Genomic DNA, 144,179 nt, shown 5'->3' with positions numbered 1-144,179 from the left:
CCAAAGCCAGCTTTTACTAGCACAGGGCCCAGAGCTGGGTCAGCAAATGTCCCAAGGCACCTGGGGATCCGCCTCTGCCTGCCTCTTCCTGCCTCTGCCTGCCTCTTCCTGCCTCTGCCTGCCTCCACCTGTCTCTGCTTGCTGGCAATCTGCCAGGCTTAGTCACTAAAAAGGCTTAGTCTCTGAAAGTGCCTCTGGCAGAATCAGGAGGATGGGGCCACGGGATCTCCTGTGAGGAGAAGGTGCTTTTTAGACTTCAGGGAAGATGGTGGATATTTTTCCCTGCTCCCGAGCCACACATCTGAGTCTGACCCGGATTCTCCCCTGATGTTGCCAGAGCTGAGACCCTACTAGTCAGGTGGGTAGAGTCTATTGAACCCAGAGGTTGTGTCTGCTGGAAGCGGGGGCAGGCGGGGGGGAGATGTAGTTTTTCTATTGGAAATCCTGTGAGGTTCCTTGGAAATTGGGGAGAATGACCCTGCCCCAGCCAGTCTCCAATAATCCTTGAGACTGCCCAGCCTTCTAAGCTCCAGTTTATGCCACTGACTACTCAGCAGGGTTTAAAATGCAGGGTGGGGCGAGTGGGATTCCAGAGGTGGGGTAATTGCTTTTCTGCAGGCTGATGCTTCTTGGAGGGGATTGTTTCTCCCAAGAAAAATGGCAGCTGCAGTAGCAGAGGATGACCCAGCCCTGGGATCCTAGCGGCTGCTCTCCCACATCTCTTCCCAAAGCCACCCACCCCAGACTCTCTTCAGGCAACTCCAGTCTGCACCACCCTTCCTCTGCAGGAGCCCTGGGTAAGTGGCTATGAAGAATTGTGCGTTGGCCCTTTAAAAGGGTGGCTTTGTCTCCAGCAGGCTCTGCCTCCCCTTGGTGGACATAACCCTGCTGCCTTTCACAGCTGAATGCTATGAGGGTGCCTGTTCTTGGCTCTTGTGTTCCGGGTTGGGGAGCCTGCTCTGGGGTTTAGACTTCACGCCCCTCAGAGGGAACCTCCCACAGCTGAGATATCCCTCCATAACCTTGGCCTGCCACCTGTAGGATCAGGGCCATCCCCTTTAGGGTCTCTGACTTTCCTACTAGTCTTGAGGTGGCTTCTTCTGCCAGTCCTTGGTTAAAAGTCTCCTCTTCAGATAGTTTATAGTTGGTAATTCAGGGTGATTTTTTCCATTTTAGTTGTAACTTCCAGTTTGGTTCTGTGAGGAGTTGCAAGCAAGATCCACCTACTCCACTGCCATCTCAAACTACCCCTGTTATTTCTTTTTATTGCCTGATTGCTCTGGCAAAACTTCCACGTTTACTATTCAACTTTTATGTTGAATAGAAGTGGGGAAAGCCAGAATCCTTGTTTTATTCCTGATCTTAGGGGACTAGCTTTCAATCTTTCTTCAATGATTATGATGTTAGCTATAGCTTTTCATATATTAAGGAACTTTTTTCTATTCCTAGTTTCTTGAGTATTGTTATCATGAAAGGGTGTTGAATGTTGTCAAGTGCTTTTACTGTATCAATTGAAACATGTGGTTTCCCCCCCCCCCCTTCATTCTGTTAATGTGGTGAGGTCCATTGATTTTCATGTGTTGAATCATCCTTGTATTCCAGGAATAAGTCCCACTTTGTCATGATGTGTAATTCTTTTAAAATGCTGCTGAATTTGGTTCACTAGCATTTTGTTCAGGATTTTTACATTGATATTCATAAGGATATTGGTCTGAATTTTCTTTTCTTGAAGTATCATTAGTTTTGGTATCAGGGTAATGCTGGCTTTCTAGAATGAGTTAGGAGGTACTCTTTCCCCTTCAAATTTTAGGATAAATTTGAGAAGGATTTGTGTTAATTCTTCTTTAAATGTTTGCAAATTAGCCAGTGAAGCCATCTGGTCCAATGCTTTTCTTTCTCAGAAGGTTTTGTTTTTTAAATATATATATTTTTTTTATTTCAGAGAGGAAGGGAGAGGGAGAGGGAGAGAGAAACATCAATGATGAGAGAGAATCATTGATTGGCTGCCTCCTTCACACCCCCTACTGGGGATCGAGCCCACAACCCGGGCATGTGCCCTTGACCGGAATCGAACCTGGGACCTTTCAGTCAAAAGGCCAATGCTCTATCCACTGAGCCAAACTGGCTAGGGTTCTCAGAAGGTTTTGATTTACTGATTCAATTTCCTTCTTAGTTAAGAACTATTTTGATTTTCTATTTCTTTAGGTTTCAGTCTTGCTAGGTGTTATTTTTTCCTAGAAATTTGTCGATGTCATCCAGTTATCCAATTTGTTGGTGTACAATTTTAATGGTGCTTTTAAATAATTCCTTTTTTTCCTTTAAAATAGATAGCAATGTCTCCACTTTCATTTCTGATTTCAGAAATTTGAGTCCTCTCTCTTTTTTCCATATTTAATCAAGATAAAGGTTTGTCAATTTTGTTCATCTTTTCAATGAACCAAATGTTGGTTTGTTGATTATTCTCTTCTCTATTTACTTATCTCCACACTAATCATTATTTTTTAATAAATCTTTATTGTTCAGATTATTACAGGTGTTCCTCTTTTTTTCCCCCATAGCTCCCCTCCACCTGATTCCCCACCCCACCCCATGCCCTTACCCCCCGCCACTGTCTTCATCCATAGGTGTAAGATTTTTGTCCAATCTCTTCCCGCACCCCTCACACCCCTTTCCACCTGAGAATTGTCAGTCCACTCCCTTTCTATGTCCCTGATTCTATTATATTCCCCAGTCCATTCTGTTCTTCATATTTTTTATTCACTTGATTTTTAGATTCACTTGTTGGTAGGTATGTAGTTGATGTCATTTTGTTGTTCATAATTTTTATCTTTACCTTTTTCTTCTTCTTCCTCTTCTTAAAAAATACCCTTCAACATTTCATGTAATCCTGGTTTGGTGGTGATGAACTCCTTTAGCTTTTTCTTGTCTGTGAAGCTCTTTATCTGACCTTCAACTCTGAATGATAGCTTTGCTGGGTAGAGTAATCTTGGTTGTAGGTTCTTGCTGTTCATCACTTTGAATATTTCTTGCCACTCCCTTCTGGCCTGCATAGTTTCTGCTGAGAAATCAGCTGACAGTTGTATGGGTGCTCCCTTGTAGGTAACTAACCGTTTTTCTCTTGCTGCTTTCAAGATTCTCTCTTTGTCTTTTGTCCTTGGCATTTTAATTATGATGTGTCTTGGTGTGGTCCTCTTTGGATTCCTCTTGTATGGGGTTCTGTGCGCTTCCTGAACTTGTAAGTCTATTCCTTTCACCAGGTAGGGAAAGTTTTCTATCATTATTTCTTCTAATAGGTTTTCAATATTTTGCTCTCTCTCTTCTTCTGGCACTCCAAAAATTCGGATGTTGGTACGCTTGAAGTTGTCCCAGAGGCTCCTTACACTATCTTCATATTTTTGGATTCTTCTTTCTTTTTGTTTTTTCTGGTTGGGTGTTTTTTGTTTCCTCATATTTCAGATCTTTGGTTTGATTCTTGGGGTACGTTGATCTACAGTTGAGTTTCTGTATATTCTTTATTTTAGACTGTGTATGCTTAATTTCTGACTGGTCCTTTTCCATTTTTTTGGCATTCTCATTAAGATCCTTAAAGGTCTCACTAAGTTCCTCAGAGGTTTTTAGAAGATTCTTGAGTAACCTTATAAATGTGGTTCTGAACTCTATGTCGTCCAGTAGTTTGCTTTCCTCCATTTCTTTCATTCGTGACATGTTTCTTTGTCTCCGCATTTTAGCTGCTTCCCTGTGTTGATGGAGTGGCTTTGTGTGGTAGGTGACCTATAGGGGCCAGTAGCTCAGCCTCCCCAATCACCTGAGGTAGATGCTCTTGGTATGCCCCTTTGTGGGCCGAGTGCAAAGTCTTGGTGTAGTTAAGCCTTGATTGCTATTGGTACACTGGGAGGAATTGACCTCCAGGCCAATTGGCTGTGAGGACCCACTGTGTCTATAATGGAAGAACTGCTGCCCTGGAGACACGCTTATGGTGCAGGACTTGTTTTAGTGGGGCTTTGGTGCTCACTGAGTCTGCCTCTGGAATGTGTCACTTATGGATGTGAGGAGTTGAAATCTGGTGTCTCACACTGACCACTAGGTACACTGGCTTCTGGATCTCCAATGGGGTACAGGTCAGCTACTGTCTGAGGCCACCCAGCAAGAGCTACAGCGAGAACTACAGTTTTCTCCTCTTTGCTTGGGGTTTGGACGTTTTGGAGCTGTCTGACCCGGGCTGCAAGTTTGCTAGGTTAAGCTGCAATAGGGCAGGCCATTCATATGCTAAAGCCGCTGCTTGGAGCTTGGGTGGGTTTGTAGATTGTGCGGGGCGGGGTCTCAGGACGTCACTAGGCTAGGGCGTGGCAAACAGCGATGGCTGCCAGTTAGCCGGCTCTGCGTCTCCAACCATCTCCCCGCTTCCCGCACCCCAGCACAGTAAACAATTATTCCTGCGCACAGCTCTGCAAGCAAGCCACCCTCACTTTCCAACCTGATGGCAGATGGTCCAGCTTCTCCCCGTAGGAGTTTGGGTCCCCCGCGTCTCCCCAGAAACTGGATTTCAGAGTAATCAGGGGCTTGTCTCCCTTCAGGTTGAAAAAAGCAATTCCTGCCGCCAGCCCGGATCGCGTGCCTCCGTACCTCAGCTTTTCAGCATTTGTGCACGTCTCAATGCTCTTTTCTCTTTCCTTCTAGTTGTAGAACTTCCACTCAGTCAGCTTTCCCATGGTTCTGGGTGATAGACGTTTTGTCTTTTAGTTGTAGTTTTGAAATTGTTGTGTGAGGCAGCAGTTTAGGTGTTTACCTACGTCGCCATCTTGGATCCTCCCCACACTAATCATTATTATTTCCTTCCTTTTCCTAACTTTTAGTTTAGTTTGCTCTTCTATTACTATGTCCTTAAGGTACAAAGTTAAGACACTGATTTGAAGTCTTTCTTGTTTTTAATGTAAGCATTTATAACTATAACTTTCCCTTTTAGCATGACTCTCACTATATTCCTTAAGTTTTGGCTTGCTATATTTTCAACTAGAGGCCCTGTGCACAAATTCATGCACCAGTGGGGTCCCTCGGCCTGGCCTGCGGGATCAGGCTGAAACCAGCTCACCGACATTACCCAAGGGGTCCAGGATTGCGAGAGGGCACAGGCCAGGCCGAGGGACCCCACTGGTGCATGATTGGGGCCAGGGAGGGATGCAGGAGGTTGGCCAGCCGGGGAGGGACTGTGGGAGAGCTCCAGGGCATGCCTGGCTCAGTACCGATTGGCCAGACCCCAGCAGAAGCTAACCTACCAGTCACCTGTCTGCCCCCCTGATGGTCAGTGCACATCATAGCAAGCAGTTGAGCGGCCTTAGCATATAATTAGCATATTACGCTTTGATTGGTTGAATGGACGACCAGACACTTAGCTTAATAGGCTTTTATTATATAGGATTTTATATGTCTCAAGGTATTTTCAAATTTACTTTGTGATTTCTTTTTTGACTCATGATTGTTGAAAAGTATATTTAATTTTTATATATTTGTAAATTTTCCAGTTTTCCTTTTCTTATTGATTTCTAGTTTTACTCCATTATGATTGGAATATATACTTTCTATGACTTCAATCTTTTAAAATCTACTGAGACTTATGTTATGGTCTAATATATGATCTATCTTGGAGATTGTTTCATATACACTTAAGAAAGAGGTCTATTCTTTTGTTGGGTGAAGTATTCTGTATGTATCTTTTAGAGTTAATTAGTCTATAGTGTTGTACAAGTCCTCTATTTCTTTATTGCTCTACTATCTGATTATGCCCATTATTTTAAGTGGGGCATTAAGTATCCAACTATTATTATAGAACTATTTCTCCTTTCAGTTCTGTCAATATTTGCTTCACATATTTTGATGCTCTTATATTTGGTAAATTTATGCTTATAATTGTTATATCTTTTTGGTCAATTGAAACTTTTTTCAATATACAATGTCTTTATTTTTCTTCTGTAACTATTTTTGTCTTAAAGTCTATATTATCTGATATTACTATAGCCACTCCAGCTCTTTTGGTTTCTATTTGCATAGTATATATTTTTCTATTCTTTCACTTTCAACACATTTCTTTTAGATCTAAAGTGAGTCTCTTGTAGACAGCACATTCGTCGATCATGATTTGTTTTCTTAATTTTTATTAATTTTTTTGGTAACATCAGTTAATAACATTATATAAATTTCAGATGTACAACTTTATACTTTAAAAAATCCATTCTGCCAATCTATGCCTTTTGATTTGGGAATCTAATTTACATACATTTAAAGTAATTACTGATAAGAAAAGAATTACTTTTGCCATTTTGTTCTTTGTTTTCTGTATATCTTATAACTTCTTGTCCTTCATTTCTTCCATTACGACCTTCTTTGCATTCAGTTAGTTTTGTAGAGCCAAGTTTTATACCATTCTCATTTTGTGTGTTTATATTCTATAGACTTTTTGTGGTTATCATGGTGATTATAATATATTACAACATCCTAAAGTTGTAATAATGTAATTTAAATTGGTACCAACTTAACTTATAACTTTATGCAAAAACTCTACTGTTTTACATACACATTTTATGTTGTTGATGTCACAAATTGCATCTTTATACAGTGTGTACTCACTACCATACATTTGTAACTTTTTAAATATATATATTTTATTGATTTTTTACAGAGAGGAAGGGAGAGGGAGAGAGAGTTAGAAACATTGATGAGAGAGAAACATCAATCAGCTGCCTCCTGTACACCCCCTACTGGGGATGTGCCTGCAACTAAGGTACATGCCCTTGACCGGAATCGAACCTGGGACCCTTGAGTCCGCAGGCCGACGCTCCATCCACTGAGCCAAACCGGTTAGGGCCATTCGTAACTTTTAATGTATTTGTATTTTAAATCTTGTAGAAAATAACAAGTGGAGTTACAAGCCAAAATTACAATAATATTAATTTTTATATTTGCCTAATACCAGTGATCTTCCTCTTCTCAATACCTATATACATGTGACATTAAGCTAACCATAAAAAATTCATGAATCCATTGCATCTCCTTAATAAGAGGGTAAAAATCATGTCTGATTCAGCTCCTAGCATAAAGCCTGACAAATAGTGTTCAGTATATAACTGATGAATACATGAATGAATGAATCCATGAATACATGAATTAATGAAGGAAAGTAATTTCAGGAGATGGTGTAAGACACCTAAGGCTCCTAATCCTGGGGCACAAGACACCTGTTAATTCTCTTCCTTATAACCTTTTCTTTACTCCCTCTCCTTCAGCAAGCGGACTGTGAGGTCCCAGATACCTTTGCTCAGCTCTGGCGTGCTGTCATACTAAGGTCTCTTGGAATGAAATTCACCCTCACTTCCTTCTAAAATGGGTCTACAAAGACTGAATGTGTCTTAGTCTTCTCAAACTACCATAACAAAATAGCATAGACTGGGTGACAATAAATAAAACAGAAATTTATTTTCTCACAGTTCTGGAGGCTGGAAGTTCAAGATCAGGGTGCCAGCATGGTCAAGTTATGGTGAGAGCTCTCTACCTGGCTTTCTCACTGTGTCCTCACATGGCATTTCCTCTTCACATGGGGAGAGTGAAAAATCTCCCTCTTTCCTTTTTCAGATAAGGCCACCAATCCTATCAGATTAGGACCCCAAACTTATGACCTCGTTTTACCTTAATTACCCCCTAAAAGCCCTATCTCCAAATACAGTCATATTAGGGATTAGGACTACAACATATTAACTTTGAGGGACACAATTCTGTCCATAGTTGGGGGCTTAAATAACAGAAACTTACAGTATTTTCTCACAGTTCTGGAGGGTATAAGTCAAATATCAGGGTGCCAAGAAGGTTGGGTTGTTCTCAGGCCTCTCTCCTCAGCCCCTTGCTGCCTCTTCACATGGTTGCCCTTCTGTGTATGTGCAGCCCTGGTGTGTCTTTGTGTGCCTAAATTACCTCTTTTTATAAGGACACCAGTAAAATTGAATTAGGACCAACACTAATGCCTTCATTTTAATTTAATCACCTCTTTAAAGGCCCTATCACCAAAATATATTCACATTCTAAGATATGGGAGATAGAGCTTCAACATGAATATCTAGGGGGTACACTCTCATAACAGGTTAATATCCAGAATATATAAAGATCTCCTATAATTCAACAACAACAACAGAAACAACACGATTAAAAAATGGATAAAGAAGATGAATAAACATTTTTCTAAAGAATGAAAATGGCCAACAATCACAGGAAAAAATGCACAACATCATAAGTAATTAGGGAAATGCAAATCAAAACTACAATGAGATACCACCTCACAGCCATTAGGATGACTACTGTTTCTTTTTTAAAGAAAAGGACATGTGTTGGTGAGGAAATGAAAAAATTGGAACACTGTACACCATGGTGAGAATGTAAAATGGTGCCACCTCTATGAAAAACAGTATGGCAGTTCCTAAAAAAAATTAAAAATACAATTACCATGTGATTCAGCAATTCCATTTCTGGGTATGTATCTAAAACAATTGAAATCAAGGTCTCAAGGAGATATTTTTGTATACCCATATTCATAGAGCATTTTTCACAATAGCCAAAATGTGGAAGCAACCCAGGTGTCCATCAATGGATGAATGAATAAACAAAATATGGTATATTCATACAATGGAATATTATTCAGCCATAAAAAGGAAATTCTGACATATGTTACACACTGAATGAACCTTGAGGATATTACGATAAATGAAATATGCCAGTCACAAAAAGACAAATACTTTTTGACTCCACTTATAAGAGGTCTCTAATAGTCAAATTCGTAGAGACAAACAATAGAGTGGTGGTTGCCAAGGCCTGGGGGAAGAGCAATGGGAGTTATTTAATGGGTATAGTCTCAGTTTTACAAAATGAAAAAAGTTCTTGAGATTGCTTGTACAACACTGTAAATGTACTTAACATTATGGAACTGTATACTTAAGATTGGTTAAGATAGTAAATTTTATGACATGTATATTTTAACCACAATTATAAACATTTAAAAAATAAGAGATACCAAAAATAAATTCATGTTCATTTAATTTGAAAACGGAGCAGAAATTGACCAATCCTCAAAAACCACAAACTACCAAAACACAGCCAAGAAGACATAGACCACACAAATACACATATAATCATTAAATTAAATAAATGTGTACTATTAAAATCTCCACCCACCCACCCCCCCCCCCCCCCGGCCAAAAAAAGAAAAACTCTAGTACCAGATTGTTTCGCTGGGTACTTTTACCAAACATTCAAAGAAAATAACATGGATGGAAGGAGTGGGAACACTTCCCAATTCATTTAATGAAGGCAGAATTATCCTTACACCAAACAATACAAAGACTGCATTTAAAAAAACTACAAACCAATATCGTTCCTGGATATAGATTCCAAGAATAACCCCCACAAACTTTAACAAATGAAATTCAGTCATGTATAAAAAGGATAATATACCACAACCAAGTAGGATTTACTACAGGTATGCAAGTCTGGTTCAATATTTTAAAATCAGTCAATGCAACCCAGCATATTAACAGGATAAAGAAAAGCATAATATTTATCATCATATAATATTTTTTTATCTTTTTGATATGTGGGATTAACACATCAATTTACACAGAAAAAAATATTCAACAAAATTCAACATCCATTCATGATTACAAGAAGAAAAAACTCTCACTACATAAGAAACAGAGAGGAACTTCCTCAACTTGAAAAGAGCATCTTTTATAGAAAAAAAAAACCTACAGGTAGTATCATACTTAATGGTGTTAGACTATTTTGGGCTGGTTTCAGCCTATCAGTACCTAATGTTGTGGCTGGACCAGCAATTGTGGTTCATATTATGATTGCAAGACACTCTTCAGCAATAACTATCAGGAAACTTTGACAAGATAAAGGTTTATTATTTAGAAGTTCTGGAAATTACATAGCATACGTAAGGTCACAAAGCAAGGTCATGAAATAGGGAGTGGAGAGAGAGAGAGAGAGAGAGAGAGAGAGAGAGAATACAGGCCTGGGGTGAGGTCCTGCTTTTATTGGGGTTGAGTTGAGGGTGAGGGCCTAAGGTTTCATGGACTCATTCTTTGTTGGTGAATTTAAAACTTAAGAGCTGCAATTTAAAGCATAGGAAGAGTATAAAAACATAGCCCAAATGGTCAGTTATTAAAAATCACCCAAGATCTTGAGAAAAAGGAAGATGGCAGCATAGGTAAATGCCCTCATTTGCTGCCTCCCACAACCACATCAAAATTACAACTAAAATACAGAACAACCATCATCCAGAAACACCAGAAAGCTGGCTAAATGAAAGCCCTACAACTAGAAAAGTAAGGAAGAAAACACACTGAGACTGGTAAGAGGTGCAGAGGCGCAGAACGGGATGGTCAGGCACCCACATGTGCTGCTTTTTTAATCTCTGCAGAGGCCACCCATGAGGAGCAAGGGGTCCCAGCCCCACACCAGCCTCCCAGCCCAGGGTCTCAGAGTTGGGGAAAGAAGTTGCTATGGGCAGTAAGAACTCCGGGCTGTAAAAACCAGTGCGGATTGGGGCTCAGTGACACAGAGGCTGCTGGAGACCCAGCTGTTCCTCTTAAAAGGCCAGCACATGAACTGAACTTACAAGGCCCCACTTCCTCTGAGCTCCAGCACCAGGGCAAGGCTCTGACAAACACAGACACTTACGAGGAAGAACTGGATTGTCTGGCATCAGGGCAGAAACTCAGGGGCGGCTTTCTCACAAATAGAGGTGCTTGCAGGGATCATTGTTCCTATGCTGGGACCTCCTTGTTGCAGGGCTGACTGGCAGCCATTTCTGTTTGCTCCACCCTGGTGATTCCCTAAGACCCCACCTCATCCAATTTGCAGCCCCACCCAAGCTATGTGCAGCGGCTTTTGCATATGAATGGCCTGGCCTCCTCAGGCTAAAATCTCTCAAACAAGCTGCAGCTGGGTCAGGGAGCCCCAAACCTATCAATAAAAGGCCCAACACCTGGCACCTGCACCAACCGGCCTTGCTTCAGAGATGGGCCTCATCTGGGTATTTCCAAACCCAATATAAAGAGGAAGAATCTGCAGATCTCTCTGTAGCTCCTGCCAGGTGGCCCCAGGCAATGGCTGACTTTGCATCTCCCTGGAGACCCAAGAGCCAGTGTGCCCAATGGTCAGTATCAGACCATACCAGATTACAACTCTACACATCCATAAGCAATACACTCAAGGGGCAGAGTCAGTGAGCACCAAAATCCCACTGAAGCAAGTCCTGTTTCATAGGGATGTCTCCTACACAGCAGCTCTCTCACTGTGGTCACAGCTGGTCCTCACGGCCAACTGGCCTGCAGGTCAATTCCTCCCAGTGACACCAACAGCAATCAAGGCTCAACTACAACAAGACTATGCACACAGCCCACAAAGGGGTGGCAAAGGCCTAGAGCGGGGTGGGAACCAGGTAGAGGGGGGCAATGGGGGGGGGGAAAGAGGGACATCTGCAATAATCTCAACAATAAAGATTTTTTTAAATGAAAAAAAATCAACCAAGATCTTTAAAACAAAAGATCCTGGGGGGGGTGGGGGGGAGAAAGTCTGGCTCTTTATTTAGAAGTGTGACTAGCAATTTGTTTATTGGAGATAATCGTCTTTGAAATGGATGCCTCTTGAAATGGACTATATCAGGTGCTTGCATTACAAAAAGAAGGGAAAAAACAAGTGTCAGGGATTACACTACAAAGGTTAAATGCTCTTCCTCTAAGATTTGAGGGCAAGGCAAGTATATCTACTCATCATAGTAATGAAGGATCTAGCCACAGCAATTTGGCAAGAAAAGGAAAGAAAAGTAATGCAAATCGGAAAGGAAGAAATAACTCTCTTCATTCAAAGATGACTAATTGTCTATGTAGAAAATGAAAGGAATCTACCAAATAACCCCTAGACTAGTGAGTTTAGCAAGGTCACACAATACAGGATCAGCATACAAAAGTCATTTGCATTTCTATACACTGACTATGAACAAATGGCAAACAAAATATAAAGCAATACATGTTATAAATGCTCCAAAAGAAATGAAATACTTATATCTAACAAAAAGTGTATCAGATCTATATGATGAGAATTATGCATTACTGATGAAAGAAATCAAAGAAGGCCTGAATGCCAAGAGCTGGGAGAAAAGGAGTCTAGGCCAAGCATCTGCCCAACATTCAACTAACAAGAAGGAGGAAGAGTAGAACCACGTGGCCCCTCCCTTACACATTCAAAGAGCTTACTATGTACTAGAGAATGTCGACCCAGAGAAGCCAATATTAAGATGCTCTAGCAAAATTACTGGACCTTTCTTTAAAGGAAAATATTTTGTGCATTTATGAATAAAAATCATTTGTGACTTACAAAGTTAAGAAATGTAGATCTTTTTGGAGAGCTTCCACGTTGGGGAACCAGAACACTTTCATGTGCCACCATGCCAAGGCTCCAAGCCTAAGAAAAAAGAAATTTAAATTATCATCAGATTTTTCAACACAAACATTTCATACCAAAGGAAAATGGAGTTACATCTAATGTATTAAAGAAATAAAGTATGAACTAAGGATTTTATATCCAGTAAAATCGACTTTCAAGTACTAATAACATGGAGAAACTGTTATCAATATGCATGACTCAGAGAATATCATTCCCATGAGCCCTTTTTGAAGAAGAAGCTACCAGAGAATCAACTCTAGATATACATTTATAACCAGATAAAAGGACTGATTGTGAGCATTAAATATATAACTACTGTAGAACTAAAAATCAGCATGGGTTGAGTGGGAGAGACTATTATGTAGGCAACATGCTCTATTTTTAAAAATTGGTGTTAGAGGAAAATGGGGAGAAAATGTGCCAAAATGCTTTAATACAGTATATCCAGCAATGACAATGGTAGTATTATTAGTTTAAACATAAATGATAAGAAAGTGAAAAAGATGAAGGAGAAAATCTATAGATTTGTGGACAATATGCAACCATAGTGTCTAGGAACTCACATTTGGGTGATAAAATTAAAAAAAAATTACATGAAAGTAATTATTATATAATTCAGGATAATGGTTTCTTATTGGGGACAGGAGGGTCTGTGAATGGAGTGTGTCACAGGAAAGGGGTTTCTGGGGTGATTGGCAAAGTTCTAGTTCATACTTGTATGATTTTCACCTTATAATAATTTATTAAGCCACACATTTGATCCATGTGATTTTCATTATCTATATTTTATTTCACAATAAAAATATTATTTTTTAAAAAAGAATCTCAGAAATGTAGAAGTTGTCCCCTTCCCTCTGTAGCTACAGAGTTACCATTCTTCAGCCCAAACTATTTAAAAGAAACTAATTTGAAAGATTGTTAGGTTGGAAACATTCACAAGAATATAAATTTTTGTTTCTCTCTGCAAAATAGACTTCTATGAATTACATTGTTGTTAGAAATTGTTACATTCTCTCTCATATAAATCTAGCCTTGGAAATATCACATGTACAACCATTATCTTGTAAGATTATGAAACGAGAAATTGTTGCCATGTCCTGTGAAAAGAGGCTCTAAAATAAACCTGTAATTCTGATTGGATGTCTTATTTGATAAATTTTTGCCCTCGTAATAATGTTGCAATTGACATCTCTGTGTTACTAAAGGCTTTAAATAATTACTTGTAAGTTTGCTCTATGAAGTCAGAACTCAGTCATTGGCATTTTCTTCCCCTCACATACCAGTGATTTTTTTTAAAGTCCCCTTAGAAATGTTTCTTATTTTAACCAAATAATGTATTACAATATGTAAAACTCAATAATGGTGATAATAAATGAACTAGTTAGACACAACAAGGTTGAATCTCACAAATAATGTTTATCAAAAGAAGACAGAGAGAAAACACTATATCATTATATAGTATATAAAGTTCAAAACAGGCAAAACTCATCTAAAATGGTAAAAGTTAGGATATTGGATAACATTTGGAGAGACATAGTGACCAGGATGGAGCATGATAGGGAGCCTTAGAAAGAGAAATAACTGGGTAATACTTTGAGGTAGAGCTGGGACCCTACCATTACAGGAGTAGGTGCTATCAAGCTAGCAGACATTTGTAGTTGCATCATATTTTTTTTTCATCTGTTAGTTTTCCCGGTATATTTTGCTCCATTTAGAACTTCATAGGAAATGTTAACAGTGGTCTGGGGAAAGATTCCATTATCCCTGGGTCTTCTGACAATCATATCATCTTAATACCATAAAAATTATACCAAAATAAACCAAACTCCCAGGATCATGCATTTGCCAACAGTGACCCCCATCCACAGAATATCTATCAGAAACAATACCTGATCATGCAGCATCCTGTCCACTATTCCAGACCCAGTGCACTAGGTAATACCATTGCTTCTTTGTATTTCAGATCTTTGACTTGATTCTTGCGATCCTCTAGTCTGCTGTTGGGTCTCTGTATAATATTTTTTATTTCAGTCAGTGTATGCTTAATTTCTAGTTGGTCCTTTTTCATATCCTCGAGGGTCTTGCTAAATTTATTGGCCTTTTCTAGAAAATTCTTGAAAAACGTTATAACCGTGGTTTTGAACTCTATATCCAGTCGTTTGCTTTCCTCCATTTCTTTCATTTGTGACCTGTTTCTTTGTCTCTGCATTTTGGCTGCTTCCCTGTGTTGATAGAGTGGCTTTGTGTGCTAGGTGTCCTATAGGGCCCAGTGACTCAGCCTTCCCAGTTACCTGAGGTGGACACTCTTGGTGCACCCCTTTGTGGGCTGTGTGCTCAGTCTTGTAGTTAAGCCTTGATTGCTGTAATACCATTGCATCTACCCCTACAGCATGAGGGTCCTTGAAGTTTCTAGGGCCAGAAACACATGGTCCATTGTGCTAGCTTTAGAGTTTCTCCACCAGTCTGCAACAGAATTGAGTATTAGTGTCCATTAACCTATGGTCAGGATTTACTATCTTCACAATCTACTGACCTGCCTCCAATCCCTGTTTTCCTCTCCACTGCCCAGATCAATACATTTTCTCATTTTTCCTCTCTAATGCTCTGGATGCCTCTCCCTTCATGTATGCTCTCTCAGATCTTAAAACATGCTCCCTGGAACTTCTGCTCTGTGATGTACAGACTCCCTTACATTCTCAACATTTCTCAATATGCTTTTCTCTTCCTGCCTTAACTCAACCCCAGCTACGCCCAGTCACCCTACTTCTGTATCTGCCCCCTGTAGCGAGGCTTCTCATTCTTATACTCCCCCTGTATAGAAGAACGGAGACATAAAGATGGTGTCGTTATGACTCCACAGTACTACTGCCAACCAACACCCCCCTCCCCCTCTATCATAAAAGGGCCATGGTCCTTTGAGGCTCTACCATTCTTCATCACTGTCACCTACAAACCTATAAGACACACCCCCTTCATACATTTATAACTTTGGCATTTGGCTCACAGTCCTCTTCATCTCAACTCCTGCCATCATCATGGATAAATTCAATATTCAACCTATCAAACAGCCTGGTCCTCTTTCCATGATCTCATCTTGAATGTCCTTTTCCTCCACTCATCTCAGTTGTTTATACTTCCATCACATTCTAAATTTTATCATAAAGTAAAATTTCTCCACTTCAGAAATCCCTATTTAAATATCCTACTCTGATCAAAGCCTTCTCTTCTTAGACTTTGATACTCCCCTGCTTTCACTCCACCTTTCAGACTTCATCATGATTTGGAGAACTGACCCATATACTTTCGCCCTTTCTTTCTTTTCCCTCACTTCTGTGTAGTTTTTTCCATGGTTCATGTTTTCAATGACTCTCTTACAAACACCCCCAATGCCATTCCCCATTGACATTTCTTTGCAACCGTTAGACAAACCCCAACCATGGATGGCTGTCTCCTCACTTCTTGCACACAGCTGTGAAGCATAGCTACAGAAAGTCATACATGTGGCACATCACTACCACTCTAGGTAAATGGTGACACATGAACCCTTTAAACTGCCCAAGAATCCTAACATACTTCTCTTGTGAATTTACTTCTCCATTATCATAAACTCTCTATTTCCATTGCCTATCCCCTCACACTCAGCAAATGAGATTGTCTTCTCCTTCACAGAGAGAGTAGAAGCTCTCAACTAATAACAACTTCACCTTTCCCCCACTAAATGTATAAGACTATCTCTATTTGCAACAAACCTGCCTCCTCCCATCCTCTTATGTAAACCTCAATCGCCCCCTGTAATGTCTTTCTCCTTCCGGCATTCTCAGTATCTTGAAGTATTAATTATCCCTTTGGGCTGCTGTATTTTCAACTTAAATGTATTGAAAGAATAGTCTATATGACACTGTCCTCATTCATGCACTTCCCAACCTCCTTTATTCTGGTTTGAACCTCAACCACTCCTAAACGTGCTCTTGCTCAGATCATCAACGCAAAAAAAATTACTAAGCTCAATGGCCACTTCTAAGTCCTCATATCATTGACATGTCACTAGCATTTCTCACAGAATTAATTACTCTCTCCCATTTTGAACACCCGGTCTTAAATTTCTCATAACACATTCCTACCATTTTGCTAGAAACTTGAATATATGCAAATATTAACTATGAGAATTCTTGAAATATTCCCCTAATGCTCTTCTTTCTTCTCTTTTCCTATGCTTTCTTCCTAAGACATCTCTCACACACCTATGCATCTTAGTATCACCTCAGTGATGATTTTTTAAAATGCTCATTATACGAAATTCAAGCAATACAAAAAAGTACCAAGAAGAAGAAAAAAAATCACCTTACAATGCCACACTCCGAAACAGCTGTCATTAACATTAGGTGAACATCATTTCAGACATCTCCCAATGCATGAGAAAACATTGTTATTAAGTCATTCTGTAAGAAGATGAACTGGTGAGCAATTTTCTTCTGTTCCTTGGGTTGTGATTTTCTTCAAATTGCGTTGTAAACCTGTCTTTGCATATGATGTTCCTGTTTACTTTTATGCTTTACTACGTTTGCATAATAGCCCACTTCTTTTCATCTTGCTCATACTTAAATGGAAATCCGTGTTCATTCTGCTCTTTTCTCTGACATGGAGTGGGTGAATTCTCCCACCCTCATACTTATCATCTGAACATTTTTTGCCCCCTTCTCACGACTACACTGTAAGCATTGTGTCTAGCTGTCCATCTCGCTGTACCTTAGGGGTCACAGGATGGTGGTAGTAGGGGTGGTGGTAAGTAGTCGCTGGAAGTGCTTGGGCTCCACCACTTTCCACATTTATGGCACGAAGTTCCTTCCTTGTTTTGTTGAGGCTTGGTGTGCTTTGTGCTGGATTTTGCTATTTTTTGGGGGGGTTCACTTTAGCTGGCACTGGAGGAGCGAACTTCTGTGATTTGTCTTTATGCCACCATCTTTTTCACTGGCAGCTGGCAGCATAATTTTTATTTCCAGTCTGGACTTCCCTTTTGCTCTCTAGGTCCATATAACCAAAAGAGTCATGGGCACCCCCTTTTTATGTTGTGGCAATCACTGTCCTTGTCCTACCCAATTACAATTGCCTGCCCACGCACACCCAATCCCAATAGAGGGAGCCACAAACTGTGGATCACTTTAGAGCTCCAAACAGGCTGCCCAGGGCTACTCACAGGTAGCATCTGACATGGACCTGCACTGGAGTCCCTTCCAAGAGGCTCCAGAAGCAACACAACTAGTGGCAGACTTCAGACAACATCAGAACAGGATCCAATTACCTTCACAAGAAGCATACCCAAAGGGGGATTTGGGCAGGCACCCCTGCTGAGGCAAATTCTGCTTCATGTGGTCAGCACCTACACAGCACCTCCTACACTCTGGTTGGATTCTATCCTCATAGTCAGCCAGCCTGAGGCTCAACCCCATGCAGGGACAGGCCAACAGCTATCAAGTCTCAGACACAACAGAAGGGCTTTCATAACCCACACAAGATACATTCCTGGAGCACCCAGCTCAGGTGATTAGAGAGGCTGTGCCACTGGGTCCACAGGACACCTACTACATAAGGCGACCTTTCCAAGACTGGAAAACATAGCAGATATACCGAATACACAGAAACAAACTCAGAGAGGTACCCAAAATGGGGAGACAAAGAAGCATGCCCCAAATGAAAGAATAGGAGAAATCTCCAGAAAAAGAACTAAATGAAATGGAGTCAAGCAATCTATAGAGGTAGGCAAGGTTCACATCACTTAAGGTCTTTTAGGTCTTGTAAGGAGCTTGGATTAACTCTAAGTTAAGTGGGAAACCATCAGAGAATATTAAGCATGGCAACTGACTAGATCAGATATGTTTCTTTAAAAACATGACCATTGCTGGTTTTGGAGAATGTAGTGGAGATGGGCCAGAAGAGATGTGGTAAGAATCATTTTCAGTAGTCCAGGCAACAGATGCTGCGGAGTTGGACAGGAGTGGTGGTAGCAGGTATGGAAAGACTGAAGAGATATTTAAGAGACAGAATTCACAGCATTTGGTGTGTGGGGGGGGATGCAAGGTAAAATCATGTGTTTTTACAGCTGGGTGGATGGTGTAAAAGTTACTAAGGTGGAAGATACTGGAAGACAATCAAGTTTAGTGGAGAGGATCATGAGTTCACTTGTGCTTATTTTGAGGTATGTGCAATAAATGTGTCACAGTAATTCTTTTGGCTACTGATACCAATGCAGATGACAACAGAATACCTAATTAGGGGTAGTTTACACAAATGGGGCTTAAACTTTCATAAAACCAAAGGCCTAGATGAAGGAGGTTGTTGGTTCAGTGAATTAAAATGTCAGTGCTGACATTCCCATAATTCTCTTGGCTTTTCCCTCTCACGGTCACAAATGCTGTTCAAGGCATCCAAGTCCACGACAGGAAGAAGGGGGAAGCAGAAAAGGCTTTTCTTCTGGAGGCTTTGTCATTTTGTTTAGAAAGACAAGCTTCTCCCTAGTAGGATTCCTATTCTACCACATTAGCCTCCCTTGCACGCCCACCCTTAGGCCAATCAATAACTAAGAGGATTGTGGACATGATTGCTCATTTATTTATTTTTTATTTTTTATTTTTTTATTTTTTATTTTTTGGTGGGTTGCAATAGACTTTATTTTTTTTAAAATAAATCTTTATTCAGATTATTACAATTGTTTCTCCTTTTTCCCCCCATAGCTCCCCTCCACCCAGTTCCCACCCCACCTTCTGCCCTTACCTCCCCCCCACTGTCCTCATCCATAGGTGTATGATTTTTGTCCAGTCTCTTCATGAACTCCCCCATACCCCTTCCCCCCTGAGAATTATCAGTCCACTCCCTTTCTATGCCCCTGATTCTATTATATTCACCAGATTATTCTGTTCCTCAGGTTTTTAATTCACATGATTTTTAGGTTCACTTGTTGATAGATATGTATTTGTTGTTCATAATTTTTATGTTTACTTTTTTCTTCTTCCTCTTCTTTAAGAATACCTTTCAGCATTTCATATAATACTGGTTTGGTGGTGATGAACTCCTTTAGCTTTTTCTTATCTGTGAAGCTCTTTATCTGCCCTTTAATTCTGAATGATAGCTTTGCTGGGTAGAGTAATCTTGGTTGTAGGTTCTTGCTATTCATCACATTGAAAATTTCTTGCCACTCCTGTCTGGCCTGCATAGTTTCTGTTGAGAAGTCAGCTGACAGTCGTATGGGTGCTCCCTTGTAGGTAACTAACTGTTTTTCTCTTGCTGCTTTTAATATTCTCTCTTTGTCTTTTGCTCTTGGCATTTTAATTATGATGTGTCTTGGTGTGGTCCTCTTTGGATTCCTTTTGTTTGGGGTTCTGTGTGCTTCCTGGACTTGTAAGTCTATTTCTTTCACCAGGTGGGGGAAGTTTTCGGTCATTATTTCTTCAAATAGGTTTTCAGTATCTTGCTCTCTCTCTTCTTCTGGCACCCCCATAATTCTGATGTTGGTACGCTTTAAGTTGTCTCAGAGTCTTCTTACACTATCTTCAACTTTTTGGATTTTTTTTTTTTTTTTGCTTTTTGCTTTTTCGGTTGAGTGTTTTTTGCTTCTTTGTATTTCAATTCTTTGACTTGATTCTTGTGTTCTTCTAGTCTGTTTTTGGGTCTCTGTATAATATTTTTTATTTCAGTCAGTGTATGTTTAATTTCTAGTTGGTCCTTTTTCATATCTTCGAGGGTCTCGTTATATTTATCGGCCTTTTCTAAGATATTCTTGAAAAGCCTTATAACCGTGGTTTTGAATTCTACATTCAGTCGTTTGTTTTCCTCCATTTCTTTCGTTTGTGATCTGATTCTTTGACGCCGCATTTTCACTGCTTCCCTGAGTTGGTAAGGTAGATTTGTGTGCTAGGTTTCCAATATGGCCCAGTGGGTCTGCCTCCCCAGTTAACCTGAGGTGGACACTCTTGGTGCACCCCTTTGTGGACTGTGTGTACAGCCTTGTTGTAATTAAGTATTGATTGTTGTTGGTATCACTGGGAAGAATTGACCTCCAGGCCAGTTGGCTGTAAGGATCAGCTGTGTCTACGCTGGGAGAAGGTTGGTGCTGGAGACAGCCTTATAGGATTAGACTTGCCAGATTGCAATAGCCTCTGTGCTCAGCTTGGATGGGGTGGAGTCTCAGTCTTGGCTTCCTGTCAGCCTTGCCCTTGCGCGCACATGCGCGCCTTCAGACCTCTGCCTTCCCCGGCTCCCGAGTCTCCACCCGAGAGTCCAGACTCCCCCCACAAGAGCGTGGGTCCCCAGGGGCTCGCCTGGAACTGGGGTTCACTGCAGTCAGAACTGGGGTTCAGTGTGGTCGGGCCTTCCTTCCCCCTTCCACCAGAGAAAGTCAGCCAGGCTCTCAGCCACCCTTCCTCTCTGCGCACACAAAGACCCTTTGCCATACCTCCAATTCTCTGTGAGCTTTTCTCTTTCCTTCTAGTTGTAGAATTTTCACTCAGCCAGCTTTCCTGTGGTTCTGGATGGTGTCCGTTCTGTCTTTTAGTTGTAGTTTTGAAATTGTTGTGCGAGGCAACAGTTTAGGTGCTTACCTATGCCGCCATCTTGGTTTCTCCTCATGATTGCTCATTTAGAACAGTTTTCATTTCCTCCATGAAATCAAGGAATCTCGGGTGACTGAACCCAAGGAACACCCCAAGATCCTCTTTCGAAGGCAACATCTTACCTAATAATAGACAAACATGTAAATTGACCATACCTCCGCTATGCCCACAGCCAATCAGGAGTGAGTATGCAAATTAACTCAACAAATATGGCGGGTTAATTTGTATATGCAGGCACAGAGTGGCAGGAGTTGGGGGATGCCTGCTATGAGGTGGAGGGGGCGGCAGAGGGAGCTACAGGAGCGGTGCTCTGGCCAGAGCGAGGACTTGCCGGCTCCTGGGTGGCTGGGAGTGAAGCCAGGGGAAGGAAGGCCTTTTCTTGCATGAATATCATGCAACGGGCCTCTAGTTTATTATAATTGTGCTCTTGACCACTGTTGGTCTGGCTGAAGGACAACTAATTTCATTCAGAAGAGATGAAAATATTTGGGTGTATTTAGCAAAAAAAATTTCTTAATATCTCTGAGTTTTGCCTTTCAAGAGGAACCTATGTAGAACAGACCTTTATATCTTGCCTAGTAGGAGTTGGGACACCAATTGCTAATTTATAGAATTATACTCATTCTATTCATTTTTGGAAGAAAGGCACATGTGGGGACCTTTATGCGTTGGAACCCACTGTCCGGGAAAAGGAAGCAGGGATATTTTCTCTAAAGGTTGCTACAGTAGCTTCCCATAGTGAATGTCTGACTTTTACCAGGTGTTCTAGTTATTGTCTTTAAGTATCTAATAACAACCATATAAACTCTTCTGATAATGTCACCCTCCCTTACATTAATGGATATACTAAGTTGCTGGCTGGTTGGATTCTGATATGTGGGTAACTGTTTATTCATATATCCCTGCCAACAGCATCAGGAGGCTTTGTTTCTTAGGAGGACTGAACACCCTTATGCCCCAGAAACAAGGTGCTTGTAGCATGGTAAAAGCCCTGAATGCCACCTCCAGGTCTGTACATGGGATAAATCAAGAGCTGAGCCAGGTCGGGTAGGAGATTCTAGAGAATCAGGCTTGATTTTTTTTTAAATAATAATGATTTTATTTATTTATTTAATCCTCACCCAATGATATTTTTCCATTGCCTTTTTAGAGAGAGTGGAAGAGAGAGGGAAAGACAGAGAGAAACATCAATGTGAGAGAAACACATCGGTTGGTTGCCTCCTGCACGAGCCCTAACCAGGGCCCAGGCTGGGAAGGATCCTGCAACCAAGGTACATGCCCTTGACCAGAATCAAAGCTGGGACCCTTTGGTCCACAGGCGGATGCTCTATCCACTAAGCCAAACTGGCTAGGGTAAGAATCAGGTTTGATTTTTCTCCTGCTTATTATTGTAGTCTGATTGCTTGCTGCTGTATTCAATGTCTTCCTCTTTTTTTTGATCCTGCATTCCCTATATTCCACCCCATGAACTGCTTTCAAGACAGAAGCAAATGCAGTCCATCAGGATGAGACTTTTCACCTAAAACTAATCTCATAGATATGAGATAACAGAAATAGCAGTGGGGAATGTTAGGGACAGATATACAATATTGGGGACTAGCTATAATTTCTTATAATCCAGTTTGGCTCAATGGATAGAGTGTCAGCCTATGGACCAAAGGGTCCTGGGTTCAATTCCAATAAATGGCATGTACCTTGGTTGCGGGCTCCTCCCCGGCCCAGGCCCTGGTCAGGGCTCATACAGGAGGCAACCAGTCAATGTGTTTCTCTCACATCGATGTTTCTCTCTGTCTTTCCCTCTCTCTTCCACTCTCCCTGAAAATCAATGGAAAAATATTCTCAGGTGAGGAGTAACAAAACAAAACAACAACAAAAAGAAATATTAATCATGCTCTGTTAACCGTGATGGTGCTGTTGTGATTAGAGAAAGCACATTGTAACCTGGCTGAGAGTTGTACGCCCTGGGACATGGGAGCTAACATCGGAATGCAGTCCATCCTCCTTTTCCAAGAGCTGCCTATCGTTATGGAAAGATTTACAACCTTGGGGTTGAAACATTCTAGTCCCAGAGGCGCCCACCCTTTGCAACCTCCAGCCCTATTGCCTGTAACCATTACACCTTGCCCACTTTCCCAGGCTTGTAATTCTTACTTTCCCACATAATCTTTTCCCTTCTACCCAATATAAGCAGCTGGCATATGGGGAGGGGAGAGCAGATTTTTGTGGATGACCTGCTGCTCTTTCACACTGCTGGCAGTATTGGAATAAATGCTCATATATGATTTTTGAAAAAAAAATAAATCAAGGAATCTATGAAATACCTACATGGAAAAGGTTGGACAGGCAATTGTAATTGGGTAGGACAAGGACAGTGATTGCCACAACATAAAAAGGGGGTGCCTATGACTCTTTTGGTTATATGGACCTAGAGAGCAAAAGGGAAGTCCAGACTGGAAATAAAAATTATGCTGCCAGCTGCCAGTGAAAAAGATGGTGGCATAAAGACAAATCACAGAAGTTCGCTCCTCCAGTGCCAGCTAAAGTGAACCCCCCCAAAAAATAGCAAAATCCAGCACAAAGCACACCAAGCGTCAACAAAACAAGGAAGGAACCTCGTGCCATAAATGTGGAAAGTGGTGGAGCCCAAGCCCTTCCAGCGACTACTTACCACCACCCCTACTACCACCATCCTGTGACCCCTAAGGTACAGCGAGATGGACAGCTAGACACAATGCTTACAGTGTAGTCGTGAGAAGGGGGCAAAAAATGTTCAGATGATAAGTATGAGGGTGGGAGAATTCACCCACTCCATGTCAGAGAAAAGAGCAGAGTGAACACGGCTTTCCATTTAAGTATGAGCAAGATGAAAAGAAGTGGGCTATTATGCAAATGCAGTAAAGCAAAAATGTAAACAGGAACTTGATATGCAAAGACAGGTTTACAATGCAATTTGAAGGAAATCATAACCCAAGGAACAGAAGAAAATTGCTCACCAGTTCATCTTCTTACAGAATGACTTAATAACAACGTTTTCTCATGCATTGGGAGATGTCTGAAATGATGTTCACCTAATGTTAATGACAGCTGTTTCGGAGTGTGGCATTGTAAGGTGATTTTTTTTGTGCTTTCTTCTTTGTATTTCTCTGTATTCTGTATTGCTTGAATTTTGTATAATGAACATTTAAAAAAATCAGCACTCAGGTGGTACTTAGATGCATAGGTGTATGAGAGATGTCTTAGGAAGAAAGCATAAAATACAGACAAGCTTTAGGAGATATGTCAAATGAATTTTTGTATTTAATGACTGCATATAGTAAAATCTTGCTGGCAAAATAGACTCAGAAGTGTATCCAAAGGATTGGAAGAAAATGTATGAATGTTATATCAATTAAAATAAAGCCAGAATGTGGTTAAAATGGAAATAATATATTGCTACATGAGATGTCTGCGATTTTACATTTTTTCTTCTAAGATTTTTGCTGGGATAATAGGAAACCAAGATGGCGGCATAGGTAAACACCTGAACTGCTGCCTCGCACAACAATTTCAAAACTACAACTAAAAGACAAAACGGACATCATCCAGAACCACAGGAAGGCTGCCTGAGTGGAAATTCTACAACTAGAAGGGAAGAGAAAAGCACACTGAGACTCAGAGGAGCTGCAGAAGTAAAGGCAGAAGTACAGAGACGTGCATGTGGAGAGGGCTGGCAACTGAGTACTCGGCTGGCTTTTTCAAGCAGGAGGGAGACACAAGCTCCCGACTGCTCTGAACTCCAGTTCTGGGTGAGACTCTGGGGACCCAGACTCATATGGGGAGAAACTGCACTGTCTGGCAGCGGGCGAAACTCGAGGGCGGCTTTCTCTCAGAGGTGCTTGCAGCGATTACCGCGGGACACTGAGACCCAGGGGACTCCTAGGGAAGGGCTGATGGGAATCCATTGCTGTTTGCTCCACCCTGAGATCCCGCCCCATGAAGCCATTGCTGTTTGTTCCACCCTGAGACTCCGTCCCATCCAAGCTGTTCGCAGAGGCTTTTGCATATGAATGGCCTGGTCCTTTGAATTCTAAACTTACCTAACAAACTGCAGCTGAGTCAGTGAGACCCAGAACATCCAAAAGAATGCCCAAGGCACCGCAGCAGCTTGCATTGATTCACAGCTGGGCCTCATCAGGGCACCTCCAAATCCCAAACAAAGAAGAGGAATCTGCAGATCTTTCCATACCTCCTGCTGGGTGGCCTCAGGCAGAGGCTAAATTAGCACCTCCTTGGAGATCTAAGAGCCAGTGTACCCAGGGGTTAGAGTAGAACCATCCAGATTACAACTCCTCAGATCCATAGGGACACACTCAGGGGGCACTCAGTGAGCACCAAAGCCCCACTGAAGCAAGTCTTGTCTCATAAGGGTGTCTCCAGCACAGAAGTTCTCCCAGCGTAGACACAGCTGATCCTCACAGCCAACTGCCCTGGAGGTCAAGTCCTCCCAGTGATACCAACAACAATCAAGGCTTAACTACAACAAGACTGTGCACACAGGCCACAAAGGGATGCACCAAGAGTGTCCACCTCAGATAACTGGGGAGGCTGAGCCACTGGGCCCTATAGGACACCTTGCACACAAAACCACTCTATCAACTCAGGGAAGCAGCCAAAATTCAGAGACAAAGAAACAGGTCACAAATGAAAGAAATGGAGGAAAGCAAACTACTGGATATAGAGTTCAAAACCACAGTTATAAGGTTTTTCAACAATTTTCTAGAAAAGGCCGATAAATTTAGTGAGACCCTCGAGGATATGAAAAAGGACCAACTAGAAATTAAGCATACACTGACTGAAATAAAAAATAATATACAGAGATCCAACAGCAGACTAGAGGATCGCAAGAATCAAGTCAAAGATTTGAAATACAAAGAAGCAAAAAAACACCCAACTGGAAAAGCAAAAAGATAAAAGAATCCAAAAATATCAAGATAGTGTAAGGAGCCTCTGGGACAACTTCAAGCGTACCAACATCAGAATTATGGGGGTGCCAGAAGAAGAGCGAGAGCAAGATACTGAAAACCTATTTGAAGAAATAATGACAGAAAACTTCCCCAACCTGGTGAAAGAAATCGACTTACAAGTCCAGGAAGCACAGAGAACCCCAAACAAAAGGAATCCAAAGAAGACCACACCAAGACACATCATAATTAAAATGACAAGAGCAAAAGACAAAGAGAGAATATTAAAAGCAGCAAGAGAAAAACAGTTAGTTACCTACAAGGGAGCACCTATACGACTGTCAGCTGATTTCTCAACAGAAACTATGCAGGCCCAACGGGAGTGGCAAGAAATATTCAAAGTGATGAATAGCAAGAACCTACAACCAAGATTACCCTACCCAGCAAAGCTATCATTCAGAATTGAAGGTCAGATATAGAGCTTCACAGATAAGAAAAAGTTAAAGGAGTTCATCACCGCCAAACCAGTATTATATGAAATGCTGAAAGGTATTCTTTAAGAAGAGGAAGAAGAAGAAAAAGGTAAAGATAAAAATTATGAACAACAAATACATATCTATCAACAAGTGAATCTAAAAATCAAGTGAATAAAAAATCTGATGAACAGAATAAACTGGTGAATATAATAGAATCAGGGGCAGAGAAAGAAAGTGGACTGACAATTCTCGGGGGGAAAGGGGTGTGGGGGGTGCGGGAAGAGACTGGACAAAAATCATACATCTATGGATGAGGACAGTGGGGGGGGGGTAAGTGCAGAGGGTGGGGTGGGAACCGGGTTGAGGGGAGCTATGGGGGGAAAAAAGAGGAACAATTGTAATAATCTGAATAATAAAGATTTATTTAAAAAAAGATTTTTGCTGGGAGGAGTGAGGTAACAGGGGAGGTGTAAATGGAGACATCTGTAATACTATCAGCAATTAAAAATATCCTATATAATAAAACTTTAATATGCACATCAACTGAACTGTGGAAGACTGGTCACTATGATGTGCACTGACCAGCAGGGGGCAGACGCTCAATGCAGGAGCTGCCCCCTGGTGGTCAGTGTGCTCCCACAGGGAGAGCACCGAGCCGGGCTCATGGTTGTTGAGCGCAGTGGAGGTGGCAGGAGCCTCTCCCACCTCCGCAGCAGTGCTAAGGACCCCACAGGGGATGTCCAACTGCCAGCTTAGGCCTGCTCCACTGCAGATATCCCCCAAGGGGTCTCGGACTGTGAGAGGGTGCCGGCCAGGCTGAGGGATCTACCCCCACTTAGTGCATGAATGTCATGCACTGGGCCTCTAGTACATTAAATAAAAGAAGAAAATAAAAAATGGAAACCAAAAGGTTTATGTTGAATGCTGACGAGAGTCAATGAGATGAAGACTAAAAAGGGGTTGTTGAGTTTATTAACCTATTGGTCATTAGTATCTTTTTTTCTCTTTTTTAAAAAATTTCTTTATTGATTAAGGTGTTAAACATGTGTCCTTCTTCCCCCATTATCCCTCCATCCCCCCCACTCATGCCGTCACCCCCCTGTTGTCCATGTCCATTGGTTAGGCCCATATGCATGCATACAAGTCCTTTGGTTGATCTCTCCCTCTTACCCCACCCTCCCCTACCTTCCCTCCGAGGTTTGATGGTCTGATCGATGTTTCTCTGTCTTTGGAACTGTTTTTGTTCATCAGTTTATGTTGTTCATTATATTCCACAAATGAATGAGATCATGTGATATTTATCTTTCTCTGACTGGCTTATCTCACTTAGCATAATGCTCTCCAGTCCCATCCATGTTGTTGCAAATGGTAGGAATTCCTTCTTTTTTACCACAGCGTAGTATTCCATTGTATAGATGTACCACAGTTTTTTAATCCACTCATCTGCTGATGGGCACTTAAGCTGTTTCCAAATCTTAGCTATGGTGAATTGTGCTGCTATGAACATAGGGGTGCATATATCCTTTCTGATTCGTGTTTCTAGTTTCTTGGGATATATTCCTAGAAGTGTTATTACTGGGTCAAATGGGAGTTCCATTTTTAGTTTTTTGAGGAAACTCCATACTGTTCTCCACAGTGGCTGCACCAATCTGCATTCCCACCAGCAGTGCACAAGGGTTCCTTTTTCTCCGCATCCTCGCCAGCACTTGCCCTTTGTTGATTTGTTGATGATAGCCATTCTGACAGGTGTGAGATGGTACCACATTGTCATTTTGATTTGCATCTCTCGGATAATTAGTGATTTTGAGCATGTTTTCATATGTCTCTTGGCCTTCCTTCTGTCTTCTTTCGGAAAGTTTCTATTTAGGTCTGTTGCCCATTTCTTGATTCGATTGTTTATCTTCCTTTTGTTGAGTTGTATGAGTTCCCTGTAAATGTTGAAGATTAAACCCTTATCAGTGATAACATTGGCAAATATATTCTCCCATGTAGTGGGCTTTCTTGTTGTTTTGTTGATGGTTTCTTTTGCTGTGAAAAAGCTTTTTATTTTGATGTAGTCCCATTTGTTTATTTTCTCTTTATTTTCCATTACCCTAGGAGCAGTATCAGTGAAGAAGTCCCTTCGGCATATGTCTGAGATTTTTCTGCCTGTGGATTCCTCAAGTATTTTTATGGTTTCCCATCTTATGTTTAAGTCCTTTATCCATTTTGAGTTTATTTTTGTGTATGGTGTAAGTTGGTGGTCTAGTTTCATTTTTTTGCATGTATCTGTCCAATTTTCCCAACACCATTTACTGAAGAGACTGTCTTGACTCCATTTTATGTTCATGCCTCCTTTGTCGAATATTAATTGGGCATAGTGGTTTAGGTCGATATCTGGATTCTCTATTCTATTCCATTGGTCTATATGTCTGTTCTTGTGGCAGTACCAGGCTGTTTTGAGAACAGTGGCTTTGTAATACAGCTTGATATCTGGTATTGAGATCCCACCTACTTTGTTCTTCTTTCTCAGGATTGCTGCAGCTATTTAGGGTCTTTTTTATTCCAGATGAATTTTTCTTGAGTTCGTTCTAGGTCTGTGAAATATGCCATTGGTATTTTAATGGAGATTGCATTGAATCTATAGATTGCTTTGGGTAGAATGGACATTTTGATGATGTTGATTCTACCAATCCATGAACACGGTATGTTCTTGCATCTGTTTATATCTTCCTCTATCTCTTTTTTCAGTGTCCTGTAGTTTTTTGCATATAGGTCTTTTACCTCTTTAAGTTTATTCCTAGGTATTTTAATTTTTTGGTACAATGGTAAATGGGATTGCTTTTTTAGTCTCTCTCACTATTGGTGTATAGAAATGCCATAGATTTCTTCACGTTAATTTGTATCCTGCTACCTTCTTGAATTCATTTATTAAGTCTAATAATTTTTGATGGAGTCTTTAGGGTTTTCTATGTACAGTATCATGTCGTCTGCGAATAAGGACAGTTTTACTTGTTCTTTTCCAATTTAGATGCCTTTTATTCCTTCTTCTTGTCTGATAGCAATGGCTAGTACTTCCAGTACTATGTCGAACAGGAGTGGTGAGAGAGGGTATCCCTGACTTGTTCCTGTTCTTAGGGGAAATAGTTTTCATTTTTGTCCATTGAGTGTGGTGCTGGCTGTGGGTTTATCATATATGGCTTTTATTATGTTGAGGTATGATCCTTCTATTCCCACCTCATTGAGAGTTTTTATCAAGAAAGGGAGTTGGATTTTGTCAAATGCCTTTTCTGCATCAATTGATATGACTATGTGGTTTTTATCTCTCAATTTGTTTATGTGATGTATCACGTTTATTGATTTGCAGATATTGTACCATCCTTGCATCCCTGGTATAAATCCTGCTTGGTCATGGTTTATGATCTTTCTGATGTACTGCTGGATCCAATTTGCTAGGATTTTGTTGAGGATTTTGGCATTTATGTTCATGAAGGATATTGGCCTGTAATTCTCTTTCATTGTGTTGTCTTTATCTGGTTTTGGTAGTAGGGTGATGCTGGCTTCATAGAATGAGCTTGGAAGTCTTCCTTCCTCTTGAATTTTTTTGAATAGTCTGAGGAGGATAGGTTTCAGTTCTTCCTTGAATGTTTGGTATAACTCTCCTGTGAAGCTGTCTGGGCCTGGGCTTTTGTATGCTGGAAGCTTTTTTATGACTGCTTCAATTTCTTCCATAATTATTGGCTTATTGAGATTTTTAGAATCTTCCTGATTGAGTTTTGGAAGGTTGTATTTTTCTAGGAATATGTCCATTTCCTCCAGGTTGTCTAGTTTGTTGGAATAGAGTTGTTCATAATATTTTTTAACAATCCTTTGTATTTCTGTGGGGTCTGTTGTTATTTTGCCTCTATCATTTCTGATTTTGTTTATTTGAGTCCTCTCTCTTTGCTTCTTGGTGAGCCTGGCTAGAGGTTCATCAATCTTGTTTATTTTTTCAAAGAACCAGCTCTTGGTTTCATTGATCTTTTGTATTGTTTTTTTGGTCTCTATGTCATTTATTTCTGCTCTAATCTTTATTATCTCCTTCCTTCTGCTCACTCTGGGCTTTTCTTGTTGCTCTCTTTCTAATTCTTTGAGTTGTAACATTAGATGATTTACTACCATTTTTTCTTGTTTTTTGAGGTAGACCTGTAGAGCTATAAACTTCCCTCTCAGGACTGCTTTCATTGTGTCCCATAGGTTTTGAATTGTTGTGTTTTTATTTGCATTAGTTTCCAGAATGTTTTTAATTTCTTCTTTGATCTCATTGGTAACCCAGTCAATATCTAATAACATGCTATTCAGCTTCCAAGTGTTTGAGTGTTTTAGATTGTTTTTATTGTAGTTTATTTTTAATATTATGCCATTGTGGTCTGAACAGATGCTTGGTATGATTTCAATCTTTTTGAATTTGGGGAGACTTTGCTTGTGACCCAGTATATGGTGTATTTTTGAAAATGTCCCATGTGCACTTGAGAAGAACATATATTCTGCAGCTTTGGGGTGAAATGTTCTGAAGATGTCAATTAAGTCCATCTGATCTAGTGAGTCATTTAGGAATGTTGTTTCTTTGCTAATTTTTTGTCTAGAGGATTTATCCAGCAATGTCAGTGGTATATTAAAGTCCCCTACTATGATTGTATTGTTGTCTATCTCTCTCTTGATATCTTCCAGGAGATTTTTTATGTATTTCGGTGCTCCTTCATTGGGTGCATATATGTTTACCAGGGTTATATCCTCTTGTTGTATCAATCCCTTTAGTATTATGAAGTGGCTTTCCTTATCTCTTGTTATGGCCTTCACTTTGAGGCCTATTTTATCAGATATAACTATTGCTACCCCAGCTTTTTTTTCATTTCCATTTGCCTGAAAGGTATTTTTCCATCCCTTCACTTTCAGTCTGTGTGAGTCCCTTGTTCTGAGGTGGGTCTCTTGTAGACAGCATATATATGGGTCATGTTTTTTTATCCATTTAGCCACTCGATGTCTTTTGATTGGAGCATTTAGTCCATTTACGTTTAAAGTTATTATTGAAAGGTACTTGTTTGTAGCTATTTTTATTTTTTGAGGATGTGTTCCTTCTTACCTTTTTGTTTCTTCTTTTTACAGCATTCCCTTTAGCATTTCTTGCATTGCTGGTTTGGTATTGATAAACCCCCTTAGCCTTTTTTTGTCTGTGAAGCTCCTGATTTCCCCTTCAATTTTGATTGATAGTCTTGCTGGATAGAGTATTCTTGGATTGAGTCCCTTGCTTTGCATCACTTTGTATATCTCCTTCCATTCCCTTCTAGCTTGATGTGTTTCTGTTGAGAAATCATTTGATAATCTGATGGGGGATCCTTTGTAGGTAACTCTCTATCTCTCTCTTGCAGCCTTTAAGATTCTCTCTTTGTCGATAACATTTGCCATTGTAATTATGGCATGTCTTGGTGTGGGTCTTTTGGGATTCATCTTGCTTGGGACTCTTTGTACTTGAGTAACTGTTTTCTTCCCCATATCAGGGAAGTTTTCTGTCATTATTTCTTCAAATAAATTTTCTAATCCTTGCTGATCTTCTTGTCCTTTTGGCAGCCCTATTATACGTATGTTATTTCGTTTTGCATTGTCCCAAAGCTCCCTTAGGCTCTCCTCCTGCTTTTTAATTTTTTTCTCTAGTTGCTGTTCAGATTGGGCTTGTTTCTGTACCTAATCTTCTAACTCGCTGATTCAGTCCTCTGCTTCTTCTAGTCTACTGTTGAAGCCTTCCATGGAGTTTTTTATTGTAGCTCTATCATTTTTCATTTCTTCCTGATTTTTGCATAGGTTGTTGATTGTCTCGTCCATCCGGTGTATAAACTGTATGACCATTACTCTAAATTCTTTTTCTGTCATGTTGCATGCTTCCATTTCACTTATTTTCTTACTTGGCGATTCCTCCTTTTCTTTCCTCTGGGGATTGCTTCATTGTCTCCCCATTCTGACTATCACCAGAAGGTTCAGATGTCAAGTTGCGGGAGCCTGGACCATGTGCAGTTGGAGTTTTGCACTTCCCAAGTGTCACTTAAGAGCTCTGATACCAAGACGTGCGGTTGCTGTGGGTTGGTGGGAACCACGCTCGCCCTGGGTCAGAGTCACAGGTGCTTAGTGTGGCCTCGTGTGTGCACCTAGAATCAGGGACCCTGCCTGCGCCACGTTGAAACAGAGAACCACTGGCGTGTGCCAAAAACCAGTCCCCTATTGCGTGTCAGGAGTCAGAGGCTCCCTGTGTCCATGCCAAGAATCGAGTATCAGAGTCTCTTTTTCTTGGTGCTACCTCACACTGAGAATCGGGTCCCTGTGTGCACATGCGCCAAGAATTGGAGTCACTGGCTCTTAGTGTGAATGTACTGGGAATCAGGGATCTCAGGTGCACATAATGAGGAACAGAGTCTAGTCACTGGTGGTCAATGCTGCCTCTTGTGTGGAGATTCAGGGTCCCTGATCTGCCCGGGAGACCGGGTTGCTCAGTCACACTGTGTTGGCAGGAGGTCCACTTCTGCCCTGTGGTAAACAGCCTTCTGTGTGCGCTTGCCCTGAATCAAAGTCAGGTGGCTCTGCCCCTTAATGTGGTTGTGGGGTCTGGTCACGTGGGTGTGCACTGTAGAAAACAAACTCCCTGTGTCCATGTACCCAGGCTCAAATTCAGCACTGCCTTCCTGTGTGGGCACAGGGTCTGGTCGTGGGGAACAAACTCCCCGAGACCGCACATCCATGTTCAAATTCACTGAAGCCACTCTGTTAAGGTGCAGGGTTCTGGTCATGGGAAACAAACTCCCCAGGTTTGCACCCCCAGGCTCAAATTCAGTGCTGTCTCCCTGTGTGGGTGTAGGATCTGGTTGCAGAAGACAATCTCCCCAAGGTCGTGCACCTATGCTCAAATTCAGGACTACCTTCCTGCCTGGGCGTGGAGACGAGTCATGGGAAACAAATTCCCTGAGTTCACAAGTCCACGCTCAAGTTCAGTGCTGTCTCCCTGCCCTGTGTGGGTGCAGGATCTGGTCGCAGAAGACCACCTCCCTACGTATGAGCGGCTAGACTTGAATTCCGCTCAGTCTCCCTGCCTGGGCGCGGAGACTAGTCACGGGAAACAAATTTCCGGTGTCTGACACCAAGGCTCAAAGTCAGGCAGAGTTGCCACTGCTTTGTGTGTGCAGAAAGCCTTATTGTGGGGCTGGGGTCTGGTAGTTTCTATGTTGCTGCCGTGGGGGCGGTGGGGAAGGGGGATTGGCTTTGTGACTCACAGAAATCTGCGGCCGGGTGCCTGGAGTCCTGGTGTCCCTGGGTCTGCAGCTGTGGTGGCAGGTCTTCTACCAGAGCGGCTGTAGGGTCCTGGTTTGCTTCCGAGACCAGACTGGGTGGTGGCAAGGCTAGGACCCTAGTCTCAAGCAGTTCTGTTCTTCAAGATGGTGTGGTCTCTGTGCCGCCAGTGTCCTCCCTGGAGTGTTTGCGGCGGCCACAGGGATTTGTCATCTAAGACTGCCTGGATTGGCAGCCCCCTGGAAGAACTTCAGGATCTAACTGTCCCTATTTCACTCACACACACACCCACACACGTCCACACACACCTCTATCACTCCCTCACTCTCTCACACACACTCCCTCCCTACCTTCCTGCTGGTCGCCATCTTGCCTCTCAGTCATTAGTATCTTATATAGAGCACTTTTAGGAGTGCTGGAGACCCAACCAGACTGACATGGTTTGAAAGGTGCATGAATAGCCTGGCTGGTTTGGCTCAGTGAATAGAGTGCCGGCCTGCGGACCGAAGGGTCCCAGGTTCGATTCTAGTCAAGGGCACATGCCTGGGTTGTGGTCTCAGTCCAAAGGGCAGGAGGCAGCTAATCAATAATTCTCATCATTGATGTTTCTCTCTCTCTCTTCCTCTTCCTTCCTCTCTAAAATCAATAAAAATACATTTTAAAAAAAAAGTGCATGAATAGTGAGGAAATGAGGATAGTTCTACATTGACAATTTTTTTAAATGCTCATGAGATGGAGCCATTGGAGGTGTAAAGGTTTTTAATATAGCAACAGAAGGGGATAATCATTAAAGCAAGATTTCAAAATGCAGGAAGGAAACTAAGTGCAGGTAGTAAGTGAAGTTTAGATTAACAGGAGGGAAAGAGAGTAGGCTGTGGCAAATGAGGACAGGTTTATATATTTAGTGGTGGTAGGTGATGTTTATGTTGTAATAGGTATGTCTTAGTGCTTCATCCCTTTTTATGGCTGAATAATATTCAATTGTATTGATTTAACACATTTTTAATTCATCTGTTGATGGACATTTGGTCATTGTGAATAGTGATGCTATGAATATTCATGTACAGGTATTTGTTTAAGTACCTGTGTTCAATTTGGGGGGGTATATACCTATGAGTGGAATTGCTTAGTCATATGGTAGTTCTATGTTTAAATTTTTAAGGAAATGCCATGCTCTTTTCTTTTTTAAAAATCTTTATCGTTGAAAGTGTTACATATGTCCCCTTCCCCCCCCCATTGACCTCTTTTAGTCCACCCTACCCCCCACCAAGGCCTTCACCACCCTACTGTGTCCATGGGTTATGCATATGTGCATACAAGTTCTTTGGTTGATCTCTTCGCACCCACCCACCCTCCCCTGCCTTCCCTCCCTTCCCTCTGAGGTTCAACAGTCTGTTCCATGCTTCTATGTCTCTGGACCTATTTTTGTTCATCAGTTTATTTTGTTCATTAGATTCCACATATGAGTGAGATCATGCGATAGTTTCTCTGACTTATTTCGCTTAGCATAATACTCTTCAGGTTTATCCATGCTGTTGCAAACGGTAAGAGCTCTTTGTTTTTTATAGCTGTATAGTATTCCATTGTGTAGACGTACCACAGTTTTTTATCCACTCATCTGCTGATGGGCATTTAGGCTGTTTCCAGATCTTAGCTATTATAAATAATGCTGCTATGAACATTGGGGTGCATTTATTTTTTCCAACTGGTGTTTTAGGTTTCTTAGAATATATTCCTAGAAGTGGGATCACACTTGCTGACAGTGTGCCTCCTGTGTAAGTTGTGTGACCCTCCTATTATAGTTGAGCCTTGATTGCTGTTGGCAAGTCAATGGGAGGGATTGACCCCCCAGGCCCATCAGCTTAGAGGACAGGCCACAAGTACAGCAGAGGAGCTGCTGTGCAGGGGCCTACCCCATGGAGCAGGATTTGCTTCAGTGGGGCTCTGGTGCCCGCCGAGTTCACCCCTTGAGTGTGTCTCTCATAGAGGTTGTTGGGTAGGTGGTCTGGTGTGGTCTGAAGCTGTCCATTGGGTGCACTGGCTCTGGGACCTCTGAAAAGGTACATGCCCAGTTCAGCTACTGTCTGTGCCCTGCCCATGGCCACCCAGCATGAACTATAAAGTGATCTACGAATGGTTTCCACTTGTGCCAGACTTAGAGGTACCTGGGAGAGACCAACTGCAAACCGAGGCCAGCTGCTGACAGTGCTGGGCCTGGGGCTGCTTATCAAGGGGCAGGGGGCATGCTGAGGCCAGATGCTGCTTGTTTGTAGTTTTTGGACTTTTGAGAGATTTTATGTAAGTTCACTGCATGAGCCAAGACAGGATGTTTTTATAGAAAAGCCACTGTAACTGGCTTGGGTGGGCCCACATGTTGGGTGGGGTGGTGTCACAAGGAATCACCAAGGTGGGGCAATTGGTGTTAGACATGTTAAATGGAGACTCAGATATGGCCCCCAACTTTGCCTGCTGTGGGAAGAGTTAGCAAAGGAACAATGGCTTCTGCCAGCACTTCTAAGAGAAAGCTGCTATTCCAGTGCTTACCCTGATGCCAGACAATTCTATTCCTCCCTATAAGTCCCTGCCACCCCAGCCCAGGAGCTCAGAGCAAGTGAGTCCAAATAAGTCAGTGTGCAGGCCCTTTCTCTAGTAAAAGAACATCTGGGACTCCATCTCAGCCACAATCTCCGCTAGTTTTTGCAGCCAGAACTTGTGGGGACTTCTCTTCCTGGCACTGGTACGCTGGGCTGGGGAGTCTGCTGGGGGCTTAGACTGCTTGTTCCTCAGGAGGAACCTGCAGAGCCAAGAAAACCACAGTCTTGATCACTGTTGCTATATAGTGTGTTGAAGTCAATTAGAGTGGTTCTTCCCACTTTCTTTCTTTTCCAAAAGTGCTTTAGCTGTTTTATTCATTTCCTAGTGTTTCCATAACAAATTATCACAAACGTGGTAGCTTAAAACAACAGAAATGTATTCTCTTATCATTCTGAAGGCCAGAAGTCTGAAATCAAGGTGATGGTGGGGTCATCCTCCCTCCAAAGGCTCTAGGGAAAATCCTTTCTTTCCTCCTCCAGCTTCTGGTGGCTCCAGGTGTTCCTTGGCTTATGGCTGTATACTAGCAACTCCAATCTCTGCCTCCATCTTCATATGGCATATACTTTCTCTGCCTTCTCTTTTGTCTCTTATATGGACAGTTGTCATTGTATTTAGAATTCACTGAGATAATCCAGGACGATCTTATCTCAACATCCTTAATTGCATCACATTTGCAAGGATCCTTTTACTAAATAATTAAGCCACAGGTTTCTAGGGTTAGGAAGTGGACATATCTTTTGAGGGACCAACATTCAACCCACTAGAGTTATTCTAGTCCAGCCGTGGGCAAACTACGGCCCGCGGGCCGGATCTGGCTGTTCTATCTGGTTCTCTTGCTCTCCCCTCCGCTCCTTTACTTTGAATTTATATTAGTTCACACAAACACTCCATCCATGCTTTTGTTCCGGCCCTCCGGTCCAGTTTAAGAACCCATTGTGGCCCTCGAGTCAAAAAGTTTGCCCACCCCTGTTCTAGTCCCTTTGCCTTCCCATACAAATATTAAAATAATCTTGTCTATCTACAAAAACATCTTGCTAAAGAGCTTTAAACTTAGGAATTGCATTAAACTTATATATCAATTTGGAAGAACTGATATCCTTACTATGTTGTGTCTTCTAATCAACGAGCACAGGCATCTGTTTATTTAGATCTTTGATTTCTTTTATCAGCATTTTGTAGTTTTCAGCTTACAAGTCCCATACACGTTTTATTAGATTTACATATAAGCATTGCATTTTTTTTAGTGATTATACTATTTTAAAATTTATCTTTATTGTTGAAAGTATTTCAGATGTTCCTTTCCCCCTACTGACTGCTTTCACCTTGCGCATGATTGTACATTTTTAATTTACATATTTTAATATACATTATCATAATTTCAGCTTCCAGAGGTTGATAGCTAGTATAGAGAAATACAATAGATTTTTTTGTATGTTGATCTTATATCCTGTAGCCTTGCTGAAGTCTATTCAGTTCTAGGAACTGTGTTCAAACTGGGTCATTTCTTTTTTTTTTTTTTTTTTGATTTTTATTTATTTTATTTTTTTTTAAATAAATCTTTATTCAGATTATTACAATTATTTCTCCTTTTTCCCCCCATAGCTCCCCTCCACCCCTTTCCCACCCCACCTTCTGTCCTTACCTCCCCCCCACTGTCCTCATCCATAGGTGTATGATTTTTGTCCATTCTCTTCATGAACCCCCCATATCCCTTTCCCCCTGAGAATTATCAGTCAATTCCCTTTCTATGCCCCTGATTCTATTATATTCACCAGATTATTCTGCTCCTCAGGTTTTTAATTCACTTGATTTTTAGGTTCGCTTGTTGATAGATATGTATTTGTTGTTCATAATTTTTCTCTTTACTTTTTTCTTCTTCCTCTTCTTTAAGAATACCTTTCAGCATTTCATATAATACTGGTTTGGTGGTGATGAACTCCTTCAGCTTTTTCTTATCTGTGAAGCTCTTTATCTGCCCTTCAATTCTGAATGATAGCTTTGCTGGGTAGAGTAATCTTGGTTGTAGGTTCTTGCTATTCATCACATTGAAAATTTCTTGCCACTCCCGTCTGGCCTGCATAGTTTCTGTTGAGAAGTCAGCTGACAGTCGTATGGGTGCTCCCTTGTAGGTAATTAACTGTTTTTCTCTTGCTGCTTTTAATATCCTCTCTTTGTCTTTTGCTCTTGGCATTTTAATTATGATGTGTCTTGGTGTGGTCCTCTTTGGATTCCTTTTGTTTGGGGTTCTGTGGGCTTCCTGGACTTGTAAGTCTATTTCTTTCACCAGGTGGGGGAAGTTTTCGGTCATTATTTCTTCAAATAGGTTTTCAGTATCTTGCTCTCTCTCTTCTTCTGGCACCCCCATAATTCTGATGTTGGTACGCTTGAAGTTGTCCCAGAGTCTTCTTACATTATCTTCAACTTTTTGGATTTTTTTTTTTGCTTTTTGCTTTTTCGGTTGAGTGATTTTTGCTTCTTTGTATTTCAATTCTTTGACTTGATTCTTGTGTTCCTCTATTCTGTTTCTGGGTCTCTGTATAATATTTTTTATTTCAGTCAGTGTATGTTTAATTTCTAGTTGGTCCTTTTTCATATCTTCGAGGGTCTCGTTATATTTATCGGCCTTTTCTAGGATATTCTTAAAAAGTCTTATAACGGTGGTTTTGAATTCTATATCCAGTCGTTTGTTTTCCTCCATTTCTTTCGTTTGTGATCTGATTCTTTGACCCCGCATTTTCATTGATTCCCTGAGTTGGTAAGGTAGATATTTGTGCTAGGTTTCCAATATGGCCCAGTGGGTCTGCTTCCCCAGTTAACCTGAGGTGGACACTCTTGGTGCACCCCTTTGTGGACTGTGTGTACAGCCTTGTTGTAATTAAGTCTTTATTGTTGTTGGTATCACTTGGAAGAATTGACCTCCGGGTCAGTTGGCTGTAAGGATCAGCTGTGTCTATGCTGGGAGAAGCCCGGTGCTGGAGACAGCCCTATAGGATTAGACTTGCCAAATTGCAATAGCCTCTGTGCTCAGCTTGGATGGGGTGGAGCCTCAGTCTTGGCTTCCTGTCAGCCCCGCCCCTCCGCGCACGTGCGCTTTCAGTCCTCCGCCTTCCCCAGCTCGAGTCTCCGCCTGAGAGTCCAGACTCCCCCCACAAGAGTGTGGGTCCCCAGGGGCTCGCCTGGAACGGGGGGTTCACTGCAGTCAGAACTGGGGCACAGTGCCGTCAGGAGCCTCTGACTCCCCTCCACCAGGGAAAGCCCGCGGCAACCTCCGCAGCCCTTGTGCGCGCCGGCGCGGGCGCGCTTTCAGTCCTCCGCCTTCCCCGACTCCCGAGTCTCCGCCCGAGAGTCCAGACTCCCCCCACAAGAGCGTGGGTCCCCAGGGGCTCGCCTGGAACTGGGGTTCACTGCAGTCAGAACTGGGGCTCAGTGCAGTCAGAATCCTCTGACTCCCCTCCACTAGGGAAAGCCTGTGGCAACCCCCGCAGCCTTTGTGCGCACTGGCCCGCGTGCGCCTTCAGACTTCTGCCTTTCCCAGCTCGAGTCTCCGCCCGAGAGTCCAGACTCCCCCCGTAAGAGCGTGGGTCCCCAGGGGTTCCCCCGGAACTGGGGTTCAGTGCAGTCAGAACTGGGGTTCAGTGCGGTCGGAGGCTTCCTTCCCCCTTCCGCCAGAGGAAGTCAGCCAGGCTCTCAGCCGCCCTTCCTCTCTGCACGCACAAAGCCCCTTTGCCGTACCTCCAATTCTCTGTGAGCTTTTCTCCTTCCTTCTAGTTGTAGAATTTTCACTCAGCCTGCTTTCCTGTGGTTCTGGATGGTGTCCGTTCTGTCTTTTAGTTGTAGTTTTGAAATTGTTGTGCGAGGCAGCAGTTTAGGTGTTTACCTATGCCGCCATCTTGGTTTTTTTCCAAACTGGGTCATTTCTATTGTTGTATCTTCAAGTTTTTAAAATTTTTTTTCATTTGTCTTCATTGTGCCATCTATGGGGTTTATTTTCATTATTTTATATTTTAGGTCTAAATTTTCCATTTGGTTCTTCTTCATATCTTCTGTTGCTCTGCTGAGATGTATTTTTTTCCATTTGTTTCAAATCAGTTTGCAATTGCTTATTGAAGCATTTTTACAAGGGCTCCTTTACAACACGTGTTGGATGATTCTTTCATCTGTGTCATCTTGGTGTCAGCATCTGTTGTCTTTTCTCATTAAATTTGAGACTTTCCGGATTCTTAGTACAATCCGTGATTTTTAAAATTGAAACCTGGACATTTTGGATATTATGAGACTTTGGACTATAATTAAATATATTTGAGCTGGCATCTTCTGAAAAGGCTCTGGCAGAGAAAGATATGGTGCCATTTCATTACTGCAAGGTTGAGGTGGAAGTCCAGGTTCTCCACTTTACTTTCTCTAACACCACCTCTGTGGTGGGTGGAGGGAGGTTGGAGCCTCTCATCACAGTCCAGAAAGAATCTAGGCTCTTTCCTTAGTCTTTATTGGTAGAGTCATAGTTTTTCTGTGGTTGCCTGGAATAGAACAGTTATTGTCTAAAAGTTTTCTGTGTCCCTAGGTTACCCCTTTATTGATCCTTTGGATAGAGAAAACAGGCCTTTCTTTGACTTTTGTATGCATCTGTTGATATTTGTAGGTTTCCAGCTTCTCCAGTATCCAGTTTAGGATGTATGAGCCAAAAAGAAAACCAAGGCATTTACCACTGTGTTATTTCTCAGGTCCCAGTGCTTATTTGCCTTCTCTCTACATTTCAAAGTTTTGTATTTGTTTTATATATATCCATGGTTTATAGTTGTACTTAGTGGACAGAATAAGAAAAAGTCTTCTCCGTCTTCTCTGAAGTGGAAGTCTCTGACATATTTTTTACAAGATCTTTCTTGGTGTTGTGTTGAGATTAGACTCTAGGGAAGCAATGGAGGAAACAGTAAAATAGGTTTAAAGGCTATTGTAATTTTCCAAGCGAGAAAATGATGATGATTCTGGCCAAGGTTGTAGCAGTGTAGATGGTGAAAAGTGGTCAGATTCTGGGAATATTTTGGAGGAAAGCCAACAGGATTTGCCTACAGCTTGGATATGGGGTGTGACAGAAAAAGATGTATCAAGGATTACCTAAGGTTTTTGGCTTCAGCAATTGGAAGGATGAAGTTGCCATCTACTAATAAGACAGAGGCCAGGGAAGAAGCAGGTTTGGAGAGGAAAGATTAGGAGTTACATTTTCGATATACACTGAGTAGCAGGATGATGATGATCTCTGAATGCATAATAATCTGGCCACTCAGTGTATATCCTATATAATAAAAGGCTAATATGCAAATTGTCTCCTCAATCAGGAGTTCGACCAGCAGGCAGGCTGGCCAACTGCCCATGTCCCCTCCTCCTGGCCAGGCTGGCCAGACCCCACCCATTCACGAATTCATGCACCGGGCCTCTAATATATATATATATATATATATATATATATATATATATATATATATATATATATATACACACACACACACACACACACACACACACACACACACACACACTGAGTGGCCAAATTATTATGTGTTCAGAGATCATAATAAATAATCTGGCCACACAGTGTATTTCCAGTGAAAATGTTATGGAGGCAGTTGAATAATAGTTTTCCTCTTCTTTTACCCATACTTATTCCTTCTGTAACTCCAATTACTCATTTGTGAGACCTCATTCTGTCCTTCATATATTCTAATCTCCTAATATCTGTCTCCAGTTAAATTTTCTCTTCAACAGTGTCTAATCTGTTTAACTTATTTACTGAATTTTTAATTTTAATTACTACCTTTTTATTTCTAGAAATCTGCTTTGGTTCTCTTGTCAAATCTGCCTGTCCTTTTTTTTTAATATATTTAATTTTTTTTAGTTTCTTTTTTATGTCCTTAATTTTAAATACTTATTTTTATTAACTCTATTTGATTTTTCTATTATCTGTTCATGGAGGCTTGTGCTTGCTGATTCTTGTTTATTGTGAATTATTTTGTTCAAGTTCAAATGGGTTTTATCTACAAAAATATTGTTCATCCTCACTTGAAAGCATGTTGATACTGAGAGGTTTGGTATTTGTCTTTGCCAGATGCCAGAGAGATCAATTTTTCTGTTAACTTCACAAGTCATAGGTTCTGGGATCATATAAGTAGTACAGGTTTGAACCACAAACTCTTATGAAGCTCAGTTACATGGTTAAGAATTTGTAAAGGGGAGAGGGAAGATGGCAGTGTAGGTAAATCCCTGTACTCGCCACCTCCCACAACTACATCAAAATTACAACTAAGCCCTGACCGGTTTGGCTCAGTGGATAGAATGTCGGCCTGCAGAATGAAGGGTCCCGGGTTCGATTCCAATTAAGGGCATGTACCTTGGTTGCGGGCACATTCCCAGTAGGGGCTGTGCAGGAAGCAGCTGATCGATGTTTCTGTCTCATCAATGTTTCTAACTCTCTATCCCTCTCCCTTCCTCTCTGTAAAAAATCAATAAAATATATTTAATTTTTTTAAAAAGATATTTTATTGATATTTTACAGAGAGGAAGGGAGAGGGATAGAAAGCTAGAAACATCGATGAGAGAGAAACATCGATCAGCTGCCTCCTGCACACCCCCCACTGGGGAGGTGCCCGCAACCAAAGTACATGCCCTTGACCGGAATCGAACCAGGGACCCTTCAGTCCGCAGGCCAACGCTCTATCCACTGAGCCAAACCGGTTTCGGCAATAAAATATATTTTTAAAAAAATTACAACTAAAATACAGAACAACCATCATCCAGAACTGGCTGAATGGAAGTCCTACAACTAGAGGAGTAAGGAAGAAAGCACACTAAGACTGGTAGGAGGTGTGGAGGCACAGAATGGGCTGGTCCGGCACAGGAGGAGATCGCCTCTGTGGAGGCTGCCCAGATGAGCAGGGGGTCCCAGCTCCACACCAGCCCCCCAGCCCAGGGTCCCAGAGCTGGGGAAAGAAGTTGCTACGGGCAGTAAGAACTCCAGGCTGTAAAAACCAGTGCAGATTGGGGCTCAGTGACACAGAGGCTGCTGGAGACCCAGCTGTTCCTCTTAAAAGGCCAGCACATGAACTGAACTTACAAGGCCCCACTTCCTCTGAGCTCCAGCACCAGGGCAAGGCTCTGACAAACACAGACACTTTCGAGGAAGAACTGGATTGTCTGGCATCAGGGCAGGAACTCAGGGGCAGCTTTCTCACAAATGGAGGTGCTTGCAGGGATCATTGTTCCTATGCTGGGACCTCCTGGTTGCAGGGCTGACTGGCAGCCATTTCTGTTTGCTCCACCCTGGTGATTCCCTAAGACCCCACCTCATCCAATTTGCAGCCCCACCCAAGCTGTGTGCAGCAGCTTTTGCATACAAATGGCCTGGCCTCGCTCAGGCTAAAATCTCTCAAACAAGCTGCAGCTGGGTCAGGGAGCCCAAAACCTATCAACAAAAGGCCCAAGACCTGGCACCAGCCTGCCTTGCTTCAGAGCTGGGCCTGAAGCAATAAAGATTTTTTAAAAAATTTGTAAAAGGGAGACTTCCCCCCCACCACCACCCCATCCAAAGCCCAAGCCAAGATAGACAAGATTTCTCATTGTGTCCCTATGGCAGTAGGAAAGCTGTTTTCTAAGGACCTCCTCATCTGAAGTGCTTTCATGTTAAGACTCAGTCCTCTAGGTGCTATTTATTATATTTCTTGAACTGGGTAATGGGACAATTCTTTAATCTGTACATTTAGAATTTGTGTTCTTCACAAATTCTAATATATTATACTTCAATTAAATATTTTATAAAATGTAAAAATATTTTAAAACCCTCAACATGTCAATTATCTCCAAATTGATCTACATATTTAATGCAATTCCTTTCAAAATACCAGCAAGGTATGTGTAGGCACAGAAAAGCTTATTCTGAAATTTATATGAAAAGGCTGAGGCCCTAGAATAGCTAAACAATCTTGAAAAAGAAGAATAAAGTGGGAGGAATCACTCTATTTGACATTAAGGGTTATTATATAGCTATAGTAATCAAAACAGGGTGGTATTAGTGGAAGTATAGAAACATGAGATCAATAGAACAGAATAGAGATTCCAGAATTAGACCCATATTAGTACAGCTACCTGATTTTTGACAAAGGAGCAAAGGCAATTCAATAGAGAAAAGACCGGTTTTTTTCTACAAGTGATGTTTGTACAATTGGAAATTTCACAGGCAAAAAGAAAAAAAAAAGCCTTGTCCTAAACCTCTTACAGTGTACAAAAATTATCTCACAATGGGTCATGGGTCTAAATGTAAAACATAAAACTATAAAACTTTTAGAAGATAAGAGACAATTTTCATGACGTAGGGTTACTCAAATTTTTTTAGTCCTCACCTGAGTGGAGATATTTTTTTCCATTAATTTTTAGAGAGAGTGGAAGGGAGGGGGGAGGAGGATAAAGAGAAACATTGATATGAGAGACACACATTGATTGGTTGCCTCCCACTCATTCCCTGACGAAGGCCAGGGATTGAACCTACAACCCAGGTATGTGCCCTTGACCGGGAATCAAACCACAGACCCTCCGGTGTGCAGGCCAACACTCTAACCACTGTACCACACCCAGTCAGGGATAGTCAAAGAATTCCTAAACATGATAATCCACAAAATAAAACTGATACATTGAAATTTATCAAAATTAAAAAACTTGTTCTGTGAAAGAGACTGGGAGAAAAAAAATGACAAGCTACAAACTGGGAGAAAATATTCGCAAAGCACACATCCAACACAGAATTTAATATCCTTAAATATATAAAAAGCTCTCAAAGTTCAATTGTAAGAAAACTAACAACCCACTTAAAATATCAAAAGATTTGAACAGGCACTTCACCAAAGTGGATGTTCAGATGGCAAATAAGCACAAGTGGTTGCATTATGCTGTGTGCAGCCATCTTATAACCATGAAGAAGTATCCTGAATACAAAGCTAATACACACACACACACAGGCAGAACTGAGATAATCAGAATCAAAGCTCTGATTAAATTGTGCTTGAAATCCACAGACTTCTAGACTTTTCAATTACATGAGCCAATGTCCAATGCCTGCTTTGCATTTTCTGTTATTTGCTACTTAAAATATTTTTATGTCTAGCACACTTATTATCAAAATCAACATCCTTCAAGACAACGCCTCTCACCTCCAGGAAATTTTTCATGGCTGCTCAATGATCTTTCTCCTTTTTTCCTTTGAACTTCTCCAGTCCCAAGAGTCTAAGTCATTCACCTTATCACTTCTCCACTCTCCTTACCCTCTTCCTTTGTCGCTCCCCCCTGTCTCTCACACACACACCACATACCCTTGTGACACTTTTGTGTTGTTTCACCTCATTTTCCATTTTTTTCCTGTTATAGCACTGACCCTTGTACAATGCAACATTCAATATTTGTTACACCGAATTGTGACTGTTTCCCCCATAGACTTTTAGCTCCTGAGGGCCTTTGACTCAACTCTTCTCTATTTCGTTGTTCCATGCCTTGACCCATAAAGATGAGGACCCATAGGGGGACAAAAGGGAGACTGAAAGGCATCCATTCGAGCTTGTTTACTAATGCTTGTGCGTCCCCCAGGGTTACCTGCCTTCATGACTTTGCTGGAGAGGGAGCCATCCAGGTTCTCTCTACCTGGGTCATCTTTGTTTTCACACATTCCAAATCCTACCCTTCCAAACTCAAGGCCTACTCTGGAAGGGGGTAGGACTGTGATTGACTGGGAAGGGACACATGGAAACTTTCTGGTTTGATGAAAATGTTCTGTATCTTTGATAGAGGTGTGGGTTACCATATACATGAAATTACACTCTTAAGATAGGTGCCTTTCATTATATGGATATTTTAGTTAAAACAGTCAAAACATATACTATAGTTAATGGCATGCACATAGAAGTGTTTTAAGGGGGTGTGTACAGATATTTAATTTGGAAATGTATAAAACTAAGATGGGTTGATGGAGGAATAGAGGGATGAATAGATACATGTGACAGAGCAAGTATAGAAAAAAGCTAATGGTAGAATCTAGATGGTGGATACATGAGTATTCACAGTATAATTACTTTGACTTTCTGAATGTTTGGAACTGTCCATAGTAAAATGTCATGAAAAAGGGGTGGATGCGCCGAAACCGGTTTGGCTCAGTGGATAGAGCGTCGGCCTGCGGACTGAAAGGTCCCGGGTTCGATTCCGGTCAAGGGCATGTACCTTGGTTGCGGGCACATCCCCAGTGGGAGGTGTGCAGGAGGCGGCTGATCGATGTTTCTCTCTCATCGATGTTTCTAGCTCTCTATCCCTCTCCCTTCCTCTCTGTGAAATATCAATAAAATATATTTAAAAAAAAAAAAAGAGGGGGTGGATGGGTTAGTATCTCTGGTATATTCACAGCCACTGCCCTGGTTTAGACCTCTTTGCTTCTTACTGGAATCTTGCAACCCCCTTCTGCCTCTCCCCACCCTAAGGATGACGAGAAAAATCATCCTGAAACATAAATTGAACCTCCATGATTGGGTCCCTGCCAACCTCTTAATCTTCATCCTCCAACACTTGCTGTCTTACTGTAGCCTGCACACCAGCCTAATTCAAGGGTTAATAATTCCACTCACACACAAGGCTGCCTCAACTTTCTACTTTTGCTTATGCTGTCCCTTTTGATTGGAATGCTTTATTCCAACTCATCCTCTGCCTTCCTTTTCCTGGTGACTGTCCTTTAGTATTCAACTCAGGTGTTGTTTCTGCCTAGACATCTTTTCTGCTCCTCAGACTGGTCCCGTCACCTTCCTTCATGCTTCCCATACTTATTTGTAATATAGTACAGAAGGTCCTCAAATAATGTTTCTTTCCATGCCATTTCATTGATGAGATGTTATGGGAACTTAACTTTTGTTTGTTTTGTGTGTTGTTGTTTTTTTTAACTTTTATTCTATTTTTTAATGTTTATTGATTTCAGAGAGGAAGGGAGAGGGAGAGATAGAAAACATCAATGATGAGAATCATTGTCTGCCTCCTGCAGACCCCCTACTGGGAATCAAACCTGCAACCTGGTCATGTGCCCTGACCCGGAATTGGGAATCAAACCATGACCTCCTGATTCATAGGTCGACACTCAACCACTGAGCCATGCCAGCCGGGCTTACCTTTTGTTTATATCAATTAGCCTATGGTAAAATTGATTTCTGTATATGTCATTTTGCTTAAAGTTGCAGAATGTATCAACAATGTTGTCTGGATTTACTGTATTTATCTTGGCATGCTATACTTGCGTTTCCATGTCTGTGTACTGAACTACATGCTCCTTGAGGATCAAGCCTTCTGATAGCACACAGAGGGCCTGATCAACCACTCTAGAATTGAATCAGTGATATTGAACTGCCATAGATGATACGCTGGCATCTTCCAGCAACGTTGCGTCACAGATTTAGTTGAATCTCCTCTCTACAAAAGTGTACAGCTCACCACACCTATTGACTCAGCCACGTGTGTCCTCCACTTTCCTCATGAAGCCAACTCGATTTCCTGCCCTGGTTTGAAATATTCTCTCCATTCCTTGAAAGCTTACTTTCTCTGTAGTCTTTATGAGATTATAGGCCTGGTTGGTCAAATATTAGCTGAGAAAAATTTAAATGGATTCACTGATTACCTGACTGCCAGACATTGAATGAAGTTCTTTAAAGACAGTAGCTACTATAATCCCCCCAACAAAGCTATCAGGTAGGGATTATACCTTCACTCCACAGATGACAAAACTGAATCAAGAAAATATGAAGTAGCCAGCTCAAGATCACATAGGTGTCAGAGCTGAATTGGAATCATTGGTGTACTCAACGCCTGGACATAATCCTCTTTCCACCACAGCCCATTGACTCCAGGTTGGGCAAGGCCCTGGAAAGCCTTGAAAGCCAGCAAATATCAGAAAGCAGTGGAACGCTACAGATGTTCTTAAGCAGGAAGGAATGATGAAAATAGGACTTTGGGAAAATAAGCCTGAAAGGCTGTGTATGATAGAACGGAATGGAATAAAATGCGAGAGAGGCTTGGTAGACTCCTGAGGAGAATACAAAATGGGTATTGTATTTCTCTTCCCACATTCATTGGTGAGTGCTGGCATTATGTTATGGTCCTATGGGGAAAGAGAGGGCCTGGAAAGGTGAGCTATTTTGAGTTAAAAAACTAAAAAGGGGATAGAGGAGCACAAGTGTGTCTCTTAGGTTGTATGAAAGGCCAACCCCATAGGTCTGCCTCCTGGAAATGGCCTGAGATTTCCACCTTCTATGAGGTGTAGAAGTCCAGAAAAAGGTCAGAATGGACTGGAAAGTTGGATAAAGGCTTCCTTAGGGAAGTGGCATTGAATGGAACATTAGAAAATGCAATGGTAACCTCCCCTCCCTCCTTCAGTAACTTCCTCGCTGGTCTCCCTGGCTCAATCTCTCTCCCTCCTAATCCACTCCTATGACTTGCAAAGGGATCTTTTTAAAAAGCAAGTGAGAACATGCATTTTCTCCTTAAAACCCTTTAATGGTTCTCTGTCATTCGTGGGATAAAGTTAAGTCTTTTGACAGACATCAAAATGATATATCCTCCATTATCTGAGGTTTTAAAATAAATATTATGCCTAAAAACTAATGGATTCTTATCACATGCCTACTCAAACTAAACATTCCCTCTTGGAGACTCTGCATATGTACCCTCAGGTGAAAATCACAGCAGCAGTTATACTAAATTGCTTGCCCTATTCACACATGAGTTCCCCTCCCCACCCCAAAATTTTTAAGTCATACTATTGCCTTGGCTTGGAATACTCTTCCCACTGTTCTCAGCCTGACTGGCTAATTACTTTTCACCCTTCAGCTCAGACATCACCCTGACAGGAAACCTGACCTGAATTTCCTGCTTCCCAGGGATAGATTCCCTGACCAGCATCCCTTGCTCATCTGTCACCACACTGTCCCATACGGTGCTCTTCTCCTTCACTCAGCTTACTGGAGGGCAAGTGCCATTTCAGCCAACTTGGCATGATCAGGGTCCTGACAGAAAGGGAGGGGACAGCCCAGCCGGTGTGGCTCAGTGGTTGAGCGTCGACCTATGAACCAGGTCATGGTTTGATTCCCGGTCAGAGCACATGCCCAGGCTGTGGGCTCGATCCCGTGTGGGGATGTACAGGAGGCAGCTGATCAATGATTCTCTCTCATCATTGATGTTTCTGTCTCCCTCTCTCCTCTCCTCTCTGAAATCAATAAAAATATATTTAAAATTAAAAAAGGGAGGGGCCTGTGTGCTTGAGGCAGGGAATACCACATGAGCAAACAGAAATGTGGAATCTGTACTAAGGATAGGTCAGGGTTAGAGGATTCCATTCGGGAATCAATAGCATCCAAGGGTGATTCTTCCTCCAACACTTGTCGTCTTCTAGGGAGGTACATAGTTGAAGTAATTCCATTTGGCAAATGTAGAAACTGAGACCTGGACAAGTAATCTCTCCCAAATGACTTGGGTAGTTATTGAAAAGGTGAGCTCTTAGTGACAAGCCCTGTATACTCGTCTACTCCATACTGGAAAGAAGGCTGCAATTGGGTGCACTTCTTCCAATTTTTAGACAGGAGCCTCTGATCTGCTGGCACCTCCTGCCTAGATGAGGAATAAGGTCACCAAGACTAGCTTATCCTCTAAAGCAGGGGTGGGGAACGTCCAACCCACAGGCCATATAAGGCCTGCAAAGTCATTTGATCTGGCCCTGCCAAGGCATTAGGGGTTAGTTTTATGTTTGACAAAATATAGCAAGCTAACTTTTAAGTGGGTAATTTTGCATGGCCTGCAAATCCTACATAATAAAACCCTAATATGCAAATCAACCCAACGGCGGAATGACCAGTCGCTATGACACACATTGACCACCAGGGGGCAGACATTCAACGCAAGAGCTGCCCCCTGGTGGTCAGTGTGCTCCCACAGGGGGAGCGCCACTCAGCCAGAAGCCGGGCTCACAGCTGGCAAGCGCAGCAGCAGTGGCGGGAGCCTCTCCTGCCTCCACTGCAGGCAGGCGCTAAGGAGCGAGAGGTCCCAGACTGCGAGAGCCCCTGACTGTGAGAGGCATGTCTGCCTGCCAGCTTAGGCCCAATCTCCCGGGGGGATCAAGCCTAAGCCAGCAGGCAGACATCCCCCAAGGGGTCCCAGACTGCAAGAGGGCACAGGCCGGGCTGAGGGACCCCCACCAGGTGCACAAATTTCGTGCACCGGGTCTCTCGTGATGTTATAAATATCCAAATGGCCCTTGGCAGAATAAAGGTTCCCCACCTCTGCTCTAAATTTAGGTTGGTGACAGTGTTTGGTGATGTTTTGGCCCCTCACTGGGAAGGGGTGGAATGAGAGTTGGTGATAAAACAAATCCAGCCCACCATTCCTGCAAGGGCTCTGAAATCCCTCCCCCTTTCCTGTTGCCTTTCTTCCAGGAGACACAGTTCCCCACGTCCCAGATAAGAACCTTCTCTATCCAAACCCTGCCTAATACCGATTCAAGTTGGGAGAGCTGGAGGGGGTCCTTTAGCTAGTAGGTGACAAACCCAGACAGCCTTACCCCAGACCCACAGAACCAGAATCTCCAGGATGAGGAAATCCTGATTGGGTTCAAATTGCTTTTATAGTGACAGTCAGACAGTAAGAAGCCCTTCCCTAGGCACACAGTCAGGGTGGTGGGAAACTTGGAACTGAGGCTCCCGACATCACTCCGGGGGTTCTCCACAGGACACACCTCTCAATGCTGCTTCTTGCATAAAACAGGTGCTCAATAAACATATGTTGGGTCAGAGTTACAAAAGATTTTCTAACATGGTGAGGGGAAAGAACATGAGTTTGGAAGTCAGGCAGATCCTGTTGTGAAAGACCACTGGCCAGCTTCAGCCTCCTTCACTGTAAAATAGGCCATTAGCCTGGCCAGCATGGCTCAGTGGTTGAGCATCGACCTAAGAACCAGGAGGTCAAGGTTAGATTCCTGTGCCTGGGTTGCAGGCTCGTTCCCCAGTAGGGGGCATGCAGGAGGCAGCCAATCAATGATTCTCTCTCATCATTGATGTTTCTATCTCTCTCTTTCTCTCCCTTCCTCTCTGAAATCAATAAAAACATACCTTAAAAAATATAATAGGCCATTAACTCTCTCCCAGAGTTGTCAGTGAAGACTAAATGAGAAACCCCTAGCCCAATGTCGAGCGCAGGAAAGGCACTTACTAAATGGTAGTGGTTATCAGTGAGAGGTGGTAGAACTGTGATAAAAACACAGATTCGGAAACCAGGCTGGCCCCACAACTTGAAAGTTATTTTGCCTCTCTTTCCTCTTCAGTAGGTGAGGATAAAATAAATCAATATACATAGAACATTAAGAGCAGTGTGTCTGGGATGATATGTTAGCTCAAATAATTATATTCTATCCCTTGCACTGGCCCTAAGCACAGTAATCCAGTTCAGCCTGGAGGAGTGAGAGAGGGAGGGAGAGTGAGACAGCAAGAGAGAATGAGAGAGAGACCCCAAAACTTTACAGTAATAGAAAAAAGATACAGGTGTCAACACTAACAACAGCCCATGGAAAGCCTTCCCAACACACTTGTTAGGCCCCTTTGAATTGCTGCACCCTTTCTTTTCTGCTCACTATCCTTCTGAGTATCTGTTTCGCATATGTGAACTGTGTCTTCTCGCGAGGGCAGGGACCCTGTCCTCTCCCCACCTCGGGTATATAGTTGGGCACCAGCGAAATGCCCAGTTGATGGGAGGCGAGTTGGAAAGTAGCTATAGAAGGCGACATTCCTGGAACAACCACCACCACCACCACCACCACCACCACCACCACCACCACCACCACCAAAAAAGAATCAAATCAATTGCCAAGATAAATCACTTTTATCTCTATAGGAAAGGGAGGACCTAAAAAAAATATAAATTACATTAGTAACACAACATAAGAAAAAAACAGGGGGGAGGGAAAAAAAAACAAGAGAAGTCTGTATGATGCTATTCTAACCTGTTTATAAAAAGGCCCTGCATCAGAAATTCACAATCCTACCCACTTCTAAAAATATATTTAAACATGTACAGAAGCGGTGGGCTTGTTTTTAAATTGTTTGCTTTTTTGTAAAAATATATTAAAGGTGAATAGAAATCCTCTCTCCCTGCCCCCTATCCAACCCCCAGCTCTGTACTGGGGATAGGAGACCAGAGGTAACTCTCTCACCATGTTCTAACCCTTGGTTCCTACCACTCCTAACCCCTCCCCAACTCACTTCACTTAGAACCTGAAACATTAAAAAAAAAAAAAAAAAGCACACTAGCCTCTTTGGAAAAGCATAACTCTGAGGGTAAACTTGCTTTTCATTGGAAACACAAAACAACAAACAGGAAGCTCTGGCAGTCCAACTAAACTAAATGGAAACCCAGTCATGTGGAGGTTGGGTTTCGGCTCCACAGAAACTTCTAACAAAGAAACAGAGGGGAAAGAGGCCTGGAACTAGGGGGATTTGCTAGCAATTAGCTGCCTTTGAAAGATCAAGGGGGGGTTGTTAATGAGCAGAAGGGCTGGGGTCCTGGTCTTGGTTAGAGCAGTCAGGGCCTAATCAGACGGTTGCCTACACAGGGACAAAGGCTGCCCCCTTCCCTCCCCTCACCACCCTCTGCTGCCTTGAAATCCCCAAGAAAAGCAAAGCTGGGCAGAAACAGAGAGGAGGAGAGTGGGGACCTCACGTGCAAAGGGGGAGGTAGCCAGGCTTTTTGCCTTTGGTGTGACTAGATGGAGGACTGCTTGGCCCCTGGGGTCCCCAAGGTAGAAAAAGCAAACGGGGCTAAGGGACCCCTGATTCCAAGGAAGGGGAGTCGATGTGGGCTGTGGAGAAAGAATGAACTGGAGACACCAAGATGACAAGGAGGTCTCACATATTCCCTGTGTCCTGCATGGTAGCTGTTAGGTTCCCCAGAAACACTGGGCCAACTGGGGTGAAGCTGGAGAGGGGTGGAGGGTACGGATGCACTCCACTTGGGCAGTGCCAACATGGAGGGAGGGGATCATTCTCCATCTAGTCCAGGTTGCCAAAAAAGGCAGGACAGGTGGAGGTGGAGGGAGTTGGGGGACAGGGAGAGAGGTGGTGGGCACTGTCTGGACAATAGACATCCACAAAGAAAAGGGGAGGAGGGATCAGACGACCAGCTCCTGTATACATGAGTGCCCCCTCTCCCAGGCTCCGGCCCTGTGGCCTCTGCACTCAGCTCGAGCGTCCACCTGGCACCTGGGAGTGCTGCGGCCCAGGAGTGAAGGTGTGAGTTCCACGGTCTTCTAATCAAGACATCAGGTGGGGAAAGAAGCAGGGAGGTTCCCGATGGAGAAGCAGGGCTGAGCTGTCCTGCCACATCCTCCCTGGAAGGTCCACGCTGCGTGCTGGGATACAGGTGAAGAAAGCGGGCCCTAGAGCCCCTGGTCATCTGCTTCGGCGGCAGGTGCTTTGAGGCTTCAGGCGGTTTTTCACCTGCTGGGACTCAGCCACAACAGCGTGGATCAAAATCCAGGCAAATCCCTGGAGCTCAGCCTGGGGACTTCATCTGTAGCCACTCCAAAGTAGCTTCCTCCAATGGGCTATAAAGTGATGGTCACCGTCATGGTCAAAGGCTCTCCCCACCTTGAGAAGTGACAGGAATCTCTCCTTTTCCCAAGGACGCATGAAGTCAGCCCATGACCTTTCTAGGCTCCCTCTGGAAATGGCCCATGGTGGGGCAGTGAGGAGGCTCCAATCCCCTCTCTTTATTTCCATGAACCATTTGGCAAGAAAGGGCAGAGGCCAGCCCCTTCTCCCAGGAACAAGTCTCAAGTGGGAAATGTCCCCTGCGCTGCGGGGAGGAAGGGGAAGGAAGGATGGGCTGGCAGGGGGGAGGGGGGGGGCAGGCTTCTGGAGACGGGGCTGGAGTCGTGGGAAGTAATAAGCGCTGGGCCTCCCCCTTCAGGACCATGGCAATACTGAGGGCCCAGGCTCTCCTTCATGCCTCTCCTCACCCTGCCTTCTGGCTCTAGGTGGGGACAAGGCTGATGAGAGGGAAATGGGTTAGAGCAGCAGAAAAGAGAGTTCTAGTCAGCTGGAAACCTCTCCCATTTACCTGCTACTCAGAGGTATGGAGGAGAAAGGCAGGATGCTCTAGAGGAAATGGGGGAGAGAGTTAGGAGGGATCAGTGAAGAGGCCTGTGGGGGAGTCCCTGCCTTTGGTCAGTTCCAAGAAAGCAGGACAATGTGCCTCAGCACCTTGTTGGGGGCAGACAGGATCCAGGAGTGCCCCGAGAGTTGACCATGAAGGCAATGAGGGTGAAGGGGTGAGGGGCAGGATGCCAGGGAGCTCACAGAAGTAGTTTGCCATTTCTGTGGATTTTCAGGATACGGCCGAGTCTCTGCTTTGCTGTGGCCAAGCCCTTTTTGGGACGCTTTCCTGTGGGGCAACCAAGAGGTAAGCAAACACTATGGCAAGGGCTCCATCAGCAACTCCAGTACCAACTGTCTTCAGGCTACCCCGTCCTTTACCTCTGCCCAGTTTCCCCATACTTATACCTACTCCAGGCCCATCTTGGGCAAGAAGTGCTCCTTAACTACTCCCATCCCATACCACATGCCTTCGCTCTTCCTCCTATGACCTTCTGCCACAGAATCCCTGGTTAGTCTGTCTGGTTCCTTTTCTCCACTGTTTTTTGGTCCCATTTTCCTTCCTATATTCTTTGGGGAGATGACTGTGATTCCCAGTCCCCTTATCTTGCCCACCAGTATAGACAAGTACCTGGTTAGTGATTATAGCTCAGTGTCCCTAATGTTGTTACCCCTAGAGCCTTGTTTCATTCAAAACCCCCATCTTCATCACCCAATGCCTCACCCCCTTGAGCTATGTACTCTAGAGACTGGGCTTTGAGGGCCAAAATGAGGAAAAGGAGGGTTCGAGTCCCTGACCCTTGCCTCCTCCCCTCTCCCCACATCAAATCACCTCCCACATCCCATGTGACCACCTCCATATTTAATCCATGTACCTCACCCTCTCCATTCCCTCTGCCAGAGCCCCCGCCTCTCTTCACTGCAGCTTACAGAATGTGTGTGCCTCCTTCTTAGACTTCCTACCTTTAGCCCATCCTCCACTCTGGCCACCAGAAGCTCTTTGTAAACCCAAATCTGAGCTTGTCCCTGCTTAACACCAGTCGATGTCACTTCATGGCCTATGACAGTGGTCAGCAAACTCATTAGTCAACAGAGCCAAATATCAACAGTACAACGATTGACATTTCTTTTGAGAGCCAAATTTTTTAAACTTAAACTTCTTCTAACGCCACTTCTTCAAAATGGACTCGCCCAGGACGTGGTATTTTGTGGAAGAGCCACACTCAAGGGGCCAAAGAGCCGCATGTGGCTCGCGAGCCGCGGTTTGCCGACCACTGGCCTATGACATCAAGTCCAAGCACCCTAGGTCGGCTGCCAGTGTCCCTTCCTGTACTGTCATCTACCAGAGTGCACAGTGTTTGGAGCTGGTGGCCCTAAAGTCCTCAAGTCTATAATCGTATGGCAGTTGTACCTTGTCCTGCTTGATTGCTCTGAGAGCCAACTGAAGGGCGCCGCTGGGTCAAGAAGACGCCAGGGGCCATGGGTGTGGTGCTGCGGTTCGCCTGGGCCATGCCAAAGGCATTGGGACGAGCAGTATACTCGTGGTCAGCAAGGCTTCCTGAGAGGGCCTCTTGTTTAGGCTCAGGAGGAGGTACAGGTGAGGAGGAGGTGAGAAGCTGGGGTGCAGCAGGCAAAGCTGGGGCTGGTGCTGCCACGCTGACATTGGACTCTTGAGGGCGAGGCTGCTCTACCTCCTTCAACAAAGGCTTCTTCTTGATACATTTCTTCTTTTGGGCCTTCTGCAGCTCCTGAAACACAAGCCAAGTGGGAGGGGAGAATTCAGGAGTGGAGGAAAAAAAAGAGAATTTCCCAGAAAGGAAACTGGACAATGGTCAGTGTGGTTCTGTGCCCCACCCCCAGCCCACATCTAGCCTGGATATATGTACACGCAGACAGGTCTTCCAGTACCTGAGGTCATCTCTCTGGCACCATCTACCCTTAAGTCATCACTGCCACTAATCAGTACAGTGGCAACAGAAAGGCAAATGAGTTCCGAGACTTGGGGTTTTGGTACTAACATTGCCAATTATGAGGTGGATCAGGAAACTTATAATAATAGCTAAATTTATGCCAGCAGCTGAGACACTTTATATACTTTATCCCATTTACTCCACAGAGCAGCCCTGAGGAAAAAAATCCCTATTTACAGATGAGAAAACTGAGGTGCAGGGAGTATCTTGAGCCTAAAGCCTTATAGCTAAAGAGATGTTGTGTATTTGAACACCCACCCTGCACACTTCTCAAAATGGGACGTCTGAAAGTAAAAGAGTAGTGGTAGGTTTGAATAAGATAAACTTGGGCTCAAATCTAGATTTGTGCTAAGTTGGATGACTTTGTTCAAGTTACTAACCTTTCTGAATCTCAATTGCCTCATCTGTAAAATGGGCAAAATAATGTTTTTCAGGGTTGTCAGAAAGATTAAATCAAATAATAACATAAACAACATAGTATATAATAGGTACTCAGGAAATGAACTATTACTCTATCTTCATCCCTTAAAATGGTGTCTCTTCCTCTTGCTGGTCTTTTTCTTTTAATAGAGGACTTGACAATCCTCTAGTTCACCAATCTTAAAACCTCGATCTGGGATGGAGGGATGAATAAGGAATGTGTCACTTCTCCCAATATCTTGGATTTCATCCATCTATGGCTCTATTGATTTACTATCCACTGGGTAGTGGGTACCTGTAGAGTGGGCATCTGGAGCCCTGAGAACCTGGAAAGGTGATGCTGAGAGCATGTGAATGACTTCACCTTCTGAAATGCTACACAGCCACAAAGACCACCTCAGTGATTACATTTCTTTGCCTTCTCCTGGCAACACGGGCCTACTCCTGCCTTTGGAGGATCTGACAGGCTGTGGCTACCATAGGAATTTCTGAGAGATAAGAATAATAATATTAGTAATACATGCCAGGCACTATTCTCGAATTTAACTCATTTAATACTCATAAAAAGTATTAGGAGACTTATAATCCCATTTTTAGTAGAAGAAACTATGGCACTGAGAGGTTGTCATTTTCCCAAGGTTACGGGACCTCTCTTTTCTCAGCCACAATGCTATTCCACCCACACCAGGAACTGTATTTCTGCCCCTATTTTTCTCTACTGAATCCAGAAGTTATCTGTTCACACCTAGATCATGCAGCCAATTTTTTCTACCTCTATTGCCTATTTACTTCTCATATAATTAATCCAGATCCCCCACAGAAGACTAGACTGTCCTATGACAAGGCCACTTTCACTGTGACAATTCTTTCGCTCAAAAAGCCTAGCAGGTCCACATCCAAGTTCAAATTCCCTTGCCTGACATTCACTGTCTTCCACAGTCTGACCACTTACACTTACCTAACCCATAATGATAACAATGAAAAACTAACATGTCTACAATAATTATACTCTGTGGCAAGTGCCATTCTCAGATTGTTTGCATATATTACTTCATCTAATCCTCAAAGTCTAAAAGAAAGCTGATGCACAGATAATTAAGTAATTTGCTCAGCGATAGAGGATTCAAACTTAAGCAGGCTGGTTCCAGACCCATTTTATTTATTTTTCTTAATCCTCATCCGAGAATATTTTTTCCATTGATTTTTAGAGAGAGTGGAAAGGAGGGCGAGAGACAGAGAGAGAGAAAAACATCGATGTGAGAGAGACACATTGATTGCTTGCCTCCTGCACGTGGCCCTGGGGGATCCAGCCTGCAACCGAGGTACGTGTCCTTTACCGGAATCGAACCCAAGACTCTTCAGTCCACGGGCCATAGCTTTATCCACTGAGCCAAAGCAGCTAGGGCCGGAATCCATTTTTTAACTTCCATTTATCTTACCCCATTCCTCAACATGAATCCTCCAATCCAAAAAAGATCTGCTCATTCATTCATTCACTCATTCAACACTGACTAAACACATATTTAACACAGTGGGGATACCAAGTTAAATTAGATATATCCCCACCCGTGAGGCCCTTATAGTTTAATAAGCCACAGAAAATTACACTTATGATTATAAGTACCCTGGGAGAATGCTATGAAAGCACAGAAGGATATTGAAATATATTGGTGGTAGGTGGTGTGAAGGGGTATTAGGTAAAGCATCTCAGAAGAGGGTATGATTCCCAATGGGCAGAGGGAATAGCTTGTGCAAAGGCACAGAGTCATCTGATACACTGAGTGAACTATGAGTACCACAGTGCAACAGTGTGGCTGGTATAAAGGGCCTGCATGAGGGGCCAGCAGGAACTCAGGGAAAAGAGGTGACCAGAGACCAGATCAAGAGGCCTTGTATGTGTATCAAGTTCTCTTCTTGAATGCCTCCCTATGACCTTCAAAAGCTTAGTCTTCAAAACCCTCCCCAATTTTAAAACCTCTTCTTTAAGGTTATCCCTGATAACCGAAATAGAAATAAGCTCCTTAGAAGGTACTAAGAGTAGTTTTCACACTTTTAATTAACTTATCTGTTTATTTAAAGCAGAATTCCTTTTCTTTTCAATTACATTTTACATGGCACTAGGATATACATTACAGAGAAAAGTTCTGATCAAAGAAGAGCCGCCTGGCCTGCGTGGTCTCCTGGCTCCCAACAATAACCACCAAAACACTTGCAAGCAACTCCAGCGTGCCATCAACCATCATATTAAAAACATAATTCTATTAAATTTTATTTAAATAGGGTATAATTACTTAAATATATAAATATAAATACTTAACAATTTCATTTTATGTAAATAGCAATTTAAATAACAATTTCATTTTTATTTAAATGAAAGTTAGAGGATATGAGTTTGCATCTTGTCTCCTCCATTTACTGGCTGTATTATCCTGGACTAGTCACTTAAAGACAGCCTCATTTTCTTCACCTGTAAAATGATGAAAATATAACCTATTGAAAAGGGGTACTGGGAAGATTACATGAGACACTGTACAAACGCAGCACCTAACATAAAACAGATGCTCAATAATAAATGTTCTAAGCTACAGGAAGTGGCACCAGGCACTAGGGGGATGTCGATAAGGAGATAAACATAAGATTCCCTTCTAACTGCTCCCATGGTTGCTGAGCACATTATACACATTACTTTAACATGCTTAAAGGTCAGCTTGATTGTAGTGAAGTGACCCTTTAAAACAAAAATTAGTGGGTGATGTTTTCTTGGGAAGCAAGGGGACAAGATTAAGATCCAATTTTGGGGCCTGGCCGGGGTGGCTCAGTGGTTGAGCACTCACCTATGAACTAGAAGTTCATGCTCAGGTTGGGGGCTTGATCCCCAGTGTGGGGCGTGCAAGAAGCAGCCAATCAACGAATCTCTCATCATTGATGTTTCTCTCTCTCCCTCTCCCTTCCTCTCTAAAATCAATTAAAAAATGTTATTTAAAAAAATTTTTTAAAAGACCCAATTTTTGGTATAGAGGACAAGAAAAACCTCCCCCTCCCCAAAAAAGCAAATTCCAGTACTGGTAAATGGCTAAGAACTTGAGTATACTCAATTGAGTCACCTCCTTGGGATTTCATCTGAAGGCAAATGTTCTTACTCAAGGACAGACCTGGTCCTTCCCATCTGAGAGGTTTTTACACACCCAGAAAAGCAAGGGCTTTTCTCTGGTCCCCTATTTTCTTTCATATCAACTGTGTAACCTGTGGAATGAGCTTCTCATTGAGTTGGGATGGGAAGGATACAGGAGGGACTAGAATACAGTCATGGGTAAAGATCAATGAATGCCCACTCCCCAGTGAGACAACAGTGGGAGCCTATCAGCCTGATGGTCTGAGCTTTGAGGCTCTAAGTGAAACTAGGATCATAGCAGGGCCATTGCTTGAGTGTCAGCACCTACCTGCTGGGCCAGCTTTGCAGCTGCTGCAGCCAAACCTGTCTCAATGGAAGCTACCCGGGTCCCCTCCCGCACAGGACGATCCTGCTTTGGCAGAGTTGGGGTCACACGGGCTGCAGAGGAAAGAGGATGAAGACATTTATCTGAATGCTAACCATATCCCCTACCTCTGAGCTCCCCAAAGATGATCACACTGGTCTTTGTACTTCTGGCTTTAACAAAGCCAGATTTTGCTTCCCGACATGTAAGAAAATAACTCACAGATGCCTAAAGTACACAGAGCACATACTTATTAAAGGATAAAAGTTAATCTCCTTAAATTGGCAGTTAAGGTTGTACATCTTCTGCTCCAGGCCTAGCTACCACACCAACCTTATTTCTGCACCCATATTCTCAGATTCTCCAGACAAAATGGCTTCCTCATTACACCTTCAGAATATGTACAACTCATCTTCTATCCCTGTGCCTTCATCCTTATCATCCACACTGCCTGGAGTACCTTCTTCCCTTTTGTCCACTTCTTCAAAACCTTCAAAGGTAAGCCAAAACCAACCTTCTATGCAAACCTCTAGGACCTTTCTGGCTGAACTTATAATATGTACACGTCCCTTAATATATTAATTTCACCATCTTGTCTTGTTTCCTAATGTTGATGTGTGTTATTTTGTCCACTCAGCCAAGCTGTGAGCTACTGAAGATCAACTTCTTGTACAACCCTTTTATAATGAACTTAACAAGCTTGAATCAAAAAATAGTTACTCATCTCACATTTTACATAGGAAGTGTGTTTCAGTATAACCAAACAGCATGAGATGACGAGGAAAGCTCTTTACAGAAGAATGCCAGCTGATAAATGCAGAATGAATGACAGAATTAGGAAATCACAGGTTTGCGAGCCCTAATGAAACAACTGATTCTAGGGCACTGGATATTCACACAGTACCAGAGTATTACCTCACATGTTATTTGCTAGTCTCAAGAAGAAAAAAAAACACAACTTTACAAGGGTGAGATCAGGAAATCACCCCCTTAACTTGGTATTGGTCTTATTTTCACTAATAGGGAGACAGACAACTTCATGCATCTCCTGATGCAATGCAACAGGAAATTTACAGTATCATCTGAGAAGTAGGGAGCATGCAGGAGGCAGCCAATCAATGATTCTCTCAACATTGATGTTTCTATCTCTCTCTCCCTCTCCCTTCCTTTCTGAAATCAGTAAAACTATTTAAAATATAGAAACAGCCCTAGCCAGCGGACTGAAAGGTCCTGGATTCAATTGTGGTCAAGAGCCCATGCCCGGGTTCAGGCTTGATCCTCAGTGTGAGGCGTGCAGGAGGCAGCCGATCAATGATTCTCTCTTATCATTGATGTCTCTATCTCTTTCTCCTTCTCCCTTCTTCTCTGAAATCAATAAAAATATATTTTAAAATAATAATAATAAAATAAATAAATAAAATATAGAAACAGACTCATAGATACAGATAACAAACTGACAGTTGCCAGAGGGGAAGAAGGTTGGGAGAAAAGGATGAAGGGATGAAGAACTACAAATCATTAGTCATGAAATAGTTGCAGGGATGTAAAATACAGCACAGGAAATATAGACAATAATACTGTAATAACTCTGTATGGTACTAGGTGGGTACTTGAAATATGGGGGGGACACTTTGTGAAAGTTTATTATTGTCTAACCCCTATGCTGTACACTTGAACCTAATACAAAATAATACTGATTGTAAACTGTCATTGAAAAATAAAATTTAAACAAACACCCATAAAAAGAAAAAGTGCTAAATCTTAATGAGGGCAGTGAGCTTTGTGGCATTTTAACTTGTCCTAGACCCATCCAAGTCTCCTCAGCTCAGAAGTAGCCTCGAAAGATAAAAGCTTACATTCCCAGTAATATTGGGAACATAAAGGAGCTGGAGCTTTCTTTGAAAGCCTAGTGCTCTAAAGCTTCTCCCCAGGGGGTATTTATCACCAGTATTTAAAGGAAAGTGCTTAATGTCACAGCCCTTAAGAGGATGGATAATAGTTGTGGCAAACAAGACTAACCCAAAGGCTTAAAAAGCTGAGCAATGAACTATCCACTGGGGATTTAAAAAGATCCACACATTTTTGGGACTCTAGAAGGCCAAAAGCATTCATAGTGTATGATCAGGAAAGACTTGAGAAAGCCCTAAGCACTCACTCTGGCTGATGCTGAGGCTCTAAAAAGCAGGAAGTGAAGCCTTAGGAAAGTTGTAAACTGCCTGCCTGGATGTTGAAGGCACATGGAGCCCCTTTATCTAGCACTGGGAGACTTACTGACTCCAGGCATTTAAGGAAATCAATGCCCAATCATTAAATGACCACTAAGCTAAATGAGTAGAGATTTCAGTAGCATATACTGAATAAAAAGAATACATACTTTAATGACTTTCCTGAACCAATGCTATAAATAAACAAATAACAAGTAGCAACAAAACAAATCCTGGAAAGTAGAATGGGGCATATCTGATTTCCCGAGTTGCCACATTATTGAAAAGTTCAGATTTCAACAAAAAATTACAAGATATGCAAAGAACTAAGAAAGTGTAGACAGAGAAAGAAGAACAAAGTAGGTGGGATCTCAATACCAGATATCAAGCTGTATTACAAAGCCACTGTTCTTCAAAACACTCTGGTACTGGCACAAGAACAGACATATAGATCAATGGAACAGAATAGAGAACCCAGAAATCGACCCAAACCACTATGCCCAATTAATATTCGACAAAGGAGGCATGAACATACAATGGAGTCAAGACAGTCTCTTCAATAAATGGTGTTGGAAAAATTGGACAGATACATGCAAAAAAATAAAACTAGACCACCAACTTACACCATACACAAAAATAAACTCAAAACGGATAAAGGACTTAAACATAAGACAGGAAACCATAAAAATACTAGAGGAATCCACAGGCAGCAAAATCTCAGACATATGCCGAAGCAATTTCTTCACTGATACTGCTCCTAGGGTAATGGAAACTAAGGAGAAAATAAACAAATGGGACTACATCAAAATAAAAAGCTTTTGCACAGCAAAGGAAACCATCAACAAAACAACAAGAAAGACCACTACATGGGAGAACATATTTGCCAATGTTATCACAGATAAGGTTTAATCTCCAACATTTACAGGGGACTCATATAACTTAACAAAAGGAAGATAAACAATCCAATCAAAAAATGGGCAATGGACCTAAATAGAAACTTTTCGAAAGAAGACAGAAGGAAGGCCAAGAAACATATGAAAACATGCTCAAAGTCACTAATTATCCGAGAGATGCAAATCAAAACGACAATGTGATACCTGTCAGAATGGCTATCCTCAACAAATCAACAAACGACAAGTGTTGGCGAGGATGCAGAGAAAAAGGAACCCTTGTGCACTGCTGGTGGGAATGCAGACTGGTGCAGCCATTGCAGAGAACAGTATGGCGTTTCCTCAAAAAACTAAAAATGGAACTCCCATTTGACCCAGTAATAACACTTCTAGGAATATATCCCAAGAAGCTAGAAACACCAATCAGAAAGGATATATGCACCCCTATGTTCATAGCAGCACAATTCACCATAGCTAAGATTTGGAAACAGCCTAAGTGCCCATCAGCAGATGAGTGGATTAAAAAACTGTGGTACATCTACACAATGGAATACTATGCTGCGGTAAAAAAGAAAGAATTCCTACCATTTGCAACAGCATGGATGGAACTGGAGAGCATTATGCTAAGTGAAAAAAGTCAGTCAGAGAAAGATAAATATCACATGATCTCACTCATTTGTGGAATAATGAACAACATAAACTGATGAACAAAAACAGATCCAGAGACAGGTAAGCATAGATCAGACTGTTAAACCTCAGAGGGAATAGGAAAGGGTGGGGGTGAGGCGGAGAGATCAACCAAAGAACTTGTATGCATTCATATAAGCCTAACCAATGGACACAGACACCAGGGGGTGAGGGCATGAGTGGGGGGGCGGTTGGGAAGGTAATGGGGGGATGAGGACACATGTGTAATACCTTAATCAATAAAAAAATTAAAATGCAAAATAATAATAAGAAGAAAGTGTAGACATACACAGGAAAACAAGTAACATATAAACACTGTACCTGATTTCCTAAACCAAGTTGGATTTGCTAGATAAGGATTTTATACCAGCTATTCTAAGCATCTTCAAAGACATAATGTAGACCATGTATAAAGAATTAAAAGTATGAGAATTATGTTCCAGCAGAGAATACCAATAGACAGAAATGTAAAGAATGAATCAAATAGACATTTTGAAGTTTTAAAGTAAAAGAACTGAAATGAAAATTTCACTAAAGAGTTTCAACATCAGATTTGAGCTGGTAGAAGGAAGAATTAGTAGCTTGAGATTTTTCCATTCTGATCAGCAGCAAGTAAAATGAATGAGGATTATCAGCAGAGACAAAGGGATTTGTGGGGTGCAATCAATTTAACAACAGATGCATATGAGATTCCTAAAAGAGAGTGAAAGGGGAAGAAAGACTATTTGAAGAATTAATCACTGAAACTTTTCCAATTTGATGAAAAACATTAATCTATATACCCAAGAAGTTCAACAAATTATAAGTTGCAATAAACTCTAAGAGACTATATACCATAACCAAACCAAAGACAAAGAGAAGATCTTGAAATCAGCAAGGCAGAAGTGATGTATATCATACAAGGGATTCTTAGTAAGATTTACAGCTTATTTATCAACAGAAACCTGAAGGATAAAAAGCAGTGGGGTTTCATAGTCAAAGTATTTAAAGAAAAACGCTGTCAACCAAGAATTCTAAAGCCAGCAAAATGAGTTCATTGCCCTATAAGAAATGCTAGAAGAAACTCCAGATTAAAATGAAAGGACAGTATACAGTAAAGAAAATTCACATGAAAAATGAGCACTAGTAAGGTAACAACTATATAGGTAAATATTTTTAAAAACTAAAAACATATTTTTGTTGTATTTCATTTTTTCTGTTTAATTAAAAAGACAGCTGTGTGTAAAGATGTAATTTGTGATAGTAATAACATAAAGAAGAAAGAGAATGGAACTATAGAGAAGCAAAGTTCTTGTACACGATTGAAATTAAGTTGATATTAATCTGAACTAAAATGATATAATTAAGATATTAATGTTAAAACCCAGGACAATCACTAAGAAAATAACTCAAATATAACATATATATATGTGTGTGTGTGTGTGTGTGTGTGTGTGTGTGTGTGTGTGTGTGTGTTTGTAGATATATATATAGGAATTAAAATGGGACACTAGAAAGTAGAAAAAACTCAAAAGAAGGCAGTAATGGAAAAATTAATGAACAAAAAGAAATAAGACACAGAGAAAATAGAAAAAAGAACAAAGTAAACCCTACTTTGTCAGTTATTAAATTTAGTATAAATGGATTAAGTTCTCCAATTAAAAGGCAGAGATTGGCAAAATAGATAAAAACTCATAATCCTACTATATGTGTTTACAAGACACACACTCTAGACACAAACAGATAAAAACAAAAGGATGAAAAAAGACATACCATAAAAAGACATTATCCAAATGAGAAACTGAATGGCTATACTAATATCAGACAAAATATACTTTAAGACAAAAATTGTTGTTAGAGACCTAGGAGGAACATTTTATAATGATAAAAGGGTCAATCCATCAATAAGATATGTTATAAACATATGTGCACCTAACAAAAGAGCCCCAAAATACATGAAGCAAAAACTGACTGAACTGAAGGCAGAAACATAATTCAACAACAGTTGGAGACTTCAATGCCCCCACTTTCAATAATGGATAGGACAATTAAAAGAACAGCAAGAAAATATACACTTATGATATCTCAAAACTTCACTAAAATGCCTTAAAAAAAGGATGTGCAAATAGAGCAAAATGTTCATCATTAAATATGGGTGATAAATCTTTGGGTATACATAGTACTAACCTTTCTAATTTTGTGTATATTTAAAATTTTTCACAATAAAAAATTTTAAACATAAAAAGGGAAAATATTTACTGATTACTCAAGTTCTTGTAACCACAGTAACATGATTATTGCAGCACTGTAGTATATTTAAATCTTATAAGGCTAATTCCTTTTTATTTACTTTTTAATTTCAAAATGCTTTAAACTAATCATACCTGTTTACTCTTTTAAATTAATTTCAGAATGACTTCACCACTAAATTCCATTAGGATTTTGACCTGAGATAGTGTTAAACATATACATTTAATTAATGACCCTTTAAAATACTCAGTCTTTATAACCAGGCAAACAGTACACCTTTATTTATTCATAACTTCTTATATGTTCCTCAGTAAAGTTCATGTAGGTTCCACATAGAATCTTAAGATTATTCTTCAGTATTTTATACAATTGTTATTACCAATAGAATATTTTTTCTCAGTGCATTATGGTTTTATTAATGATATATAACAATTCTTGTTTTTTGGATATCTGGTTTACATTCAGTAATTACCCAATGTATTGAATTCTTATAATAGTTTTAACGGTTTTTGAGTTGATTCTCTTGCATTTCCTAATTATACAATCATATTATTTCTTTCATTTGTCAAATACTTAATAAACATCTCTCATGTGCCAGGCACTGTGCAAGATGCTATAGATACAATAAAGGACTAAAATAAATAAGGTTCCTACCGCCAGGGAGCCTCATATCATGATAATTTGGCCTCTTAATTTCCAATAGTTAGGGTTATTTCTGCTTCATTCCTAATTATGCTGTCTAGAACTTCTAGAACAATGCTAATAGCAGTGATGATGGGCATAAGGGGAATACCCTTGGTAGAATGCCTTAGTCCAGTGGTCGGCAAACTCATTAGTCAACAGAGCCAAATATCAACAGTACAACGATTGATATTTCTTTTGAGAGCCAAATTTTTTTAAACTTAAACTTCTTCTAACGCCACTTCTTCAAAATAGACTCGCCCAGGCCGTGGTATTTTGTGGAAGAGCCACACTCTAGGGGCCAAAGAGCCGCATGTGGCTCGCGAGCTGCAGTTTGCCGACCACGGCCTTAGTCTTTTGGGGTTAAGAATCCACTTTGAAAATATGATAAAAATTAGCTTTCTATTTACGGAAATATACATGCATATACAGAGTGGCCAGATTATTATGAACTCTGAATGCATAATAATCTGGCCACTCAGTGTATATCCTATAGAATAAAAGGCTAATATGCAAATTGTTCCCTCAACCAGGAGTTCGACCAGCAGGCAGGCCAGCAACTACCCATGTCCCCTCCCCCTGGCCAGGCTGGCCGGACCCCACCCATGCACGAATTCATGCACCGGGCCTCTAATACATACACACACACACACACACACACACACACACACACTGAGTGGCCAGATTATTATGTGTTCAGAGATCATAATAATCTGGCCACTCAGTGTATGTATATATTTAAACTAAAACTACAGAGGTATTCATTATCTGCTGTCTGAATAGGGAAACAATGGATAAGATCAACTTTTTATATAGAAATATTCAGGTTTTTGGAGAAACCAAGATGGCGGCATAGGTAAACACCTGAACTTGCTGCCTCACACAACAACTTCAAAACTACAACTAGCCAAAACCGGTTTGGCTCAGTGGATAGAGCGTCAGCCTGCGGACTGAAGGGTCCCAGGTTCAATTCCGGTCAAGGGCATGTAACTTGGTTGCGGGCACATCCCCAGTGGGGAGGTGTGCAGGAGGCGGCTGGTCGATGTTTCTCTCTCATCGATGTTTCTGACTATCTATCACTCTTCCTTCCTCTCTGTAAAAAATCAATAAAATATATATTAAAAAAATAAAAAAATAAAATAAAAAATAAAAATAAAAATAAAAAAAAAACTACAACTAAAAGACAAATGGACATCATCCAGAACCACGAAGGCTGGCTGAGTGGAAATTCTACAACTAGAAGGGAAGAGAAACGCACATTGAGACTCAGAGGAGCTGCAGGAAGTAAAGTGCAGAGAAACTACGCAGGCCAGACGGGAGTGTCAAGAAATATTCAAAGTGATGAACAGCAAGAACCTACAACCAAGATTACTCGACCCAGCAAAGCTATCATTCAGAATTGAAGGTCAGATAAAGAGCTTCACAGATAAGAAAAAGCTAAAGGAGTTCATCACCACCAAACCAGTACTATGTGAAATGCTGAAAGGTATTCTTTAAGAAGAGGAAGAAGAAAAAGGTAAAGATAAAAATTATGAACAACAAATACATATCTATCAACAAGTGAATCTAAAAATCAAGTGAATAAAAAATCTGATGAACAGAATAAACTGGTGAATATAATAGAATCAGGGGCAGAGAAAGAAAGTGGACTGACAATTCTCGGGGGGAAAGGGGTGTGGGGGTGCGGGAAGAGACTGGACAAATATCGTACACCTATGGATGAGGACAGTGCGGAGGGGGGGTAAGGGCAGAGGGTGGAGTGTGAACCGGGTGGAGGGGAGCTATGGGGGAAAAAAGAGGAACAATTGTAATAATCTGAATAAAGATTTATTTTTAAAAAAAGAAATATTCAGGGTTTTTTTATATAGAATGAGGGGAAAGTACCATAAACAAAATTACATATGTATACAAATAATAACTATTTCCTTACTATATAAAAAGGGCAATTTGAAAAACCTGGAGACATACATGGATAAATGGGCAAAGGTCAGAAATAAAATTTACAAAAGAAAAAATTCTAATGCTACTACGAACATCAAGGAAATAAAAATTAATAAGATACTGTTGTTTGCTTGTGAATTACCAAAGATCAAAAAAATATCATGGTGGAGACTGCTTGTTCTCAACCCAGTATCATTTTCTCCTTCTTGCTTTCTTTTTTTTTAAAAAAACAAAGTTTTTATTGATAGCAGGGAGAGGGAAAAAGGGATAGAAACATCAATGATGAGAGAGAATCATTGCATGTCTCCTATTGGGGATCGAGCCCGCAAGTCAGGCATGTGCCCTGACCAGAAATCAAACCGTGACCTCCTGGTTCATAGGTCGATGCTCAACCACTGAGCAACACTGGCTGGGCCCTTTCTTGCTTTACGACAAAACACATGACTTTGTGGGACAGAAATGTACCTAGCTAAAAACTACATTTCCTGGCCTGTCTGGCAGACAATCTTGGCTATGTGACAAAATTTCAACCCAAGATGATATTAAAAAAAAAAAGACTGCAAAAAACCCCACAACACTGTAACTCAGAGACCTCTGCAGAGGTAAAGCAGCCATCTTGTGACCCTGAGGGGATAAGCACTCACTAAGGATACCTGATAGGTTACTGTTACTCACAGGCAAATACTATTCCTAACTGATATGCTCAATGCCTGTAAAGATTTATAAACAATATCCTCACACATGGCTGGTGAGAGTGTACTCTAGTACAACCTTTCTGAAAAGCAATTTGGCAATACATATAAAGAGCTTTTAAAACACTCATATTAACAAATTGTATTGTCAAGGGTGTAGGGAAATAGGCACTCTCATGCATTGCTTGTGGGTGTGTAAACAGTCTCTAAGATGTAATTGTTAAGTGAGAAAGGCACATAACAGTGAATAAAGTATGCTTCCAATTGAGTGAAAAAAAAGAGGGAGAAATATATGTGTTTACTCGTATATGCATAAACTACCTCTGAAAGAATAAACATGAAACAGGTAACAGTAGTTGACTCCAGATGAGAACTTGGAAGGCTGTGGAACAGGGACTGGAGGAACTTTTCACTGTATACCAATATACTTTTTTTCTTTGGCCCATCTAGAGTCTCATGGAGATCCATCCTAAGTAAATAATCAGAGATACAAACACTTACATAAAAAGATGCTCACACCAAATGTTATCACTAACTGTGAAAACTTGGGACTAAGCTAAATGCCCCACATCAAAGGAGAAGTTAGGTAAATTAGATATATCAATGAAATAGAATGCTTTGTAACCACTATTATTTATAAACAATGGCATAGGGATGTGCTTATGATATAACTAGTGACCCGGTGCACGAAATTCATGCACATTAAAAGGGGATTAATTAGAGGAAATAATTTAATATTGCTATTTGCCCTTTCTCTATAATAGAAGTGTCAGAGATGAAAGAAAATTAGTAAAATGTATATGAAAACCTTCCTCCTGTCAGAGTCTGGGGCTCATCATGGGACCCAGAGTCAAGTCCCTGCCCACCCACATGCACCTCAAAATCACGTGAGACCCAGACCTGGCTGCCCCCCCCCCCTCATTGGGCTAGATCAGGAGTGGGCAAACTTTTTGACTCGAGGGCCACAATGGGTTCTTAAACTGGACCAGAGGGCCGGAACAAAAGCATGTATGGAGTGTTTGTGTGAACTAATATAAATTCAAAGTAAAGGAGCGGAGGGGAGAGCAAGAGAACCAGATAGAACAGCCGGATCCGGCCCGCGGGCCGTAGTTTGCCCACAGCTGGGCTAGATCCAGACCCAGCCAGTCCCACCCTTGTCAAGCCCTGCCGGGCAGGGGGCATAGCCCCAGGTCCCCTAGCCTGGCGCCAGGATGGGGGGTGTGGCCTGAGGTCCCCCAGCCCAGACCGGGGCAGGGGGCATGCCTTGAGGTCCTCCGTCAAGCCCCGCCAGGTGGGGGACATGGCCTGAGATGCCCTGTCAAGCCCCGCTGGATGAGGGGCATGGCCTGAGGTCGCCCGTCAAGCCCCGCCAGGTGGTGGGGCGCAGCCTCAGGTCCCCTGTCAAGCCCCACCAGCAGGGGGGCGCAGCCTCAGGTCCCCCGTCAAGCCCCATCAGCAGGGGGGTACAGCCTCAGGTCCCCCGTCACGCCCCGCTGGGCGGAGACGCGGCCTGAGTTCCCCCGACCCAGCATTGGGGGTGCACCTTGAGGTCCCCCGTCAAGCCCCGCTGGGTGGGGGACACGGCCTGAGGTCCTCTGTCAAGCCCCGCTGGGCGGGGGTGTGGTCTGAGGTCCCCTGGCCTGGTGCCTGGGAGGGGGGGAGGAGCCTGAGGTCCCCTAGCCCAGCACCAGGACGGGAAGTGCACATTGAGGTCCCCTGTCAAGCCCTGCCGGGTGAGGGGCGCGGCCTGAGTTCCCCTGTCAAGCCCCACGGGGGCAGGGGAGGGTGTAGCCTCAGGTCCCTGCTGATTGCTCGTTAAGGCTCCTTATGGGAACTTGGCCTCAGTTGTGGGTTCAGCCATCTTTGTGATGGAGTGATGGTCAATTAGCATATTCCCTCTTTTTTAGATAAGATGTTAATTTAAAAGGCCAGGATATTTATTGGCTTTAAACTTTTACACTCAACCTCTAGTCAATGTAGAGTTACTATTCTCAAGACAATGTAAATAACCTTGACAATGTAAACAAAAAAATGTGACTCATAGAAGGTTGGAGGAAAAAATAGCAGACAGCCCAACCAGTGTTGCTCAGTGATTGAGTGTTGGCCTATGAACCAGGAGGTCATGGTTTGATTCCTGGTCAGGGCATATGCCCAGGTTGCAGGCTTGATCCCCAGTGGGGGGCGTGCAGGAGGCAGCCAATCAATGATTCTTATCATTGATGTTTCTATCTCTTTCTCCCTTGTCCTTCGTCTCTGAAATCAACAAAGAAATATATTTTTTAAAAGCAGCTGTTAAAAAAAAAAAAGCAGCCATAATGTCTATATCTTAGAGAGTGGATAATCAAGAGAGATTGTCAGAATCTGATGGAAGGAGAAACAGGTTAAGTTAATAAGTCAAAAAATTATGTTATAAACTCTATAATACTGAGTTTTGAAGGTAACCACAACAAAAATGAAAACTATGAGGCCCTCACAGGCATGGGATTGTAGGCGGGAAAAACAGAGGAAGAAGACAACTGCATTTCATCCTAAACTCCTCTATTATTTGATTTACTACCAGATACACACATTATTTTGAATAAAGGGCAAAATAATTTTAAAGTAGGATATATGATTGTATATATAATGTGATTTCAATCATAAAAAGAAAAATGCACAAGAAAAAAACTAGAAGGAAATATATCAACACATTAACAGTGGTTGCTTCTGGGTGGCAGAATCATGGGTGGTTTCTTTTTATACTTCCCTCTATGTTCTATAGTTTCCAAATTTTCTATTATGCTCTTAAGTCAGAAACTATAGGAGAAAATAAAATCAGAAAATAGGCCTAAGGAAAGAAAAAAATAAATACTTGCTGATTGACACACCAAGAGAACACTTTCCAGGGCTGCCTTGCCACTTCACACCCCCAAAGCCAAGCAAACACCCGACTCAGATAAGGCTGGGTGAGGAGAGCAGGCCCTTTATTTCCTGGGGAAACCTAGGTACTGAGATGCCAGCACCCTCTGTGATGGTCTACTGTAGTAATGACCTCAATTTGCTCACATCTCCTTGTATGCAGAAGAATTTTGCAGCTCCCTTTCAGGAGGTGGAATCTACTTCTCCTGGAATCAAGGCTTGGCCATGTAACTTGCTTTGGTCAATGGAACAATAGAAAACATGACACAAGCCGAGTCTTGAAGAGTCTTTGCACATTGGGGCTTGTCCTCTCTTGATGCTGGATACCCTTGTGCTTGCTACCTTGAGAAAAATACTTGTCGATGAAAGACCACAGAGAAAGAGGCCCCAGCCCAACCCAAGTTAGGTCCCAGACACCTGAGGCAGACCTCTGCAGATCATCCAGCCCCAGTCAAGATGGTCCAGAACAGCAGATCAATTTAGAGAACCACTTAAGATTTTTTTTTAATCTAGAGAATGATGAGAAATGATCAACTGCTGTTGTTCTAAGCCACTAAGTTTTGGGTAGCTGGATAAGCAGCAAAAGCTAACTGACACCCTCCAATGTGAAAACCACCTGACCAGTAAGATGAATAAAATACTTTTATTATCCTCTAAATTCCATGTCCAACTCAATGATCATTTTCTTCTTTTCTCAAAGATGGCCTCTCAGCGAGTACAGGTGAAAGTCTAAGGCAGTGGTCGGCAAACTGCGGCTCGCGAGCCACATGAGTTTGCCGACCACTGTCTAGTTCACAGGTCGGAGTTCAACTACTGAGCCACAGTGTTCCTCTTTTAAATGCTTAGGTCAGTGGTCAGCAAACTCATTAGTCAACAGAGCGGCAAACCGCATGTGGCTGGCGAGCCGCAGTTTGCCGACCACTGGTCTAAGGAGTCTTGGGCCTTGCAGAGCTCAATAGTCAGCATAACTTCCCTCCTTTGACATTAGTATTACCAAAGGATATGATGATGGTAGCAGAATACTCTCTCAGAAGCCTTAGACTGCTTGCTAAAAACTGTTGAAGGTCTTCTTCATTTCATTTTAAGCCATATAATATCAGAAGCAAAGTGCTCCATTACCTCTGGCTTTGCTAAACTGAGTGCATGAACTGTGTCTCATTGATCATTTTTGCTCCAGCACCTAATACCTGGCACACAACAGGCACAGTTTGCTAAATAAACAAATGAGTGACTGAATCATGTCTTCCTATAATTAATATCCCACCTACCTCCAGCCTATTTGTCCCCTAACCACCCCCACACCATTTAAGGACATAATACTACGTCACCTTTAGGACTCCATGGAGCATCATCTGAATTCTTCTTCTTCTTGGGTCGAGATTTCAAAGCAGGGTCGTCGTCATCAGATTCCAGGGAAGGGTAAACTATAGTGAGAGGGAAAAGCAAGGTAAACTGAGATCTCATCCAGAAGGGTGAAAACAGAAGGATACCTACAACTCAGCTCCTACCACTCCCCCAAAAGCGGACCCTTTACTTAATCCATATTCAACTAGAGGAGTCCCTGAATGAGCCACATACTTTTCATGCCTTCCTACCTTTGCACCCCTGCTGCAAATGTCCTTCTCCAGCATCATCTAATTCTGACTCACTCACCCAACATCCATTTAGTGAGTAATTTCATGAGTTACTTTACTGACCCTGCAAAATTCAGCTCTAGATTCACTCCCTAAAGCTTTCCCTCATTCTCCTAATCTGATTCAGATGCCTCCTCAACACTTCATAGTATCCTGTGCATACCCTCACTGTAGTTATTATATAGTGCTTAAGAGATAATTAGTAAACCTGTCACCCCCAATTTACCAGGAAGACAGGGAAATGTACTGTTTGATTTCAAACAAAGGGAGCCTAACATAATGCAGAGGAGGTGCTCAGAAAGTGTTTTTTGAATTAATGAAAAAAGAATGGTACACACATTATTCACAAAAAGGGAACAAAAAGCCTACTTGGCTGAATTAGGAACAAGATTACTGGAACGGAATGTTCTGGATATCAAAACACACATATATAAGCATCTCATACTATACAAATATATACAAACATCCAGTTTTATCACACTCTCCTTACAATCCTCATGCAACACCTATAGAATTTAAGGGGAAAGTGGTCTAGAAAGGTCCTACTGATGAGGTCAAACTGTGCTGCTGTGGCTAAACCTAAAAGAGAAGCAAAGTGAGATTGAAAACTTCCTCCTAATGACCAGCTTCAAATTTCTCTAGAATTTTACTTCATCAGAGAAATTCAGTCTCCCACCTCTTTCTAGAACATAGAGTTGGCCAATCTATAATAATAAAAGTGTAATATGTTAATTAGACTGGACAGCAGAACGACCTTCTGGATGTCCTTCTGGACGAAGCTGCGGCTGCGAGGGCCAAGGCAAGCTGCTGTGGCTGCAAGGGCCAAGCCCCTTGCACAAATTTCGTGCATCGGGCCTCTAGTAGACATATGAAAAGATGCTCAAAGTCTCTAATCACCAGAGAGATGCAAATTAAAACAACAATGAGGTTATCACCTCATAGCTGTCAGAATAGCTATCATCCATTAGTCAACAAACAAGTGCTGGAGAGGATATGGAGAAAAAGGAACCCTAGTGCACCACTGGTGGGAATGCAGACTGGTGCAGCCACTGTAGAAAACAATATGGAGTTTCCTCTAAAAATTAAAAACGGATAAAAAAGAAGGAATTACTACCATTTGTAGGCATCTGGATGGAATTAGAGAACATTATGCTAAGTTAAATAAGCCAGTCAATGAAAGAAAAATACCACATGATCTCACTCATTTGGGGATAATGAAAAACATTTATAAACTGATGAACAAAAAGATAGATACAGAGGCAGTAAAGCATCAAACAGACTGTCAAATTACAGCGGTAAGGTTAGGGAGAGGTGGGGGAAATAAGAGATCAACTGAAGGACTTATATGCATGTATATAAGAGTAACCAACGGATGCAAAACATTGGGGGGTGAGGCATGTATGGGAGTGGGGTGGGGGGGGGGCAATGGTAAGATATGTACACATATAATACCTTAATGAAAAAAATAAAAAAATAAAAATAAAATAAAATAATTAAAATTAAAATTAAAATTAAAAACGGCCCTAGCCGGTTTGGCTCAGTGGATAGAGCGTCGGCCTGTGGACTCCAGGGTCCCGGGTTCAATTCCGGTCAAGGGCATGTACCTTGGTTGCGGGCACATCCCCAGTAGGAGGTGTGCAGGAGGCGGCTGATCGATGCTCCTCTCTCATCGATGTTTCTAACTCTCTATCCCTCTCCCTTCCTCTCTGTAAAAAATCAATAAAATGTATTTTAAAAAAATTAAAAATGGTCTTGGCAGGTTTAGCTCAGTGGATAGAGCGTCAGCCTGTGAACTGAAGGGTTCTGGGTTCGGTTCTGGTCAAGGGCATATACCTCGGTTTCAGGCTCGATACCTGGCCCTGGTCAGGCTCATATGGGAGGCAACCAATCGATGTGTGTCTCTCTCACACAGATGTTTCTCTCTCTGTCTCTTTCCCTCCCTTCCACTATATCTAAAAATCAATGGAAAATATATCCCTGGGTAAGGATTTAAAAAAAAAAAAAAAAAAGAAGGCGACACTCTTACTCTTTGCGACAGCATGAATGGACCTGGAAATTATTATGGTAAGTGAAATAAGCCAGTCAGAGAAAGACAAATACCATATGATCTTACTTACATGTGGAATCTAATGAACAAAATAGGTCCTGAGGCATGGATGCATGGAATAGACTGCCAGATCTCAGAGGGAAGGGGGGAAGGGGGGTAGGAAGAGATGAACCAAAGAACTTATATGCATAGGCCATGGACACAGACAATAGTGTGGGGAAGGCCTGGGGGGGGGTGGGAGCCAGGTGAAGGGAGGCAAAGGGGGGGAACGGGGGACATCTGTAATACTCTCAACAATAAAGATTAAAAAATACTCTCAGAAAAAAAATACTCTCAACAAAATAAGAAAAGAAGTGAACTTTCTTAACCTCAGAACCTATAGCTAACATCATAATAGTGCAAAGACTGAATGCTTTCCTCTTCAATTGGGAACAAGGCAAGGGTGTTCACTTTCTTACCACACTGTGTTTGAAATGCTAGCTAGAACAAAAAGGCAAAAAGAAAAAATTACATACAGATTGGAAAGAAAGGAATAAAATTTGTCCCTACTGGCACATGACATGGTAATATATACAAAAGGGAAAAGAATACACCAAAACAACTAGATTGAGTTTACCAAGTTTTCAAGATATAAGGAAAACACACAAAAATCAATCAATCATACGCGCACACACACACACACACACACTAGTGATAAACAATTGGAAACCAAGGTTTAAAAAAGGTACCATTTCCAATATCACCAAAGAATACAGAGCTTAGGGATAAATCTAACAAAATGTGCAGGATCTGTATGCTGAAAACTATAAAAAACTGATGCAATAAATGTTTAAACAACTAAATATGGCCAAAACCGGTTTGGCTCAGTGGATAGAGCATTGGCCTGCGGACTGAGGGGTCCCGGGTTCGATTCCGGTCAAGGGCATGTACCTTGGTTGCGGGCACATCCCCAGTGGGAGGTGTGCAGGAGGCAGCTGATCGATGTTTCTCTCTCATCGATGTTTCTAGCTCTCTATCCCTCTCCCTTCCTCTCTGTAAAATATCAATAAAATAAAAAAAAATAAAATAAAATAAAAAATAAACAACTAAATATGGAGGGACATACTATGTACATAGATTAGAAAACTGAATATACCTAAGGTGACAATTCTCTTGCAGTCATTGTGAAAAAGTTTGGTGGTTCCTCAAAGAGTAAAATATAGAATTACCATATGACCTAGGAATTCTATCCTAGGTATATTCCCAAGAAAAATAAAAACATATGTCCACACAGAAAAATGCACACAATTGTGTTTAGCAGTATTATTAATAGCCAAAAGGTAAAAATAACTCAAATGCCCATCAGCAGATGAGTAAATAATCAAATTGTGGCATATCCATACAATGAAATACTATTCAGCCATAGAAAGGAACAAAATGCTGACGCATGCCACAACTTAGATCAGGGGTCCTCAAACTTTTTAAACAGGGGGCCAGTTCACTGTCCCTCAGACCATTGGAGGGCTGGACTATAGTTAAAAAAAAACTATGAACAAATTCCTATGCACACTGCAGGCCCAGGATGAGTCGGCTGCTAAGCAGGACAGGCAGCGGCACCCGGCGGGCGGGATCAATGTCCTTGGCGGGCTGCATGCGGCCCGCGGGCCGTAGTTTGAGGACGCCTGACTTAGATGAACCTTGAAAACATTATGCTAAGTTAAAGAAGCCAGACACAAAAGGTCACATATTATATGATTACTTTTATATGATACTAGAGGCTCAGTGTACAAATTCATGCACGGGTGGGGTCTGGCTGGCCCAGCCCCAATCGGGGCAGATCAGGGCTGGGCCTGTCAGGAGGAAGAGACGGTGGGAGGTTGGCCAGCTGACCCACCCCGACTGGGGCCCAATCAGGGCCAGGCCAGCTGGGGGGAGGGCCGCGGGTGATTGACCAGCAAGCCCCACTCCTGATTGGGGTGGGGGGGCCAATTGGGAGTAGAGCCGGCTGTGGAGAGGGGCTATGGGCGGTGGGCCAGATGGCCCTGCCCCTGATTGGTGGGGGGAGCGATCGGGGGCGGAGCTGGCTGGGGGGAGAGGCTGCGGGCCAATCAGGGTGGTGGGGGCTGAGTGGGGGTGGGGCCAACTGTGGGCAGTGGGCTGGCTGGCCCTGCCCCCGAATGGGGTCCAGAGGACCAATCGGGGGCCAGCGGCCTGGGGGAGGGGCCATGGGTGGTTGGCTGGCCGGCTCTACCCCTGATCAGGGGCAGGGCCAGCCTTGGGGACGGGCTGTGGACAGTGGGCCAGCCGGCCCTGCCCCCGAATGGGGTCTGGGGGGCCAATCGGGAGCCAGCAGCCTGGGGGAGGGGCCATGGGTGGTTGGCCAGCCGGCCCTGCCCCTGATGGGGTGGGGCTGGGTGGGAGGAGGGGTTGCAGGAGGTTGGCCAGCCAGCCATCAGGGTTGGGACCAGCCGGGGGTAGGGGGTGTGGGTCGATCGAGGTAGTGGGGGCCCATCAGGGGCGGGGCCAGCCAGAGGGAGGGGCCTCGGGATGTTGGCCAGCCGGCCCCAACTCCCGATCCAGCTGATTCACTGGCTGCAGTGGGCATCATAGTGACCTGTCATTCCGTCGTTACTGCGTTCTGGTTGCTGGCTTTTTATATATATAGATATAATAGGTAAATACTTATAGACAGAAAGTAGATTAGTGGTTACTAGGGAATAAAGGGAAAGGAACATGGGGAACAATTACTTAATGAATACAGTGTTTTCTAGGATGATGAAAATATCTTGGGCCCTGGCTGGGTAGCTCAATACGCTAAGGTTATGGGTTTGATCCCCAGTCAAGGCACATACAAGAAGCAACCAATGAATGCATAAATAAATGGAACAACAAATCAATATTTCTCTCTCTCTCACTAAAAATCAAGCAATCAATCAACCAACCAACCAATCAATCAATCAAAAAGAAAGAGAGAGGGGTAGTAGTTGTACCACACTGTGAATGCACTAAATGCTACTGAATTGTACACTTTAAGATAATCAATTAGCGGTGAATTTTCTCACAATTACAGATAAAGCCTTCGCAACAGATGATCTACAGACAAGTGACAAAAATCATGCAATAGTGCCTCCCATCAGAAAAGAGTAAATGGTGGCTCTGTTTTTTACAAAATTAAGCTCTGGTAGGAGAGAAGGATGGCTGAAAGAGCAGATGAAGAAGTGAAGACACTTCCCCTGTGTTTAAAAAAAGACTGCTGAAAACCAGGCCCTGGATCACATTTTAATTTGATGAAGCTGGTATCTACCTTAAGCAAATACCCTCAAGAACCTACACCTAGAAGAAAGAAGCCCAAGCCCAGGGTTTAAGGCTTCAAAAGATCCACTGACTCTGATGCTGGGTGCAAATTCCAATGGGCACTAACTGAGCAAGGATTAGTATTAGGAGCATCATTATCTGGGTCAGTGTTTTGGCTTCAAAGCCAAAGAGATTTTGAGGGGTGTGCCCTTAACCCTCTTTTTCTTGCAAGCTCTATTATTTTACAAATTTTCAGAATGTGATGTTTTTCAGGAAACAGAGAGGGGTAATGGTTGCATACATTCCATTGTAGCAGAAAAGTCTCTGATGAAAGATGTCAGTCTCCATAATTAATCCACAAATACTACGAAATCCTAATAAAAAATCCTAATAGGATTTTTCATAAAATTTGAAAAGCTGATTCTAAAATCCATCTGGAATAAAAAAAAGCTCAATAATGGCCTAGAAATTCTGGAAAAATAAGAACAAGTAGGTTGGCATCTCCTTGTTAAACTGCCTTTCTAGTGTTGCTGGGCAAAGCAGGAGCAGGGAAAGTATGGGAAAGCAGAGGCTGACGAAGCTGTTTGTTCTGAGGGGACTAGTAAGACCAGCTCTGGATGTCTTGGCTGTAGGTGGATGTAACTATCTGCTGAAAGTAGAATGGGTGGCCAAGGAACTTGGCACGCCACCAAGACCAATCACAGCTCAGAACAGAGATGATGGGCTTGATGAGCTTCTGTGGTCTCCTCTGGTCCAAAGCAAGTTCTGCAGAAGGGATTTGCCTTACAAGACACAAGACCTATAGTAACTAATCTGTGTGTTATTGCCACAGGAACAAACAAAATGATTTTATGGAACAGAATAATAATAATATCTAACACACAGCACTTACCACGTGCTAGGCAATGTTCTAAGTGCTTTATGTATATTAATTCATTTTAACCCCACAACAACCTATATGAGGTAGGTACAGAGAGGCTAACTAGCTTGCTAAAGGTCACATAGCTATTAAGGGACAGAACTTGGAATAAAGAGTAGAAAAAAATATTTAGATTTACAGGGGAATTCAGTTTATGACAAAAGTGGAACGTCAAATCAGGGGGATAATGATGAACTAGTCAATAAATGGTGTTGGGGCAAATGACTACCCATATGGAAAAAAAATAAGTTACATTCTTACCTCCCACAATTCACAAAACTTGCTTCTAGAAAAAAAGCTAAAATTTTAACTTCTATACAAGTTTTAGGTGAAATATAAGAAAATCTTCTTACACAAGCCATAATATACAAAAAAATGGTAAAGATGACTATGTAAAAACTGAAATCTTCTATATGCTAAAAGATACCATAAATAAATTAAAATACAAGCAACAGACAAAAAGAAAATATTTTTCAACACTTCAAGAATATATTAATAAAAACAGTAAGTAGGAAACACAAGTCAAAAAAAAAAGAATATATTAAAAATACTCCAACAAATGTAGAATAAAGAACTCACAAATCAATAAGAAAAAAAAAACATCCTAATAGAAAAATGGATAAAGGACTGAATAGATAATTCACAGAAAAGAAATAAAGAAGAGCCAATAAACATAAAACAAACTGAGACACCATTTTTTGCCCTCTGATTGGCAAAAATAAAAAAGGCTGGTAACATCCACTACTGATAAGTCTGTGGAGAGACAGGTTTGGTTCATACACTACTCATATACTGGCCATTTTGGAGGGGGATTTGGCACTCTTAACATTTATTTTGTACATACCCTTCAACCCAGCATGTCTAGCTGCCCTAGAGAAATGTTAGCTGGCACATGGGCTCTAAAGGTTATTTATACGAATTTTCATTGAAGCATTGTTAGAAATAGGAAAATATTAGAAACAACCTGAATGTTAATCAGTAGGAAATGGCTAAACAGATTATGGTACAGCTATGCTATAAGACTACTATGCAGGAGGTATATCTCAATATTATTGATGAAGTAGATCTCTAGGAACTGATACTGAAAGATAGCCAAGCAAGCTTTAGAACCATAGACACTAAACAGCACTACACCTTTATCTATTTATAGCTACATGCAGGTATAAACACAAGAAAATGAAAGGTGTAAATCAAACTGATAACAAAGGTCACCTGGCTCAGATAACCTTAGGCGAATGAGTGTTAGTCAAAAGTAACTTTTACTGCCGAAACCGGTTTGGCTCAGTGGATAGAGTGTCAGCCTGCGGACTCCAGGGTCCCAGGTTCGATTCCAGGTTCGTACCTTGGTTGCGGGCACATCCCCAGTGGGAGGTGTGCAGGAGGCAGCTGATCGATGTTTCTCTCTCATCGATGTTTCTAGCTCTCTATCCCTCTCCCTTCCTCTCTGTAAAATATCAATAAAATATATTTTTTAAAAAAAGTAACTTTTACTTTCTCTGTCTTGTTCTAATTTGGGTCAATAGCACTAATTTAAAAAAATAGTATTAAAACAAAAGCCTACATTAATGTCAGCTATACTATACAAAAAAGTGCTTTATACACTGAAGTACTCAATAAATCTTAGCTTACAAAAATGAGTCATCTCATGAGTCATGTAAAAAGCCCACGAAAAGGTTATTATATATACTTTTGATAGGGATGAACGGAATGACATAGAACACACAAAAAAATACAGGTGATGGAAGTGAAATAGGCAAGAGGGAAAAAAGTCACCAGCAGGGAAGGTTGGACTAAAAGTGAATGATAGCTAATTATAACAGCTATCAATTTTTGAGGACCACCATGAGCAAGACAGTATGTCAGGTGCTCTGTACAAGCATCATCTCTAATTCTTAAATCAACCTGTGAGATAGCCCCATTTTACAGATAAAGAAAATATGGCTCGGCTGTCCTGGACTGAGATTGGGATTGAGACTGGGGTGGGGGAACCCTTCTGGCCTACACTCAAGTGTTCAGCTTACTATACTCTGCATCCTTGAAGCATGCTCCCAAGCTGTCCTGTTCATCCAGACTGGCATTCTCCTCCTCCTCCTCGCTCTCGGTTCTCCAGTATGCTGGCCGCTTGATGGGCCGCTTTCCTGGGGTGCGCTGGGAAGCAGGACTGCTCGACACTGTACCCAACCCACTGCTGGAGCTCGTACTGCTTCGGTCCTGCCCCCCGGTCCACCAGGCCTGCAGGCTGGAGGTAGCTGGGGAGGACGATGAGGACTGCAGGTTGGCCATGCACAGCATGCCCTGGATGGCCTCCTGAGTGCTAGGAGAGGCAGGGGCCTCGCTGCAAGGGACAGAGGAGAAATGCTTAGGTAGTTTCTTTAGTCGACAATGGAAATTAGTCATCAGAATAGTCAGGGAGGAGGGCCAAAAGCTGAGGGGTCAGGGTGAGAGGAGGAAGAGAATCATCCCAGGTGAAAAACCAGAAATCAATAAAGGATCCAGATAGTATCACAGACTGTTTTCATGAAAAGGCCAGTCCTTCTTGCTTCAAGAGTCTCCACAGACAGCATGCAAGATGGCAAAAAGAGGGGCGCATCTCCCTCCATGTTCATCCATGCTGCATTCTTTCCTTTTTTTGTTTTTTAAAAGATCCAGTTCTCCTTCCTTGTCTCTTCCAGCCCCTCTTCCAACTTCCCAAAACTGATTCCCCTTGATGTCTATATAGCCTCTCTCTCTCTCTCTCCTCTCTCTCTCTCTGACCTTAAGTTTCTTAGGGCAGATTTCATGTCTACTTTATTCTTTCAGTCCAAATGCCCTGGCTAATTCTTTGTCCCTTTAAATAATAGCTTGATAAATGTTTGCTGACTGGCGGCCTCAGCCCTTTGAGTGGGAGGTGAGGGTATGTTGTTTGATTGCCTTGGAAAGGGGAGATCAAAGCCAGTACTCACGTGAGGGCAGCATAGTCAGGTCCCCCCACCTGCCTGCTGGCCTTGAGCAGATCAAGAATTCCACCAGCTCCACTCCCATTCCCAAGCTTGCCTTCAACCCCTTCTACCATGTCCTCATCTGTTGTATAGTCCTCCTGTTGGGAAAAAAGGATATTACCTTAGCTGCCAAGGGTTGGTCAGATAAGTGCCCAATGACAGTCTCACTTCTGAAACTAATATCTTCTGAGCACCAAGTATAAACTAGTATAAACAGAATATTCATTCTTTCATCTTCATTCCCACAGCATCTTTGTGAGGTAGGTAGTATAACTCCCATTTTACAGATAGTGAAACTAAGGCTCAGTGAAGTTAAATAGTTTGTGCAAGATCACAATCAGATATTCCAAATCAGATGTTCTTTCTGCTACCTCACACTGCTTTTATTCTACTCTGTATTAAAGACTTTTAAATATTTTAACTAAATTATAATCTTCCATTTATATGCTCAGCAGCACTTAGTATACAATCTTTCACTTAACAAATACCGTAGTTACTGAATACACAGGATATCTTCTTCCTCCCCAAGTAGAATGACAATATCTGCCTTCTGTCTCTATAACCAGAATGAGCAGAAGACTAAACACAGGGCAGGCTCCTACCTCAATATCAAACTCAACTTCTCCTGGTTCTCGAACTCGGTTGGGGTCAGAGCAAGGCTTCGCACGGGGCAGCTTTCGGGGAAATTCTAGAAAACAAAGGTATGCACTTATCACAAAGCTAAGATGAACATCTAAGCCAAACACCCAGGGGAAAGAAAATGATACTATAATATTCCTAAAAGTAATGACGACAGACGACTGATTTAGAAAGGTTAGGAATTAGCTTACAAATAAATCTCTAGAGCAAAGGTTACATGGAGGCCTACAGAGCTGGTAAATCAGAATGTCAACAAGCTCAGGACTAATGTCTGGAGTCTATCAAGGGCACAAAAAATTCATAATAGCCCAAGAAGCAGGGAAGAGAAAGAACAGGTACACACTTGGTCTTATTATAAGAGTCGTCTTATCCTTTCCCAATCTTTCATCAATCTGCAGTTCATCATCCGAATCCAAGTCAAATTCATCATCCATCACGTGTTCTGCCATTAGCCTAGCTTTGTCTGCCTTCCTTGCGATCTTGGCTCGCCGAGACTTGGATAAGCTCTTTACCCTCTTGGTACTAGAGGAAAACAGAACATAAAATCAGTCACACTCAATATTGTTATGGTGGCAATTCTCTCCAAATTGATCTATAGATTCAATGCAATTCTTATAAAAATACAGCTAGATTTTTTGAAGAAATTTGTAAACTAATACTAAAATGTATACAAGCATACAAAGGTCTCAACTGGCCAAAACAATTTGGAAAAAGAACAAAGTTGGAGGACTTATACTACTCAATTTCAAAATTTACTATAAAGCTACAGTAATCCAGGTAGTGTGATACTGACATAAGGACAGACATATGTCATTGGAACTGTACTCCAAGTCTAGAATTAAACTCTTAAGTTTATGGTCAACTGATTTCTGATAAAGGTCCCAAGGCAATTCAGTTGGGAATGGATGGTCTTTTCAACAAAGGTGAAAACTGGCTATCACATGCAAAGAAATGTGGATTCGTACCTCACATCATACTCAAAAATTAACTCAAAATGGATCATAGGTCTAAATGTAAAATCTAAAACTATAAAACTTCTAGAAGAAAACAGAAAATATCTTTGTGACCTGGGATTAGGTAGAATTCAAAATGTTTGTGCTTCAAAAAACACTATTAAGAAAATGAAAAGATAAACCACAGACTGGGAAGAAATACTTGCACATCACTTATATGGGAAAGTATTTGTATCCAGAATATTTAAATAACTCTTAGAACTCTATAATAAGACACATAAACCAATTAAAATGAGCAAAAGATATGAATAGACCTTAGTCATTGAATGCGCAGGATATCTTTTTTCTAAAGATGATATACAAATGGCCAATAATCACACAAAAAGATGCTCAACATTGTTAAGTCTTAAAGGAAATGAAAATTAAGCCACAATGAGATACCACTTTATATCCATCAGAATGGCTATAATTAAAAAGAGAGAGAATAACAAGTGTTAATCAGTATATGGAGTAACTTGTAATTGCTGGTGGGAATATAAAATGGTACATTTTGGAATAAAGTTTGGCAGTTTCTTAAAAAGTTAAAAATACAGTTACCATATGAACCAAAACTTTACTCCTAAGAAACAAAAAAAAATATGGCCACACAAATATTTGTATGCAAAATGCTCATAGCACCATTATTCATAACCCAAAGTGGAATCAATCCAATGACCACCAACTAGTGAGCAGATAAACAAAATGTGATACATCCATACAACGGAATACTATTCAGCAATAAAAAGGAACCAGTTAATAATACATACTACTTCATGGATGAACCTAAAAAACATTATGCTAAGTGAAAGAAGCCAGACACAAAAATACACATATTGTATGACTCCGTTTATAGGATGTGTCTGGAAAAGGCAAATCTATACAGACAGAAAGTGGATTAGTGGTTGCTGGGTCTGGGGGGAGGGAACCAGGGCTGACTATAAGTGGGTATATAAGGGATCTTTTTGGGGATAGAAATATTCTAAAATTGTATGGTAGTGATGGTTGCATATTCTTTAAATTTATTAAAAATCATTTAATAGTACACTTAAAACAGGTTAACTATATGGTAACTAAATTATACCTCAAAAAAAGCTGTAAAAATATATAGTTAACACGTTAAGCGCCCAGCCTTTTTTGTCTTCCAGACGGAAAGTATAGTGTCCATCACCGGTGACTGACTGGGCGCTTAACGTGTTAAAAAAAAACACACACTCAAAAGTACCTTAAATAATCCTATTATACATGGTAAACAATATTAACCAGTACAAACTGCTAAAATAAATCTTATTATTTAAAAAAAAACATTTTTGGTAAATTAGTATACTTGACATATACAGCAAATAGTCATTTGGTGAACTAGCTTTCAGTTAATTGGCTCTCATTAAATTGGCCTGTTTGCTACCTCATAGAGTTGTTGGGAGAATTAAATAAGCTAATGCAGAGACTGACACATGGTGAGTGCCCAATGTAACTAATGAAGTTCTTGGGGCCTCAGTTTCCACATTAGTAAAATAGGGATAACAACCCTGGTCTTCAGGGTTGATGTGAGGACTAAATAAAATAATGTATGTAAATAGCTAAGATAGAAGTTGATACAGAGTGGGTGCTCTGTAAATGGTAGCTATTTATACCCAGATCTTTTATTAACATCTAATTATGAAAAATGTCAAATATATTCAAAAACATAAAAGTATAACAAATTCCCATGAACCTATCACCCAGTTAAGTTCCAGCAATTATCAATCTTGTTTCACAGCCAATCTTGTTTCAATTACACCTCAGCCTCCGCAAAACACTGGATTACTTTGGAGAAAAGCCCAGACATAATATCATCTGGTCTCCAAATATTTCTATACCTTGACTCTGTAGGTAACTTAACAGCTGCTTCTGGCAGCTTCAGGAGGGGATAGAAGTAGGGAAGGGGAAAATGTCTCATCATGTCCTCAATAGCCATTACAGGCTGGACCCTTAGGACTCTCGATTTTCTCTTCCCCAGAGACCAACCATCGGTTCTGGACAAAGGCAATGCTCAACAGTCTCTCTAATCTTATTCTTTAGTAACTAGGTTCTCAAATCCCAAGGATAACTCTGCTGCTTTCAGAATGTGCCCTACTCTCACACTCTCTTTTCCCTTATTTCTCACCAGGTGGACCTACTACACCCACCCTTGGGATCTGAAGACAACCTTTTCCTACCAAAAAGCTATTAAGGTATCCTTGTCACTTGTGTTCTCACAATGTACATACTCTGTATTTGGCTCTTGACTGCTCCTGTCTGGTGTTCTGAGTGCCCAGATGATAACTCTTACTATCTTCTTCTGCCTGCCCACATGTTTCAGAATTTCTGATGACCTACTCAGCTTCTGTTCATACCCATGCCATTATCACCACCATCATCATCTTTCACTTCAACTTCATCATTATATTTGTAAGAGCTACCATTAATTAAGCATTTACTATGTGGCAGGCCCTTTGATAAGCACTTTACATATACTACCTCATTTAGTCCTCCAACAACCCTAAGTTTTATCTATAGGATAGATATAATAAGGACACTGAGGCAGACAGGTTAGTTAACTTGCCATGGTCACACACGAACACATGTCAGAGCTGAGATTCAAACTCAGGATTGTCTGATTCCCAAGTCCATGCTTTTTGTTGTGAACAGCTTTTATTTTATTCTTTGGGAAAATGTTCTGTTAACAATTATTTTTAAAAAAGTAAGACATGCTCATTATACAAAATTAAAATGCTATTGAAGTGAAAATTTCCTCTCCTGTCTCTCCTATCCTACTTACCAGAAGTAACTACTGTTACAAGTTTGGTTGACAAGTATAAAATAATATATTTATTTGCGTGAATGTGCATAAATATCTCTGGAAGGAAATCATTGACAATGATTGTCCATGGGGAGGAGAACTGGGGAACAGAGAGGAGTGGGAGCAAAATTTTTCACTATGTATTCTTTCACGCTTTTTGAATTTTAAACTGTATAAATTAAAATTTAAACCTCTTCCAAAAAGTTAAATTAAAAATAAAGAAATATATGATCATGTCAACTAATGTCACCCCAATAAATTTAATCTAAAAATAAAGGGAAAAGTCTGTATATTGCTTTTCTACACACGTGCATTTTTTTAAATTAAAATGGAACTATTCCTATATATTATTTTATAAACTGATTTTTTTTCACTTAAGGATTTAACCTTGGACACTTCTCCATGTCAATAAATATTAAACTCATTCCTTTTTAACAGCCGCATAGTATTCTATTCTACAGATGTACCATAATTTATCCAACCCTAATTGATGAACATGTTTCCAATTACTATTATAAACAATGATGTGAGCATTTCTCTGTATACACCTGTGCAAATATTTCTGCAAAATCAATTCCTAAAAATTGAATCGCAAAAGGTATGTACAAAACTAATGCTCTTAACCAGTATGCTATATTACCTCTTATACCTGCCAGCAGTTCTGAACCACTGACTGGCTGGAATTTCTAGAACTTACACAAGATTTTTCTCAGGACTGCCAATTAGATTCTAGACCTCTCCCCTCCCTACCCATAAACACAATCATGGTTCTCTGAACGAAGTAATGATATCTGATAATATCTAGGTATTTCTCCAGATGCAGTCCCTCCCAACCCGTGTTACAGTCCCAGATCCCAATTCCATGCCCTGTGTTAGTGGCATGTTGCCACCAACAGTCCCAGTATCTGTGTTTATTCTCACCTGCCATTAGACATCAATAAGGCCAGCGGACCCTCATTCCCATCAACGTCCAAGTCTGGCGAGTCATCATCTGAGTCATTCAAGCAGGTACCAGTGATGTTGAACTGCAGAAGAGGAGCTCAGTTGTCACCTCACCTGTCTGGGTCTCCCATGTGAATCAGGATGGCCAGTTCCCTCCAGTTTCACTGGTTTAGTTCACTGTCAAAACCACCTGAACGAAGGCCTTCTACTACACTGTCCCACTCCCCACTCCGCACCCCAAATGATCACAGGAGTAGGAGGTTGAGAATGGCTGGCTCAGGGAAAAGCCTATCAATTTTATAAAGCATGTTCCCTAAAAAGAGGGGGGAACACCTTCACATACCCATAGAAGGCTCCACAATCTTGAAGCAAGGCGGCGCCCTGGATGAGAGCTTTTCTCAAGGACCTGTATAAGACTCCAACCTGACACTCACGGAGCATGTTCTCAAATGTCATTCTCATCCAAGCATTTCAAGATTCAGCTTGTGTCATGTTTTCTGAGAAGAGCTCCTGACCATTGCCCCTACCCAGATAGAATCATCACCCTCTGAGTCCTAGGGTCCCACACACACCCGACTGTGGTATCTACAACACTTCATTGCACTCATTTTTTATGCCTATCTTTCTCACTAGCCTGTCAGCCTCTTGAAGGTTACATCTATAGCACCTATCACAGTGCCCAGCATAGACAAGGTCTCAATAAATGCCTATTAAAGTAGTGGGACTGGTAGCCAAACACCAGGGGCCCTAAGGGACGTGGGAAAACAGGATAGCCTGTCCTTTTGATGCTCTGCTCTTCCAAAGGACACAAAAGGGTTGGGCTGAACCCATGGGCCAGCACCCACCTTTGCTTTCTGGGAAGAGCCTGTCTTCATTGCCTGATGATTGTATATGTCCATGAGATTATAGCTCAATTGGCCAGCAGGCCCCAAGGCTGAGCTCTCCTTGCCCTTTCGCTCAGCCTTCTTGAAGAGTTCCTTGGGCTTCAGGCCTTTCTTCTTTGAACCAGTTTTGGAGGGCAGTGACAGCCTGGATATGGCTATTGAAGTGGGATGGGCTGGCCTGGTTAAGGGAGTGGAGCCGGCTGGGAAGATCCTCTGCATCCCAAAGATATTGCTCGTATTCCCAACCTTCTGTTGGAAGATATCCTACAAGAGTGTTAGTACACAAGGGGGTTAGAGCTTACTCAAGGGTTCTCTCTGCTAAGAGCAGAGGTCCATTCATGGCACTGGCGGCACGGCTATGGAAGTGGCTTACAGATGCTCCACATATGCACACCTTAGTTTTCGCACAATAAGTCATCAAGAATTACTGGGTGGCATTTCTTTACCCAGCCATTGATGAATATAGAGAAGATGAGCAGAGGAAAAACCCAGCATTATTGTCAAAACTGAAGAGAAGTGGGTAGGGGCTGGGAGGAAGGGGGCAGAGGTAGGGGAAATGGGATATATCTGTAATACTATCAACAATAAAAATATATTTAAAAACTGGAGAGAAAAGTCTCCAAGAGCAGCTGATATGAGACAAAATAATTGAGTAAACTGGTGGTTCCAACTCTAAGGACTGCAGGATTTGAGAGAAAGAGAGAGGTTCTCATCTGAATTCTGCTACTAGCTACCTCTGTGGTCTCAGATAAGTAATCTGACCACTCGGGGCTCTGTTTACTCAGCTGTAAAATTAAATAATTAGACTAGATAGGTGGTTTGCAAAGATGTCCTGTGGCTCCTTTCAGCTTATTGGGAGGAGCCCTGAGGATTGGAGGGAGATAGGAGGCAAACAAGAGGACCTAGTGGAGCTCTAAGCTTCTCACCTTCATCTTATTCACAGCAGCTGTGCTTTGACTGATTGTATATATTAGACTTCCAAGTAAAATCTTATTTAAAATATTTGAAAGCCAGTGGATCAGATATGATCCATCACTAAGTCCTCTTCCAAGAACTCCAAAGTTCTGTGTATACAAAATTGATTTAAGTGGGAAGAGCTGGGAAAAGGGTAGGCCTTTTAATTAAACCTGAAGGATTTTGACAAACGGGAGTGAAGGAAAATGAGGTAGGAGGTGGACCATGTAAGCTGTGCTCTAGGCAGTAAAACATGCTGTAAGCGGTGAGGCTAGAAGCCCAACTTCCCAGTAGCTCACTCTGACTACCCTTCAGCATGGATTTAGTGCTAAATGGAACTTTACAGCTTCTGAGCTGAAGGAAAATTTAAACTTCCTCAAGTCCCATTCTCCTCTGGTGCCTCTGCTACTTCACCAGCCCACACTGAGTTCTCTCTTTGCTGCAAAGTCTACTAATAACAATGGCTCACATTTATTGAGTACTTACTCTGCCAGGCACTGTGCGAGGGGCTCTACATACATTAGCTCTGAATTCTAACAAAACTCTGAAAAGGTGGAGTTATCTCCACTTTACAGATAAGGATACTGAGGCTCTGAAAGGCTTTCAAGTGACAGAGCAGGAACCAGAACCCAAGTTTCTCTGAGTCTCTTACCACTACACCTTACTGCCTCGTGGTATATGCCACCTGTTGAAACATGGCTTTGTAATCATCTTCAACCCGGGAGAACTGTCATTTTGTAGAATGCAGAGACTGAATCAAAATATTAATAACAACAATAACTACTATTATGACTTCCACCACCCAATATCATGACCCACCATCAGAATTTACTGAGAACCAACTGTGTGCCAAACACTATAATTAATGCTCAACCTATATGACCTTATTTAATCCTTTTAACAACCCCTGAGTAGGTATAATTATACTCACTTTAGAGATGAGGAAACGAGGCTTAGACAGGTTAACTTTGCCGGGTCCCCTACTAGACTGTGAGTTCTTTGTGGGTAGGCATTGTATTATGTATCTTAAGCACCTAACCCAATGTATAGCACACTTAAAGCACATGATGTTTGAATTAATAAATAAATGAATGAATAGAGTCCTTGGTTGGGCCTTCCCAACCCTTCCCCTAAGCCCTTATGTCAAGTGCAGAGGCCTGACCTGCCACTTGAGCCTCAAGCCCTTCCCAAACACCTCCCCTGCTCCCATGCTTCTTACTTCCACCAGGCGGATCTCCCTAGCCAGATCTTTAATGAGCTGTACAGTCCGTACTGTGTCCGGGATCTCATCCTCGTGTTCTGGCAGAGCCTGTCAAACAAAAAGCATGAGGAAAGACCCACACGTAAATGAACAAGTGATTTTCGACAAAGGTTCCAAGGTAATTCAAGAGAAAGGTTGGTAACACATGGTACTAACTAGACCGATTAGATATCCATATGCCCCAAAAGAACCTTAACCTATATCCGGCACCATATACAAAGACACACATACAAACTCAAAATGGATCACAGGCCAAAATGTAACATCTAAAACTATAAACCATTTAGAAGAAAGCAGAGGAGAAAATCTTTATGACCTTGGGTAAGGCAAAGATTTGTTAGGACACAAAAAGCATGAACCATAAAAGAAAAAAACTGATAAACTGGACTTAATAAAAACAGAAAAACATCTCTGGGAAAAACACTGTTAAGACAAACCATAGGCTCAGAGAAAATATTTACAAAACATATATCTGATAAAGGACAGTGTCAAGATGTGTGAGGAACTCAGATGAAGGCTTGGGCCACACCCCTCAAAAAGTCAAGGACCTCAGGGAGATCCCTGGGAACATTCCTTCCTCCCCACTTGTGAGGACAGAACTCAGTGCTGAGTAGTTACTAGCCCACAGCTAGCTCGATAGCAACCCAGGCTGAGAGCTGTTGGTTGTCTCTCTTAATTCCTTTGCAATCTTTTTGAGTCCTCGAGATTTACATGTTTATGTAGCCAGATCTGTCAAGCTTTTCCTTTGTGATTTCTTCCATCAGTTTTCACTTCACTTCAGTATCCAGAGGATTGATAAAAATTCCTCAGCATTTACTTCTTGTTTCCCATGCTTTGATTATTTTTTCCTTTAACTCTTTTAATCCATCTGGAATTTATTTTGATGGCTAGGCAGGGGTTGATGCCTAAAACCCATGTGACCAGCTGGATAACCTTAACAGCTTCCTCCTCCCACCCAGCCCTGGGGCTCTGGAAACGTGGGGAGCAAGTGCTTCTCACGGAAGTCAGTCTTCTGCACTTCACAACAGACTTCTTCCATAAGCATGGCTCCTCAGATCTCTGTCCTACTCTCCCTTCGGCTACACTATTTGGGGCCATCCCTTGGTCCCTGGGGCAATGCTGGCCCAAGGCATGAGTGCTTAGAACCCATCCACTTCCCTCCCTTTTGGTGTTTCTGGGACAGATTCACGCTAAAATTCACTAAATGGGGGGCAGGAGGGTCAGAGATGAAACTCAAGGTAGCCACACCTGAATGATGTAAAGATGTAAAGAAACAGAATTGCAGGCTAACGCCCAGGCCTTGTAGATGTGTTTAAGGAGCAAGAGAGGGCACAAAACATGAAGTCCGAGAATATCTGAGGGGAAGTTCGGCAACAGGAAATGGGGAGATCTCCTTAGGCCACTGTATGCAGGAAAAGAAGTCTATAAAAATATCAGAAGCACCCTAGCTGTTTTGGCTCAGTGGATAGAGCATTGGCCTGCAGACTGAAGGATCCCGGGTTTGAATCCAGTCAAGGGCATGTACCAACCCTGGTTGGGGTGCGTGCGGAGGGAACCAATCCATTTGTCTCTCTCACATTAATGCTTCTCTCTGTCTCTCCCCCTCTCCTCCACTCCCTCTAATAATCAATGAAAAAATATCCTTGGGTGAGGATTAACAAATATATATATATACTAGAGGCCCGGTCAGTGCACAACTTCATGAATGGGTGGGGTCCGGCCACCGGCCCCAATCAGGGCCAATTGGGCTGGGCTGGCTCGGGGAGGGGCCGCAAGTGGTTGGCCAGCCAGTCCCGACCCCCTGGTTGAACTCCCGGTCGAGGGGACAATTTGCATATTAGCCTATAATTATATAGGATGTGTGTGTGTATACATATATATATGCATATATATATCAAAAGCATAAAAAATATTGATGTCTTGTATTTTTGCATTTCTTAAAATTGCTTTTTTAAAAATTCAATATTTTGAGTAGATAATCCATTCACAAAATTTAAGAAAATCAAACAATATAAAAAGATATATACTGAAAAACCTCATCAGCCCCACTAGGCCATCAGCTCCCTTAGGCCACCCCCATATGCCACTTTTATTACTTTTTCTGCATCCCTCCAGATTGTGTCTTAAGGCAAATATTAAGTACATACAAATATAATTATTGTTTTCCCCCTTTTTACACATAAGATAACACACTATATATACGGTTCTACACCTTTACTTGACAAATTCTAGAGATCTTTCCAAATCAGTACATAGAACTTAATGAATCTCTTCTATAGCTATTTAATATTCAACTGGATATATGGATATTGATATATTTCTAAAAAGCCATTTTGGCAGTATGCATCAAGAGTCATACATTTTTTCCCATGTACTTTGATCAAGTAATTGCTCTTCGCCCTAACCGGTTTGGCTCAGTGGATAGAGCGTCGGCCTGCGGACTCAAGGGTCCCAGGTTCAATTCTGGTCAAGGGCATGTACCTTGGTTGCGGGCACATACCCAGTAGGGAGTGTGCAGGAGGCAGCTGATGGATGTTTCTCTCTCATCGATGTTCCTAACTCTCTATCCCTCTCCCTTTCTCTCTGTAAAAAATTAATAAAATATATTTTTTTAAAAATGTAATTGCTCTTCTAGGAATCTATCCTGAAGAAACTTCAATCAAGAGATCAGGGACAGCCCAGCCATTGTGGTTCAGTGGTTGAACATCAACCCATGAACCAGGATTCCAGGTCAGGGCACGTGCCTGGGTTTTGGGCTCGATCCCCAGTAGGGGGCGTGCAAGAAATAGCCGATGGATGTTGATGTTTCTCTCTCATCATTGATGTTTCTATGTCCCTCTCCCATCCTCTCTCTGAAATAAAAAACATTTTTTAAAAAGAGATGAGGGACAAAAACTAATACAGATATTCACTGCATGATTTTCTACAACTGCCCCCCCCCCCGAAATACACAGATAAATAAAAAGAAAAGAACAATACACAAGTGGTTAGGTAAGGATGATACATCCTTGCAAAAGAATATCATGTAACTATTTAAATGTTTACGGAGAACTTTGGTGACACAGGAAAATTAAGATAAGCCAATCAATTCAGATATAAAATTGTATGTACAGGGTGACAGCAATTATGTTTTTTAAATGCATATAAGAAAGGTCAGAAGAAAATACAGTGGAACCTTATTTCTTGAACTTAATTCATTCCAGAAGGCTGTTCGAGAAGCCATTTGTTCAAAAACTGCATCATTTTTCCATTAAAAATAATGTAAATTGAATTAATACATTTCAGACCCCCAAATGATTCTGTTTCAACCTTTCTTATATATAGTACATGTCTAATGTACTGTTTAATTTATAAATAAACACTTCTTTTCTTAACTTTATAGAACCACTTTCTACTAGCCTTAAAGGAATTTTTCATATATCACTGCCTCAGAAGTTTTATCACTGGCTAACTGCTTTTCCTTTATCCAATCAACAACAGTTTTCTACCTATTCAATTGCCTGTGGTTGCTGTTTTGTGAGCACTTTCACACCCTTAGCAACATTAGCACTCTTGATGGCCTCTTTGTGTTTTAAAATTGTGCTAATCCAGCAACAAAAGCATTCTCTCCTTTGCTTGTTGCCTTCCATACCTTTTTTGTCACATTGAGGCAACAGCATGAAAGGGTTGTCAGGTCACTCAAGTTTTGGTCGACAAGGGAGACTTTTTTCTGTGAACAACTTGTCTGTCAAGAACTGAATTGTTCGAGATGGGAGATGTTTGAGAAATGAGGTTTGACTGTATGCCCAAATGCTAATGTTAATTCCCTCTGAGTATTAAAATTACAGGTGGTATTTTTCTTCTTTATACTCTTTTGTATTTTTTAATTTTCTAGAGTAGGCATGTATTACTTTTTTTATAATCAGAAAGAAAAGTTTGAAAACATTCAAACAGTCCTAGCCCAGTCCTCTACTCTAATGCCGTGAGCCCACAAGCCTCCCTGGTCTCTTCTGCCTCCCACAAAGAATCTACCCAAAGCCAATCCCCATGAAGGGCAGAATTCTAGAGGAGGTAGAGAAATAAACGTATTTACTTCTTTCCTTGTCCAGGCTCTAAAGGCCAAGTTCAGAGCTTTGCCACCATGGATCAGGTAGGAGGCAGGGTGTCTCCTGTTCTCTCGCAAACCTAAAGGGTGAAAGAGGAAGGCAGAGGGTGAGCAAAGCCATGCAGGGAAGTGAAGGGCTTCTTATTTTTTTTCAGGCAACCAGAGAAAATGCTCGAGGTTCTAAACACAACTCCAGATCTCAGTTCTTATAAGTGTTTATTTAATGAGTACCTACTATGTGCCAGGCATCTGACATCTACATTCTCATTTAATCTTTATACCCAACCCTGTAAACCAAGTATCACTATCTTCATTTTGTAGTTCAGGAAACTGAGGCTCAGAGAGACAAAGAGATTTAACCAAGGGCATACACCTAGTAAACTGCCAAAGCCAAGACTGAAACCATGTCTGTCTGAATCTGAGGCCTGTGCTTCTCTCACGACACTACTCTCCCTCTTGGGTTCCAAAATATAACACTCAGGACAACTATGATTGGCCCCCCTCTACACAGATCTGAAGGGCCATTTAATGCCCTTGTTCTGAGTTACTCCAGGAGGAGGTTATGACAAAGCCAGATTTAGTTAGGCGCAATAAAGAGTTTTCTACTCAACTGAGCTTTTCAGAACAAGTAATAAGCAGTTAGTCATTTACCCTCAGAACACTTAAGTGACAGTCTGTCTAGGTGGCAGAATAAGGGCTTGAGGTATTGGGTAGGAGTCTACTCATTGGTCTCTGAGGTTCTTTATAACTCTGAGTTACTGATTCCTCCTGGCAAAGTCATCTTGAAGAATCTCAGGTCTAATCAAGGGAACTAGTTGATTTTAGAGCAGAGTGAGCAAGAAGGTTAGCTTCCACCTGGGCTGAGACCCAGAACCAACACAGTAATACCAGGATGGTCAGGACTGGGCCTTGTCCCCATGGGAAGTAGAATTTCTCAGGAAACTCTGAGACTATCTAGACTGAGTTTCTTATTTTAATTGGTAGGAAATAGGAATAATTTCACTGTTATCCAATTTTCTCAGCCACCTTTGCTAAATAAAAATGTTTAAACCCATGCTCTCCCCTACATTGTGCTTAGTAAAAAAGCCAATCACATACTCTATGACTCCAGTTTTATAACATTCTTGAAATGCAAAATTATAAAGATGGAAAACAGAACAATGATTTCCAGAAGTTATGGTTAGTGCAGGGAAGAGAGTGGGTGAGACTACACATGGGTAACACCAGGGAGATCTCTGTGGTGATGGAATAGTACTGTATCTCAATTGAGGTGATAGTTACATGCATACAGGCACACACACATGCTCAGGAGATTAAGATAAAAGGGACAGTTGGCAAAGGGCTTCATACCTCGAAAGATGTCCAGGATATGCTTTCCCACATACCAACAGATGGTCTCAAAGTTGGGGAACTTGAAGAGGTCTGCAGTGCTCAGCCGCTTTTCAATTTCATAGGCTCTGGGGAAAACAGGCACAACAGTAATAAGAATCCTGTATACTGAGCATCTACTATGTATCAGCTACTGTTCTGGATGCTTTATATCAGAACATATATACGGCCCATGGGCCTGGATAGGGAATGTCAGGCCCACGGGCCATATAAGGCCCATAAAATCATTTGGTCTGGCCCTGCGAAGGCATTAAGGGTGAGTTAATTAAATGTTTGACCAAATATGTTAATTTAAAAAAATTTTTTTGAATATATTTTTATTGATTTCAGAGAGGAAAAGAGATGGAGAGAGAGAGAGAGAGAAATATCAATGATGAAAGAGAATCACTGATCAGCTGCCTCCTGCATGCCCCACATTGGGGGTTGAGCCCGCAACCCGGGCATGTACCCTGACCGGGAATCAAAGACCGTGACCTCCGAGTTTATAGGTCAATGCTCAATCATTGAGCCATGCCAGCTGGGGTAGCAGGGTAATTTTTAAGTTGATAATTTTGTATGGCCCAAGAATGATATTATAAATATCCAAATGGCCCTTGGCAGAAAAAAGGTTCCCCACCCCTGCTGTTTATCCATTATCTCTAATCCTCAAAACTACCCTGTAAGACCATACTTTATGGGTTAAGAAACTTGGGCTCAAAGGTTATGTGACTTGCCCTGGCCAGGTGGTTCAGCTGGTTGGAGCACTGTCCTGTACACCAAAAGGTTTGAGGTTCGATTCCCGGTCAGGGCACATACCTAGGTTGCAGGTTCGATCCCGTCAGGGTATGTTCGGGAGGCAACTGATTGATGTTTCTCTCTCACATCAATGTGTGTCTGTCTGTCTGTCTGTCTGTCTGTGTCTCTCCTTCACTCTCTCTTTCTCTAAAAATCAATAAATATATCCTCAGGTGAGGATTTTAACAAAAGGACTTGCCCAAAATCACATAACTACAAAGTGAGGAAGAGGTATTCATCCTCAGACCAAAGAGCATGAGGAACCAGTATCCATTTCTTTCTGATCATCTTGCCTCCTTGGATGCTGCACTCCTTACTATACAGGAGAACCCAAAGCCTCTAGCAATTGGGAATGGCCAACTTGGGATCACCACAGCCTCAGGACTCACTTGAGCTGCATTTCGATGTTAAGGCTGTGTAAGAAGTTTCCTCCAAAGGCAAGGCAGTCCACCGGGGTCAGCACAGCATGGATCCATCCTGCAGTGCAATAGGGCAAAATCAGAGCTGGAAGACACCTCCACTCCCCACTCAGCTCAAACACAACTCCTTATAGCAGACAGCTTGGCAGTGACTCAGAACATTCTAAGTTCCTCTGGTTCTGAGCATTTTAGGTTCCTCCATTCTCCCAATACACACCCTGGCAAAGTCTGCCATCATTATAAGCCTGAACTGGAACAATCTATGCGGTTAATAAACTCCTACTTCCCTCCTCTCCAAAATCTCTCTGTTGCCTCACCCATCCTCTCTCTTGTCTCTGAGAAGGGCATCACCTCCTTGCCATGACTACCACTTCTAACTCTGCTCTAGATAAAACAAAGAGTTCTTGTGTTGGACAGATCTGGGTTCTAATTCTACCATTTCTAGCTAAATGTCCACTTCACAGGTTGGTTGTGAAGCATGCATCTAAGTTGGAAATCTATTCTCCTTGCACTTAACACTATACCACCTTCTGAAAAACTTGATTTTTCTCCTTAAATCTCTCTCATATTCACCTCCCCTTCTCCATCCATACATCCATACATCATTCATCCATCCTACCAATGCTGTGGTCAGACCCCTCATTATCTCGCACCTAGGCTACTTACAACAGCCTCGAAACTGGCTCCTCTACACCAGCAGTTTTTAAGTTGTGGTCCAGGAAACCCTAGGGGATCCCTGAAACTCTTTCAGAGCATATCCAAGATTAAAACTATGCTCATGATAATACTGAGATGTGATTTGTCTTTTTCACTTCACCCTCATTCTCTCATGAGTATACAGTGGAATTTTTCCAAAGGGTATATGACATGATATCACCATATGCAGAAGCAGATTTGAGGATCCAGTTGTTTTCTGTTAGCCCAAACATTAAAAATATTTGCAAAATGTAAATGTCAATCTTCTCACTAAATTTTATTTGGTTTAAAAATAGTTGTTTTTCATAAATATTGACGTAATAAGCTTATTACTATTATCTCTGAATGGATTAATATATATTTTTGCATTTTCTGTTTTAATTTATGAGAAATTATTAATATAAACCAAAAAGTAAATGCTCTTTTGGGTCCTCAATAATATTTAAGAGTATAAAGGGGTCCTGAGTGCCAAGTGTTTGCAAGCCACTGCTCTACACCAATCTCAGCCTCTGAAGTCTATCTTTCAGAACCCAACCCAAAGTGATATATCTAAAATACAAATCTGCCCATGTTATCCCCTGCTCATAATTCTTCAGTGAAATGTTCATCTACAAAAGAATGAATAAACTGCCATATACTCATACAACAGAACACTGGAAAGCAAGTAAAATAAATTAATTTCAGCTACTTGATTCAACATGGATCTCACAATCACAATGTCCAGGGGGGGGAAAGCAAGTTAAAAAGAATATTATCTCTAATATGATGATTCCATTAATAGAACATTCAAAAACATGTAAAACAATATAATATATTGCTTAATGAGGCATCCTATATAATAAAAGGATCAAAATATCCAACAGGGGAGCACCTAAATATGTAAAGCAAATCTCGATGGATATAAAGGGAGAGACTAACAGTAACACTGTCATCATAGGGGATTTTAACACCCATTGACATCGATGGATAGATCTTCCAGACAGAAAATAAACAAAGAAACGAGGACCTTAAATGACACACTAGATCAGATGGATTTAACTGATATCTTCAGAGCAATTCACCCCAAGAAGCAGAATATACATTCTTTTCAAAGTGCACATGGAACATTTTCTAGGATAGACCACATGTTAGGATGCAAAACAAGTCTCAATATATTTAAGAAAATTGAAATCATATCAACATCTTCTCTGACCATAACGGTATGAAACTAGAAATCAACCACAAGAAAAATATGAAAAACACAAACACCTGGAGGCTTAATAGCATGTTACTACTAAACAATGAATGGGTTAACAATGAGATCAAGGAAGAAATCAAAAGGTATCTTGAAATAAATGAAAATGAGAACACAACCACCCAAAACCTATGGGACACTGTGAAAGCAGTCCTTAGAAGGAAATTCCTAGCATTACAGGCCTATCTCAAGAAACAAAAATCTCAAATAAACAATTTAACTTTACACTTAAAAGAACTTGAAAAAGAACAATAAATAAAGCTCAAAGTGAGTAAGGAAGGAAATAATAAAGATCAAAGCAGAAATGAAAGAAACAGTCTTAAAAAACAATACAAAAGATCAATGAAACCAAGAGCTAGTTCTTAGAAAACATAAACACAATTGACAAACCTTTAATCTGACTCATCAAGAAAAAAAGAGAGAGGACCCAAATAAAAAAAATCAGAAATGAAAGAGGAGAGTAACAACTGACATGAAAGAAATAAAAAGGACTGTAACAAAATATTATGAAAAACTATATGCCAACAAATTGGACAATCTGAAGAAATGCATAAATTCCTAAAAACATACAATCTTCCAAAACTGAATCAGAAAGAATCAGAGAACCTGAGTAGACAGATGACAATTAGTGAAATTGAAGCAGTAATCAAAAAACTCCCAACAAACAGAAGTCCTAGACTGAATGGCTTCACAGGTGAATTTTACCAAACATTCAGAGAAGAACTAAAACATACCCTTCTCAAACTATTCCGAAAAATTCAAGAGGAGGGAGGACTCCCAAGCTCATTTTACAAGACCAGCATTATCCTTATGCCAAAATCAGATAAAGACACTACAAAGAAAGAAAATTATAGGCCAATATCCCTTATGAACATAGATGCTAAAATCCTCAACAAAATATTAGTAAACCGGATCCAGCAATACATAAAAAAGATCACACACCATGATCCAATGGGATGCAAGGTTGGTATAATATCCACAAATCAATAAACATGATACAGCTCTGCCAGCGTGGCTCAGTGGTTGAGCGTTGACCTATGAACCAAGAGGTCACAGTTTGATTCCTGGTCAGGGCACATGCCTGGGTTGCAGGCTCAATCCCCAGTAGGGAGCATGCTGATCAATGATTCTCTCTCACCATTGATGTTTCTATCTCTCCCTCTCCCTTCCTCTCTGAAATCAATATATATATATATATATATATATATATATATATATATATATATATATATAAAAGAAAACAGGGAAAGTCTAAAATTGATTATCTAAGCTCTTGTCTCAAGACTGGAAAAGGGAAAGCAAAATAAACCCAAAGCAAGCAGAAGGAAGAAAAACAAAGATAAAAGCAGAAATCAGTGAAAATGAAAACAGAAAGACAACAGAGAAAAATCAATGAAATGAGTGATTTTTAAAGTTCAATAAAATTGATAAACCTCCATCAATACTCACACAGAAGAGAAGGCACAAATAACTAATATCAGGAATGAAACAGGATTTCACTAGAGAATTGGAAGACATCAAACAGATAAGGAAATACTATGAACAACTCTACACACACAAATTTCACAACTTAGAAAAAAATGGACCAATTCTCCTTAGAAGTACTATCACAACTCACCCATTATTAAATAATTTTAATACCCTAATAAAGTTTAAGAAAATTGAATGCTAATTAAAAACTTCCCCCAAAAGAAATCCCTAGGTCCATGAAATTGGACTTGAGAATTCTACCAAACGTTTTGAGAAAATTCAACACTAATTCTGAAATTAAGAAATCAAGAAAATCTAAATAAATGGAGAGACTTACTGTGTTAATGAGAGACTCAACATAGTAAAGATGCCAACTTTCCCCAAATTGAGACAACTGGGAGGACTTTTTCAAAATACACACACTCAGATCCCACTCAAGACCTACGGATTCATAATTCTAGGGGTAAAGCTTAGGCATGTATTGTTTTGGAGAAAGGCCCACCCTCCCCCCATGTCACTCTGATTTATAGCCTGCAATGCCAGCCTCCCAGTCACCATCATTAGAGTCATAGGGCTGAGAGTTCTGTTCTCTATCACCAAGTAGCCCAGTGCAAAGAAGTCTATTAACCTCCTCCTGGGCCACCCCACCATTAGCCTTCCCAAGCAGCTATGCTGCTCACTGGCCACCATGTGAATTTTCTTGATGTCCAGTTCTGAGCCTTCAGCTGATATGAAAGGGATATCCCACATAATCACATCAACACATTATAGGAAGGGGCTGGCTCTGATGCCCCAAGCTTTCCTCTTCCTGCCCTCCTCAAATGCTCCCAGAGGGGCCCAGAAAAGACCTGTGGGAATGAAAAGTGTCTGTCCTTGCTTCACAGAACACTTGTAGCACTTGTCCACCTGGTCCCCAAAGAACATCTCATCCTGGTTAGAGGAGCTGCTCCAGCACTCAAAGAGAGTCAGGTTGGCATTTGTTGGGCGGATCAAGTAGAAGATCTTCTCACCCTGAAACAAAAAGAGGTTGAAATGCCAAAAACATCAAGCGTTTCCAGAAAAGTCCTCAAGGGGGTCTCCAAAAGGATATTCTCTCTCCCATGCTCTAAGACCACGTAGTATGCCAGAATTCTTTTCCAAACCCATCCAAAGATCATTTTATTGGAATTTGGAAAACTTCAAAAGGAGCTTTTTCACTTTTAAGCTTCTATGATATTGACAAAAAGCATTTAAAAAGAGTATTTCAAACAAAATTATTCAACTTAGCACAAATGTACACCAAAGGCTCCTATTTTTCATGCAATACCAAATGAAAAAGGCCTCTACGGATAAAAAGATCAATAATACTAGCCCTAGGAGAATTTAAGGCCACATTACCAATGAGAAGAAATTGAATTTGCCTTTAAATGCCATTTACAGAGAGTATTCCTTCTCACACCTACAATCAAAGCTAATAAAAGTTTAAAAGTTCAGTAATCGCCTAAGGACTTCTGAAAGATTTTATGTTAGGTGATTATCTGCTAAAAGAACATTTTATTTCCTAATTATATTTTGCCTGGATAATCACCAGATAGATAATTTGGCAGAAAAGACACAAAAACCCACTCGCACAAATATCCCAACCCACAGCTTTATTACTTTAACCAATATTTCATTATAAATTTCAATGAAGAAAAGCAACAGAAGAAATTATCTTTAAAAATTATCTATTGTACAATTAGAGAAATTTGAATCAGATCTGTAGATTAAATAATAGTATTATATCAGTATTAATTTCCTGATTTTTGATAACTATAATATAACGCCCTTGTGTTTAAGAAATACCCACTGAATTATTATGAGATAAAGGGACACCATGTCTGCAACTACTCTCAAATGTTTCAGAAAAAATCTATATATAAAATCATTATATTATGTTTGCTTTAGATAAAGATGATAACCTTTGGAGAATCTGAATAAAGGACACAGAAATTCTTCCTGTTATTTTTGTATTTTTTCAATAAATTATTTTTTTTAAATAGAGAAGAATTTATTCTTATCACATATCTTAAATATATGATACACTATAGATTTAAGAAAGTTACCTGTGAAATGTAAGCAAAAGTTTAAACTCTTTTTATTTTATTTTTTTTTTTGCATTTTAATTTCTTTATTGGTTAAGGTCTTACATATTTGTCCTCATCCCCCCATTAACCTTTGGAGAATCTGAATAAAGGACACAGAAATTCTTCCTGTTATTTTTGTATTTTTTCAATAAAAAATTATTTAAAAATAAAGAAGTCTGGCCCTAACCGGTTTGGCTCAGTGGATAGAGTGTCAGCCTGCGGACTCCAGGGTCCCAGGTTCGATTTCGGTCAAGGGCATGTACCTTGGTTGCGGGCACATCCCCAGTGGGCGGTGTGCAGGAGGCAGCTGATTGATGTTTCTCTCTCATCGATGTTTCTAACTCTCTATCCCTCTCCCTTCCTCTCTGTGAAAAATCAATAAAATATATAAAAAATAAAAAAGTCTGCCTAGTTGGCGTGGCTCAGTGGTTGAGCATCAAACTATAAACCAGGAGGTTGCAATTCGATTCCCAGTCAGGGCACACGTCCGGGTTGCGGGCTTGATCCCCAATGGGGGGCATGCAGGAGGCAGCAGATCAATGATACTCTCTCATCATAGATGTTTTCTATATCTCTCTCCCTCTCCCTTCTCTGAAATCAATAAAAAATATTAAAAAATAAAAAATAAAAATAAAAAAGTTAAATGTAACATTTGCATGATAGTTCTTCATTTAAATGCTCCAGCCAACAGGAGCGGGCTGGAAGGGGTTAATGGCGGGGAAAAAGAGGACCTATGTAATACTTTCAACAATAAAGATCAAAAGAAAAAAAATGCTCCAGCCCAGCTGGTGTGGCTCTGTGGTTGAGCATTGACCCATGAACCAGGAGGTCACGATTCGATTCCTGGTCAGGACACATGCCTGGATTGTGGGCTTGATCCCCCATGGGAGGGAGAAGGCAGCCAATCTATGAGTCTCTCTCATCATTGATGTTTCTATCTCTCTCCATCTCTCCCTTCCTCTCTAAAATAAATAAAAATGTTTTTTAAATAAATAAATAAATGCTCCAATTTCTTCATGAGAAAACAATGGAAACAATTAGTTCAGCATTGGTGATCAGTTGGACAAGAGCCATATCGGTTTTCTCTATCCTTGACATTTCTGAAAAGAAAACTAAATAGTGTGAACAATGGTGGAAAACAATCAAAATTATTTAAATGTGTTTTCTAGACCTCAAAAATCCTTTGTAGTCGTTAACAATTGATATGCTAATTATAGCAACAACTAAAAGGAAAATTATCTATAGGAAGGCTGACATTAAAACAAAACTTCTCATATATGCTCTGTCCTGGTGGTGGTGGAAGTTATACAACTACTAGAAGCCCAGTGCACGAATTCGTGCACAGGTGGGGTCCCTCTGCGTGGCCAGCAATCAGAGCTGATCGGGGCCATCTCACCCAGTCCAGAGGAAGGGACCACGGGAGGTTGGCTGACTGGTGGGAGGGACCGCGGGAGGTTAGCTATGGGAGCATACTGACCACCAGGGGGCAGCTCCTGTATTGAGCATCTGCCCCCTGGTGGTCAGTGTGTGTCATAGCGACTGGTCGACCAGTTGTTCGGTCGACTGGTCGTAATGGTTGCTTAGGCTTTTATATAGATAGATAGATAGATAGATAGATAGATAGATAGATAGATACAAAAGTGTCAAAACTCATCAAACTATACACTTAAAACATTAATTTTATGGTATAGTAGAGGCCTAATGCACAAAATTGGTGCAAGGAACTCGGCCCTCACAGCCCCTCACAGCCCCTCATAGCCCTGGCTGGCCCTCACAGCCCCTTGCAGCCCCAGCCAGCCCCAGCCAGCTCTCGCAGCCCCAGCTTTGTCTGGAAAGTCGTCTGGATGGTCGTTCTGCTGTTCAGTCTAATTAGCATAATAGCTCTTTATTATATAGGCTAAAGTATGCCTCAATAAAGTTAGGGGGAAGGGAAGTTCTCAAGTTACCAGGAATTTCAGCAGTAAATATGGACATTTGCACACAGTGGTAATATATATTGGTTCAATTAAGAAGATAGTAGTTGGAGAAAATTTTAGGCATCTGCTGTTATTGAAAAAACGTTAAGCACCAACTGTGAAGTAGAGACAGTTTACATGGCATACTCACTAAGTACCCAATCCTGGGAGGCAGAAAGGCCTCAGCAGCCTGTTTTGTGCTGCCACCTGAAAAAAACACAGAGTGGTCCAAGGCCTGGCTGCCTCCAGAAGCCATACACACTCCTACCTTGAGTACATGGTACCAGACCGAGGTGCCGCCAAAGTCAATGTGGAAGTCTGTATAGCTATCCCGCACGCTCATGAGGCAGTACTTCTGCACATTGGGCCTCTCAAAGATACACTCCTCGGGCCACAAGTTCTCCACCCATGAGAGCTTCCGAACAATCTTGGGTGTCTCCACAAGGTTAGAAAGCCTAGCAAGGAAGGGATGGAGAACAGATGTCAGCTGATTAGGAATTGAGGTTGAAGTCTGAATAAAATGCCCTCCGTTCCAGTGAGAGTCAATAAAGACAAAGTTGTTCTCTCCACAGAATCCCCAAGGGTACATAGAACACTTATTTCTGTAAATCTGGTCAGCATCCTCATTCCACTCAACTCTAGAAGTCCCAAGTCCCAGATCCACAGCCTTCCTCAGTCAAAGGCGATCATGTCCTCTACTAAATGTTCATACCCCCCCAACCCCAGCCTACTCACTTGACACTTGGTTTGTAACAGTTAATTGTATTGTCCCCATCTCGTAGTGTCTTCTTTATGAGGAACCTTTAGAGAAACCTCTCTGGGCTCAGTTCCAGGTAAAGAAGTGTTTCTCCCAAACATCTGGTTGTTTTTATACTATGTGAAAACCACAAATTCTATACTATTGCATTCCCTTCTTTATTCTGACCCTAAGGAAATTCAGTGAAAATTCTAAAGTCCTTCTCCATCAACTATCCAGACATTCATACATGCATTTTGTGGGCAGATGACCCACCAGATGTATCTTATCTCCCCACCTTTATTTTCCTTTTATTCCAATTTTCTCTTTTTCCCCCTCTTTGCATCTCTGTAAGCTGCTTGAAATAGTCTTTCAAAATGAAGTGAGGTATAAATAACCAGTTTTTTTAAACACCTTCAGGTTAACTTTGCATGTTAAAACCAATAGCAAGGGTTTCAATATTGTACTATAGTTACTGTAAGATGTTGCTATTGAGGGAAACTGGATAAAAGATACATGGGACCCCCCTGTACATTTTTTTGGCAACTGCCTGTGAATCTATAATTATGTCAAAATTAAAGGTTAAAGAAGTAAACAATCAGACAGTATTCTTCCTAAGTGCAAAAGGACGTGTTATGATTTTTGGGATCTCCCATGGTTTTGAGCACAGAGAAGACTACATATATCTATTGAGTATATAAGTCCAGACAGAATCATTTAAAGGTCATAAGCTTTTTTCCTTCTTTTTTAAATCTAAGAAACCTTATCCTTAGAGAAACTATTTGGGGGTAATTTTAGTAAATCTATTTCCAGGAACAGAGGACCTATCCTGGGAGTTAAACAAATGACCATGCCACATTCTAAATATCAGAAGGTCTAAGAAAGCTGCCCTGGTCTTGAAGGAGATAAAAATCAATTAAATTAGCTACTATATAATCTATCCAACGCTAGAAACTGTGAAGGAGAAATACGATTTGGTTGTTATGTGAGCATCAACCCTCGGAAAGTATAAACCAGCTCCCCATCCCAAAGGAAGTAACCACGGAGGAAGGGAAAGGAACACTAACATATACTCAGTATATGATAAGTTCCAGGCATTTGTGAGGCTTTTTACTCACCCCATCCCTCCTACCTGGTATCAGAGAATTCCAAACTAATGACATTGAGGACTTTCTCCCTCTTCCCACTGTAGTAATATTTCACAAAATCACCGAGCTTCATCTTGCAGTCGGCCTGGCGCGCCACATCAATCACATCAATCTCTTTGTCAGAACCTGGAGTAAAGAGATGGGTTCTATACCAAGTGGTCTCAGAGACCAGGGAAGCGTCTCTCATCCCCTTACCAGTCCCTAGAATGGCCTGCACTCAAAACCTCTCTCCTCAAACATTGTATTTGTATGTGCATGTCTGAGAGGTGAGTGTAGGAATCCCTTGTACTCTCCTATGTGCTGGATCCAGAACTGCTAGGGCAACAGAACTGCCTGACACACAGCCTCTCATAATACAATCCACCTGCCTAGGCCCTGCTTCCTCACTTTTTCTCCTCCTATCTCCCAAAACTCATGCTCAGAAGAAAATTGGCATGTGAGGGCAAAAGTCAAAAGCTTTCTCATTTCAAGCAAGGACAGAGAGACCATTACAATTTTTGGTACTGCCCAGGTTAAAAAATGGGGCTCCGTCTGGGGTTTTATGATCTGTTACGAAAAAGGAGGAGGACAGGATTTTGGTTCTAGCTTCGCCAAAGAATGACTCTGAGTAAGCACTTCACCTGAGATTCCCAAGATGGTTAGAAAGGAAATTCAAAAGGTAGATTGAAGGGAGGGGTCACAGGTCTTAATGAGAGTGAACAATATCACAGTTAAGATGGTCTGTGTTGCTTACCAACATAGTGTTCCACGTCCCTCACAGTGAATGATGGTGAGGGTAGCGTCATCCCCAATCCATCCTTCTTCAAGACTAGGATGGGCACACTGAAGCTATTCTCTTCCAGGAATTCCACAGTCAGCTGACTTCCAGTGGGCTTCAGAATCACTTCATCTGAGCTGTAGGCCATAGGAGAGAAACCCTGAGCCCCAGAGGCCCTGCCACTGAAGGCCTCACTAGATGCTACCGTTCACTTATGGGGTGGAATCTTGCTGAGGGGATCTAAGATGAGCTGGCAATTAATGGCATAAACTTCATGTGCCAGGGAAGAAAGGACCTATCCAAGGCAAGAAGCCAGGTCACTGGCAAAGGTGGAAAGCTTAACCCAGGATATCCTGTCAATAGGGTGCTCTTCTCTGGATGTCAAAGGAATACATCAATCAATAGCCTGCCCACGAAGAAAAGACATAGCTGACAAGGTTAGCTAATTTATTCTAACTCAGAGCAGCAGTACCCCATTTAAAATACTGGCAAATAAAGAGAAAAGACTTATGAAAAAAACAAAAACAATTTTTACAATCACTCAACACACATACTTAGTTAACTAGAAAACAGGAGGTTTTAAAAAAAATCATGCTGGAGAAAAGATGGGACTACTATTTGGTAAGTTGTGTTGAGACAAACATCTGGAAAAATATTATGCTCAATGTCTACCGCACTACTACTATAACTCTAGACAATTCAAAGATTAAATTGGAAAAAATAAATACATGGAGTAGTACAAAAAAAAATGAGAGACAAGGTGCAGCACCTACTAAAAATAAATTTACATAAAAATTAAAATTTTCTGCAAGGAAAGCTATCATAAATCAGTAAGAAATAGGCAGCAACCCAATAGAAAAATTGTCAAATAACATAAGCAAGCAGCAACAGAGAAAGGAATAGGATGATTTATAAACATACAAAAATATATGTGTCTTCTTCATAATTAAAGAAATCAAGTGGAAACATTTCATTTTTTATCTTATCAGAAAAGCAAAAAAGCCCTAGCCGGTTTCGCTCAGTGGATAGAGAGTCGGCCTGCAGACTGAAGGGTCCCAGGTTCGATTCCGGTCAAGGGCACATGCCCGGGTTGCGGGCTCGATCCCCAGTAGGGGTCATGCAGGAGGCAGCCAATCAGTGAGTCTCTCTCATCACTGATGTTTCTATCTCTTTCTCCCTCTCCCTTCCTCTCTAAAATCAATAAAAATTAAATAAATAAATAAATAAATAAATAATAAATAAGCAAGCAAAAAAAAAAAAGTTTGATAATAAACAGTTCTGGCCAGGATACAGGAAATTAAGATACTTTCACACATTGTCTAGTGGGAGTGTGAAATATAGCCACTTTGCAAATAATTTGGGAATATTTGTAAAAATTTTTAAAGCACATACTCTTTGACCTAGCAATTTCACTGCTAGGTAATAAATCTACAAATAAAATTATCCACATATGCAAAAACTTGAATATAAAGACATTTACTGCAGTATTTTTTTCTAACAGCAAAATACTAGGATCAATTTAAATGTTCATCAATAGAGGATTGGTTAAATAAATTATATATCCATACAATGGAACACTAAACATCCATGAAAAATAATAAAGAACATGTGCATGTGTTAATATGGATTGATCTTCAAGAAATATAATTTTAGCCCTGACTGGTGTGGCTCAGTTGGTTGGTAAATCATTCCACGCACCAAAGGTTGTGAGTTTAATTCCTAGTCAGGGCACATACCCAGATTGCAGGTTTGATCCCCAGTAAGAATGCGTTCGAGAGGCAACTAATCGATGTCTCTCTCTCTCCCGCTCTCCCTTCCTCTCTCTAAAAATCAATAAAACGTTTAAATGTATATAATTTTAGGTTTAAAAATCAAGATGCAGAATATAGTTTCTATTTGTATTTTTTAAAAGAATAATTAATATACACACAAACACATACATTCTTTTTTTAAATTTTATTTTTTTTAAATCCTCACCCAAGGATTGTTTTTCCCATTGATTTTTAGAGAGAGTAGGAGGGAGGGAGGAGGGGGAGAGAGAGAAACATCAACGTGAGAGAAACATCAATTAGTTGTCTCCAGCACACACCCTGACCAGATCGAACCTGCAACTGAGATACATGCCCTTGACTGGGAATCAAATCTGAGGCCCTTTGATCCACAGGCCAAAGCTCTAACCACTGAGCAACCAGCCAGGACCACATTCTTGTATAAGCAAAAACTACTTCTGAAAGAATGCACAAGAAATTGGTTAAATTTCGAGAAGAGATCTGAGGGGTCTGAGGTAGAAAGGAAACTCACTGCCTTTACATAAACAAAACAAAAAATATTAAGTTAAAGAAAAAGTTATAATTCTAAACAACACTTCAGTTATAGGAAAGCTAAAAATGATAAAATTAATTAAAAACTAAGCAAAAGAGAGTACCTTCATTCATTAACTTTTTTAACTCATTTTTGTACAATTGATGTAATTTATTTTTAATAAGTGCATCTTAATTTTTTTAAAAAGGAAAACTTTCTTTTGATTGCAAAAGACAGATATGATCCTCATATTTTTCTTCATTTTTTAAAAGATATTCCTTGTCTTTACAATGAGAATTTAAACGTTCGGATCTTTAAGACTCCTAGTTGTCACAATCTGTGGGTGCATGTAAATATCCTTGTCCGACTTGAGCAAAACTGCCTCCCAATCTATCAAAAGTTTCCACAAGTGGACTTTAATGTACTCTGTACATCAAATGAAACTCTAGCAATGTTTCTCAGCAACTGACTAAAACAGAAGACCTCTCTCCAGAGGGAACTCACAGAGCTCTATAGACACCTCCAAGTGGGGGAAGCACCTAATGGGACAGCCAGCGGGAAATCTGGAAAGAAGAGGGGTCCCAGCTTCCCAGAGCCATAGAGTTCACCAGCACTTGGGGTACAGGTACTCACCTGTCAAAGGTCCGACCGCGGAGCTCTCGAATGAATGTAGGGCTTCCAGTTTTCACCGGCTTCCCCTTGTGTGCATCATGCCCTTTTGAAGACACACGGCGTTTTTTCACTAAGCCAGAAAAAAACATGAAACCATGAATCAGAATGGCTGTGAGCTACGTTTCCAAGAGCAAAGGCCTCGGCAGACCCTGCTTCTCTTTCAATCTAATAACCCCTTTGGAGCACCTGGAGTCAACAAGGCCCTCACAGACTCAGGAAAGTTCTTAGTAAGGATAGGTGCTTCTTCTGAGAAATCCCCAGGAAGGATTTCTGCACTCTGCCCTCTCCGTGGGGCGGCTGCTGTCCTGCAGGGCCTATATAGTCTCTGCTATTTCCCAAGGGAGATGAATCTGAAGCACCTACACAAAGGCAATCTCCCTTCCAAGCTTCCTTTGCTTTGTCTCTCCTCTGGCCCATGCTCTCCTGGAAATCCCAAGATCTACTTACTAATTGAAGGCCCATGTAGAACCTCACAGTTGGGGCAGTGGTAGAGATCAATGTCAGCAGCCTTCTCCTCTTCAACACCGACACAACTAGAAAAGACAAAGTCAGCCAAGGTTTATGGAAATTTTATTTTTTATAAGGCCTATAACTGTGCTGTCTAGTACACATGATTATTTACATTTAAATTAATTCAAATTAAGTAAAGTTTTAAAAGCAGTTCCTCCATCACACTAGCTATAATTCAAGTGATCAATAGCCACATGTGCCCTAGTCAGTTTGGCTCAGTGGTAGAGTGTTGGCCTGTGGACTGAAGTGTCCAAGGTTCGATTCTGGTCTAGGGCACATGCCCGGGTTGTGGGCTCAGATCCCAGGAGTCAGCCAATCAATGATTCTCTCTCATCATTGAGGTTTCTACCTCTCTCTCCATCTCCCTCTCTCTCTGAAATCAATCAATTAAAAAACAATTTCTGGTAAAAAAAAAAAATAGCCACAAGTGGCTAGAGGTTACCATATTGGGCAGATTTCATCAAACATTTTCATCAGTGCAAAAAGTTCTAGTGGACTACACTGGCCTAAAACACTTATGACAGAGTTAAAAATGTACAGACAGTAAAACTTCATTAAGACTCAGAATGGCCCTGGCCAGTTTGGCTCAGTGGGTTGGGTGTTGTCCCATGCACCAAAAGGTTGGTGGTTTGATTCTGGTCAGGGCTGGATCCCTAATCCCTGGTATGGGGTGTGCAGGAAGCAGCGGATCAATGTTCTGCTCTCACATCAATGTTTCTCTCACTCCTTCTCCCTTTCTTTCTCTCTATATATCAATAAAAATATTTTTTTAAAGACTCAGAAGGGTCAAAGCAGAGACTCTAGAGCAGTGTTGTCCAATAGAAATATAATATGAGCCAAATAAGTAATTTTAAATGTTCTAGTAGCCACATGAAAAAGGTAAAAAGAAACAGGTGAGCCCTAGCCATTTGGCTCAGTGGATAGAGCATTGGCCTGTGGACTGAAGGGTCCTGGGTTCAATTCCGGTCAAGGGCACATGCCCAGGTTGCAGGCTCAATCCCCAGTAGAGGGCATGCAGAAGGCAACCGATCCATGATTCGCTCTCATCATTAATGTTTCTATCTCTCTCTCCCTCTCCCTTCCTGAAATCAATAAAAATATATTAAAAAAAAGAAACAGGTGAAATTTTAATAATATTTTATTTAACCAATATATCCAAATTATTATCATTTCAACATATAATAAAAAATTTAAACTTTATTGAGCATTTTACTTTATTAAATGCAAATTACTAAAAGGGTATTTTATTGTCAACAGTGGTTCTGAGTGAAGGATTACAGGTAATCATTTTCCTCTTCCTTCTCTGTATTTTCTAATTTTCTACAGTGAACATTGTTACTTATTTCATAATGTAATGCCTAAAAAATATGTAATTTTGAAAATTTGAGTTTGCATGTATATGAGGTAGAAATCTCACAAAATTAAACCCTTCTTCACCAAAGAAGTCATCAGCAGTCCTCCAAGTAACCCCGGCTAAGATCAATTCCTAAAATCTTTTAGTCGGCCACACACAGGAGGGAGAATAAGAATAGGGCAGAGCTCCAACTATTTCAGCCAAGATCATACTCATAAACTGACTTCCTGGGATCAGGACCCCATTACTTTCTTTTTTAAATATATTTACTAGAGGCCTGGTGCACAAATTCGTGCGTGGTTGGTGTCCAGCTGGCCCGCCCCAATGGGGTCTATCAGGCCGAGGGTGGTTGGCCGGCTGGCCCCGCCCCCAATCAGGGTGTTGGGGGCCGATCGGGGGCCAAGGGGCCCAATCAGGGCCCGGATCAGGCCGGTTGGCTGCCGCAGTGCACGTCATAGCCACTGGTCATTCCAGTCATTCTGGTCATTCCGCCATTCCAGTTGCTGGGCTTTTATACACTGAGTGGCCAGATTATTATGATCTCTGAAAGCATAAGAATCTGGCCACTCAGTGTACTTCTCTTGAGTACCTCATTTATTTGATATCAAAGATACTATAAATCGAGAACCTGATCAGTTTTCCCCTTTGCACTGGCTGATAAAAAGCTCAGGGAAAATAGGTGGTTGATCTCCAGCAAAAATCTAGAATACTTTTGGTACCCATTTGAGATACAAATACACTGAGGGGCCAAATTATTATGCGTTCAGAGATCATAATAATCTGGCCACTCAGTGTATATATAGATATATATTTCTTTATTGATCAGAGAGGAAGGTAGAGGGGGAGAAACATCAATGATGAGAGAATCAGTGATTGGCTGCCCCCTGCACGCCCCCTACTAGGGATCAAGCCCACAACCCAGGCATGTGCCCTTGGCCAGAATCAAACCTGGGACCCTTCAGTCCAAGGCTGACGCTCTATCCACTGAGCAAAACCGGCTAGGGCCCCATCACTTTCTCAAGTGCTAATCCTAATGTCCATAAACCTACTGCATATTAATAAACTGGGGATATCACCATCAACTTGGTAGGATTTTTAAAAGGACTCAGATAATGTATATAAAGTACCTAGCACAGTGAGGACAGAGTCTGGTACACAGTAAGTAGTCAGTAAGTAATAGCTAATATTTTTCACCCAGCCTAGACCTCACCCTTAACCTGCTTAAACTTTCTTTAAATATATTCCCCAAACCTTATAGCATTAACTCATTTCCCTGGACTACATCCTTTCTGTCTCACACCCCTGTTATCCTGCACACTGCTCAAAAGGACCCCTCTAGTGTCTCTCTCCTGAACTTTCATCCCACATAGCTATGTGCTTTCTCTACCCCAAACACCCACTGCTCATCAGCTTTCTCTACTTTTCTGCTGTACCCCCAGAAATCCTATTTCCTGGTAAACAAACCCCTCTATATTCACATTCCTTTCAACAAACCCCTTCTCTTCACCTTTCTGGTTTAACTGAATGCAGCTTCTCACCATTTTCTCTATATCAGTACCACACAAAGTGCAGCCCATGCACTAATGCTGTGATAAATACAGAAAGAGCACAAAAATTTTAATGGCAATTTGGCTGAGGAATTTTACATCTGTTGAATCTAATAATAAAAAGTTGGGGCTTTTCTTTTGTGTAGCTTTTTTATTCAGACCACTCTTCTAGCAATTCATATTTTATTTTACAAAAGGACTGATCCATTATGGATTGGAAATTGAAAAGTTAAAGAAACACTTTGGTAGAGCCCTGTCAAGGTAGAAGTTGCATATTCCCCCAGACCCTTATAACTCAGGGCTGAGAGGGAGGTAGACATCACCCTCATTCTCTAGTGAGACTTTGAATCATCTCTCCTCTACCTTTTTGTAAGATCTCCTATTCCTGAGTTTCATATCATCTAACCATACCCCTTGCTACACCTCTTCACTGTCAGCTACTCATCTCCCCAACATTACCACTTCACTGAAGAACCTATTCAGATTCCTCTTCAACTAACTCCTGCCAATTTTCCACATGACATTGTTATCAATGTAGAGGCCCAATATCTTGTCCTCTTAGCTCTCTGACCTTCCCATCTTTGGAGACTGCTGCCTCCACTTCCATTTCAGCTACCAACGCCTATAGTCAACACTTGCATTTGCTCCACCTATGAAATGTGAAATTCACATATCACACTGACCACAAGTATATCCATTCACCTCTCATTCATTACACCTGTTCTTTGCCCGCAAAATCCCTTTGATCCTACTTTTAAGTGTGAAAAAATATTCACCGATTCTTGACTTCACCCTTCTTCACTTCAACCATTCTCTCTCTCTTTTTTTTTTTAATATATTTTATTGGTTTTTTACAGAGAGGAAGGGAGAGGGATAGAGAGCCAGAAACATTGTGGAGAGAGAAACATCAATCAGCTGCCTCCTGCACACCCCCCACGGGGGATGTGCCCGCAACCAAGGTACATGCCCTTGACCGGAATTGAACCCAGGACCCCTGAGTCCGCAGACCGACACTCTATCCACTGAGCCAAACCAGCCAGGGCTCAACCATTCTCTTACAGATATCCTCAACTCACTTGCCCCACAGCCTCTCCATCACCCCCATATGCAAATACCAACCCTGGTTCAATCAAACACTGAACCACTGGGCATGGCTAAAGAATCACCCAATGGATCTGGTGCCACAATAAATTCATTGTCCAAAATATCTGAGTCACAGAATGACCAATACAATATTGAAGAAGAAGAACTAAATTGGAAGACTGATGCTACCTGACTTTAAGACTTACTCTAAAGCTACAGTAATTACCCTAGCCCAGTGGTCGGCAAACTCATTAGTCAACAGAGCCAAATACCAACAGTACAACGATTGAAATTTCTTTTGAGAGCCAAATTTTTTAAACTTAAACTTCTTTTAATGCCACTTCTTCAAAATAGACTCGCCCAGGCCGTGGTATTTTGTGGAAGAGCCACACTCAAGGGGCCAAAGAGCCACATGTGGCTCGTGAGCCGCAGTTTGCCGACCCTAGCCGGTGTGTGTCTCAGTGGTTGAGTGTCAACCTATGAACCAGGAGGTCACAGTTCATTTCCCAGTCATGGCACATGCCCTGGTTGTGGGCTCGATCCCCAGTGGGGGCCGTGCAGGAGGCAGCCAATCGATGATTCTCTCTCATTATTCATGTTTCTCTCTCTCTCTCCCTCTCCCTTCCACTCTGAAATCAATAAAAACATACATTTTTTAAATGCTCAAAAGATCTGAACAAACAAGTCATCAAAGAAAATATATAGATGGCAAATAAGCATATGGAAAGGTGCTCTACATCATATGTCATTAGAAAAATGCAAATTAAAACAACAATGAGAGATCACTATATACATATCAGAATAGCCAAAATCCAGAATACTGACACCACCAAATGCTGGAGGAGAGGTGTAACAACAGGAACTCTCATTCTTTGCAGGTGGGAATGCAAAATGGTATAGCCACTTTGGAAGACAGTTTGGCAATTTCTTACAAAACTAACCATATTCTTACCATACAATAGAGCAACCATGCTCCTTGGCATTTACTAAAAGGAACTGAAAACTACATCCACGCAAAAATGTGCACACAGATGTTTATAATCAGCTTTATTCACAATTGCCAAAATTTGGAAGCAACCAACATGTCCTTCAATAGGTGAATGGTAAACTGAGGTATTCAGACAATTGAATATTGCTTGGTGCTAAAAAGAAATGAGCCATCAAGCCATGAAAAGACATGGAGGAAACTTAAACGCATATTACTAAGTGAAAAAGCCAATCCAAAAAGGCTACATATTATATGATTCCAACTATGGAGACAGAGATCAGTGGTTGTCAGGGGTTGTGAGGGAGAAAGAGATGAAGAGGTAGTAGAGCACAGAGAATTTTTAGGACAGTAAAACTATCTATAATAATAAAAGCGTAATATGCAAATCAACAGAACAGCAGAACGACCGTCTGGACGACCTTCCAGACAACCACACTATGACACCCACTGGCGCCAGGCCATCCAAGGTGGGTGCAATGTGATTGGTCAGGGGCTGGCCATCACCCCATGATCGCCCTGCAGAGGGAGGCCCAGGCCACCGACCAGCGGGTTGTGGCGGGTGGGCAGGGCCTACCTCTTTGGGGTGATCAATTGTGTGGCTCCAAGACTGTGAGAGGGCACAGGGCAGGCTGAGGGACACCCCCCTGAGTGCACAATTTTCATGCACCAGGCCTCTAGTTCTATATAGTATTAAAATGTTATAGTGATAGGTAAATGTCATTATATATTTGTCCAAACCCATAGGATGTATACTAAGTGTAAACACTGGTGTAAAGTATGGGCTTTGTGTGATTATGTTGTGTTAATGTAGGTTCATCAATTATAACAAATGTACCACTCTGGTGGGGAATGCTGATGATGGGGGAGGCTATGTACATGGGAGCAGGAGGCACATGGCAAATCTCTGTAAACTCCACTTAGTTGGGCTGTGAACCTAAAACTACTGTACAAAATAAAGTCTATTAAAAAATATCTGGGTCATAATGCCTGACAATCCTCCCATATTTCCCTGCTCAGTTCTCTCGCCCATTTCGTGGCTATTTCTAATCTCTCATTTATCTCAGCAAATAACTCTGCCTCCTACTTCTTTGACAAAATGAAGTAATCAGCTGGGAACTATCTCAACTTCCCACACTAGATCCACCTCCTTCTGCACCCATCCTTTCCTCCTGTTACAACAAAAGAACTATCCTTCCGTGGGAACCGGGTGGAGGGGAGCTATGGGGGGGGAAAGGAGAAACAATTGTAATAATCTGAATAAAGATTTAATTAAAAAAATAAAATAAAATAAAAATAAATAAAAAATATATTAAAAAATTTTTTTAAAAAAGAACTATCCTTCCACCCTAGCAGGTTTGGCTCAGTGGATAGAGCGTTGGCCCACAGAATGAAGGGTCTCAGGTTCTATTCCAGTCAAGGACATGTACCTCAGTTGCCAGCTAGATCTCTGGCCGAGGTCAGAGTTTGTGCAGGAAACAACCAATCAATGTGTCTCTCTCACATCAAAGTTTCTCTCTGTCTCGCCCTTTCCCTTCCACTCTCTAAAAATCAATGGGAACATATCCTAGGGGATTAAAAAAAATCCCAAGAAACTAGTAAATAGCAGAGCAGGATAAAAATCCAGATCTATGTGTCTCCACTATATCACAACAATATGTAACTAGAATGTAGTAGTGTGGGGTTGTTAGCACAGTCAAGTACTATGAGAACACAAAATGGGCACTCAATTCTACCAAGAGTGTAGAACTGACTGGAAGCTGAGGCGTGACAAGGCTGCTCAGAAACCTGTCTGGCTTATCTGCTCAACCTCTGCTCTCTGAGAGTGGCCAAAGAACCAGGTCCTGTCACTACGTGTGCCCTGGAAAAAGAATAACTTCATTCACAAATAAAGAGGAAAAAGAGCCTATTTTACCATTTTTCATTATTCAAAAAATACAAGTCAATTTCTGGTTTTCTGCAACAACCTTAACCAGGCCAAGCACAATCTATAAAAACAGGGATGGACCATCCCTAGAAGCTGAGACACCCACCATTCCCACCAGTGGCCCCCCTGCCTCCTGGCACACAGGACTTGAAGGAGTACAAAGGACACTGAACAAGATCTAGTGCACCAGGGAAGTTGTTTTTTTTTTTTTTTTTTAATCTACCTAGTCCCTGGCACATAAATTTGCCAATAACAAGTGTCACTAAATTCTGGATGCACCAACACAATCACTCACATGTACACAAACAAGTTGTAATCTCTATATTCAAAAAAATCCACCCAAACAAAAAATCCTCTTGTGACTCCTTCAGCCACTGCCTCATTACTCTGTTTCCCTATATATCAAAGCCCCTCAAAATGGAGTATCCTTGAGTCCTTTCTTTCACAGCCCCATTCCAATTCATCAGCAAATCCTGTAATCAACAGAGTTTCAAAATCCAATCAGCACTGGCTCTGGTACAAGCCACCATTGCCTAACTACACCAGTGTTCCTCAAATATTAGGAGACATTGGAAACACCGGGAGAGCTTGTTAAGATAGATTAGCGGGCCTCATCCCCAGAGATCCTGACTCAGTAGGTCTGGGGTGGGGCCCATACATGTGCATTTCTAACAAGCTTCCAGGTGATGTTGGTCCAGGGATCACACTTTTAGGAATAACGATCTACAGTAACCCTCAAACAACTCTTCCAACTTCCACCCTTGTGTCCTCACAACAGCCAAAGTCTAAAGCAGATCACAGTTCTCCTTTGCTCAAAACCCTTCTGTGTTCCCATCCCACCTGGAGTAAAAACCAAGTTCTTTCAATGGCCCACCAGGGCCCTATACCTGTGATTCTCAAACTTTAGAGTGCATCAGAATCACCTGGAGGGTTTATTACAGCAAAGATTCTTACATCCCACCTCCAGAGTTTCTTATTTGGTAGGTCTGGGATGGGATGCAAACATTTGCTTAACCCAGTGGTCGGCAAACTGCGGCTCGCAAGCCACATGCGGCTCTTTGGCCCCTTGAGTGTGGCTCTTCCACAAAACACCACGGCCTGGGTGAGTCTATTTTGAAGAAGTGGCGTTAGAAGAAGTTTAAGTTTAAAAAATTTGGCTCTCAAAAGAAATTTCAATCGTTGCACTGTTGATATTTGGCTCTGTTGACTAATGAGTTTGCCAACCAGTGGCTTAACCAGTTCCCAGGTGATGCTGATCCTTGCTTGTCCAGGGACCACACTTGATCTGCTCTAACCTTCCAAGCCCCTATCATCAGCTTCTCCTATTCTCCCTTCACTCACTCTGTCCATTGGCCACCTTGATGTAACTGAAATGGCAGCATGCCAGGTGTTCTCCCCACCCAGGTCCTTTATTTCCTCTATCTGGAACACTCTCCCCCCACTTACCAGCATGGTTTCCTCCCTCACTTTCCTTCAGCCCTCTGCTCATGTGTTACCCATGCATAATCACCCAGTATAAAATAACCATGCCTCCGGAGAAACCAAGATGGCAGCATAGGTAAACACCTGAACTTGCTGCCTTGCACAAGCACTTCAAAACTACAACTAAAAGACAAAACGAACATCATCCAGAACCACAGGAAGGCTGCCTGAGTGGAAATTCTACAACTAGAAGGGAATAGAAAAGCACACTGAGACTCAGAGGAGCTGCAGAAGTAAAGTGCAGAGGTACGGGGGCGTGCTTGTGCGGAGAGGGCTGGAAACTGAGTATGTGGCTCTTTTTCAATCAGGAGGGAGACACAAGCTCCCAACTGCTCTGAACTCCAGTTCTGGGCGAGACTCTGGGGACCCAGACTCATACGGGGAGAAACTGGTCTGGCAGCGGGCGGAACTCGAGGGCGGCTTTCTCTCAGAGGTGCTTGCAGCGATTACCGAGGGACACTGAGACCTGGGGGCCTCTTAGGGCAAGGCTGATGGGAAGCCACTGCTGTTTGCTCCACCCTGAGAGCACCCCCCCACCCAAGCTGTGTGCAGAGGCTTTTGCATATGAATGGCCTGGTCCTTTGAAATCTAAAATTACCTAACAAACTGCAGCTGAGTCAGAAACCCAGAACATCCAAAAGAAGGCCCAAGACCCCGCAGCAGCTTGCATTGCTTCACAGCTGGGCCTCATCTGGGCACCTCCAAACCCCAAACAAAGAAGAGGAATCTGCAGATCTCTCCATACCTCCTGCTGGGTGGCCTCAGGCAAAGGCTAAATTAGCACCCCCTTGGAGATCCAAGAGCCAATGTACCCAGGGGTCAGAGTGGGACCATCCAGATTACAACTCCTCAGATCCATAAGGGACACACTCAGGGGGCAGACTCAGTGAGCACCAAAGCCCCACTGAAGCAAGTCTTGTCTCATAAGGGTGACTCCAGCACAGAAGTTCTCCCAGGGTAGACACAGCTGATCCTCACAGCCAATTGGCCTGGAGGTCAATTCCTCCCAGTGATACCAACAACAATCAAGGCTTAACTACAACAAGACTGTGCACACAGCCCACAAAGGGGTGCACCTAGAGTGTCCACCTCGGGTAACTGGGGAGGCTGAGCCACTGGGCCCTAGAGGACACCTACCACACAAAGCCACTCTATCAACACAGGAAAGCAGCCAAAATGTGGAGACAAAGAAACAGGTCACAAATGAAAGAAATGGAGGATATAGAGTTCAAAACCACAGTTATAAGGTTTTTCAAGAATTTCCTAGAAAAGGCCGATAAATTTAGTGAGACCCTCGAGGATATGAAAAAGAACCAACTAGAAATCAAGCATACACTGACTGAAATAAAAAATATTATACAGAGATCTAACAGCAGACTAGAGGATCGCAAGAATCAAGTCAAAGATTTGAAATACAAAGAAACAAAAAACACTCAACCAGAAAAGCAAAAAGAAAAAGAATCCAAAAATTTGAAGATAGTGTAAGGAGCCTCTGGGACAACTTCAAGCATACCAACATCCGAATTATGGGGGTTCCAGAAGAAGAGAGAAAGATATTGAAAACCTATTTGAAGAAATAATGACCAAAAACTTCCCCCACCTGGTGAAAGAAATAGACTTACAAGTCCAGGAAGCGCAGAGAACCCCAAACAAAAGGAATCCAAAGAGGACCACAACAAGATACATCATAATTAAAATGCTAAGAGCAAAAGACAAAGAGAGAATATTAAAAGCAGCAAGAGAAAAACAGTTACCTACAAGGGAGCACCCATACGATTGTCAGCTGATTTCTCAACAGAAACTATGCAGGCCAGAAGGGAGTGGCAAGAAATATTCAAAGTGATGAAGAGCAAGAACCTACAACCAAGATTACTCTACCCAGCAAAGCTATCATTCAGAATTGAAGGGCAGATAAAGAGCTTCACAGATAAGAAAAAGCTAAAGGAGTTCATCACCGCCAAACCAGTATTATATGAAATGCTGAAAGGTATTCTTTAAGAAGAGGAAGAAGAAAAAGGTAAAGATAAAAATTATGAACAACAAATACGTATCTACCAACAAGTGAATCTAAAAATCAAGTGAGCCCTGACCGGTTTGGCTCAGTGGATAGAGCATCGGCCTGCGGACTGAAGGGTCCCAGGTTCGATTCCGGTCAAGGGCATGTACCTTGGTTGCGGGCACATCCCCAGTGGGAGGTGTGCAGGAGGCAGCTGATCGATGTTTCTCTCTCATCGATGTTTCTAGCTCTCTATCCCTCTCCCTTCCTCTCTGTAAAATATCAATAAAATATATTTTTTAAAAAATAAATAAATAAATAAAATAAAAATCAAGTGAGCCCTGACCGGTTTGGCTCAGTGGATAGAGCGTCGGCCTGTGGACTGAAGGGTCACAGGTTCGATTCTGGTCAAGGGCATGTACCTTAGTTGCGGGGCACATCCCCAGTAGGGGGTGTGCAAGAGGCAGTTGATCGATGTTTCTCTCTCATCGATGTTTCTAACTCTCTGTCCCTCTCCCTTCCTCTCTGTAAAAAATCAATAAAATATATTTTTAAAAAAAAAATAAAATAAAATAAAAATCAAGTGAATAAAAAATGTGATGAACAGAATAAACTGGTGAATATACTAGAATCAGGAGCATTAATGTTAATGAATCGTAATGTAAATATCTGTGTTTTCCGATGGTCTTAGGCTCTACAGTCGCGACCCACAGGTTGAGAACCGCTAGCAGGGTCGCTTAAGATCATCAGAAAACACAGATATTTACATTACAATTCATAACAGTAGCAAAATTACAGCTATGAAGTAGCAACGAAAATAATTTTATGGTTGGGGGTCACCACAACATGAGGAACTGTATTAAAGGTTACGGCATTAGAAAGGTTGAGAACCACTGTTGTAGGCGATAGCCAAAATTGAGTACTATGAGCCAGGGACTATGCAGCTGCTTTACATTCGCTCATTAATCCTCATAACAACCACATGAAATATGGATTCTTTCTGTTTTAAAGCTACGAAAGCAGATGGTAAAGAGGTCAAATGACCTGCCCAAAGCAATAGAGCTAGTAAATGGGAGAACTAGGATTCCAGGTTACCTTGACTCCCAAGCCACGCTTTCACCACTATGCTTCTGTTTCCAAAGCATATTTTCATTTGGCTCCCATAACACAGTCCTGGGCATTATTCCTATCAGACCTTCCACTGTATTCTAAACTTTCAGGACACTCCTCCTGGAGACACTGATCACCCATTCTTTGGTATGTTTGCCATTCCAAACTCCTTCCATGTGGCCTGGGACAAAAATGCTACCCCAATGATAAAGGAATAGTTCTGTAGGTTGGTTAAATAAATCTACAAATGTGATAAAATTGTGTGGAACTAAACACACATACACACAATTATGAGTACATATAAAACTGGTAATAATGAAGATTGGTAGATTAAACCAATGCCAGTTTCCTGGTTTTGATATTGTATTATAGTTATATAAGATATAAGGAAATCTAGGTTAAAGTACACAAGCATGCTCCATGAAGTTTTTACAACTTGGTGTGAATCTATAATTATTAAAAATAAAAACTTATTTAAAAAGTATGCCACTCCAAGAGACATCCCAAGAATCTTGACAGATCAGGCTGTCCTCTGATCCTTCCAACTCTACACCTTACAAGACCTCCAAAGCAGGGATTCTGCAGCCCATCCTATATAATAAAAGGGTAATATGCAAATTAACCATCACTCTGTCACAAAAGATGGCGGCACCCAGTCCCCTCAGCCCCACCTGAGAACCCAGTGGGGGGGGGGGGCGCAGCCGCTGAGAGCAGGCAGCCTGAGCGGCCTGGCGGAATGCTTGTTGCATCGCCACGGCAATGAGGCAAACCTTCCGCCCCAGCCCCACGGCAGGCCTCTGGGGGACAGGGGGGCCGGCCCGCAGCCTCCGCAGCCGAGCACAGGCCTGGAGAGGAGACAGCAGGCCCACCTCCCACGGAAGCAGCGCAGCTCCCTCCCGCCTCCTGCGGAATCTCACAGGTCCCTCTCAGGTCCCGTGGAAGTGGCGCGGCTCCCTCCCAGCTCCCGTGGGTGCCGGCGGCTCACTTCCGCCTCCCGTGGAAGCAGCGCAGCTCCTGGCAGCAAGCTGTGGCTCCTGCTGGCTCCCCGGAAGCAGCAGGCGACCTACTGCGTGCGATATCGCGCAATGGGCTACTAGTTTATTGTATCTAGTAAACCCTAGATATAAATGCCAGGACCTCTCTTCCCTTTGCCACATAACTTTCTCTTTCTCTTTCTCTTTCTCTTTCTCTCTCTCTCTCTCTCTCTCTCTCTCTCTCTCTTTCTCCCTCCCTCCCTCCCTCCTAAAGCTATGGGTTAGCCTTCTACCACTTCAAAATAATAAGTAGTGTACACTTTAACCTGATTTCACTTGGAACAAAAATGTGGGCTGTATGTGAGTTTATAAGCCTGATTTTCTCTATCTCCCACAACATCTTGAAAATAGCTTACCCTGAACAGTGCTTTATACTTTCTACAGTACTATATCTTATAGCAAGAGTCCAAGAGACCTAGGTTGGACTGATGGTTGATCAACTAACTGGCTGTGTAACTTTGGGCAAGTTATTATGGGAGAAAATAACAGATCCAAAGAGCTATTGTGAAGATTAATTGGTCACTTCTGGTTCTGGAACAACATGGAATAGACACACCTCTCCCTATTCCTCCCACTAAGTACAGCTAAAAGTCTTGGACATTATATACAAAAAAGTAACAACTCTGAAAGATGGAGAGAAGAAGGCAACCTGACTAGGGACAGCAGAACCAGAGGTAGTAGGTGTAAACAGAGACCAAATGGGGAACATGGACTTCCAGTCCCACCTGGTATAACAAAGTGGTACCCATTTCCCCTGCCACTGAAGTGCAGTGTTTGAAGAGACCTGCGAAAACAGAAGATATAATATCCAGAATCTCATAGCACAATACCCAAAATATCCAGAACATAATGAAAATTATCACACATCATATCAAGAACAAAGAAAATCACAACTTGAATGAGCAAGAAAAATCAATCTCAATACTGAGATGACACAAATGTTGACATTATCTGACAACTTTAAAGGAACAATCATAAAAATCTTTCAATGAACAATTATGAACATGCATGAAACAAATAAAATAGAAAGGGTCAACAACATAAACTGATGAACAAAAACAGAGACAGAAAAGCATTGATCAGATCCTCAAACCTCAGAAGGAAGGTAGGGGAGGGTGGGGGTAAGGGGAGGAGATCAACCAAAGGACCTGTATGCATGCATATAAGCCTAACCAATGGACACAGACAACAGGGGGGTGAGGGCATGAGTAGGGAGGTGGGGGCGGGGGGCAATGGGGCGATAAGGACACATATGTAATACCTTAATAAAAAAAGAGACTCTCCACAAAGAACTAGAAGATATAGAAAAGAAACAATGGCACTTTTAGAAGTGAAAATATAATAACTTAAATGAAAACTCATTCAATGAACTCAACAGCAGAATGTAGACTACAGGAAAAAAAGTAAACTTGAAGCTAGAACAATAGAAATTACCTAAACTGAACAGAAGAAAGAAAATAGATTGAACTATGAACAACTATCTGCCAAAAAACTGGACAACCTAGAAGAAATGGATAATTTCTTAGAAACATAAAATATACCCACCCTAAATCAAGAAGAAAATACAACCTGAACAGACCAATTATTAGTAAGGAGACTGGATTAGTAATAAAAAAACTTCCCACCCAGCTGGCATGACTCAGTGGTTGGGTATCAACCTATGAACCAGGAGGTCACGATTCGATTCCCTGTCAGAGCACATGCCTGGGTTGCAGGCTCAATCCCCAGTGTGGGGCATGCAGAAGGCAGCTGATCAATAATTCCCTCTCATCATTGATGCTTCTATCTCGCTCTCCCTTTCCCTTCCTCTCTGAAGTCAATAAAAAATATTGTTAAAAAAACACAAACTTCCCAACAAAGAAAAACCCAGGACCAGATGGCTTCACTAGTGAGTTTTACCAAACATTTAAAGAAGATTTAACACCAATTCTTCACTAACTCTTCAAAAAATGCAAAGAGGATAGCTGGGTCTTATGGTAACTTAAAAAAAAAAAAACTCAAAGAGGAGGCAACACTCTCAAACTCGTTACATGAGATCAGCATTACCTTGATTTTCAAAAATGCCAGGTAAGTACATTACAAGGAAAGAAAACTACAGGCCAATATCCCTGATGAATATAGATGCAAAAATTCTCAATAAAATACTAGCAAACCAAATTCAGCAACACAAAAGGAACAGTTACCATGATCAAGTGGAATTTATCCTAAGGATGCAAGGATGATTCAACATAAGCAAATCAATAAAGGTGATAGCCCTGGCTGGTGGTGTTCAGTGGTTTAGAGCATCAGCCTGTGCACCGAAGGGCCAAGGGCAGGTACCTGGGTTGCAGGTTCAATCCCTGCCCCCTGCCACCCCCTGTGGGGGAGCGTGCAGGAGGCAACTAATCGATGTCTCTCTCACGTCAATGTCTCTCTCTCTCTCCCCTCCCTTCCACACTCTCACCAAAAAAAAAATCAATGGGAAAAATATCCTCAGAGAGGATTAACAACCAAAAAATAATAAATTTTTAAAAATAATGAAGGTGATACATAACATTAATAGAATGAAAGAAAAAAATCATATGATCAGCTAAGATGCAGAAAAACCATCTGACAAAATGCAACATCCAATTATGATAAAAATTCTCAAAAAATAGGGTATAAAAGAAATGTACCTCAACATAATAAAGACCATATATGACAAGCACACTGCTAACATTATACTCAATGATGAAAAGTTGAAAGCTTTTCCTCCAAGGTCAGGAGCAAGACAAGAGTGCCCATTCTCACCACTCCTACTCGACATAGTTATGGAAATCCCTGCCAGAGCAATTTGGCAAGAAAAAAAAATAAAAGACATCCAATTTGCAAAGAAAGAAGTAAAACTGTCTCTACTTTCAGATGACATGATTTTATATAGAGAAAATCCTAAAGACTCCACACACACAAAAAAAGTTTAGATTGAATCAACAAATTCAGTAAAGTTGCAGGATATAAAATTAACATACAGGCAGTCCTCCGGTTACGTCGGACTCGACGTACATCGTTTCATGGTTACGTAGCCATCTCCCATTTATTTATGAAAAAAAAGTTCCATCATTTCAACGTATGTACATATGTGCTTTATGTTTTTTATTATTTATTTACCACAAGTAAAGGTCAGGAATTGTTCTCTCTTTTAATTTTTTTTTTTTACTGTTTCACTTCATTACTGCTGTGTATGTGCTCCATGTGAGTGATATAGGTGCTTATGTAGGTGGGTTCCGACTTACAGCGAAAATCGAAAATCACGTACGTCGCACAGTAGAAACGGATCTCCGACGTAACCTGAGGACCTACTGTATAGGGAAAAATATTCTTGGGTGAGGATTAACAAACAAACAAACAAAAGATTAAAATAAAGACAAACCCAAAGAAATCCACACTGAGAAATAGCGTAATCCACCCCTATGTTCATTGCAGCATTATTCATGGTGGTCAAGACATGCAAACAACAAAGGGTCCTGTGATAGAGGACTGGATAAAGATGTGGTACATATACACAATGGAATACTACTCAGCCATAAGAAAGGATAAAATAGTGCCATTTGCAACAACATGGATGGATCTTGAGAATATTATGCTAAGTGAAATAAGTCAGTCAGAAAAAGCTAAGAACCATATGATTTCACTCATATGTGGGATATAAAACTGAAACTTGTGAACAAACAGCAGTGTGATGGTTGCCACAGGGAAGGGGGTGGGAGAAGGGGGTCTTAATATAAGGTGACAGGAGAAGATTTGACTTTGGGTAGTGGGTACACAGTGCAATAAATAGATCTTGTAACACAGAAACCCACACCGGAAACCTGTACCGGTATGTTCATGTCAACCAATGTCATCCCAATAAATTTTAAAAAATAAACTAAAAAGAATAGCACAGTCAAACTCCTAAACACAAAAGACAACGGAAAAATCTTGAAAGCAGTAAGAAATGACACATTACCTAAAAGAGAACACCAATTCAAATGACAGAGGATCTCTCATAAGAAATTATAGAGATCAAATGGAAGTAAGTAGCACACTAGTTTTCAGTGCTGAAAGAAAAGAACTGGAAACCCAGAATTTGATATCAAATGAAAAGACCCTTCAGGAATTCAAGGGAAATCAAGACATTTTCCTAATACTTGGAAAGTAAACAACACAGTCTATATAATTCATAGGTAAAACAAAAAGTCTCTAAGGAAATTAAAAAATGACATTGAACTACATGAAAAGGAAAACATATCAGAAGTTGCAAGATAGCCCTAACCGGTTTGGCTCAGTGGATAGAGCGTCGGCCTGCGGACTGAAAGGTCCCAGGTTCGATTCCGGTCAAGGGCATGTACCTTGGTTGCGGGCACATCCCCAGTGGGAGGTGTGCAGGAGGCAGCTGTTCGATGTTTCTCTCTCTTCGATGTTTCTAACTCTCTATCCCTCTCCCTTCCTCTCTGTAAAAAATCAATAAAATATATTAAAAAAAAGTTGCAAGATAGCTAAATCAGTACAAAGAGGGAAACTAATAGCACTAAATACATTAGAAAACAGGAATAGTCTCTGGCCAGTGTGCTCAGTGGTTGGAGCATCGGCCCACACACCGAAGGGTCGAGGTTTCAATTACTGTTCAAAAGGGCACATATCTGGGTTTCAGGTTCCCGGCCCTGGTCAGGGCACGTGCAGGAGGCAACCAACCAATGTGTCTCTCTCATATCGATGCTTCTTTCTCTCTCTCTCTCTCCCCCTTCCTTCCCTTCCATTCTCTCTAAAAAAATCAATGGAAAAAATATCCTTGGGTGAAGATTAACAAAAAATAGCAACACTAGAATAGTCTCAAATCAATAGCCTAAGCTCCCATCTCCAGAAATTAGGTAAAGAGGGGCAAAATAAACACAAAGCAAGCAGAAGAAGAAATAACTAAGTGCAGAAATCAAAGAAATTGAAAACAGAAAGATGATAAAGTTAATGAAACATAAAACTTGTTCTTTGAGGCCTGGCCTGTGTGGTTCAGTTGGTTGGAGCATCATCCTGTGCACCAAAAGGTCGTGGGTTTGATTCCTGCTCAGGGCACATACCTAGGTTGCCAGTTTCAATCCCAGGTGAGGGCACATGCAAGAGACGATAAATTGACGTATCTCTCTCACAGCAATGTTTCTTTCTCTTTCCTTCCTCTCCCTCTCTCCTTCTTGCTCTCTCTCTCCCCCTCCACCCCTCCCTAAAAATCAATTTTAAAGAATTGTGTGGCCCTAGCTGGTTTGGCTCAGTGGATAGAGCGTTGGAATGCGGACTGGAAGGTCTCGGGTTCGATTCTGGTCAAGGGCACATGCTCGGGTTGCGGGCTCGATCCCCAGTAGGGGGCGTGCAGGAGGCAGCCGATCAATGATTCTCTCTCATCATTGATGTTTCTATCTCTCTCTCTCCCTCTTCCTTCCTCTCTGAAATCAATAAAAATATATTATAAAAAAGAATTTGAAACTTTAAAAAAAATTGTGTGTGCGTGAATGTTTAAAAGTTCTTTAATTTAAAAAAAAACTTTTTCTTTGAAAATATCAATGAAACTGACAAACCTCTAACAAGTCTGACAAAGAAAAAAAGATAAGATACCCAGCCTGCAGATATCAAAAGGATAATAAGGGCATAATATGAACATATTTAAATTTGACAACATAGATGAAATGGATAAATTCATTGGAAAGTAAAAACTACCACAACATACCCAATAGAAAATAGATAATCTGAATAGTTCTATAACTATTAAATAAATTGAGTTCATAATTTTTCAACTAAAACAAGATTAAATAAAGATAATTAGGTGAAGTGTTTGGCATATTGATTGGCACATTAACTAGTATGCAATAAACAAGGGTCATTACCATTTTATTTAAATCATCACAAACACTCTCAGGGAAACTGAGGTTTCACAGAGATGAAATCCTTTACTAAAATGTAACAGAGTCAGAATTTGAACCTAGATCTGAAGACAGAGTCATTTCCTCCAGAGTTTACAGTGCACGCCACAGCTACCCCCCTTAAGGATGTGCCAACCAATACTTCCTTTTATATATAGGAAAACTATAAAGGGGTGAGGTTTTGCTCAAGCCCCAGGCATCAATAAATGCTGGCCAACTAACTTCTCCACCAGTACAGAGCAATGATTCTCAAAGGTTAGAGTGCATCAGAATGTACCTATTTGTTAAAATACAGATGGCTGTATCCCAGTTCAAAAATTTGCATTTTTAACAAGTTCCCAGTTAATGAACCACACTCTGAGAATGACTATGTACAGTAATGATATGTTAGCCCACCAATCCCCCAACATCAAAAGCTGTCACATTCCACAGAAAGGGAAAGAAGTGAGACAGAATAATGCTCTAAATCAGTGGTTCTGAAGGTGGCCCCCCTCTCACCCACTATATCAGAAACCCTGAGGGTGAAGCTTTTTTTTTTAATCCTCACCCAAGGATATGTTTCCATTGATTTTTAGAGAGAGGGGAAGAGAGAGGGAAAGACAGAGAGAAATATCAATGTAAGAGATATTGGTTGCCTCGTGCACGAGCCCCGAACAGGGCCCAGGCTGGGGAAGAGCCTGCAACCGAGGTACCTGCCCATGATGGGAATTGGACCCTTCGGTTCACAGGCCAACACTCTATCCACTGAGCCAAGCCAGCTAGAGCTATCTGTCTTTCAATAGGTCTTCCAGATGATTCTGATGCACACTAAACCTTGAGAACTACTGCTCTACAAATCAAAGTGTTTTGTAAAACCCAGCCCTTTACAGTAGCATGAATGGAGCTATACCACCTTTTTCCTACTGTTGGGAACCTAGGCTTTGGAGCCAAATAATTGTAAATTCAAATCCAGGCTCAGAAAGAAGTTTAAGTTAATCTCCATGAATTCCAGATTCTCACAACCAAAATGGAATGAACAGCCACCTTCCTTACTATAAACTTTCTGGGAAGTAATTTGGCATTTATTAACCCCTAACTGTACTTTTAAGAAATCTAGCCTACCTTCAGCACAGGAAAAGAAACTATCAACAAAACAAAACACTGCATGGGAGAACGTATTTGCCAATGTTACATCCAATAAGGGTTTAATCTCCAAAATTTACAGGGAACTCATACAACATAACAAAAGATAAACAACCCAATCAAAAAATGGACAAAGGGCCCTAGCCAGTTTGGCTCAGTGAATAGAGCGTCAGCCTGCAGACTGAAGGGTCCCAGATTCGATTCCGGCCAAGGGCACATACCAGGATTGTGGGCTCAATCCCCAGTAGGGGGTGTGCAGGAGGCAGCCAATCAATGATTCTCATCATTGATGTTTCTATCTCTCTATCCCTTTCCCTTCCTCTCTGAAACCAATAAAGAAATATATTTTTAAATAAATAAATAAATAAATAAATAAATAAATAAATAAATAAATAAAGGACAAAGTACCTAAATAGACACTTTTCGAAAGTGGACATACAGAAAGCCAAGAGACATATGAAAAAATGCTCAAAGTCACTAATCATCCAAGAGATGCAAATAAAAACGGCAATGAGGTGCCATCTCACACCTGTCAGAATGGCTGTCATCAACAAATCAACAAATGACAAGTGCTGGTGAGGATGTGGAGAAAAAGGAACCCTCGTGCACTGCTGGTGGGAATGCAGACTGGTGCAGCCACTGTGGAGAACAGTATGGAGTTTCGTCAAAAAACTAAAAACGGAACTCCCATTTGACCCAGTAATACCACTTCTAGGACTATATCCCAAGAAATCAGAAACACCAATTAGAAAGAATATATGCACTCCTATGTTCATAGCAGTACAATTCACCATAACTAAGATTTGGAAACAGCCTAAGCGCCCATCAGCAGATGAGTGGATTAGAAAACTGTGGTACATCTACACAATGGAATATTATGCTGCTGTAAAAAAGAAAGAACTCTTACCACTTGCAACAGCATGGATGGACTTTGAGAGCATTATGCTATCACAATAAAGCAGTCGGAGAAAGATAAATATCACATGATCTCACTCATTTGTGGAATACAATGAACAACATAAAACAACAAGAAAGCCCACTGCATGGGAGAACATATTTACCAATGATATCAACGATAAGGGTTTAATCTCCAACATTTACAGGGAACTCATACAACTTAACAAAAGGAAGATAAACAGCCCAATCAAAAAATGGGCAACAGATCTAAATAGATACTTTTAGAAAGAAGACAGAAGGAAGGCCAAGAGACATATGAAAACCTGCGTAAAGTCACTAATAATCCAAGAGATGCAAATCAAAACAACAATGAGGTACCATCTCACACCTGTCAGAATGGCTATCATCAACAAATCAACAAATGACAAGTGCTGGCAAGGATGCAGAGAAAAAGGAACCCTCGTGCACTGCTGGTGGGAATGCAGACTGGTGCAGCCACTGTGGAAAACAGTATGGAGTTTCGTCAAAAAACTAAAAACGGAACTCCCATTTGACCCAGTGATCCCACTTCTAGGAATATATCCCAAGAAACTAGAAACACGAATCAGAAAGGATATATGCACCCCTATGTTCATAGCAGCACAATTCACCATAGCTAAGATTTAGAAACAGCCTAAGTGACCATCAGCAGATGAGTGGATTAAAAAACTGTGGTACAGCTACGCAATGGAATACTATGCTGCGGTAAAAAAGAAGTTCTTACCATTTGCAACAACATGGATGGAGCTGGAGAGCATTATGCTAAGTGAAATAAGCCAGGCAGAGAAAGATAAATATCACATGATCTTACTCATTTATGGAATATAATGAACAACATAAACTGATGAACAAAAACAGATCCAGAGACAGAGAAACATCGATCAGAACATCAAACCTCAGGAAAGGTAAGGGACAGTGGGGGTAAAGGGGAGAGATCAACCAAAGGACTTATATGCATGCATATAAGCCTAATCAATGGACACAGACAACAGGGGGGTAAGGGCATGAATGGGGGGGTGGGGGGTAATGGGGGAATAGGACACATATGTAATACCTTAATCAGTAAAGAAATTTAAAAAAAAACACAATGAACAACATAAACTGATGAACAAAGACAGAGAGATAGAAGTATCGAACAGACCATCAAACCTCAGAAGGAAGGCAGAAGAGGGTGGGGGGGTTAAGAGATCAACCAAAGGACATATATGCATGCATATAAACATAACCAATGGACACAGACAGTAAGGGGTGAGGGCATGTGCTGGGGGGGTGGGAGTGAGCAGGGAGAGGTCAATGGGGGAAAAAGGAGACATATGTAATATTTTCAACAATAAAAAAATTTAAATAAATTCAAAAAGGAAATCTAGCCTATGGAAGACTTCAGAGATGTGAACAGATTTAAATCACCTGTGTGTGTGGGTTTAACTATCGTGAGCAACTATGAAAAGTCCACACTACTTAATAATTTTCAATTGTGAAGTACAAACTTAAATGGAAGGTATGTGTGTGTGTGTAAAAGCAATGTACTAAGCAAGCAAGAGCAGCCATGCACCAAGGCGTGATTCTTAGCTGGCCTTCTTGTTCTCTGGCAGTCCATAAAGACATGCATGAGAAGAAATAAAAAATTTTATTAAAAAAATTAAGGCAGCCCTAACCGGTTTGGCTCAGTGGATAGAGGGTCAGCCTGTGGACTGAAGGGTCCCGGGTTCAACCGGTCAAGGGCATGTACCTTGGTTGCGGGCACATCCCCAGTTGGGGGTGTGCAGGAGGCAGCTGATCAATACTCATATCAATACTTGATACAAGTTAACTTGTGTCAGGGTATGCACAGAAATATCAGACTCACCACAGAAATGTGATTAAGGAGGGGCCTGACCCATCAACGCACTTCTGTATTTGTAAATTTGGAATTCTTATAGGCCTCAGTGGTGTTCTTTGTAAATGTCAAGTCTCTACTGTGCAAAGATGTTCACTACACAATGCTTTTCACTTTCATTACCCATATTAAAATTCAAAACATTTCCAGAACCTCCCATTTCTCTCACATCACAATCTATACTAATAAAAGGGTAATATGCTAATTAGACCGGGTCAACCAGACATCTTCCGGACAAAGCCACGGTGGCAGAGGTGGTTAGGGGCGATCAGTCCAGCAGGGGAGCAGGTAGGGGTAGCCAGGCCAGCAGAGGGGCAGTTAGGGGGCGACCAGGCCAGTGGGGGACCAGTTAGGGGGCAATCAGGCTGGCAAGCAGAGGCAGTTAGGGGTGATCAGGCAGGCAGGCAGGCAGGCAGGCAGGCAGGCAGGCAAGCGGTTAGGAGCCAGAGGTCCCAGATTGCAAGAGGCATGTCCAACTGCCGATTTAGGTCCCATCCCTGAGGGGTCCCGGATTGGAGAGGGTGCAGGCTGGGCTGAGGGGACGACCCCCCCCCCCCGTGCACGAACTTTGTGCACCAGGGCCTCTAGTCTATATAATAAAAGCCTAAGCGACTGTTAAGGCAGAACGACCAGAATGACCGGTCGTTACAATGTGCACTGACCACCAGGGGACAGACCAGCCGTGGGCAAACTACGGCCCGTGGGCCGGATCCAGCCCGTTCAGCTGTTCTATCCGGCCCGCGGAGCTGAAAGAGTGGAGGGTTCTCTTGCTCTCCCCTCTGCTCCTTTACTTTGAATTTATATTAGTTCACACAAACACTCCATCCATGCTTTTGTTCCGGCCCTCCGGTCCAGTTTAAGAACCCATTGTGGCCCTCGAGTCAAAAAGTTTGCCCACCCCTGGGACAGACACTCAATGCAGGAGCTGTCCCCTGGTGGTCAGTGCACTCCCACAGGGGGAACACCGCTCAGCCAGAAGCTGGGCTCACAGCTGGCGAACACAGTGGCGGTGGAGGAAGCCTATCCCGCCTCTGTGGCAGCGAGCAGACAGGCAGTAAGGAGCAAGGGGTCCCGGACTGAGAGAGGACCCCTCTGCCAAGCTTAGGCCCGATCCCCGAGGGGAGCAAGCCTAAGCCAGCAGGCGGACATCCCCCAAGGGTCCTGGACTGCGAGAGGGCACAGGCCGGGCTGAGGGACACCCACTCCCCTCCAGTGCACGAATTTCGTGCACTGGACCTTTAGTATTATTTATAACACAAAAAAGTACAAACAACATAAGCATCCAACCACAGAGGCAATGACTGAGTTAAGTGAGGGCAAATACACATGGTGGGATATCAGAAATCAAGTAAAATATTCACATTATAATGTAGGAATAAAAACTCAGGTTATAAAATGATATTTATAATATAACCCCATGTTGTAAAAATATATATTTATATTCTAAGTCAAATTATTGGAGTTAGCCCTAGCCAGTATTGCTCAGTGGCCAGGCAGGGGTGGGGAACGTCTGCAAAATCATTTGGTCTGGCCCTGCCAAGGCATTAGGAGTGAGTTAATTAAACGTCTGACCAAATACAGCAGGCTAATTTTTAAGTTGATAATTTTGTATGGCCTGTGAATGATGCTATAAATATCCAAATGGCCTTAGCAGTAAAAAAGGTCCCCACCCCTGGGACAGAGTGTCAACCAAAGAGTCACTAGTTCAATTCCTGGTCAAAAGCACCTACTTGGGTTGTGCGTTGGTTAGTTTTCTGGCCCAATTGGGCATGTGGGGCACATGTGGGGGCAACTAATCTTTGTGTCTCTACACATCTGTTTCTTTCTGTCCCTCTCTCTCTCACTCCCTTGCTCCCTCCCTCTAAAAAATCAATGGGAAAAAATGATGAGAGTTAATGCAACAAAAAATGTAAGTGTACTGTGCTGAACAGTAGACTTATAGGTAAGTTTTATTTCCTTATTTATTCTTTTTCTATATTTTCTACAATAAGCATGTCTACATTATATAATTGGGAAAAAATTAAAACATTATTTTAAAAAGAAATATGTAACTTTCAGGGTTGGGTGTGTGTTAAGATAATTTATACGAAGTCCTATCCTACATCCTATCAGTAAGCACTGAGAAACCATTCCTTCCTGTTTCTTGTACCCAGACTGTGAAAATAGGGTCTCTATATTGTGGGCGAGTTCAATTTCCAGATTTGAATCTACACACTTCCCACACAATCCAAAGCAAGGGTCACAGGGAATAGCTCTTTTCATGAAGATTCATTCACTTCTTCATTCAAAAGTGTAAGGGGTGGGGAAAGAGCGAATTGGTAAAGGTGGTCAAATATATGGTAATGAAAGGAAACTAGACATTTGGTGGTAAGCACATAATACAGTATACAGATATAGAATTATAATGCTGTACAGCTGAAATTTATATAATGTTATTAACCAACTAGTGACCCGGTGCGTGAAATTTGTGCACATTAAAAGGGGATTAGAGGAAATAATTTAATATTGCTATTTGCCCTTTCTCTATAATAGAAGTGTCAGAGATGAAAGAAAATCAGTAAAATGTATATGAAAACCTTCCTCCTGTCAGTCTGGGGCTCACCACAGGACCCAGAGTCAAGTCCCCGCCCACCCACATGCACCTCAAAATCGTGTGAGACCCAGACCCAGCCGCCCCCCTCCCCACCCCGATTGGGCTATATTCAGACCCGGCCAGTCCCAACCTTGTCAAGCCCTGCCAGGTAGGGGGCATAACCTCAGGTCCCCTGGCCTGGCGCCAGGACAGGGGGTGTGGCCTGAGGCCCCCCCAGCCCAGACCGGGGAGGGGGCGTGCCTTGAGGTCTTCCGCCAAGCCCCACCAGGTAGGGGACACAGCCTGAGATACCCTGTCAAGCCCTGCTGGGTGGGGGGCATGGCCTGAGGTCCCCCGTCAAGCCCCGCCAGGCGGGGGGCGGCACAGCCTCAGGTCCCCCAGCCCAGCATCGGGAGGGGGGCGCAGCCTCAGGTCCCCCGTCAAGCCCCACTGGCAGGGGGGTGCAGCCTCAGGTCCCCTGTCAAGCCCCGCTGGGCTGGGGCATGCCCTGAGTTCCCCTGACCCAGCACTGGCGGTGCACCTTGAGGTCCCCCATCTAGCCCCGCTGGATGGGGGGCACAGCCTGAGGTCCCCTGTCAAGCCCAGCCAGGCAGGGGGGCGCAGCCTGAGGTCCCCCGGCATGGCGCTGGGCGGGGGAGCTGCCGGAGGGAGCAGCCTGAGGTCCCCTAGCCCCTAGCACCAGAGCGGAAGGCTGAGGACCTTGAGGTGCCCTGTCAAGCCCTGCTGGTGGAGGGATATGGCCTGAGATCTCCTGCTCTGCTGTCCGCGTGCTGGTAGGGCTTGTAGCCTCCTTGGTCCCTGCTGATTGCTTGTTAGGCTCCTTATGGAGTAATTGGCATCAGCTGTGGGATGATGCCCTCTTTTTGTGATGGAGTAATGTACCTCAATTAGCATATTCCTTTTATTAGATAGTATGTTTAATTCATTTTTTACAGATTATTTTTTTATATATTTTATTGATTTTTACAGGAAGAGAGAGGGAAGAGAGTAGACATAGATAGAGAGACATCAATCAGCTCCTGCACGCCCCCCACTGGGGATGTGCCCGCAACCCAGGTACATGCCCCCGACCAGGAATCGAACCCGGGACCCTTCAGTCCGCAGGCCGACGCTCTATCCACTGAGCCAAACCGGTTAGGGCAATAAATTTAATTTTTAAATGTACTCAGTATGGCCCTAGCCAGTTTTACTCAGTGGATAGTGTCGGCCTGTGGACTGAAGGGTCCTGGGTTTGATCCCAGTCAAGGGCACATGCCAGGGTTGTGGGCTCGATCCCCAGTGGGGGGGCATGCAGGAGGTGGCCAATCGGTGATTCTCTCTCATCATTGATGTTTCTAACTAACTCTCCCTCTCTCTTCCTCTCTGAAATCAATAAAAATACATTAAAAACAAACAAACAAAAAAGAATAAAGAGGGCATGTGCCGGGGGGTAGGGGAGGCCGAGGGAATGTCAATGGGGGAAAAAAAATGAGACATATGTACTACTATTTGTAATACTTTAAACAATAAAATTAAATTTTTAAAAAATAAAAATAATTTTAAATGTTAACGAGAAGTTAAATTCTTATCCATTTAAAATTTCAAATAATAAAGTACAGTTCTAAATATAAAAAAAAAAGAATAAAAATGTACTCAGCATCTATATGTTTAGGTCTAAACTAGGTTCTGGGGATACCAAAAAATGAAAAGATGACATCTCTGCCCTCAGGTAGTTCCAGCTTATAAGTGACACAGATGTATTTATAACTATGATATGATGAAATAATTACTTTTGGTAAGGATGTACACAAGTGCAACGGGAAGACGGTGGAAGAAGGACTTTTACAGAAGAGGTATATTGTGAGTTGTAAAAGACAGGACATTAGTCAAAATAGAATGTGCAAAAATAGAGTCACAGAAAATTTGTCTTAGAACTATAAGTGCCCGGCTGGCGTGGCTCAGTGATTGAGCATCGACCTATGAACCAGGAGGTCACAGGTTCGATTCCCGATCAGGGCACATGCCCAGATTGTGGGCTTGATCCCCAGTAGGGAGCGTGCAGGAGGCAACCCATCTATGGTTCTCTCTTATCATGGATGTTTCTATCTCTCCCTCTCCCTTCCTCTCTGAAATCAATAAAAAAGTATTTAAAAAAAAAGAACTACAAGTAGTTCAAGTCTTGCTAGGACATAAAAGAACAAGGGAGGACGAGTGGCAGGAACTGAGATTGAATAAATAGATCACAAAAGGTCTTGTCTGTCACACAAAGAAGACTGAAGAACTTTATTCTGGCCCAGCTAGTGTGGCTCAGTGGTTGAGTGTCGACCTATCAACCAGGAGCTCAAGGTTAGATTCCCGGTCAGGGCACATGCCTCGGTTATGGGCTCCATCCCCAGTGTGGGGTGTGTAGCTGATCAATGATTCTGTCTCATCATTGATGTTTTTATCTCTCTCTCCCTCTCCTTTCCTTCTGAAATCAGTAAAAATATTTTTTTAAAGGATTTTATGCCCAGCTGGCATGGCTCAGTGGTTGAGTATTGACCTATAAACCAGGAGGTCACAGTTCGATTCCTGATCAGGGCACATGCCTGGGTTTCGGGCTCAATCCCCAATGTGGGGCATGTGGAAGGCAGCCGATCAATGACTCTCCATCACTGACATTTCTATCTCTCTCTCCCTTTCCCTTACTCTCTGAAATCAATTTAAAAATTTAGGAAAAAAAAAAGAATTTTATTCTGTAATGGAACCAATGAAAAAATCTTTAACAGTGGAGTGACTTGATCAGCATTGGCAAAGATATAAGGAGTCCTGAAAAACATCTTAATCCCCACTTATTTTCCGAGGGAAAGAAAAGTTCCCACCCTCTATGTCTGTTCCCTCTGAAATGAAGTAACATGAGGCAGTAAACAGAACTCTGCATCTGGCCCACAGTGAAAAGTCAATAAAAATCAGTTGAATATGAATTTGGATGTGCTACATGAGGCAGTCCCTACTGAGAGCAGAATTTTAGCAACACCAGCACCTTGTTTGGTCTTGGGTATATAACAGGAACAGCTCTTTGGAAGGGACTAGTGACTGAAAATTCTAAAATCTAACAACATGCAACAGGAGGAGGGTGCCATATACTTTTTTGTTGTACTCCAGTGTACAAAGCCCTCTCACAGTTTTCTTTCTATACCTGGGATTTAAGTCCCAATAATGGGATAATATTACAGTTTTATTCCACACACTAACCTCTCTAGAATCCTGGATAACAGGTGCTTACATGCACACATGGTAAACTGGAGGGAGTTCATTAGTGGTTTTACTCCTATTTTACCCAACATCTCTTCTGCTTAATTCAATCTAGTTAGATGGTTCTGCAGATAAATGCTATAGAAATAAAATACTGCTGCATTTCTGCCTCCATTAACTGAGTGCATGCAAAATGCTTTAAATAATCAGGAAGGATGTATTAGGTATATTTTATAGGTGAAGACAATGAGGCTCAGAGAAGCAAAGCAACTCGCCCAAGGCAAACTTGCTACAATAAGTTGCAAAGCCAGAACTCAAATCTGTATTTATTGGACTCAAATATCCAAAAATGTAATATTGTCTCCTCCAAAGCCCGGATCTGAGATAAAATTATCAGTATACAAAAATGGTACTTTGTAGTGGGAAAGAAAATATTTTCTAAATTAAAAAAAAAAATCAAAAGAAGGGTGCAAAGAAAAAATACATAGGGATAAAGAGAAAAAAAGAGGAGAAACCAGAGGCCAATGTCCCCTAGACCCTAGTCGGAAGGAGGGATGGAGGAACCTGGGTCTGGGAGGTGGATTGGAGTTAATTCTCCTAGAGTGAGGGGAATAAAGTTTGAGTGGGAATCTAAAACAGAGCTGAGAGAAAATCGAGTGAAACACCTGGCCCCTGCACCCTGTCCCACCTGGCCTGCCTTCCTTACCTGCCATGAAACCAGTCCTGGCACATGTCACACTCGATCATGAAGCGGGTCACATCGTAAGGCAGCCGGCAAAGGCAATACACTGGCACCGTGGCCATCTTCAGCTGGCTTTGGAGCGTTGTGTGGCAAGCCAGGTTCAGAGCGTCCCGAGGAGTGGGAGGCAGAAGCACGCGTCCTTCCTGGACCAGGGCTGGACACAAAAAACACTTTTTCACACAGTCAATCTGGTGCCCCAGCGTACCAACCCTCAGTCCACAAATGGGGAGTGACCACAGCCGGGGTGCAACACAGGGGTGTGGCTGTAGGGGGCAATCTGAGAAAGTCCACCCGCTTCCAGAACAGCTTTAACAAATAAAGACCGACGCTATGCCCAGGAGGTTTCCCACCCCCGCCCCCCCGCCTCGCTACCTCCTCGGCCCCCACCCCACCCCCCACCCCGAGTCAGTGAGAACTTCTTTCTGTGGTTCAGGGAAATATCTGATGCCTTTAAGGAAGCTTCTTTGATCCCTCACTGCACCCCCTTCTTGCTTCCCAGAGCGCTCTTTATTATGAGGCCAGAATGAGGCTGGGGGAACCCACCAGAAGACCCTTCTCTCTGCGCCCATATAGGGGCAGCTGGCGAGAGATGGGGAATCCATGGACATGGGCTCACTCCCTCGCAAATTACCTCGCTGCCTTCAGGAGCAAGGCAGAGGCGCCCAACTCAAATCACAGTTGTGGGGTCTTGTTGTGAGAACTCTCCCCGTCATCCCACCCCGACTAGTGGGAGCCTCAGGAGCCCAACAACTGAAATAAATCACAACCCCACAACTCGTCAGCTTGTCGTCTATTTCAAACACGACCGGGTGTTCCCGTCGCACCCCTGAAACTAAAAAGGGACGCTCCAAACCCCCCGAAACTGAGGACAATTTCCTCACACTCCCGCAACTGAGCAAGGATTTGTTTTCTTCTCGCTGCTCGGACCCTGGCAGGCATCTCCCCCCAACCCCCTCCATATGACGAGGTCTCCTCGTCCCCCCAAACTGACCAAGATCTCCCGAGAGATCCCCAAACTGACAGGAATATCCTCGCAGCCCCGAAACTTACGAGAATGTCTTCACACCTCCCAGACTGACAGGAACCTCCTCACACCCCTGAGCTGACAACAATGTCTACGGTCCCGAGCTCTACGGGGACCTCCGCATCCGCCAAGCCGCAAGGAACACTCCCGCCGGCGAAGCTCCGTCCCCCCGACGCGCCGGCCGCCGGGCTCGCTCGGGAGCCGTTGGCGTCGCTCAGCGGAGGCTCGGCCGGTAGTTCCGGCCCCACCGGCGGCGCGCGCCGAATTCTGGGATTTTCCCTGTAGCGCAGCGAACCTTGCTCGTCGGCCCCTGCGACCACCCGCTGGTCGCTCGGCCCCCGCCGCCCAGCGAGGCTTCCGGGCAGCTCTCTCCACGGCTCTGCCCAGGGGTCGGCCGCCAGGGCCTACTGGAGACCGCGGCTCGGGCCTAGTCCAGAGGCCGCCACTCGCGTCGTCGCTGGCCCGGCCGGAGCTCGCTGCGAGCAAAGCGACGATGAGGGAGAGGACCCGGCGGCCAAATTCCGAGGAAAATGGCCCGAAAAGCCGCCGGGAGAAGCCCGGTGGCGGTGGGAGGCAATTCGGAGTAGTCAATAAAGTTTATTCAAAACAACGAGGAAGTTGAAGCGCAGAGGGGAGGAGAAATACGGGGTAAACAGCTACCATACTGAGAGTGGCGGCGCGGCCACAAGGAGGCGATCCGACAGCCATCTTATGAGGGCCCCGCACGCGAACACCCGGCGGCGGAGGCGAGGGGCGGGGGCAGGGCGGATGGTCGGCTCCCGCGTGACGCCATGGGGCGGAGCCGGTCTTGAGAAAGGGGGCGGGGCTCGGCTACCTTGGGACCCGCTCTCCCCCTCGAGGTGCCCAATGGACGCCGAGGGCCTGGAGCTGAGAGGCGGGGGAGCCGCCATCTTAGACGAGGCGGTCGCTTGGCTCCATTTTGAGAGGGGCCAGAAACTTCCAAGCCTTCCCCCTCGGGGCCAGCGGGGAGGGAAGCACTTCACCGCCACCACACAACACTCTCCCCAGCCTCTCCTCCTATGAGGGGAGGTGGACTCTGATTGGAAACTGCAAAATGAAGAGGTGGCGGGGGGAGAGGGGGGTCTGGGGCCAGGGCGGAGGCGGAGTCTTCAGCCTTCCGTTCAGGCTAAACCCTTTTCACTCGATCTCCGAGGCGTGTATTTTTCACGCTGTAAGGGAATTCCGCTGTGATCCCCAAAAGGAGGATACAGTTTTAGAGGTGACTTGCATTTCAGAGCTGGGAAGCAACCTTACGCCCTCTACAACCCCCGCGTTCTGTCCTCGGTCCCTTTCCTGTTCATTTTTGTCCATTTCCTAGCTCCCTGGGACCTCTCTCCTCTAACCTTATTGCTTCGCTTCAATGCAGTTCAGATCCAGTTCAAATATTTCCCTGCCCACGTCCCACGATTTTCTGACTCCAGCCTGAGGGTGCGGTGGGGGAAGAGGTTGAATGAATGGAGCTCCACACACCTGCTTCAAGATGGCGCTGGTTTGCTCAGGCAATTTAGAATAGTCTCCAGGAACCCTCTTACTATTTGATTTTCTTAAAGGGTCCCACACTTTTAAAAAAAATGGGAATGTGCGCATCAGTTTTATTAATGATAGTGGGTTAGGCCCTGGGGGTACAAATGATGGAAAGAGGGACTGTGCAGTGAGAAATTGCCAGCTAGTGCAGGATATAAGCTTGCAAATCAACAGTTGGAATACAAGTCCAGTAAGCACGCAGATATCTCTTGCAAGGTGCCAAATAAAGCTAAAAAAGTGCTCAGCAGCTGCTTGCTGCTGTCAAGGGAGATTTCAGGGAGACATGGAGGATACATAAAATGTCACTTAACATTGCAGATAAAAGAATCAACAAATATAAATGCATGCAGACACCTGGGGAAACATTTGCAAAATAAATGAGTATTAGATTTTATCCTGCAAGCAATAAAAAAAAAAAAACACTAAAGGTTTTTTAGCAAGAAC

The 144,179-nt window shown here is 42.1% G+C and overlaps 1 protein-coding gene across 6 annotated transcripts; it reads right to left on the bottom strand.

Moving 5' to 3' along the window:
- Positions 1 to 52,295: 52,295 nt before the first annotated feature.
- Positions 52,296 to 142,350, bottom strand: PHF8 (PHD finger protein 8). Of its 6 annotated transcripts, XM_080652436.1 has the most exons (23): positions 142,217 to 142,350; positions 141,131 to 141,320; positions 128,033 to 128,098; positions 112,201 to 112,286; positions 111,715 to 111,823; positions 108,757 to 108,917; positions 108,008 to 108,149; positions 106,408 to 106,594; positions 102,928 to 103,090; positions 98,650 to 98,737; positions 97,448 to 97,554; positions 96,086 to 96,177; positions 91,972 to 92,061; positions 89,760 to 90,062; positions 88,894 to 88,997; positions 84,506 to 84,684; positions 84,126 to 84,211; positions 83,488 to 83,621; positions 82,567 to 82,880; positions 74,001 to 74,096; positions 60,415 to 60,524; positions 55,996 to 56,332; positions 52,296 to 54,873 (listed from the first exon to the last, which is right to left on the bottom strand). In XM_080652436.1, exons 2-23 carry the CDS (start codon positions 141,226 to 141,228, stop codon positions 54,785 to 54,787), a joined length of 3,141 nt encoding a protein of 1,046 aa, XP_080508562.1. In that variant the 5' UTR covers positions 141,229 to 141,320; positions 142,217 to 142,350; the 3' UTR covers positions 52,296 to 54,784. The 6 variants fall into 6 exon arrangements, with proteins under 6 accessions (XP_080508562.1, XP_080508564.1, XP_080508563.1 ...); XM_080652438.1 differs by lacking the exon at positions 89,760 to 90,062; XM_080652437.1 differs by lacking the exon at positions 128,033 to 128,098.
- Positions 142,351 to 144,179: the final 1,829 nt, after the last annotated feature.

Source organism: Plecotus auritus (assembly GCF_963455305.1).
Source record: "Plecotus auritus genome assembly, chromosome: X".
NCBI lineage: Eukaryota > Metazoa > Chordata > Mammalia > Chiroptera > Vespertilionidae > Plecotus > Plecotus auritus.
Note: the sequence above shows the minus strand (reverse complement) of the source record. Positions and strands in the feature narration are given on the sequence as shown.

Excerpts from the sequence above, each read along its gene's own strand:
- PHF8 (XM_080652436.1), bottom strand. The coding sequence starts at position 141,228 with ATGGCCACGGTGCCAGTGTATTGCCTTTGCCGGCTGCCTTACGATGTG. Across the intron at positions 108,918-111,714 it reads CGCGGTCGGACCTTTGACAG|CTCAGATGAAGTGATTCTGA; the intron begins GTGAGTACCTGT and ends TATGGCCTACAG. Across the intron at positions 108,150-108,756 it reads GGACGTGGAACACTATGTTG|GTTCTGACAAAGAGATTGAT; the intron begins GTAAGCAACACA and ends TCTTTACTCCAG.